The sequence below is a fragment of the Vanellus vanellus genome, assembly GCF_965231255.1.
Source record: "Vanellus vanellus genome assembly, chromosome: 2".
NCBI classification, from domain to species: domain Eukaryota; kingdom Metazoa; phylum Chordata; class Aves; order Charadriiformes; family Charadriidae; genus Vanellus; species Vanellus vanellus.
The window spans coordinates 63156349-63290004 of record NC_138906.1 but is presented as its reverse complement, the minus strand read 5'-3'; the positions used below and the strand labels follow the sequence as shown (position 1 = coordinate 63290004).

The 133656-nt window shown below is 43.9% G+C and overlaps 7 protein-coding genes and 3 long non-coding RNA genes across 12 annotated transcripts; 3 read left to right on the top strand and 7 right to left on the bottom strand.

The window, feature by feature from the left end:
* Positions 1 to 5114: 5114 nt before the first annotated feature.
* RPSA (ribosomal protein SA) lies at positions 5115 to 9428 on the bottom strand. The gene is made up of 7 exons (XM_082498852.1): positions 9396 to 9428; positions 8939 to 9106; positions 8292 to 8410; positions 6795 to 7040; positions 5764 to 5892; positions 5353 to 5521; positions 5115 to 5256 (listed from the first exon to the last, which is right to left on the bottom strand). Exons 2-7 carry the CDS (start codon positions 9069 to 9071, stop codon positions 5162 to 5164), a joined length of 891 nt encoding a protein of 296 aa, XP_082354978.1. The 5' UTR covers positions 9072 to 9106; positions 9396 to 9428; the 3' UTR covers positions 5115 to 5161.
* A 9895-nt stretch (positions 9429 to 19323) lies between these two features.
* Positions 19324 to 26734, bottom strand: SLC25A38 (solute carrier family 25 member 38; the record flags this gene model as incomplete). Of its 2 annotated transcripts, none has more annotated exons than XM_082480062.1 (7): positions 19324 to 20738; positions 22135 to 22301; positions 22852 to 23020; positions 23458 to 23637; positions 24183 to 24267; positions 24910 to 25031; positions 26631 to 26734. In XM_082480062.1, the coding sequence occupies 7 exons, from the start codon at positions 26697 to 26699 to the stop codon at positions 20616 to 20618; spliced, it is 915 nt and encodes a 304-aa protein (XP_082336188.1). In that variant the 3' UTR covers positions 19324 to 20615. The 2 variants fall into 2 exon arrangements, with proteins under 2 accessions (XP_082336188.1, XP_082336189.1); XM_082480063.1 differs by lacking the exon at positions 26631 to 26734 and adding an exon at positions 26138 to 26158.
* Positions 26735 to 29785: 3051 nt separating this feature from the next.
* On the top strand, positions 29786 to 32131 carry LOC309668548 (C-C chemokine receptor type 8-like; the record flags this gene model as incomplete). Its single annotated transcript, XM_082478996.1, has 2 exons — positions 29786 to 29839; positions 31058 to 32131. The coding sequence occupies 2 exons, from the start codon at positions 29786 to 29788 to the stop codon at positions 32129 to 32131; spliced, it is 1128 nt and encodes a 375-aa protein (XP_082335122.1).
* Positions 32132 to 38171: 6040 nt separating this feature from the next.
* On the bottom strand, positions 38172 to 40806 carry LOC309668553. Its single transcript, XR_014268853.1, has 3 exons — positions 40748 to 40806; positions 38671 to 39008; positions 38172 to 38199 (listed from the first exon to the last, which is right to left on the bottom strand). It is a non-coding gene; the product is annotated as an uncharacterized lncRNA (long non-coding RNA).
* A 4114-nt stretch (positions 40807 to 44920) lies between these two features.
* On the bottom strand, positions 44921 to 71687 carry LOC309668551. Of its 2 annotated transcripts, XR_014268850.1 has the most exons (4): positions 71549 to 71687; positions 64584 to 64691; positions 63416 to 63506; positions 44921 to 45018 (listed from the first exon to the last, which is right to left on the bottom strand). It is a non-coding gene; the product is annotated as an uncharacterized lncRNA (long non-coding RNA). The 2 variants fall into 2 exon arrangements; XR_014268851.1 differs by lacking the exon at positions 44921 to 45018 and having other exon boundaries at positions 63385 to 63506.
* Positions 57452 to 58516, top strand: CX3CR1 (C-X3-C motif chemokine receptor 1; the record flags this gene model as incomplete). The annotated part of the gene is made up of 1 exon (XM_082478997.1): positions 57452 to 58516. The coding sequence occupies one exon, from the start codon at positions 57452 to 57454 to the stop codon at positions 58514 to 58516; it is 1065 nt and encodes a 354-aa protein (XP_082335123.1).
* CCR4 (C-C motif chemokine receptor 4) lies at positions 69237 to 71526 on the top strand. Its single transcript, XM_082478998.1, has 2 exons — positions 69237 to 69254; positions 70338 to 71526. The coding sequence occupies exon 2, from the start codon at positions 70354 to 70356 to the stop codon at positions 71428 to 71430; it is 1077 nt and encodes a 358-aa protein (XP_082335124.1). The 5' UTR covers positions 69237 to 69254; positions 70338 to 70353; the 3' UTR covers positions 71431 to 71526.
* Positions 71688 to 72275: 588 nt separating the features above from the next.
* Positions 72276 to 74037, bottom strand: LOC309668552. Its single transcript, XR_014268852.1, has 3 exons — positions 73969 to 74037; positions 72826 to 72854; positions 72276 to 72328 (listed from the first exon to the last, which is right to left on the bottom strand). It is a non-coding gene; the product is annotated as an uncharacterized lncRNA (long non-coding RNA).
* A 15346-nt stretch (positions 74038 to 89383) lies between these two features.
* GLB1 (galactosidase beta 1) lies at positions 89384 to 133326 on the bottom strand (the record flags this gene model as incomplete). Its single annotated transcript, XM_082499350.1, has 16 exons — positions 89384 to 89689; positions 93763 to 94002; positions 98741 to 98872; positions 100001 to 100114; positions 102054 to 102143; positions 107864 to 107938; positions 110884 to 110996; positions 111469 to 111509; positions 111600 to 111721; positions 112607 to 112665; positions 114224 to 114404; positions 115650 to 115744; positions 116579 to 116639; positions 116948 to 117098; positions 122608 to 122777; positions 133273 to 133326. The coding sequence occupies 16 exons, from the start codon at positions 133324 to 133326 to the stop codon at positions 89429 to 89431; spliced, it is 1959 nt and encodes a 652-aa protein (XP_082355476.1). The 3' UTR covers positions 89384 to 89428.
* On the bottom strand, positions 128778 to 130219 carry TMPPE (transmembrane protein with metallophosphoesterase domain; the record flags this gene model as incomplete). The annotated part of the gene is made up of 1 exon (XM_082499387.1): positions 128778 to 130219. One exon carries the CDS (start codon positions 130217 to 130219, stop codon positions 128900 to 128902), a length of 1320 nt encoding a protein of 439 aa, XP_082355513.1. The 3' UTR covers positions 128778 to 128899.
* Positions 133327 to 133656: the final 330 nt, after the last annotated feature.

Here is a 133656-nt window from a genome sequence, read left to right as displayed (position 1 = left end):
TTACCTCAAACCAGGACACAGAGGCGATGTGGCAAAGAGCCTCTGGGACCAGAACCAGCTTCTTGGGCAATGCTAACAAATTCAGCATTACAAGTGATAATGAAGAGACATGAGCTTCACAACAGCTTTCTAGGTTTTATGGCCCCACTGTGGAGTTTCCAGCCACGGTGCAGGAATGAGCGGTGCCGGTGGGAGGGGTTATGGCAAAAGTTTGTACCGGTCTTTGCCACAACTGTCCTTGTGGCAGACCAGCTCTGAATTGCGCAACACACCACACTTCTTTCCATGCTGAGCTCCCTGCTTTGCATAACCCTAAAGCAAAACCTAACCCACTTATAAGGTGGGCAGGTATACAGTCCGTTTGAATGACTGAATTTTTTCAGTCCTCATCATCCAACTCGGGCTCATGCAATATGCCCCGTCCCCTCTTCTTCTGAGCTGCCTGCCATTAAAAGCCCAAGACCCCACAGTAAGGGTGGTGGGTACACAATGGCACTGAAAGGTGATGCGTGCCGGATGCATAGGTGTGCTGTGGTACCCCTTGCTCTTCCCAAGAGTCACTGGCAAGACTAACCAAAATGAAGAGAGTAAACTGCCTGACTCAGCCCAAGAAACCCTTCTAGGTGTAGTGCAATGGCATTTAGAATGAGCACAAAGATTTTGTACCACAGCAGGTTTCTCTGGCCTCCAAAGCAGGGCAAGAGCGCCATCATTTCAAAAGACACATCCAACGCTCTTCAGAGGATTTATTTCATTTGTGCTTGAGCAATACTAGTAGAAACAGTAATCTTGTAGCCAGAGAAACAAACTCCAACAGAAATATTTAGGACTCTTTCACATGAGAAGAGACACACTAGTTAAACTCAGGCTTTATTTATAAGCTGAGGTTAGAATCATAGAATCGTTTAAGATGATCGAGTCCAACCATAGGCAGAAGCCTAGAAAACGTATGTTCTTTCAACTACAGAGGAAAATAAAACAAAAAAATCTTCATTATGTAGTTTTATTCATCAGTGACTACTGAATGTATATAGGAATAGGCATAAATAAAAATGACACACTTTCAAATTTGGACAGTAGAAAAATGGCAGTGAGTATTCTTGAAAATACAAGTATTAAAGGAGTAAGTACAAACAGCTTCAGAAATCAGTGTCCCAAGAAGTGAGAAATTCAGTAAAGTCACAGTTGTGGATGAGACTGGACATAGCAAGACCATGCCCAAGGTGTTTATCACAGGCTGCCTCTTTGCAGGTGTCACGGTTTAACCCCAGCCAGCAACTGAGCACCACGCAGCCGCTCGCTCACTCCCCGCACCCTACAGACAGAGAGAGTGGAATATTTTTGCAGCCTCGATTTAAGCACACAGAGCTGAGTCCCTTCAAACTGTGCATAAAGCCCTTTGCTTCCTTTAAAAGAAAAGGTTTGACGCAATCCTACAACAATACTCCAATACTAAAAATATCATGTGATTATTTGGGCAAAGAAATGACTGGAGAGGAAAAGGAACACCTGTGAATGGGGGGTCACGTAAACTAGGGACAGAATTAGGAAGCGTGCATCTCATGCATGAAATTCATGAATCAGATAGTAGCACATTAGCAAAGAGGACTCTTCGACAGCTCATTTTTTGGAGGGATTCCGTGATGCTCAGCAACATCAGCTAGCTCCTGTTGAGACCAAATGTGGAAGAGAAAGGCTATCCTAAGAAGCATATCTAGCCCAGTGTCCTGGTTTCAGCTGGGAAAGAGTTAATTTCCTTTCTATGGATTGCTGTGAAAGGAATGCCAATAATGCCTATTGTTTTTAGATGTTGCCAAGTGATGTTCCCATAGAAGCACAGACAGAAGGATGGAATGGCCAATGAAATATTCCATACCATAGACATCATGCTCAGTATATAAATAGGGGTTAGCTGGGGGGCAGGAATCCACGATCACTGCTCCGGACAGTGCCAGATCACCAGGCAGTGACAGTGACCTATGTCATTACTATTATTGTTATTATTGTTATTTTTCCTTTTCTGTTAATGTTTCTATTAAACTGCCTTTATCTCAGCCCACAAGGGTTTTTTTCTCCCTTTCCCCTCCTTCCCCCCCCTCTCTTTCCCCTACCCTTTGAGGCAGGGGGACGAGGTGAGCAAGCAGCTACATGGTTCTATGCCAGCTGGGGTTAAACCACAACACCCAGTCCAACCAACCCAAACCAAATGCAAAGAGAAAGTCGTGGAGAAAAGGAACACTGCCAGACCCTCAAGGGAAAGTGTCGTGGTTTAGGCCAAATCCACCACTGGGGACCCGAGGGACCCCAGACGGGACCGACAGATGCTCCCCTCTACCCCTCTACAAAGAGAGAGGCAGAGGACGAAAAAGAGACTTAAGAGTTTAGAAGAAACTAAACTACTTTAATGAAGTATTAATAATAAAATAAAAAGAAATAATGAAAAATATATACAAAACCGTATCAAGCTCCCAAGATGACAATCACGTCACCGGCTGGCACTGGGGCAGTCCCAGGCTGGACTCAGTAACGGACGGGAACTGGATTCCGGATCTGGAGTCAGGATTGGGATCACAGGCAGAGAGAGTCCTCCTCAGACGTCGGCCATTGAAGGAAGAGCCCGTGACCCTTTGATCCCTCAGCTTTTATACTGAGCATGAGGCAGATGGGATGGAATACCCTGTTGGTCAGTTTTGGGTCACCTGTCCTGTCCGCTCCTCCCTGCAGGTGGGACCCCACTATGCTTTTCCGCTTCCGACCCTCCAACGTGGCAAATAACAAAGTTGGTTGGCCTTGGCTGTTATGACAATAAGTGTAAGCAGGAGCCTCTCTGCATACCGTGCTGGGCATCAGCTATAAACAATTGGCCTTATCACTCTGAGAGAGTGAACACTGTCTGCACAATATGCAGTTAATTTCAGTTGTTAGAAGAGGCCCAGCTAAGAAGCGAAGTTACTGAACAAAATTGGTTCTGTTTTACCTCGAACCAGGACAGAAAGAAACTGTTTTAACTACATGGAGACCGTGGCTTAAGCCACCTTGGGTCAAATCAGATCAATCCAGAAGAACATGGTTACAAGTTCTCTGCTGTCCTTTTTCAACATCAACACTGCATTTGTCAGAAAAAAATTGCATAATAAACAAGCCATTGTTTCTAGGATCTCATAGTTCCTTTTCCTACCCCTCTGCAGCATGTCAATAGATCATATATACAAGGTATTTGCCACAGGGGAAGGTCTGGCAGATGTAAGACCTCCTGCCATGTCTCTGCTGCTGCCTCCACCCCAGTGCCACGACCTCTCCTCCCCTGTGCCCCAGGCATGCTGAGAAACAGCTTTCCTGACACATGCCCTCTGCTGCTGCAGCCAAGGCCAGCTCCTTTTCTAAAGGGCTGCTATTCAGCCCCTCTGCACGGCTCCAGTCAAATAAGCTCTCCCACCCCACCTCAGTTATCCCAAAAAGGTAGTTCTGAATCCTCATGCAGAGATCCAGCTCCTGACCCTCTTTTCCCAGGCTGCGTGGATCCACCTCATACTGGAAGTCTTGGTCCTAAAAAAAGACACTTATCATTAAAGTCAAAGTGATACTTTAGGAAATCCTTAGGTGAAAGCAATCACATTCCAGTAACGTGCCAGAAATACTTCAGTACCAAGTACTCAGATGCAGCTATGGCTAATTTAAAACAGCCCCATCACCGACACAGCTGTCTGATGACCACCATATTCTCAATATCTGGAACATATTCACATGAAAGAGGCTACAAAACAGGGACAATGGTGACACAGCAATAGCAGTGATTCAAAGAACAGAGGGGTAAGCCTGTGCTCCGAGTTGGGAAACTTTTAATGTGGGAGGGTAAAAAGAAAGACCGGGGCAACAACTTATTTCGGGCAACCTTGGAGCTGAGGAGCGAATCAGCAGCTGCTGTACAGGGTGCCTCTGGTCCAGCTACAGCACCCACCCCACATCCCCACAGTGAACCTGGCAGGTGATGACAGACCTCAGGTGGCAGGATGGAGCCTCCCACTGCTGGGTGTGGGAAAGTAGAGGACTCAAGGATGTGCCAGAAAACACGCGTCAAAAAAAAACATAATGCACAAACAGAATGGGAAGGGCCCTTTCAGGGCCAAATAGCGAAGTGCTCACATGCCTCTTGGTTAAAAGTTATTAATTATTAACAATATCTTTAGTTGCCTTGCATCTAACAGGTAAAGACAACAAGAAAAAAGATCAGATTCCTTTGGACAGGTATTGTGCAATAATATACACACTTACTTTAGGCTTTTTGACATTAATATGCACCTTACAGTAAAAGCAAACAAGTACATGCGCTAAGGAAAAACAATACATGCTTTACAGGTTGATTGCCATGGTTGAAGTTAGAAAAAACTAGTGAGACCACAACATGGAAAAGGCGATCCAATGTGAATATATCTCCACCTCCAACAAAATGCCCATTTTTCTTGGTGAAGAATCTGCCTCCCATTATCGCTGTTAATCACAGAAACCCTATAATCCTCAAAATCATTAAAGCAGATGAATTAAATTAGTTTTGAGGATTACCGCAGTATTTTTGAGGCAGAAATCACTAACACAGACACTAGAACTGGTGGTTCACCACGGGAGCAGGTTCCACTCAAGGGCTCCACACCACATGGCCAGGCTCACCCACACCTGGGACCATTTCACCAGTGAAACCCCAGCTAGGCATGATGGAGCACCCATTTGGGGCAAGTAGAGATTCATCCACCCACCAATCCTGGCAGGAAAAGCAACCCCACCCGTGACATCACCCTGTGACACCCACCCTCACCTTTGGAAGGACTACAGTTGGCCTCCCGCTGGCCAAGAGAGAGCTGCCCAGTCACCAGGGAATGTAGAGCCACAGAAAGCAGGAAATGGGACCCCCGCCCCAGGCACTGTTACCCTCCAGGGAGGGTGGGCAGCCCAGCACACTGTGGCAGGCAGGGCCAGAGCCCAGAGCCCCCAAAACTCCACCCAAAAGGGGTGAACCAGCAGTTTACAGACCCTCCCACCCTTGGCCAAGGACTGCACCCCATACTACCCATGTATTTCACCTGCCAACAAGTTTTAAAAAAGCAGTACCAAGCACAGTGTGTATTAAACCAGTCTTTATTTCTCTCACAGTACAGCGGGACTGAAGTTACGACCACTCCGTTGCAGTGCCAACCCACTCAGTAGCCTGGGCCGTGGGAGCAGCTGACCAGTCCTCAGTGGCAGGCTGGGCGCTCCAGTCCTCTGCAATTACAAAAACAACAATGCTTAGTACGCCCCAGCTCCTCCCCACCCACTACAACACATACCCCACTTTCCACAGACGTCCCCCAAACTGACCAGTGGGGAACTGCTGGATGGGCACAGACGGGACCTGCACTCCCTCAGACCAATCTGCAACCTCGGGCTGAGGAGGAGCAGTGAATTCAGGAGCTGGGGCCGTCCATTCAGTCTGGAACTCCTCCTTTGTAACTGCTTTCTCAGCAGCAGCCTGCTCCTCCTTTTCGATCTGCAATAGAAAAGCACAGCCTAAGTCTCCCAGAAACACCTCACCACCCTTCACTACCCCATACCAGACAATATGCACCAACCAACAACAGGCAAGACTAAGTAACCACCACCTAAAGTGTGAAGTGCAATTATTATATTGGCAAAACCTGTCCTCACAACAGCCAGGCACACAAGGACCACGGGACAGGAGCACAAGCAGGACATCTCGCACAGCCACGCTTCCTTCCAGAGGTCTCCTACCTCCTCGGGATCCCTGTAGAAGTACAAGTCAGGCATGACTTCCCATGGGTGCTCACGGGAGATGGTGCCACGCATGCGCAGGACCTCCCGAGCCAGCATCCACCACATCAGACCCACTGAATGGGCTCCCTGGAACAGAAGAAAGTACCTAAGATTTCCTGTAAAGCTAAACCTTTGAAAACACAGTTTTTCTTTAAAAGATCAGAAGACTTATTTGCATTCAATCCAAGGTTCTTGCTCGGTAAGAGAAAGGCATTACTCGCTAATGCCCAGACTTACATACTCCAACTCAGGAAAATGCAACTTTTGGAGTTCCCAGTGTTATTTTCAGGTCGCTGCAGAAATCGCAGCACACTTTAAATCACCAGCATCTGAATTTGCTGTATACAGCATAGCCTGAAGCAATTCTCCTGCTATGGAATTTCCTACTGCTTACTACCCCAGATCAATGTTGCCCAAAAGACAGGGATTAAGCTCATCACATATGCTAGAATGAAGAAATAGAAAACTTGACCAAACGAGCAAATCTTACACACATGCTCAGATTCAGCTGGCATTAGTTTTGGCAAACAACAACATCCAGATAGAGACCAAAGATAGTTCCCCATATCCATAGACTTCACCTATCAGGTGGTTTCTGGCAAGGTAACATTTCAGAGCAGTTTCCTCATCAGTTCACTTGATCTTTCATTCATATTCATAAACTGTGGCAAGAACGACTATCAAACTCCACTCAGTGGGCCACAAAGACCCTCATGGTGTCAGCGAAAGTCCTGCCAGGTTACTATAGCACACGTCCTACACTTGAGAGTTCCTTGGCCAGAAACTGGCCTCAGCTCCAAGCTCCAACTGTGTGCAGTTCATCTCTCCCTCCCCACCCACCTGCTAGCCTGCGAGAGGCCTTAATTAGCTCGTCTACCCCAGGAGACATGCGAGATACAAGCCAACCCTCCCCTGCAGAAAGCATCCACCTTGCAACCTAGGGCATGCTCTGGAAGAAGCAGTTTTGAATGCTACAACAAAGCCATTACCTTATTGTTGCAGGGAATAGCAATATCCACATAGCGCAGCGGGGAGTCAGTGTTGCACAGAGCAATGGTGGGGATGTTGACATAAGATGCCTCTGTCAGTGGCTGATGATCAGCCCGGGGGTCCGTAACAACCAGGAGTCGTGGCTCACGGAAAGCTGCTTGGATCTGATTTGTGAAGGTACCGGGGGTGAAACGTCCAGCAATAGGCGTAGCCCCAGTAGCAGCAGCAAACTTCAGAACGGCACGCTGCAAAATGGACCACAGCAGAGGTGAAGCAGGAAAACTGCATTTTAACTGCGTCACCCAGGTATGCTGTCAGTGAACACACAAGAAATTTAACTGAACTATTTGTTTCAATTCCTGTGAAATCAGTGCTCACCAACAGCTCTGCATTCAGAATGAGATAAAATAAAAATGCTTTTAAAAATAGTTACACCAACACCAGCAGTGAAAAAGATCATATCCACCAGCAGAGCAAGAAGTCAGCATACAGAAAAAAGCTTTTATTTTCCCCTCAAATTAGCTGCAAGCTCTTCTCTGAAGTCTCATAGTCAATTCATGAAAGGGGGGATAAAACAAACAGCTTACGAATAAATCAAAGCAAACTTTCTTCCATTATTTCTACATCTTTTCATTATCCAGCAGCATAACTTCAGGGACTACAGGAAAAGCTCAGTAGTAAATATACACAAACTTTAGCTGCATCCATTAAAATTACAGTTGGCAGTTCTTACTCACAACAGCTTTTAACCGCTCAGGCATCAGACAGCTGGGCATGTGGCAGGGCCTACTATCAAACTCCATTCATAGAGGGACCTCCTCTCCTGGCGTTAGCGAAAACCCTGCCATCCAGTTTGCTGTAGCACACTTCCGACACTTGAGAGCTCATTGGCCAGAAACTGGCCTCGGCACCAAGCTTTAACAGTGTGCAGGTCAAGTCCACAGGAACCCAAGCGTTTCCTTCGTAAATCCACCCCATGTCATTCATAATCTCCCTGGATGTTTGTGGCACCACCTGCACTACTCAAAAGATACTAAGTTTGCAGAAAAACTTCAGTGGCTAATTAGGTTTTAATTAAAGGCTGTGTCTCCTTCCATGACAGAATTTATTTGCTAAAAATCTATAGAGATGAAATTAAAAATATATTAGTTGCTATACCCTGCTCAATAAGAGAATAAGTGATTTCTTTGAAAACTTTTGTATCAGGCACTTATTCTAATTATAAATGCCAGAAATCCAACAGGAAGTACCCAAAGAAGGACAGGAAAGAAAAATAAGTTGTAAAACGTCCTGAAACTACAGAAATGGGGGGCGGGTTTCAACTGATGTCTTCTAAGCTGCAAGTGCAACACAAGAAACATGCTTCCAAAAAAGCGCTCCTAGAGCCAAAATTGTGTTACTCCTTTTTATCATCAAGCTGCCACTGGCAGGCAATGATGCACAGCAAGAGTCCTGCTCCCAAGACTGCAGGCTTAGTGACCAACAAATGTCCATACCTGTCCAGTATTTCTAGAAGAAATGACGCTCACATCAGCTGGGTTCTCAATGGCAACAATGGCACGGGCTGCCAGGAGGAGCTTTTCCCAGGTCCTCTTCAAATTGATGATGTAAATACCTATTGGTGACAAAAGGCTTTAACACAACCAGCAAATACAAGATCCTAAAAGACGATCATACTCTTCTGCCATTAAACCTGTCACATGGCTGTGGTTACTCCAAAATTCTAGTTAGTGGAAAGCTATTCCAAGCAAAAGCCTCCCATATGGTTTTAACATAGCACACTTCCAGCACCTATTAACATGAACCACAACCAGGTATAAGCTTTAATCTTTTAAGAGGGTACAACTCAGACTGAAGAACATTGCAAAGGAGCACCAGAAATTACTACTGAGACATTAGAACAATTTTGTTACTATAGTCAAGAACCAGCACAGCACCAGCTGTGATTGATTTGCCAAGTTCTGAAATTTGTATTTCATCCTACTTCTCCAAGTAACATGATTCAATCACGTAAAACATCTGCACCTTTCTGGCCATGGAGAAACTGCTAAGGAGCTCAAGCATGAGCACCTTCCTGCTTTCCTCAGCTGTGCCCACAAAATCCCCGCTGCCCACCCAGGGCCACCCAATCCTACGGGTTTACCATCGCTTTTCCTTTTGTAAATATACTGCTCCATCTGAAAGTCAAGGTTGGTGCCTCCCAGGTGGGTGCCGGCAGCGAGGAATTTGAGGACATCCTCCTCCTTCATCTGCAGGACATCGAGACCTCCGGACATTGTGGGGTTTCCCTTTGGAAGCGACGACAGGGAACCTGCGGGCACAAGCAGCCAGCTCAGCCAGGCGGGAACTCCCACCTCCCTCCGCCACACGAGGGCCCGGGCCAACGCGCCCATCAGGAGCCCCAGCCGCCATCTTGGCCGCGCCGGACGCCTCTGCCTCTTCCTCTTCCCCCTCCCATCCACCACCACCCGGCAGGCCTTGGCCTTCCCCGCGGCCTTGCCGGCTCCGGGCCCACGGCATGGCGGAGGGGCGCGCAGAGGCCCGTCGCCAGCGCCGCGGGCCGCAGGCACCGCCACCCCCGAGCCGCGGGCCGCACTCACGCTGACAACGCCGTGTGGAGGCCTGGCCGGGCGCGGAACGGAAAGGAAGGCCGCCGCCGCGTGACGTCTATATATAGCCTCCCTGGCCAATGGGAAGCGGCGGGGAGGGCGGGGCTCCCGGCCGGAGGGCGGGGCCGTCCCTTAGCGCGCCAACGCTCCGCCCCGCGGCGCCGGTGTCAGCGCGGGAGTTGGGATCACGGGACTGTAATTTAGGTTGGAAAAAGCGAGCCGTAAATTTAACACTGCCGAGTCCGCCAGATCCATTCCTGGAGTAACGTAGGGCAGAACGCAGCCCTAGAGGGACATTTGCACGCTTTGTCTGCGGGCCGAAGGCAGGAGGAGAGTCAAAAAAAAAAAAAAAAAAGGGGTATAAGACAACTATATAAAAACTATATAAACATATGATCTACACCAATAGCACACCAACAGTGTCAGGACATCAGACCGCACCTGGAAGTCCAAGGATCAATAATTCCGATTTCATACACAACCTTATATGAGCCTCAACCAAATGAAAATTCTGCTTAATAGCCAGAAGGGCATCCTGATAAGCTCTGGGTACACGCTCTCCCTGTTAGTTTTTCACATACACAATGAAAACCTTACCTGGGAGCTGAAGTAACTGCAGATTTTCTAATAAAAAAAAAACAAACAAACAAACAACTTCAGCATGCGTAATGTCTGAAGAGTTTTGTGTCATCCAGGATTGGGTGAGGTGGTGTGGTTTTTTTTTTTTTTTTGTCTGTTTGCTTTCAAGAAGCAGCAGAAAGTGATCAGGCTTCCTCTGCTCTGTCATCTTTCTCCTCCTCTCTGTCACATTCAGGCAGCGACGCAGGCCTGGGAGCTGGAGGTTCTTGGGAGAAAGAAAAGTAGTGTGAGAAACGCGCTCACTGTATTGAATTTTAGTCTGGGGCAAATTCGGTGGAGCAAAGAATATTTATTACAGGGCTGGGAGTTACACAGGGGATTTCTTCTCCTGTGGCTCATTTTTCCTTTACAAAAGCTTGTGTGTTTTTTGTATTCCTGATTCATGTTTCTTCTTGGAACATAATTTGCATAATCAATGAGTTTTCAGAACACAACCCACCCTCAATTACATAATCAATGAGTTCTTGGAATGCAACCCACCCCCCAATTTACATAATCAATAAGTTCTTGGAATGCAACCCACCCCTGAGCATGCCCCCTCCCTCCTAGCGATGCAGGCGTTATGCTTCCTCAGGGATCTTCCTGGTAGTTGTTGGAGGGAGTCTTGAAGTCTTTATCACCATGTTCTTCTTGTGGCTTCTTCATTCTTTACACTCCTGTGGTTATCTTAGCTAACTACGCCACCCTTTGTTCTGCAAGTTTCGGTAGTTCTAACTGTTGCTTTCATCTGATATCCTATTTAACACTATCCCTTTTCCAAACGCATATCAGGCGCACACCCATCTTAGCTGAAGCCATAGCAAGCACACATTCATTTTAGCTGAAGCAAAAATTTTGCCAAATTACTTATTACAGTAGTGATGTTTGCTTTGTGGTGCTCGCTATCATCTGGATCTGGACAAATTTCTGGGCGGTTGTCCTGGTTTGAGTGACGCGGGACCAATTTCTCTTCTAATACTTGGGAAGACTGCACTTTTAGAAGACTCTAGTGTCTAAATTTGTGAAAATATTTACTTTATAGCCAGCTATGGTGTGTGGGTTTCAAGGTCTCAGTGATTTTGCACTTGCCAGGTGCAGGGATGAGGAGGAGCGAGACCTGAGCACTTGACCCAAGCTGGCCAACAGGATTATTTCATACCATGAACATCACATTCAATATAAATTAGAAAGTTTGCTGCAAAGGGCTCTCTCTCCCTTGATGGCTGCGATCCTGAGAACTTATTGCCCCGGTGACAGAGCCCTGAGTCCTTCCCTTTCTCCCGAAGCTGTTGCGCTCACAGTGTCCAATATTTACTGTCCCCTGCTGAGAGCGCACAGCTTCCTACTGATAGAATTGGCTGAGCATAGTTTGCATATTCTGTATTGGTATCAGGGTCAATATTGGCTCTTTAGTGCTATTAATGTTAATTACCTAATCTTATTCTATTAAATCTGTTTATATTTCAACCCCCGGTTTTCCTTTCTTTTCCCCCGATTCCCCTTCCCGGGTGGGGAGGGGTCATTGGGTGAGAGAATAATTGTCTAAATTACAATAGATAGTTATGGGTTTCTCAAACTGTAACAGCGGTGCAGCCACTACTGCCAGTGCCTTCCGCAAGTCCTAATTCATGTTCACGTGTTCCTAATAACAGCACTCCTTTAATTTTCGCTCATCTATTTTAACCTAATTATGACGATGGCAGTGTGGCTGGGTGCGGAGCCTCCTGATGGCCCCTTCGCAGTGACCGTGCGCTGAGTTGCTCTGGAGGAGCTGTGCTGGTTTTGGCTGGGGTGGAGTTAATTTTCCTCATAGTAGGTGGCACGGGGCTGTATTTTGGATTTGTGCTGGAAACAGTGTTGATAACACAGGGATGTTTTTGTTATTGCTGAGTGATGCTTACACAGAGTCAAAGCCTTCTCTGCTCCTCACCCCACCCCACCAGCGTGTACACTGGGAGTGCACAAGAAGCTGGGAGGGGACACAGCCGGGACAGCTGACCCCAACTGACCGAAGGGATATTCCATACCATATGGTGTCATGCTCACCTTATAAATCTGGGGGAAGAAGGTGGAAGGGGGGGACGTTTGGAGTGATGGCGTTTGTCTACCCAAGTAACCATTGCATGTGACGGAGCCCTGCTGTCCTCTGGATGGCTGAACACCTGCCTGCTGATGGTTAGTAGTGAATGAACTCCTTATTTTGCTTTATTTGTGTGCTCAGTTTTTGCTTATCTATCAAACTGTCTTTATCTCAACCCATGAACTTTCTCGCTTTTACCCTTCTGATTCTCTTCCCCATCCCACCGGGGGGGAGTGGGTGAGCGGCTGTGTGGTCCTCAGTTGCCAGTTGGGGTTAAACCACGACAAGGAGATTATTTAAGTAGCAGGTTACAACAGTTTCACCTCACCTGTGTTCTTTTCTTCCTGCAAAATGAGCCCTCGGCGTGTTCTGGTGAGCAGCAGTTTGTGCATTTACTGTCAGCCCCTTCCCAGCGTTCCCACAAAATTTCAACCTGCAAGTCAGGAGCTGGCTCTCGCACTGTTCTTCTTTTCTGTATGCTTGTTAGATGATCTTAATTAGCAAGATTACCAGACCAGTTGTAACATATTCCTTAAGAGAACAATTCCCACATTTGCCACGTGGTGGTGACAAAGGTAGGTAAAATGAAGCTCGGCAAATAGGTGAGGTTCTCAGCAAGAAGATGAACGAGTATGCAGGTACCAGACGGGATCATAGACTTTTGTTGCGCTTTGGTAAATGCGGTGTGGACAGTGGGAGCCGCCTGGTGCCCCAACACGGGCACGATGTGAATATGAGCTTGGGGGGAAAGCAGGGGTGGGGTGGGGGTGGTAGCGTGGTGTGTGCAATGGATTTCATCCGGAGAGCTCTTTTGCATAATCCAAACCCAACTGTGTTAAAAGTGTATTTGAACATACCGATTGGAAGTTCAGTAACGAACAGGGACAGGGAACTGCTGGAGCGAGTCCAGCGAAGGGCAACTAAGATGATTGAGGGCTTGGAGCATCTCCCTTATGAGGAAAGGCTGAGAGAGCTGGGACTCTTGAGCCTGGAGAAGAGAAGGCTGAGGGGAGACCTTATTATGGCGTACAAGTATCTAAAGGGTGGGTTGAAGGAGGATGGAGCCAGGCTCTTTTCAATGGTTCCAAGTGACAGGACGAGGGGTAATGGGCACAAGTTAGAACACAGGAAGTTCCGTTCAAATACACGGAAAAACTTCTTTACGGTGAGGGTGACAGAGCACTGGCACAGGCTGCCCAGGGAGGTTGTGGAGTCCCCTTCTCTGGAGATTTTCAAGACCCGCCTGGATGCAGTCCTGAGTAATGTGCTCTGGGCAATCCTGCTTTAGCAGGGGAGTTGGACTAGATGATCTCTAGAGGTCCCTTCCAACTCTGAAAATTCTGTGATTCTGTGATTCTGTGAATATTGCAGTAAATAGCATGTTATCAAAGAAGTGCCACTGGTAAGCATTCCAGATTCCTCTGGAATCCCTAATACCTAACTTATTTCTTGTTGTTACAATTTGGGCCCTTTCTGGTAGACCATGAGAAGGCTTGGAAGAGTCTTGTTAAAGCTTGGCAGTAAAGCTTTCCTAATTATTTTCTTAACCAACCTGAAATTTTGTTTGATTTTTTAACTGTGCACTGAGACACTTTAAAATAACTCTCTGTCACTAATGAACATGTCCCTCAGGTAGAAGTGTATCTGTCTTATCCTGTATTTCAGACCATGTCTCTCCTGTCACTATTCACACTGAACTAATTATACATCTATTAATACATAATTATATGAAGAGTGTGGCATTGTTTTTTAAAACTTGAGTTAGCTTCAAAACATTCCTTAACTGAGAGAAACTTCTTACAGCTTAGGCACCGTATCTGATGGCAAAGATATAGAAAGCTGATATGAAACGTAATGAGCTTGAATGTGAAGGATAGAGAAGTTTCCTGCTTCTGTTGTACAAACTATTGTCAGTCACTGACAGCAATTAGCAAAATGCTTGGAAGAGCCCTTGGAGTGACGCACCTTGCCATTCTCATCACAGGCTACCCTACGGTTGTGAGGAACAGCACACATGGTGGTTGCAATTACTGAGTAACCCAGGTGGACAAGGCCATAGCCGGGGCTGTTTCTCTTCGAACTGCTGTGGTTTGGTGTGCCGAGAGGTTTGGGGTGCTGTGGAGAGGGGGTGGGATGCTGCTTGCCCCATCCCTTCCCACACAGACAGCTGGGACAGCATACCTAGGCATGGCTTCTATAGCATGCCCACTCCACGGGCTGGACTGTGCTTGCGGGAGCCAGCTCAGCCAGGCTCGGGTCCTAGAAAACAAAAGCAAGGCATTTGGTAGCTACATCCATATGCAAATCTGGCATTTCTGCCCATCTTTACCTGATGGGCACATGTGATTTTACTGATGTGATTCCTCAATGTGTGTGGCTGTGCACCATCAAAAGGCCCAATTATTATCCAGATTTATCTGGATGGATTTTTCTTGCCTTATTCAAATGCTGGGGAATTGTTTCGCTTGAGACTTGATTCCTCTACCCAGTCCCAGTGAAGCACAAGCAGGTTCATACTGTACATGCCAACGCCTGACCTGCCAGAGCAGCAGAGCTTTCACCGAGCGCTCCCACCGAGCTCTGGTGGCTCACGGTTAAGACCTTGGCTCCTGCCAGTCCCTGTGTGTCAGCAAGGTCCCTGGTGCACAGCCTGGAGTATAACAAAACCTCTCTCTGCCTCACCAGAGAGCTGCTCCGAAAGCCTTGGGCAGCTCCGCAATGGAGTGGGCAAGGGTCAGCACTTGGGCGCAGATGTTTCCAGATCACACGTGTCACAAGAGAAAAGCTGCAGAGGGTCATCTGCAGTCCTGGAAGGAATATGGAAATTTCTGATCCTTTAATTTAAAAAAGAAATGAAGGGGGTGGGGGTGAGGAATCATAACAAGTATGAAACCTGTGGGCAGAAAACAACTCTGTGTGAAAGGCCAATACAAAAGCATTTGCCAAATCTATGGGCCTGACACACATACAATTAAGCCACCTATTGATTGATGCACGTGGAAATGCCAAATAACAATTTTAGCATAGAGCATTTACTGGTATCTTTCTCCTTGCATTCAGTCAATTTCCCCCCAAACTGGAGTAGGGCACTGTAACAGGTCGCCTCAGCGGTGGAAGAGAGCCACTGGGCTGCGGTGGAGGTGTTCTCTGCTGCCAAAAGGGGTCCTGTGATGAATGGATTGAAGGGTGCGTCTTGGGAAGAGGCTCAGGAAGAAAGATGTTCAGGCAATATTTAACCCACCAAAAATGCCAGTGGGTGTCATCCAAGAGATGGCATGGAACCCCTGGAGCTGGACCCTCCAGAAGACAAAGAAGAACCCATAGAGATTGACCCACCTCCAGCAAACCGCACAATACTGTGCTTTTTTCTAAATACCATCTTGGCTTGTGTTTCAAATGTTTGTAATTCTTTCTTTCATGTTGTTGGGGAAACACACTATCTAGTCCCTTCTTATTTCTAGTTCTACAAAGCTAGAATTGCCTATTATCGGTCATTAAAGTTGTGGAGGTCTCATTTTAACCTCTGTTTTTTTTGTCATTTTTTACTATAATTCCTTAATGCATAATGATAAAATCTCCCACAGCATTTTATAGTGATAAAATTGGAAATTAAGAAACAGTGCAAAATGGCAAATCAGCTCAATACTTTGAAACCAGCAGCAATGCTAGAAAAGCTCCACATTGGTTTTGCAACAGTACACACGTATATATGTGCGGGTGTGAGATGAGGAATATTGTGTGCTCAGTACTGGTGTCAGTGATCGTGCATGGCACACAATATATTAAAAATAAAAAAGCAAGCACAGTGTTTGCCTGGGAAAGAGAGATCCATAGTTCAATGTTGTATTACAAGGACAGTGCCTTTAAACTGTTCCTTTTCTATCTTTCCCACCCTCTACCACCCAAGAGGGTTAGAGAACCTGTCTGCTATCTCTTCTCACAGCTGGGGCAGCTGTCAGCAGCATGAGCAGAAACACCCTCTACACCAGAGGCGGCTCTCCAAGGCAGCGAGAAAACTCCGAGGAACCCTGCATTTAATAGCAGGCACTATCAACACCTAATTTGGTATCAGGTACCACCACAAACAGTTTGTGTCCAGCTGGCAAAAAGCTGCATACCAGGACTGTCTGGTGAGTCTGTTACACACAGATAATTCTTCACGAAAATTGCTCCATATAAGAATGCACCACCTAGGCAACATCTGAAAAGAGAAGAGGTTTGGGATCTGCACATCTGGAAGACGTGCATCTTGGTATCGACAATATTGATGTTTTTCTTAGCACAACCTGCCTCCTACTGAATCCCAGGAGCATGCTGTGACCAGCAAGAGGAGATCCCAGCAATCCAGTGTCACCTTGCACTATGTCTCTCCGCAGAGAATGAAGCCCCAGGCACAATTTCTGGTCCCCTGATGAGATCCGACTGCCTGACTAGCAAAGAACTGGTTGGCAGGAGATGAAAAACAGCCTCTCCCCAGAGTGCTCAAAACCTCACTGTCCTAAAGGAGGGTATTTCACCAGCTGTACAGAGATTGAATTCCCATCAGTCTTTACACACAGCAGGCAGGCAGAGGAAACCATGAAAAAGACAAGATTCCCCATTGCTATGTGTTTTTTTCCATTTAAGTAAAGCTGATTTAGGTTGTACTAGCACAGCCTGTATTTATTATACCCCATAGAAAGAGAATATGGATTGCCTTGTATGGGCTCCAAACTCACGCAATAGTCCTGTTTATTGGGAAACTTCTTTTGCTTTCTTAAGCTTCTATTCCATCTCATCCCTTGTGGGATGAGTGGTTTGGGGTTTGTTTTATTTTAAGAAACACTGAAGAGTGAACATGGTTTGTTTTGGCAAACAGTTTTTAATAGAAACATATAATACACCTTCTCATATAAATATTTTATATAGACACATAAACACTCACAATACTCAAACCTATGCGATGTTCCAGGGCTCCAGTTCAGTTTAAACAGTGCAAGGAAAAAAAAAAAAAAAACAACAAAACCATCAGCATAGGAAGAATGGAAATTTAAAGTTTCTAAAACATAAATAATCAGACTATTTCTCTTGTGTCCTTAAACTCCACTCAAATGCTGACTGCTTCAGCATGTTAACCAGTGGTGTTCTTACGCCACAGCTGCAGGGGCAAGCAGAGCCAATGCACGCTCACTAATAGTGTATTGCCAGCATTGGACGTCATCCCGAGAGGGATCTGACTGCCATCCTGCCACATACAGAACGGACCACACCACCACCTCTGGGATCCCACCTAAGATAGCTTTGTAAACTATTATCTAACAGGATTGTTAGTGTTGAATTGCAGGCATGATGCAGGTAGGTGATTAAGCACCCGGATCTTTTGATTTACATTGCATTTCGGTTGGACAGTGACCATTTGTTGTTAATTAGAAGCATACAACCTCAAGGGCGATATACCTAAACTTCAAGTCTGCACAGTTGTTATTCTCGACTTGCTATAGCTATCAAGAAGTAACTTCAATAAACCACTTCAGAAACAGAATGTTTTTGAAGAGGGGAAAAGGGTGAAGGATGGTGAGGATCAGAGTGGAGAAAGAGCGTTGTGCCTGCCTACGTGATACAGCTTTCATTCTGAAATAGAACTTCAGGCTTTCCCTTCCCCCATAAATGAGACCTGACAAAAGAAATAATAAAGAAAAGCAAACAACAAACTTGCACAGCAAAACTCGCTCTCCCCAGCTCACATGTAGAGAAGTTTTTGGATTTGCAGCACCAAGGGTTGATGAAAGACAGTGCAGTTTAGATTCTCTATTTCTTAAACTCAAAGGAGCCCAGGCTAATTCACAAGTCAAAAGCATATACTCTCTCACTCTACTGCAACAACAAAAAGCCTCCTCATTCTCCACAAAGTAATGGGAATGGAAGAACTTTCCCAAAGGAAAAGCTAACACTGCTTTAGGCTTGAATCCAGATTTAAAGAAAAAAAAAAACAAAACAAAAAGGTAGACTTTAAAACACCAGCACACCAGAATAAGTTCTCTAGTTCTTTCTTTGTTATTTGACCAGGCAGGAATATAGGACATAAAAGCCACTGAAGCATTCCTGCATTTGAGGTTTATGATGAGGACATTACTTAAGATTTACCACTTGGCATTCTTTGCTCACTTGCCTCATTTTTAAGAGCCTAAGTTCCTGTCTGCACAAGTTGCACACTGCTTTGCCACTGCTAAACCAGGAACTAAAATATTCAAGGAGCACCTTGCAGGCAACACCACACACAGCCCTTGACTGCCACAGCTCAGCAGGAGCAACAGATCCAATTCATACAGCAGATTAAGAAAGCCCCAAATTAATTCAGGCTTCCAGTATAGTAAGTTGGTTTGATCCCATGCATAGGGAAGTAAAAGACATGAGGTAACTCATGTAACTGCCACCTTACTCCACCCAGTCAGCAATCCTAGACTTGGTTCTCCAGCTCTGTGCCAGTAGCACTCCAGATAACAAACAGCAGAATGTGCAGTTACCACTGTTTCATGCATCCTCACAAGTTAAGGTCACTAAAAGTAGGAGGGACAGCAAAAGAAAGGAACAGTTCTTTGTATTCAGGATTTGGCAAATGATGTTCCCACATGCCTGACAGCAAGAAGCAGCAGAGGGAATCCGAGAGCTTGTCAGTCACAACGTGGAATGATTTGATGCAGTGCTCTATTATTAACACATAGACATGTGCACACAGGACCCTCAACCACCATTCTTGGAGACTCCTGCATTGTGTAGCACCAATCTCCCTTCACATATGGGCTGAGGCTAAAAACAGGCAGCACCTTCCAAGCCTCCAGCCCTTACACTTTACTCAGACTTAACTTTCATGTCACTCATCAAAACTTCTTGGGAGTTGGAATCTGGTAAAGAACATCTTTTACAACCCATGTCCCCTCTACTCTTGTGCTCAGGAGGCAGTGACTGTGCAAATTACACTCTAAATTTTACAGACAACAAGTAGGCAGTACCATTTTTTTGTACAGCTACAGTGTCATGTCTTCATATTTAGAGACATCTGCTCTGTTTCTACAGTGAATTGAAATATCCCTAGATATTCAAGAACATAAAAACCAAAGCTATGTTTTCTGCAAGGCACACTACAGAAGACGATACACACTTCTATGCCCAGTTTTGCGGCAATGCCAATGGTGCTGCAAGAGTTCCAAACCAGCCAGCCAGCACAGAGGCACAAGAGGGGAGCAGGCTGTACCCAAGTTTGGACGGCACACATTCTGATGCCTTTCTAACAAAGTAGGAATGAGGAAGAAGGCACAGTGGAAGAAAAAAGTGTATTTATCGCTAAGCCTAAACTGAGGAATACTGAAATAAGGACTACCTGCTAAGAGATAATCGTCAGCTGGGAAACTGTGAAGGGTGCGTGTGGAGCTCAAGGAGAATTAAAGTCCCCTACCAAACACTCATAGGTCTCAAACTTTGGTGAAAGCTTATAGAAAAGAGCAAACCCAAAGATACTGCACATGCAATCAGCAGCAGCTTTTAAGGGAAATCTCAAGTATCAGCATCTGTATCTGCTTCCTTTATACATTTATGCATTATGAGCTATGACCCTAAAAGCTACATCTAAGGACCAGCTCACACTGTGGGTGTTGATCTGGGATTGACAAATGAATAATAGGAGGCAAATAAATTTCTAGTACAACTGGATATAATAAAAAAAAAAAAGTAAAAGTGTTCCTGACCTATTCATACCAGCAGGAAAAATCTTTTTCAGAGAACAAGTAGAACTTTGGTAGCGATCAACTCTAAAGTGCCTTATGCTTTTTAATTCCTGTGCAACCACTGCTGTAGAGGCAGAAGCACATTTCAAGAGTGTTAAGATGCTCAGTTACATAATAACACAGGACACAGCAAGGAGGCTCCAGTTACCTTCTCTGCTATCATGCACAGTACAAAAGTGATGACAGAGACCGTGCTCCTAACTTTCCTTCCTGCTCCTTCATCTCTCTTCCACTCACTCCTGCGATATACACATTAAGAGACACATCCAGTCTCCCACCATGGTTTGCAACATTTTTCTCTGAGAACAAAGCACATGTGGAAGGAGGATCTACATCAGTCAGTGGGTCATTGTGGCCTTGCTGGCCACATCAGCAAGGAACAGGCTGGCAGGTTCTGCAATCACTGTTTTCTCCTCAAATGCTTTTGCTGAGCAATATTTCATTGCATAAAGGTGGTGAGCACAAAGCTATTTCAAAAAGGGCCTTTTCTCTCAGCATAGTTACCAAGCTGTGGAAACCCTGCCACTTCCTGTGGCAGTCTGCAAGTGCAGTCCTTCTGGAATGCATTGATCAAATGACGCAAAGATCTTCTTTCCTCTACTTGTCAAAAGGCCTAATCCCCTGTCTCAGAAGAGCTTTCTTCCTCCTCGCTGAGCAAGCCTTATTCCTCTGTGGAACTGGGAACTTCCTAGTGCCAGTTGGTCACAGCAAGCAGGAGAAGGAGTGAAGCTGGTAATTTCTTGTGCAAGTCAGTCAAGATTTCAAGCCCATTTTTTCCATCATCTGTTCATACACTGTCCATGCCATTGCTGCCATCAGAGTCCGCCTGAGGGCACGGGGCACACCACCTCGGAAAAAGCCAACCAAACCAAAGTCCTGCAAAAGGAAATAAACAAACAGTAATCCATCATAGTTTGCCTCTAGTGTTTTAATTTCTCATCATTTATTACGTGGAACAGCAAAGGATATATTTCAGCTCAGACCCAGATCAGTTTCTGAAAGACCTATGCTTACATAGCATTCAATCTTTAGGAAGAACCTGTAGCACTGTGCAATTGTAGGGCTACCCAAGAAAGCAAGAAGAGGAGTGAGTGGCGAAGGGAGTGACAGGATGGGGACAATGGATGGGGAAAGCCACACACAAATCCAAGAAAGAGAAGGCGAGGGTGTAATGGTTTCAAGACACTTCAGGAAAATTACTTGTCCTCATTTTAGAGCTTTGTATTTACAAAAGTCACTTCACTGTTCTGTAAAAATTGAGATTTTTAAGTACTGAAGTAAAAAACCATTCTGATATGAGAAAAATGTACCATGCACAAAAAAAATCATGCACAAATAAACAGATTCCTGTTTAGGAATAGAGTTCAATATGGAAACAAAGCAAACCTTCCAAGATCTGCCCTTCTGAGGGCATCTCCATCCCATTCCTGGGATACAGATCTGGGCGTTTATTTCTCTTTTAGTGTCCAAAGGGCAAAGAATTGTTTTGTAGCTGGCTTATATCCGAAACTGGCATTTCATGCTACATACTAAAGAAACCCTTTGCCCCAGTGCAGTAATCACAGATGTGTGTACACTGATAAATAGACAGCAGCAGCTGTAAGTACAGCTCCTCCAAGCCTACATACTAAGCTAAGCTGAAATGAAGTTAAGATGAAATAAGCTAAACGCTTTCCATCACCGGCAGTGTAAGAATAAATACATAACAGACAGAACTGAAGTGAAATCATTCACCAGCCTGAAACACGAAGCAGGCCTGTGTGGAGACACTTGCTGGAATATGCCCACCTTTGTGCTCCAGTACTCTGAGCTTGCTCTCCAATTCCTCACCATCTGTAATTTTGTGAAAACAGATACAGGACTGAGAAATGGAGAGAATTATCGTGGACCAAGTTCACTGCCTGGCAATCCATTCAAGAGGAGCAAGAAACACATGTGAGTAGTGACAATAGCCTCTCTAATTACAAGGAAAAGCAACGAATGGACTTAAGCCTCTGACTGCTTTTAGACCACCAACCAGGGTACTTTCCAGTTATTACTGAACAAGTCTGCTCATAAACCAGTGACAAGAGATTCAGCCTCCGTCTCCCACAGCAAGACCCACCTCAGCTTCTGAAAATGCTGACACCAATTAGCCTGACTGCAAGAGCAAACCAAGCAGTCACATTTGTTTACCTCCTTTAAAAGACAACTTTCTTATCGTAGCTGTGCTTTGGGTGAGGAGATCAGAAGTAAGGCTGTGATTGTGCACATTAGAAGGGATTCACTTCACCTTGTAGATGAAGGCAATAGCCTGGCTTGTCCTGCGGTACTTTTGGGGGGACAGCTGCATGTGTGTTTTGATGACATCAGCAGGCTGTGTTGCCAGTGAGGCCAAGATTCCCGCAAAGATCCCGCAGCCAAAATTCAGCAAGGGCATGAGCACTGGATCCAGCTGGTCTGCAAGAGAACAAAGCTACTGAATGATTAAATCAACATCGGGGCCTAAGAGAAGTTAAAATGCATGCAGGGTAGAGAAAGCTTTCAAGGGGAAATGTGGCTAAAAGCCAGAAGTTAGCACTATTAAAAAGCCTCACTGGCTGAGGTACTGCATTTGACAGAGACCAGAGAAGGAAAGATTGTGCAAGTGTTGCCCCAGCCAGTTCGAACATCAGAGAAACCCCAGGTTAGTGGAAACTGATCAGCATGCAAGACAACCAGCAACAGAAAGGACGGCTGAACACATCCTCTCTTTCAACTGTTCTCTAACCCACCTTATGTATCAGTCTTCATGAAGACAATCAATCAATTTAGGGCCAATTTCCATTTTTACACTGACCTGAGCTATAGGTCTACAGTTCTTCACAGGAAAATGTGAAAGTACCACCTAAAGAGATTAATTTAACTACTTGAGGTAGAGGCAATAAGCAGACCATGCAGGCAGTCAACTGCAGGGCAACATGCGAGAAAGGAAACATCTCCCATTGCAGCCTCCAATGTTTAGCCTTACCCTGAGGTGTCAAGTTTTTGGTCTGTGTGTAGAACATCAGGTAGATCCCAGAGAAGGGTGCATCTCGCAGCAGCGTTGCAGTGAGCCCGCTGAACATGCCACGAGCCCCTTCCGTCTGATAGATATTCTTCAGAGCTCCATATACACTCCCATAGCCAAATCTTCCACTCTGCAAGAGTAGATGACAGTCTGTCATTTGTGTGCCAGGCGCAGGCCAAGGAACCCTACACACAAGTGTTGTATGTGCTCCATGTGATGGTTGAGACAGCAGCACAGAGGACAGCCCAAGGCAAAAACTGGGTTCCACCCACCTTCGCCTTTAAAATAATCCTTCAAGAAGGTGAAATAAGTAAGACGCTAAATTACACATTGTATACAACTGAAACCTAAAAATCTCATGGTGAATTCTGTTCCACCTTACACTTCTTGCCTAAAAATTAGCACATGGCTTTTCCTGCACAATGTGTGAACCAGGATGAAATCATGACTACATCCCTGACTGCACTCAAGTGGCAACAACCTTCTCCAAATGGAAGAATTTATTTTTCATCATGAGGAAGGGGTGTGACATCATTAACAAGGAACTAATTAGAAAGTCACACTCACCTCATATCGGGTCTTCACTACAGTCACTGGCAACATGCAAATCCCAGATACTGCACGTGCGGTAGCACCCAGAAAGACAGACTCCAGGGCTGTGGGTGAGCGGTCCACTAGAAACTTTTGCTTCATCATGTACAAAGTGCTGAAGTAAATCCCAACCCCAGGAATACATCTTGCAAAAGACTTCAGAAGAAACAGAAGCAGATGAAGAAAGAAAAAGCACACATAAGACAAAACGTACTACAGAACATTTCAGAGACTGTAAAACTTGACAGCAAGCTTTGAACAAAAAAAAAAAGAAAATAAAAACCACTTTAGTGATTTTTTCCTCAGCTAGTATGCTGAGGAAAGAAAACAAGGTAAAAATCATTTACAGCACTGAGAGCCCACTGATTCAAATGACTCCAGGATTTAATGCATTCCTCAACTACAGTTTTCTAGGAACAAGATATTTCAAAATAAAATGAGGTTGGTGTAGTTGACACCCCACATTTGCAATGGTATTCAAGTGTTCAGCTGCCCAGGACTGCAAATCCACAGTGACCGCTATGACCTAATCAGTGGAATTCACATTAACTCCTTAAAATAGGATTTAACCGTTTAAATCACATGGTTTCATTCACAATTGTACAAGAGCTGGCTATTTAAATTTAGCCCATTGTTAGTAATAACTGTTAGATTTATTCATGTGTTTATTTTCAGAAGTCAGGGTTAAAACAGCCACTTACTGGAGAGACACCTTTCCAGAGCCCCAGAAGACTCTCAGTACGAACAACCCTAAAGAGCACCGTTACCATCCCAGCACGACTGGACCTGAAAGGAAAACAAGACAGGAACTTCAGAGATTACCTGCTTATGCCCTCTGGCAGATGTACCCTGCAGCCACCACCTTCAACTCGTATCTCTGCGCATTACCCCAGCACCTTGTAGGTGCTCCTTCTAGACTCAGCCTGCTTTCCTCGGTCATTCGTTCCAGGGCTTCTCTGTCACCTTCTGCTTTTCCACCATTTGTAACGCGTTAGAGGCCTCTTTCATCAGCATCTTTAGTTTTCTCACTGCCTTTGTTATCAGCAGTCGTCATAGTTTACTACACTGAGCAAATGGGAGCAACTCACAGGACAGGTTATGCGGCAATCACATATGATTTTTCAGGCAGAGGACACCCTGTGAAACTGCATGGTGGCCACTCCAGCAAACATCAGTCTCTCAGATGCATACAGACAAATGCTCTGGATACATGTTATTAAAGCAGTGTTCACAAGAGCAGCTATTTTCTCTCTTCTGCAGCAAAACATCAATCCTTCTCCATGCTACAAAAATGTACCTCCTATTTCAGAAAGACTCTCAGTATCTGAATTACAACCCTGAACTCCAAGCCCCAGCTAGCAAACCAGGCAGAAGCCTATGGTGGATCACCCTCACACCCCCCATGCATACACATCTCCACTCTCTCACCCATTCACAGCAGGCTGCAGAGTTTGTAGGCGGGTTTTCAGCAGGTCAAGGGGTTGGAAGAGGAGTGTGGAGCAAGTCCCACTGATGGAGCCACACACGAAGGCCTTTAGGACTGGATGCATCTGGAAGAGGAAGAAGAGGATTTCAAATTCCCATTTAATTAAGAATGGCCCAAGAAGAAATATAGCAGCTGATATGCTGCTTGTTACAGGAAAGGAAGACTAGCTAAGGAATGCTGCTCAGGGCCCAGGAAACTTTTTTCAGACTTTCCCAGGGCCCAATCAAGTTTTATTTGTGGTTTTTGGTCCCTCTGCCTTTCCTGGGAGATTGTTCCAGGATCTCCTTGCAATTCAATGGTTGGAAAGAGCTTTGTGAATGACAAATGTGTTAGCAGCCATTTGGTAACCATTTGCCATATTAAAGGAAAAGGGTGCCCCCTTCCCACCAACTACCTATGCCTTAGCCCCAATCCCATCCACCTCTGCTCAGCAGCCCACTGGCAGTGCCTCCAACCCTTCCTCCCCATTGTGCACCACGGTCCCCCACTACCACATGCACTAGGCTGAGCTCTCCCTTAAAACTGCCCACTGCCCAAACCTGGCTAAAATGCACCCAAAGCACAGCATGGCCTGCCCAGCTAAGGTCTGGTTTTCCTACCCACACCGGCTGCCACCTCTCAACGCTTCTCGGGCGATACTGCAGGAGGCACAAACCACATGGCAAGGTGGAATTTTTTTTTAATTAAAATATACAATGACGTTTTGTTAATGAAGAAATAGTTTCTACCCGCCTTGGAGCAGAATCACGCCAGAGAAGATTTTTGCAGCACAGTGCTTTTTGGAGGGCCACGCTCAAGAGCCGCTAATGGGTCTTTCGCGGAGAGCTGCCCTCCACCGCCGAGTTTCAGACCCCTCTGGAAACCCGTTAACGGCCGCCCCCCACCGCCCGGGACCCACCGGCGGGGCAGCCCCGCAGTTTGCTGCCGCCTGACGGGACAGGGCCCGCGCCTCCCGCCCGTCCCTCGGGCTGCCCCGGAGGCCGCCTCACAAGAGTCGGGCGGCCGCGGGACACGATGGAGACGATAAAGAGGCGCAGCGAACCCCCTTCCCCGCCGTCTCCCACCCGGGCGCTGCCGCCGGGCTCTCTTCAGCAGAGCGAGCGAGGAGGGCCCGCCGGTTACCGACGTCCCAACGGACCCTAACGGCCCGGCCGGGCCGCGCGTCACTACCTCTGCCTCTCGCCCCGGCATCCCAGCGCCGCTCCGCGGCCAGTGAGCGCGGCGGGCACCAGTGACGCGAGCGGCGCTCCCGCCCCCGCTGGCCAATCCGAGCAGCCAGGTCCGGGGCGGGGCGGGATGGGCAGCCACGGCGCTGCAGGGCGCATGCGCCTTCTTTTAACCCTCCGCGTGCCGCACCGCGGCGCCTCCTCCCCCCCCCCTTCCACCGGCTGCTAGCGTCTGCGGCCTTGCGCCGCCGCGAGCCCGCCGCCTCGCCCCCGGAGATCGCATTTGTGTCACCTCTCTTGGCTGCTCCATATCCAGCAACTGAGTCCCTACGGGCTCTTGTCAGACACAGGCAGCGGGAAGAGGACGGTTTGAAACGGGTAGTGTTCATGTCTTCCCTCAGCTGCCCTACCCCTCCTTAGCCGCCCCATCCCCTTCAACCGTTTTGCTGTGGAGACTGGGGTTCAAACACCTGAGCTTCTCCCTGGCGCTTCCTTACCACGAGTGTTTCCACTTGGTCTTCCACATCCTGGGCCCGGAGCAGAGGAGGGCTGGGTTTCCAGAGCATTGAAGGAGCGAGGCGCTGCAATGAGGCCCTTCTATTTCAGATCCGCGTCAGCCCGCCGAGCTGGGCCCGCAGAGCCAGCCATTTCTTATCAGCCAGGGAGGAGGAGGCTGGGAGGAGCGCACAGAGGCTTCGACAAACTGTTTTTCTGAGAATCTTGCCTGCCAGCTTGCTGTGTGCTGGCCGAGGAATGGGCGGTATGCACAAGTGCGTCACGCTCCAGCTCAGTTGGGCTGTTCCTAGAAAGAAGATCTTGGGCGCAGCAATAGCCATGGGCGCAAACCACTTACTGTTGATCGCTCGTTTTGCCCGTGGCAGCCCCTTAAGAAAAAGGGAGTGTACTTCTCTGAGGAAATGTAACACACAGGCTAGCAAAAGCTCTTCATTAGGGACTCCCTCTTCCCTTTTGCATGCTCCTCTCTCATTACGCAGTTCCCACCTCCTTAGATTTCAGTAACTGACTCTGCCCGCTAATTCATGGAAAAGAGGATCAGCTAGCTCACCCTCGTCCCTCCTGGTGCTTCTTTCCCTAGCTCACATCTTGCTCCACTGTGGACCTCCACAGGGGACAACCTGCATCACCATGGTCTTCACCATGGGCCACAGGGGAATCTCTGCTCTGGCACCTGGAGGACCGCCTCCTCCTCCTTCTTCACTGTCCTTGGTGTCTGCAGGGCTGTTTCACGCATTCTCCCTCCTCTCCCACAGCTGCTGTTGCACAGTGTCTTTTACCCTTTCTTAAATATGATATCACAGAGATGCTACCAATTTCACTAATGGGCTCAGCTTTGGCCAGCAGCGAGTTCATTCTGGAGCTGCCTGGAACTTACTTTATGTGTCGTGGGGACAGCTTCTGGCATCTTCTCATAGAATTCATCCCTGCAACTGCCCCACTACCAAAACCTTGCCACGTAAACCCAATACATTCCATCCTTCACCTCTGTGAATCACATGTTTAAGAATTATCACTAAAATACACACTCATCACACAATCTACAATCTTCACAAACTTCACATCAACAAAAGAATTCCCCACACCAAAGTCAAAATCACATCATCATGACAGTGACAAAAGTGAACAATTTACACACATTCCATTCCACATCCCTTCAACACAATTACAACAACAAAAATTCCCTGTTCCCCACCATTATTATGCTTGCTGCTCTCAAGCGAAGTTTAGTCAACGTTTTGCCTCACCCAGTTGCTATCCTTATCTCAAATTCCTCATGCCTCAGTTGCTCAGTAGTGCTGCTCTTTCACATATACCATGTGTTGAGGGGGAGGTCAGAGACAGCTGTGGGATGAAAGTTGTGCTGGGTCAGAATGAGACCCCAGCAGGTACTTGGCAGAGTCAGTGGAAATCCAGTGGTGTTCAGGGCTTTACTTCAGTGTTAGTCTCCGAGAGTGTCCCACAGGTGCATGTTCTGGGAAGGAAGATTGATATGGGCTTGGCAGTGTTAGGTTTACATTGGACTTGATGGTCTCAAAGGTTTGCAATAAGTGGTGTTCTCCAGGGGTCAGTACTGGGTCCAGTCCTGTTCAATATATTCATCAATGACCTAGATGAAGGGATAGAGTGGACCATCAGCAAGTTTGCTGATGACACAAAACTGAGATGGGTAGCTGACACACTAGAAGGCTGTGTTGTCATTCAGCATGACCTGGACAGGCTGGAGAATTGGGCGGAGAAAAACCTCACGAAGTTCAACAAGGGCAAGTGCAGGGTACTGCATCTGGGGAGGAATAACCCCATGCATCAGTACAGGTTAGGGGCTGACCTGCTGGAGTACAGCTTTGTGGAAAGGGACCTGGGAGTCCTGGTGGACAACAGGATGACCATGAGCCAGCAATGTGCCCTGGTGTCCAAGAAGGCCAATGGCATCCTGGGGTTCATTGAGAAGAGCGTGGCCAGCAGGTCAAGGGAAGTTATCTTCCCCCTCTACTCTGCCCTGCTGAGGCCACATCTGGAGTATTGTGTCCAGTTCTGGGCTCCCCAGTTCAAGAAGGACAGGGAACTGCTGGAGAGGGTCCAGCAAAGGGCTACAAAGATGATTAGGGGAGTGGAGCATCTTTCTTATGAGGAAAGGCTGAGGCACTTGTGTCTTTTTGGTCGAGAGAAAAGAAGACTGAGGGGGGATCTTATCAATACTTATAAATACTTAAACGAAGGGTGCCAGGTAAATAGGAAGTCATTTTTCAGTGATGCCCAGTGATAGGACAAGAGGTAACAGGCACAAACTTGAACATAGGAAGTTCCATCTAAACATGAGGAGGAACTTCTTTGAGGGTGGCAGACCACTGGAACATGCTGCCCAGAGAGGTTATGAAGTCTCCCACTCTGGAGACATTCAAAACCTGCCTGGACACCGTCCTGTGCAACCTGCTGTAGGTGACCCTGCTCTGGCAGGGGGGTTTGGACTAGATGATCTCCAGAGGTCCCTTCCAACCCTGACCATTCTGTAATTCTGTGAAAGGTCTTTTCCAACCTAAATGATTCTGTGATTCTATGATCAGTTCCCTTGGGTATTTCTGTCTCTGTGTGTGGCTGCAGGGGGAAGGTGCCTTCCAAGGAAAAATGTCAAAGCAAACATGGTGCCCTTTGCCGTCTTTGGCTATTGGCAGCATTGGGCCATCCTCTACAGACATTGTCACCAAAAAGAGCAGAGGAGAGACAGCACTGCTTCCCCTCTCCCAAGAGCTGCAGGTGAGGGACAGGGGCACTTTGCAGACGCACGGGGAAAATTGCACATCTCTTCCACTGACGTTCGTATCAATGCTCAAAGTGAAAAGACGTAGATCATTTAGACGATAAACCTGACACATTTCCTTTGCTTGAAGTGTGAACTAAAGAGGTGAACTTGTTGTCTTGGGGTTTTGTGCATCTTTAATGTAACACATATCACAAAGAGGAAAAGGCATTCTGTGACTGCACTGCTACGGTGAGGACCTTGCCTGTGACTTGTCATTGCAACATAAGCTAAGGTAAATACTGCTGGCATATATGTGTGAAGGTATACCCGCTTCTTAAAAACCTGTGATATAAAGGTTTGGGTTTTTTTTCACTCTTTCAGACACAGTGTTGGATTATGGAGGGGAACTTGACGTACCTGCTGAGCAGAGGGGGCTCTGAGGACCTGTCGGTGAGTCATTCCCTGCTGGGCCACTGCCCTGCAAGTGGAGGCCAGCAGCATGTCTGAGCACATCAGTTTTGCATAAGGGGACATATAGTACTGGTAGGGACAGTGAAAGTTTGAGGAAATCAGTGTGATTGTTGTTCTCTGAAAAAAACAGTGAGTGAAATTGTCTTTGGCTGATGAGACCGGGGGATGTGTTGCCACCCATCTTCTTCAGCTTTTTGCTGTCACAGGTGCTGCCCAGGCATGCGGTGGTTGGTGCTGGGGGGCTGCGAGGGGCCTGGGAGAAGGGAAGGGGAATGTCGCTGCTGCTGGTGCATCATGAGAGGTGCTAGGAGAGCAGAGCCACTGGTGTTGAAAGGAAATCCAGCCATCCATGTTAGCAGAGTAAAGTCTTGGTGAGCATGAGCTGCTGGCAGCAGTGGTTTGTGCTGGCACAGGCCAAGAGGGCAAAGTTCCTGCTGGGGAGGGAGAAAGAAGGGGCAGAAACCCCCGTCTGCTCTTTGAGAAGTTGCCCCTCGGGCCAGAGGTGCCACCGCTGATCTTACCTGGGGTAGAGAGAGCAAGCAATGTGCAGCACCCAACGTGCCTGTACATGACCTGTACATGCTGGTGCCTTTTCAACTGAAAACCTGCTTGGTTTGGGAATGGGAATGGGTATGGGAATGCTCTGCAAAAGTAACTTGTCCCACGAGGGGTATTTCTGGCACTCAGCTAACTAGAAAGCCAGCTTTTAGGAGGTGAATGTTTACATGTCATTTCTTCCCTAAGCACTGCTCCCTTTCTCCTTTCTGAAGGAAACGTGGAATAGTACCCCGAAACCTTTGTCAGGGGCTCTCAGCCCCATGGCCATACCCATTTGGTTGCTGGTTTGAGCATGCTCCCTGGCTCTGGACCCAGTACCCAACTGCATCCATCTGGACTGCAGGCATGGGGCTGGGCACCCCACAGGGAGCCGGTGTGGGGATACTGGTAACCTCTGTTTTACCACCACAGCTGCATTTTCCTTGATCTTCTCTGCCCTTCTGGTGCAAGAACCCCATCCTGGATCTTGCAGGGGAGGACTGGTCATTCATGCTCATTCCTCATTCGCATCCTCCAACACAGCTGCGGCACAGCTCTTTTGCCCTCATGCAGCTTGGTGTGAGCTGACTTGTGCCTAGTATATTTACTAAGAGGGTAATTTGGGATTTGGGCCTTATGAACTTCATTGTCCTTGAACAGGTGGGTTACACGTCAGCAACATCTAACTCCTCTGCAGCCTATGAATACGCCTCCTACCCAGAACTGGACATCATCTGTGATCTTGAAAATATGCCAGCATTTGCATCTACCTTTTTTCCAGTGCTGTACTCCCTACTGTTCATGACTGGTCTTGTGGGAAATGTTTTGGTCGTTTGGGTCCTAGTCTTCAAGCAAGTCAGGGCCATGACTGACGTGTATCTGCTGAACCTTGCCATCTCTGACCTCCTCTTTGTTGTCTCCCTTCCCTTCTTGGTTCAGTACTCCATCAAGAGCCAATGGACTTTTGGAAATGTGATGTGTAAAATCATCAGCTCAGCTTACTTCATTGGTTTCTACAGCAGCGCCTTCTTCATAACCATCATGAGTGTCGACAGGTACTTGGCCATTGTCCGGTCTGTCTACGCTCTACAGGTTCGGACAACTGCCCATGGGGTTATCACCAGCCTGGTCCTTTGGGCAATTGCCATTTTAGCATCGGCACCAGACTTATTTTTTTTCCAGGAAACAAATGACAATAACCAGACTAAGTGCATCCCTCGCTATCCTGACAGCAACAATGGCTGGAAGACTTTGAGTAATTTTCAGGTCAATGTGCTGGGGTGGCTGATCCCTGTTGGTGTTCTCATTTTCTGCTACCACAGCATCTTGAAAAACCTGCAGAAGTGCCACACTCAGAACAAGTACAAAGCAATGAAACTGGTTTTTATTGTTGTCATTGTGTTCTTCCTTTTCTGGACCCCTGTCAACATTGTGCTTTTTCTGGACTCTCTGAGGAACATGTACATCATTGACGACTGCCAGACAAGCCAAAGGCTAGATTTAGCCATGGAGCTGGCTGAGGCGCTCTCCTTCATCCACTGCTGCCTCAACCCTGTCATCTACGCCTTTGTGGGTGAGAAGTTCAAGAAGCATCTCTGCGAAGCTTTCAGAAAATACACACGTTTTCTGTTGATCTCCAAAGACTACAGGGTTTCTGATGGTCGGAGCCTGGACAAGCACTCCTCTCTGTATGCAACGTCCTCACAGTCATCTTTTGTTGGCGCTGTCTTGTAGAGCTACAAGTCAAAAACTGTCATCCTGAACAGGTGACCTGAATTTGAGAAATCCTCCCAGCAGGACATCCACAGGGATTCACTGTTTGGACAACCTTTTAGGACAGGAAAAGCGGAAGCAGCTGTTTGAGCTTGCTTTTATCATGGTTGCCTTTGTTGTTCTTACATTTTAGTATCTTCTTTAGCATTTTCTTCCCTTTCCCTTGTCATGTCCTACCCTGCCTGCTTTGTGAAAGGGAGGCCAAAATTACCAGCAGACTCCTGTGCTATCTGAGCAGCATGGAGAGGTGCTGTAGAAACATTTATTCCACCACCTTAGATTCAGTGCTGAAAGGACCCGTTTATGTTTCTGAACTCGGAACACTTGGCCGCTCCTTCCCTCATCGCAGCAGGGTGGGTTGGCTTCGTAGGCAGGGACGGAGCTCACAGCAGGAGCCAAAACCCACTCTTTGGATGGAAATGGCGCCTAAGTTTAAGGTATCACACCAGGGCCTGGCTCCCAGTTGACAGATCTGAATGAGGTTTCCAGCTCAGAAAGAGCTTAGTGAGTGAATAATTAGATAAGCAACAAAGAAATAAATACTATGCATGTGTTTTGTCAAAATCAACATGGAGGAATATCTAGGGATGATCCTAACTCCCCATGTGCTACCAGGGCCTGCAGCTCCTAGGCTGAAAGAGTTTGGAAGCTGTAGTCTAGAAATTACACTGGGTGTCAAGAAAAAACCCTTATGGGAATGAACGAGTGCCCTAGGGATGAGTGGAGAAATAGTTACTGAGAAAAAAAGGCTGAAGAGTGGAAAAAATACTGTGTGAGTGTCCTGGTTCCAGCAGGCATGGGGTTAATTTAAGGATCTGGGGGGGACACAAGTATTCCATACCATGTGAGCCATGCCCGGGCTATAGGGGGAAACTGGCCAGGGCAGGGGGCTGGAAGTGGCAGCTTGGAGCGGGCTGGGGCTGCCCAGGTCCGGTCGGTGAGCGGTGGTACACCGTAATCGCGTTTGTACATTCCTTTATCGCTGGTGTTGTTGTTTTTCTCTTTCCTTTGCTGTTCTGTTAAACTGCCTTTATCTCAACCCACGAGTTTTGCCTTTTTCTTCCGATTCTCCCCCACAGCTGTGGGGGTTGAGCGAGGGGGCCTATTGCCAGCTGAGGCCAAACCACAACAGTGAGTCATATGTCAAAGTTTTCTGTGGACCCGCTGGCTGGTGAGCCACAGGCCAGGGCAGTGGCTGCTCTCAGCAGAGCCCTGACCCGCTGGCCGAGGGGCTGGTTGTTCTGCAGATCCCGGAAACAAGATAGAGAGAGATACAAAAGCATCCTGTAACTGAGGGGGTATCTAAAGCAAACAGCACTGGCTGGTTTGAGTGGCCGGAGGCCCTGGAGATGCCTAAAACCCAGACGACACTCATGAGGGAACTTTTTGAACACTTTAAGCAGCTGATGTGCCCATATGGTCACTGCTGTTGAGCATATGACTGGGGTTGACCTCCAAATTACTGTTCCAACTTGGTAACTGTGAATGACTGATTTATAAGTGAATGGTTACCCATGCATATACATACAGATTTACATACATATACATACATATATATACATGCATGTGTGTGTATATATCCAGAAATACATACATATACATGTATATATATGCACATATATGTGTGTGTGTAGGTATATCTATTTTATATATACAAATATCAATAGATAAATGCAATGGCATTCTGAAGCTTTTAGTCCTGATCTATTTCTCCCTGCAAGATAGCACCATATTTGAAGTTTTATAATAAAGATACTGCATGCAGTGTAATTGCACAATCCTTGCACCTAAGGGACCTATTTCATTATTAATTCTTTCAGCTTGTGCACTTTCTTCTGTCCTGGGCAGTTCTACAAAACTGAAAATCCCTCCAGCTGCCTCTTCTTTCCCTCCTCTCTTTCCCTCTCTTTTCCTTTTCCCCTGGGAAAAAGAAGCAGAAAGTAGATAATATTTTATTCTAGAAATTTAATTTCATGTAAGAGTCTACCCTTAAAGTGTTTCCACACATACTGAGTACCTTTGGCCTTAGTTCCTAGAGCAGAGCAGAACAAAACACAAAATACAACTCTTTTAAACCATTGATCTTCTTCGGATAGGATTTACTATTTTAATGTATATTCATATTTGCAATCTGCAAGGTACAGTCTTTTGCAAGAATGGGCCAGTAACAGTACATAAGAATGCTGCTTCATGTGGGCCATGACACACGTTCTCCAAGTTGTGACCAGAAGAGAAGGTTCAGCTGCTGCCTGGGTCCCAGCAGCAGGATCTCAGTCAGGCACAGCAGTACAGCTCCTGCCCTTCGAGTGCCTTGCCACCCTTGGGCAACCAGGCTTTGGGTTTTTTTTTTGTATAGGCAAACACTCAGATGCTTGAGCAGATTCACAAAAACTCACGTGTCAGAGGTTTAGGCTCGGCTGGCCACTAAACGAATGACAGGACAAATCAGGACATGAGGACAAAGCCCAAGAGTGGTGGGCAGGACAGCACCAGCCATTTCCCTCCCCTGCAGGTCGGACCTCGCTCAGCTAAACCACAGGAGACAGGAACAATTTCTGCAGCCCCGCAGCTCTGTCCTGCAGCCCTTCTGTGAGCACTTTGGGGCAGGCGCTGGAGCCCGTTTGCACAAGCTGACAAGAGGATTGCCTTTCCACGGCACTGCTGAGCATCTCTGCTAGGGGATATCTACCTCTTTTCAGAGGTTTTGGTGACTGTTATGCAGCTGTTGGAGCAAGGCTGTGACCCAGGGCTTCCCCACAAGGGCTGTAACCCCGTGGCAGGAGGGTAGCATAAATGTACAGAACCTTCTTTACAAAGTCTTTGGCTTTCTCTAGTTTTCATGAGAGTCTAAAGGGCACCTTCCCTCTGCTGCTGCTTCAGCCCCGCTTGCAGCGCCTTCCTCCAGCGGGGAGGTGGGAGACACATTCTGCGGCTCAAAGGATTTCCTGCCGGAGGCAGCTCCCTTCCTCCACCGCAGCAGCAACCCCAGGAACCCTGAGCTGGACCTGACCTCAACTTCTACTCACAGCCCAACTGCTTTGAGCTGCTACTGCTGCCTTCCCGTGCAAAGGGAGAAGGTGAGACCCACATCCGGAGGCTGCATGGCTGGAAGAACCTGCCCTGTGTCACTGTGGGTGGCTAGGAGCATCCCTGTAGGTTTCAGGGCTCCTCTCCTTTCTGAAGGGAAAAGCCTGGGAGCGGTCTGCTGCCCTGACGGTGTCTGGGAGGGCACTGAGTGCACAGCAGAGTAGGAGGCATCTTCCCACATCTGTGCAACCTGCCCGGCAGCCTGAGGGGAATGCCAAATTGTAGTGTCATCCCAAGAGCTGCAACCACAAGAAGTACTCAGCTGCTGAGGCTGGACCATCCTGCACAGCCCCCGTGCCTGTTCACCTGCTTACATAAAAAGTACCCTCCCCAGTCATTATATTGGTCCTGCTCATATCTGCTACTTAGGTTTATATCCTGATCTTGCTTTTTCTTTTTGCTGAGATGATGCAGGTTAAAGGGGATTCAGGATGATGTTGGCACATTAAATAGTCACATATTCTCTTGTTCTGGCTTCAGCATGTCATCTTAAAACAGAGACCAGAGTAATTGTTACCTGCATTCAAGATTAAACATAAAATGCATACTTGTTTTCTTTTGATTCTTTCATGTTATTTGCAAAATACAGGGTAAAAAGGAGTGAAGCGAGTAAAAGCTGTGTTACTGGAGAAAATGTGATCCTCTTACCTGTGCGCTCCTATATATTCTCCATGATACATTGATAGTGTTTGCCCAATTAGAGGAACTCATTTACTCCTGTAGGGTAGTGACAGGGAAGGAGCACAGCGTCCAGCAGTGCTACAGCATTCAGCTCAAATTAATTCTAGCTTAGAAGGTTGCTGTGAGACCACCGATGGTCTGGGTGTGGGTTCTGCACTGCTTCAACTCAAACACCTCAGCCACCTTATCCTCGCTTGAGGTCACACTTGTTTCCTAGAAGCAGGCAGCCAAACGGCAGGAACGTTTTCTGGAAATGGATTATTATGTTCTGTTCAAAAAGAGAGAAAATGACGGAGATCTGTCATTTCTGTCATCAAAATCACTACCCTAACTTGTGTGTCTCAAGAATCTTTCCATCCGTTAGATCTCTCTACAGCTCAGGGAGAGACTTTCAGAAGTTAAATAAATAAATACATAAATAGTAAATAAATAAATAGATAAATGGTACTGCTGTACATGCTGCTTTATCAGTGTCCAGCTTCTCAAACTGGCAGGTCTCTGATAGAAAGATGGAGTCTTTGCCTGATGCCACCCACTATGCTTTGCATGTTTGGACAGAAGGGCCTTGACAAGTTGGGTCGTTGCAGTGGCATCCCCGTCAGCAGGGCTTGTCTTGCACAACTGTCACTTGCCGCAGTGTGCAAACCTGTGCAGCAGTTGCAGAGGGCAAAGAGCATGTTTAAGGACACGCGCTGTTGAACCACACCAGCAAAAAGCTGGATGTATGAGGACATGCCTGCTTACATTGTTGCTAGATCCCTCGAGAAATAGCATGCAGTGGGACGTGGTGGATTCTTCTGTATCTCTCAGTTCTGAGCTGCAGGACCACCAGTTTAGCACAGGGAATGACAGTTTCAGCATCTTCTTTCAAAACAGCATCCCAGAGTATGAAACTAGTCTATATATGACATTATGCTGAAGCCTCCTTCCCAAGGCAACATGGAGACAACACTAATTAAATCCTTGGCAGAATCTCTGGCTTTCAAGTCACTTGTTCAGGCCACTGCATGCGGTCTGGGGATGAGGATGGGAGCTTCTCACTTGATCTTTTCCAGAGAAGTCCTCCCAGCCAACAGCGCGACTCTGCCTCTTTCTGCTGTGGTAACATCCAGCTACACCCAGCAGTCAGAACTGGTCAAAAGTTTTACAAGGGAAAAAAAAGAAAGGTTAATGAAGTGTATCTGTGTCCCACACTTCTCTTGGCCAAAAGATGCTCCTGTGCAGGGATAGGGCTGCATCAGCATGTACAAAACTCATAAAACCCCCGGTAATTGTACCGTGTCCAGGATAATCCTGTTTTGTTTTCAGCCTCTTGAAAACAGTGATTTAGTATACCTGTGATGAAGCACCATGGAAATTATTAACTGTTCCAGGAGAGGATCCAGAAAAGATCACAACAGGGGAAAAAAAAAGTGATTTAGGTATTCTGCCCAGATGTAAAAAAAAAAATCGGAAATAGTGAATTATATCCTTAGTCGGAATATGTCAAATTTAACAGTAATGTGTGGGCTGCTGCTGCGCTACACCAGTTCTGACGTACAGCTTCTGCATGTCTGCGTAAATCTGTATTTCTACTCACTCGGCTGAAATGCCAAAATGTACAGAGCCAAGTCACAGAAATCCCCGCCTCAGAATAGCAGTACTGTGATTTGGGTTCCCACAGCCTCTGCTGTTGTGGGCGTCTGCTGGGGCCTCATGCCAACCCAAAGCCACTCTCATCTCGTGGCCAGCCATGACTGTCCATGAGGGTCCAGTGTGCTTTCCAGCAGTCAGTGCAGCCAGTGTAACCCTGGTGTCAGCATCTGGGTCGGACTGGGATGAGGTATGTGCAAGAGGAAAGTACTACCAAGCAAACAGCAATGTCTGCTGTATTACCTCAGTAAATACTGGTTTTCCTCACCATACTCAAGTATCCAGGCAGACTTCCCACTAACATTAATATATGTGCAACATGCATATGCATGTGTGCATCACCAAGACATTTTTCCCCACGCATTTTCTTCACCTGGCACTCTCCGAGGATGTTCAGTCTCCATAATTCTCCACATGCTTGGGTTTAGAGAAGGTAAACCACATGAGTTTTGAGAGAAAAGGGCACTCAAGCACCCCAACCATCTGAGGTCTTCACATCACATCTGTCCACCATTAGCTGCCTGGATAAGTGTGCCTGTCCTAGAGGATCCTGCAGCACAGGTTCAGGAGGGGCTTGAGAACAAGGCTATTGTGCCTTCAGCTGTTTGTTTGGGTTTTTTTTCCTTTTTCTGCAGAAAAAAAAACAAAACAAACCAGACTGTTAACCAATGAATTGCGGCAAGGCAATCATCCCTCAAAGCCCTAACCTTTTGCTGACCTGTACTTAGAGATAAATGTGATCTTTCCAAAAAAAATGAGCACATCGCCCAGGGGTGTTGCACATGATCTGCAGGGGTGAAGCACAGCTCTGCCAACATACCAAGAAACAGAGCAGAGTGGAGGGTCTCTGCCCATCTCTCCATTTCCTAGCAGCTCAGCAGCACCTCAATAATCCAGCACCACGACTGGCAGGGCGTGTGTACGCTTCTCTTTTTTTTCAAAGACACCATGGTCCTCTCTGCCATGGAGGAACAGCCCCAGCCTGACTCATTCCTGAACCTGAACTCTGATGCTGAACTTACTGACAGTTGACTGCGTGGGCTATTTCAGAAAAAAAAGGAGGTGATTCATGATCCAAAGAGAAATACCCGTTTTAGTACCTGTCTCTTGAGCCAGCACCCAGCCCAAGGCAAGGGTTGTGCAGGACTTTGTGGACCAGGAGATAGGTTTGTGGCTATCTGGGAAGGTTTCAGTCCTTCAGGAAGGCCACACAATGCTGGAGTTTTCTGCATGTTGAAGGGGCACATCTGATGCCCGACTCTGGGATGGATGTTGCCAGACTGGATGCAAATTCTTGATGAAATCTAACATGCCACAAAAGGTGAGAGGAGATTTCATTTGGGATCTTCAGAAAATGTGTGTGTCTCGCAGCAGCAGGGGATGGATGCAGTGTGCTGTATTCCTGAGTTAGTGACAGCCAGTGCCCTGTTGCCTCCAACTAAAGTGAATTCAAACACAATTTGGTTAAAAACATACATGTCCATAAGATCTCTTGACTTCATGACTAAAGTCATGCTGAAGCAATATCTCCATTACCCATTTCTAAGTTAACAGCAGCAGACAACTATTGGACCAGCACCCAGCAAATATGCAACACACGTTATCAGGCATGCATCAAGTAGAGCAATCATATATAGGAATTTGGCTCTGTACATTTTATCTGCTAAACAGAGATGACAGGCTGACCATGCGCAAGGAACAAGAAGCCCCAGCAGCACCAAGAGTGCTGGGAAGCTGTGAAATGCCCAGGCATCTCCCAGTGCAGCAGGGAGAGAGGTTCTCAAGCCACCCCGTGCAGTAGCTGGGACCGAGGGTGACACCTGGGATGCACACACCACACACATCCTGCTCAGGGGAGGCGTTTCACCGAGCCTGAGCAAGAGAGGAGCAGGCAGCCTGCGGCATTTGCGGACAGCCTGTGGCTCTGCTGGTGCCTGCACTGGCTGGTGCAGACACGGCAGCACAAAGCACCCTCGCAGCCACCGCTGCTCCCTGGACCCACAGGTGGCTTCACAAGCCTTCCTGGGGTCAGGCTTTGTCCCCTGCTGGAGATGCAAAGGGTCACCTCTGCTTGCAGCTCACTGGCCTCCATCCCAGGCTTTTCCTATGGGGGAGGCACTGGCCAGAGGAGATGAGACACTGACAAGCATCATTGACGGCAGCGGCACAGGCTGATGGCATCTCATGCACAGGGCAGGGGACAAGGCCAAACACCACTGTCAGGAGACACTGGCTGTGCCCTGCCAGGCAGCAGGAAGCCCTGTCTGAGGGGAGCCCAAGAACAAGGCAAATTGGCCACCAGCCCTGGCAGGAAGGTGGCCAGTGTCCCCCCGTTTGGAGTAGCAGCATGAGGTAAATATAACCTTGTTTCTTTCAGACAGAGCTTCAGCAGATGTCCTACAGGCACTGCAGACCCAAACCCTCCTGGTTACAGCAGGGTCCATGGCAGCACCACACGTCCTGCCTGGAGCCCCGTGCGTGCTCGCGTGGGTCGTTAGGAAAGGGACCTCAAGGCAGCCCTTCCCCAGCTCTGACACAGGGCTGCTGGAGACATGCTGGGGGCATTTTATTTCCTGTCCCCTCCCTTCATGAGTCTTGCAAGGACAGACAGAGCCCTTCGCTCCCCGTCCTGGTCCTGCCCTGAGCACGGCGGCGCGGGCTGTCGCTGGGGAGCGAGGCAGTGGACATAAATGTCTTGTCCTGCACAGAGCTCCAGAAGAAAAGTTGACCTCCGAGTGTGAATGGGCGTGCCGCACCTGAGGATGAACACAGCGACGGACAGAAAGGAAGGGCACAGCCATGGCCAAACACAGACCACCAGGACACTGCAAAAGTGTTGTGTCACTCGTGTTTGACGCAGCACCAGCCTTGACTGCAGCACCTGGCGAGGTAAAGAGGTGTATGTGCCAGCAAGATTTGCAAACCACTGCCAGAAGGCAGCGCCTTTCCTACTCAAGAAGTAATGGAGTTAACAGGTCTTGTTCCCCAATGCTCAGGTATTCAACTGGGTTGAGAGACGAGTGGTTTCCTTGGGTCTTTTGTCCATGAGAACTGAAAGGCAAACTGTGTTCCTCCTCCTCTCTGGCATAGCATCGGTGTGTGAGCTGACGCAGGCAGGATGCAGGAACAACCACAAAACCACGGATGAAAAGCAAAGAACAAATTTAATCTTGATACCTCACAGACCGTGGCATCTCCAAAGCAGCACCTGGGGAGAAGCCTGCAAGTGGGGAACACAGGCACTGCAGAGTGAGAGTCCTTATTAGCAAGAGAGTCCTCGTTAGTGAGAGAGTGAAAGAGTGAGAGCCCAGACTTGCTGTTCTCACCTGTACTTCGAGGGTTCAAGCAGGCAGTTTTTCACTGTGCTTTGATCTTCTTCAACAGTGGGGCAGAAATCTCAGGCACGTTCGATAAGGTGGCCCCGAGTCCACCACAGACTTATATTACCAAAATGCAGATGTTCTACTTGCCAAGCACGTAAGACTAAGCAACAATTAGTGTGATATATGTGTTTTCCAGCACCCCGCATGCGAGTCACTTGAGTGTATTTACAGACCTCCTCACCGATCTTCCATTAGTTTCCCACAGTCTGCTAATGTTGTCTGCACACCCGCACACCCCTCCCACCATCCCCGCACACCTCGGTGTCCAGTGTGCCCAACACGGCGCTGCCCTGAGGGATGCTCAGCCACAGCGGTGGTATGCTGATGGAAACATGCCCGCCAGCTTCAGGTCTTGTGAGCAGCCTGCTCGAGGGAGGGACGAGGAAAAGGAGGGAGGGAGAGAGGCAGGAAAGGAGGGAGGGAAGAAAGGAGTTTCTTTTTCGCAGCATTTTGATTGCTGAAGTATGGCTGTGTGGCCGTTCCTCCCTGTCTGAGCAAGCCCAGGAGGGAGGGGATGTGATGTCCCAGCCAATGGCTCCCTGCCCGCTTTCTCTAGTCTTACTGTTACTGTTGGAGCCGACCCCACAAGTGGCACAGCCTGGGCGATGCTCTCCAAGAGATGGCTGTAACTCAGGTACACACTGAAACAGGTGGATCCAAGCGTCTCATGTGCTCATCACCCATCCCATGGGAGGAGGACACCTCCCCAGGAGAGCTGGCTGAGCCTCTGTCACCTCTCCAGGGCAGGAGAGCACGTCCCTGTGGGGCAGCTGGAGCAAGGGGAGGCTAACAAATGGCTCGGGAACCCAGATGTGGTCACCAAGGCACAAGTGAGCCTAAGCACTAAGTTGTTTCAAGCCTTTATCCCTTCAGTGTTATTTCTAATGTGGGGATAAATGTTTCTCTTCCCTTTTAATACCCATTTGGGCCACACTCCTTTTGCTTGCAGAAGGTGTGCAAGTCTTCAGCTTTCTGTGGCTCTTCCTTTCACCAGCCCTTGGGCTGAAACATTTTCATCCTTTGACATAACTTCTCTCTCTCCCTCCTCTGTCTGGGTAATTTTTGCTTCCCCACCTTTTTCATGAAGAATAAATGTATATCCCACTGGTGGCTGGAAAGCCACCGGAGCCGAGTTATCTCCTTGCATCTCTCCAGGACAGTGACATGGAAGGATGAGGCTCCCTCTGCTGGGTTTTCTTTCATAAGTGAGGCACAGAAATTATTTCTGGGGAGGGTTGTGTATGTATGCATGCAGCAGGAGAGCATGGGAGGAACGGGACACTGCTGCAGCAGGGATGTGCCTCCAGAAGTGCTTCCACCCAGCTGACAGAAAAGATAGAGCAGAGTTTTGAAGGAGAAATTAAGAGAACAGGGAAAAAAAAATGTCCAGCAGGGTTCAGTGCAATCATGGCTATGGTGCGCGTGGTGGTGCTGTGCTGCTGAGAGGTGCAGGGCAGTGCTGCATCAGAGAGCTCCAGTGGGACCTGGGGGCTCCATCCCTGCTCACTGCCCAGCCTTAACGAGGATATCTGAAGGATACAGCCTGAACGATACAGCTCCCAGCTCCATGGCACACTGCTGACAGTGCGGTGAAGGAGGTCACAGCTTGCCTTGGTTTTGCTCCTGTCCCTCCGCTTGAAACAAATGGAGAAGAACCGGGCAAGGGTTCAGGCTGGAAGAGCTCTTTCTCGGGACGTGAGCCCAACTTGCCGCTGTTGCTTCGCTTGAGGAAACAGCGCAAGTGTCCGTTGTAGCTGCACCCAGCGACACGGTGCCTTCACTGTTCAGCCGTGGCTGACATCCCCGGGGAAGAGAACGGACGGCTGCGTGCCGAGCTCAGCAGCTTTCAGAAGCATTTCAAATGCACCATTCAGGCTTGTAAATCTTGCCAGAGCTGAAGTCTGCTCCTCAGAACAATCATTTGGATCAGCTTTTGGTGTGTCTTCAAAGCGAAAGTCAAACATGATGCAAACGACCATGGTTTACAGTGAAAGTTAGTTGTAAGACCAAAATGTCCCAGCAGGTGCTCTGCATAACAGAGAGAGTCAAAACAGGACTATATCTGCTCTTTTACCATTAATGTATGGATGCTTGCAACTTTGTGTGGATGTAGCATCTCCATAGACTGTTCTCCACACTAGCCCTTTTTCTCCTCATCTACAAGGAATTAAACCCTCAAGGCACATTTCTGCCACATCTCCAAAACCATGTTCTGCCTCCGCGTCCTTGTTTCAGCTCTGCCACGGTCTCAGCTGTAACTGCTTTCCACTTGAGCAAAGCAATAAATCAAACAAAAAACCCCCCACAGAATGCCAGCAAGTCTCTGAAGTCCGCAGAGGGAAGGCCTGGTGTCACAGCACTGGGAGAGAGGAGGTTCCTGGGATTCCCTCTGAGACCCCCAGGCGGTTACAGTTGCCCATTGGCCCTGCAGAGGGGACTTCATAGAAGCTCTTGAGAGCCAGGACAGCCTCTTTCTGTAGACAACCACCACCATCAGGCTTTCCTACATCCTTCAGGCCAGGCATTTATTTACCAACTGCTTTAGACCACAAAGCTGGAACTCGCCAGTGCTGCTGTGCAAAAGCCTGCCTCCCACGAGCTGACCTGGCAGCCTGGCCACGGAGCAGGAGGAGATGCTGCTGGTATGGAAGTGCCACTGGTCTCCTCAGATGCTGAGAGAAATAAGTTTTCAAATCTGGAAAGTAACTCAGAGGGAGATGGAATAAAAATAAAAGGTTTGGGTTTTTTCCCCCCTCCTTACCCACTGTATCCCTGTAGAGCGCATCCTTTACTCTGAAACCCTCCTGTGCCTTGCAATTGGGAAGTCAGCAAGCTCTACCTAGCCCTTCCCAGGAAAAGTCTTACAAGGTTACAAGGGATGCAACATCTTTCTTTTTATCTTGGAGAAACATAAATGTTTTTTCCCCCTTCAGGTGTGGACCAGAATGAAAGTCTTTCCAGCAGCTTTCTCAGGCTTTCTTATCCCTGAGCTGTGTCCTGAATGCCAGAGGGTGAACAGAGGTAAAAGACGGAGAGCAGAGATATTTCTTGATGTTGCAATTGTCTTTCAGGCGGTGTTCATTTCATATCTATCTGTCTTGCACTAGAAGCTCACACCATGATAATGACCAGCACTCTTATCTAGGGTTATCACTAACAGCAGGATACAACAGAAAGTCTTTTTTCTCTCCCCTGGGAGATCTGTTGAGGACATCTGTGAATCAACCTGACTTGGTTTCTCTTTATTTGAAGTCCTCCGGTTAAAAAACGAGTGGGTACTCCTTTCAGCAAACCTTATTTCTGCTCTGTGTTCAGTTATGGTTGAATTCTGGCAGTGTGGGAGGGAAGGGGTTGATGACTGCCTTCAGGGAAACCCAGCTCCAAGGAGGTCTTCTCTACCTGGAGGCAAGTGATGGCTGAGAAACTGTCCTTCCTGCTGTTACATGGGCACTCCTCACTCTATTTGCAAGGTTTTTGACTGCAAAGAGGAACACCACAGGTGGTGTGCTGAGTACTGCAAACCCAGGAGCGGCTACCCACCGGCATGAGGGTGGCCATGGCTTCCTGGGCTCTGGCAACCCATGTTTTACAGGTCAGCAGCAAACCAGCTTGGCCTGTGCAGGTCCCCAGTGGGGAAGCTCCTACTGGATTATCTGCGTCTGTTTCTTTACAAGGCTTGTCTGCAGGAGGCAGGGGCTAGGGATGACACAGCCCTTCATGATACCTGTGAGGACGTGGGAGGCAGGTTTAGATTGGGGTGTCCTCTGAACCACAGCACACCATCTGCAGGACCCACAGCTGGGGAGACACTGTGGGGATAACATCAAGGAAGCCTTCATCGCCTTTCTGAATCTTACCGTTCTCACACAAGGAGAATGTTTCCTTAGTACCGTATACCAGAAATTATCTTTCTGAAAGGTGAAAGTTCATAATTTTGGCAGTCATAGCTCCTAGTTTCTGTGTGTGGGGAGAAACCAGCTGTCAGCCTTTTCATGTTTTCCTCAAAAACAGTGCAGAGTTCATTTCATCTATTTTTAAAGAAGTGACAGGATGGGGCTGCTGGCACTTGTCAGAGAAAAAGGAGAAAAATGTGAGTTTTGCAAATCTGCTGCTCTGGCCCTTTACTATTCCCTAACTTTTAAACTTTATTTTCAACAGTGTATCTTTGCTGTTCCTGGCTAGCACTTAACCAGGTATCGGTTCCCTGATTATTTCCATGGGCGCTTATCCTGGCCCATGCAGTTGACATCACTTGCATAATTTGGCTGATGCTGGAGGCCCACTCTTTGACCTTTGGTATATTGCTGTGTAGCTGTTGGGCATGTGACCTTTGCTAGTTAAAGTGTCATGTCATGAAAAAAAATGCAATTGGCAGAAATACCAGAACTTATACAAGACTATTTGCCTGGCAACTCGCTACACCGATCAACAAGCTACAGCTCAGACAACCTGGAAGATGCTCTCTGCCCCAAAAACCCCATCCAGCTCAGTCAGTATGGAGGCACCACAACTATGCCTTTGGGAAGAAGGCATTTTAACCTCCCTTGGCATCTGAGGCAGGGACAGTACCTGGAGGTGTTTCCAGGACTATATTCCTGCGTGTGCCAGAGGACCTTGTTATTGGTACAGCCCCAAACTGGACATGGTGTCTCGGATCACCATAATAACACACCCCACTGCACAGCCTCCTGCCTGGTTGCACCGCAGAACTGCTTTGTGTGCCCCGGCGGTGCCTGGAAATGTGCCCTGCGGCATCCCCATTGTAGGTGCACCCGTAACGCAACCCTGAGAACGATGCTTGAATCAGGGGCTGTGAAGGCTCCTTGATTAATGAACATGCCAATGCTTTAAACCCTCAGACTCCACCAATCCTTTGGGAGCCCTGAGCTGCAGGGAGATGTTGCTCTCAAAAATCTTGTTTATGGCTAAAGAGAAGGCACGATGTATGTATAGGTAAAGCCAAGAACTAATTGTTAGTGTAATGGCAGTCTCAAGGTGCCAATCGTTATCGGTCTAGGTCTGCTGGTTGCAGAAAAAGGAACAATACTAACGCAGACAAAATTGTTTTGCACACACGTAGTTTCTAGGCCTTTTCCTGGTGGTATGCTCACCCTTCCTCTGCTCCTCTGGGTCCCAAGGCTGGTGGTGTCACCCAGGTGGTGGTGGTGGGGTGGGGTGCTAGAGCCAGCTGTCAGCATCTCGAGCCCTTCCCTGGGACGAATGCGATGTTCACAGCAATGTTTTTTTCTGCCTCTCTCTAGGACCTGCTTGGGGTCATTTCTATACGTTTGCTAACATGCTTCTACACCTTCTTCTGTCTTCACTGGTCTGCAGCTTCATGTTACTCCCAATTTACTATGTGGAGTGCTCCTTATGTATGTTAGGTACTGGTCTTGTTCTGTTTGTTACTGCTAAAACTAGTTTTGCCAGCTCCAGGTCTGCATTTTTTAACTGTCCACCAGCGAGTTGTGTATAGCTGTGGGGGTCCCCAGTGCCAGCCTGTGCCCCATCTTTTACCACCCTGTGCATGTAGTCCCCTATGCTGCATCCCGTGCCCCCACCGCTCAAGGTCCCCGCTATCATAACGGACTCACATTTCTCAACACTCTACCCTTGGGCAGGAGTCAGAAATACCTCATTCTGCATAGGATAGGGGGCACCGAGGGGTTGAGAACTTTTACAAGCTGAGTATGAAGCTCCTCGGGCATTTCTGTCTGCTGTGCAAGTCCTGTCCCTCCATAAGCACTTCTGCCCTTCTGGGTGGCCGCATCCCGCTTCACAGTTTCACAAGGCGCCAGCAAGACCAGAGCAGAGCACATTAATACTTTCTCAGCGCAACCCTGAAGCTCAGCCCAGGAAGCTGCCCTGCCAAAGTTCACATGTTTCGTAGGGTAGGCATGAGCACCAGAGAAGAGGAAATATACATTTAAAGCCAAACAGGCTCGGCTTGAAGAAAACATTGGGTTTCAATGCAGCTATGAATTAAGGTAAGAGACAATTATATTTTAGCTGTAAGGATGACAACAAATGGTGTCTTGTGAACTTAAGGAAACTTTTCACTGCTTAGTGCTTGGAATGTAAGTGATATTTAATTTGGGTAAAGATGATGTGGGTAATGTTTACAAATTGTGAAAGCAGAAAGGGGAACACTTTTATTAATCAAAGTGGACCATAGCAGAGAAATTTTATTCGGTGGCTAATTATTTGTGGCATCTTGTGGTAAGAGAAATATTCTCCCTGGCTAGAAGTCCTCAAGGTTAAAGCAATATGCTAATAGATGACTAGTGTGCAGCATTAGCCCAGAAGGACAAACTAAGAAGATAAACCCTTCTACTTCATTAAATGTTTTTTGTTAGATGTCTGCAGGGGTTTCACAACTCACCAGCATTGCTTGCTTTTAGTTTTCGTCAGTGAACCAACATCCCAAACATCACTGACACGGAAAGACAGCCCAACATAGAAACTCTGGTAGAGAGGATAGAAAGTGTCTGATGCCAACAGACCGGCGAGGGAATGGCAGAAATTCAAAAAACTTGAAAACCCAGCTTTCTCTATGACCACATTACTTAATTTCTTTGTGACTCAGCTTTCCATAGGAAGGATGTTGCACAAAGATGTCTGCTGGTTTGGGTGAGACATTTGGGTAATACAGTGGTGGCAGCCTGTGAAGTACTTGTGTGATACAAATACAGACCCAGAAACAGTGGCTACCAAAATCTGGTCTGTTGGGGCAGACCTTGTTAAGAGACAGCACAGCCAGAGGCAGTGAACTGGGCAACAGGATAAAAGACAGCAACTGCAATGAATTACAAGGGTTTGGGCAGTGCAGGAAAAGTCCAAAACAGAGAGGAAAAGGCTAAAGTTTGACAAAGGAGGACACTTAGTAAATTGAAAATAAATCACATAGTAAATGTGATCTTCCCCGGAAGGGGCTGGCAACTCCAGTACTTAAATCTCACCCAGACGCAGTCCAGGTATAATATGCTCTGCTTTCTAAAATGAGGCTGGACAAGATGATTTAACAGATCTCCCAATTCTAGAGAGCTATCTCAGATTTCTCAAGGATGCTGAGGCAATGTGAGCTTATTAATAACAAAAAGAGAGGGCAGTAAGTAAACAGGCGCCGCAATAAATGTGTCAAGAGGACAGAACTAACGGTAACCATAAACAAGTACAAACAGTGCACACAGCTACAATCATCTGTTTTCACTGTCCCTTCAACAGAAAATACAAAAGAAATTTGAATGCCACTTAGGAAAGGAAGGCCCGGGAGAAAGAAATACTGAGAAAGAGCAGGTAAGAGAAAATGCAGGCAAAACACTCAAGTATATGTGTAAAAAAAGATATGAGAGTGTAATGAGCAACTGTGCAACTAGAATGGGCAAACAGGGGAACTAACAGGCTGGAGGAGATACCTGTGAAACAGATTTTCCAGGAAAATCCCGATCCTGGCAATCACCATCCAGTCAGATGACAGCCCCAAACACCCAGTGCTCCGCAGGCAGCTCTTGGGAGGGTGCCTGGTCCCTCCCCAGTTCTGCCACTGCCCTCCGGCAGCTGAGCTGAAGTGCTCCCCAGCCTCTGCGAGGACAAAAATAAATACTGCTCTTCAACATGGTTCTCGCACCATTTCTGTAATTTCCCATCCCCTGGCTGGTCCCTGGGGGCAGGACACTGCCTGGAAACCATCTCAGGTTGCAGAGGTTCTGCAGAGGACCCTTGGATATGGCCTTAGGATCAAGACCACAAAATCATGATCCTGAGAGGGACAGATGAAACGTTCAGAACCATTTCAGTGACTTTTTTGAACCTCAATTTTAAGATCCAGGGGGAACACAGGAGTCTGAATCATACTGTCAGGTCATATTTCCTAAATGCGTAAATCATTTCTGAAATGGATATTTAAGGATATGACCTCCTTATGGCCAGATTTCTAAAGGGACTTTGACTGACAGAGGTTCACACTGATGCCTTGTGGCATTTTCAGAACTTCCCCCCCCCCAGTGCTTAGCTCCCATTCAGAAGAATGATTTGAATCAGTGATGACTCCCCAGGGAAATGCCTTGATGTAACTACCTGCTTCTTCACTTGCTCAAGATCATGGCCTGAAACCTGAACCTATACTCTGCTCCATGAAGGAGCAGGTGGGACCCCAGGCATGCAGGCACCAAGTCTCCTACATGGCCACCTTGCCAGCTCCAGAGGGACTTTGTCCTCTCTGGAGTTGAGAGAAGGAGCTGAAACCACCAAAAGCCTCAGCTTACAGCTTTTGCTGTAAGTACACCAGCAACCACAGGGGTGAGCTGCCAGGGGTTTGGTAGGGTTTGCCATGGCCCCAGCAAACCACACGCCGCTGCAGTCCTGTCCCTCCCGGATGGCTCACAGCAAGTCTTCCTGGTGGGGCAACAAAACCAGCAAGTGGAGGGACATCACTGGGGGCAGGATTCGCCCAGGGCATTGGGGTTCAGTCCCCTGTGCCCGCTTTGCTGTGACGGTAGCACAACCAGCCTGAGTGAGGCCACTGGCCCAGCCAGATGGACCATGCACTGATGGAGCAAGAGCAAGATCTTGTTCAAAATAATACCTCTGTGGTTGCTCTGAAACACAGGCAGTGAAGCCCTCACCACTGGCAGAGACAGCAGTAAGTCCATGTCTTGGGTTGTTTGTTGTTTTTTTTTTTTAAATCAGAGTACATCTAATTTTGATGCGGTGATTTAAGCTGAAACTTGTGCCCTGGTTACTTGCTGTCCTGCAGTTATCCCCCGGTTAGCATGGAGCGTCTTTGAGAAAGCACTCTCCAATGCTATAAAGCCTTAGGTGAAGGCGAGAGAGATCCTGGGGACTTTGGACTCTATACTATCCCTTCCTGCCTTCCATGATCCAAGCCTGATCTTTTCAGATATTTTTTTTTTTTTAACCAGAACTATTGGTTTAAGTTTGTAGATTTGCATGCTGCTCATCTCCAGCTAGTGCTGTCTGCTTCTCATTTAGTTTTTTATGGTGGTGTAAAAATTGCAGAACTGGTTCAGGGAAGGGGCATTTTTTTCAACTCTCTGACCTAGATGTAAAGGGATCACAGTCCTCTGCAATATTCAGGCTTATATTTACCTTAATCAGCAGTGGTTTGATTGACTTCCATTTCTGGGAGCTTTATTTAGGACACCTTAAATGCCTTAATTTTCAAAAAGCCTCAGCATCGTGCTTCTGCACCTTGAACTCCACCTTGAGTTGGAAAATCCAATAACGAAGCAGTCCAGATCGCTACTTGCTATTAAAAAAACTTATCCTCAAAGTCTTGGGGGGAGCCTCTATAAATTATATCACCCAAATCGATGTGCAGTTGTTAGGCTTGCAGAACTCTGCCTGGCCACAGAAATGGTCCAGCTGAACTGAGAATAAATCACAGAAGAAACACCAAAGAAAGGGACTTCCTCACCTTAAAGTAATCAGGGAAGGACTGGGGGAGCGGGGAGCAAGGATGCGTCTGGGATTATACCACATCCACTCAGAAGCAATGGAGGAACGATAGAAGAACTGGTTAGAAGTAGAGAAAACACACTGGGTTTCACAGAGGCAGTGCAGACTGGCTGATAACAATATCCCTGTCCCCAAACTGTGCTGCTTTCCACAGCCGTCATACAGCCTTCCGTCTAAATCAACCCCAGCAGCTGCTCCGCGTTCTTCATGGGACCCCGCTTCCTTCCTGGGGGTCCCACCCCAGGATCTGGGCTGGCTACTGCTGGTGAAGTGCCTGGGGAGAGGACACTTTGGCTTTTTCAGTCATTTATTACCAAAAGAGAGACGTGTCTGTTAAGCCGAGTGTGTCCCAATAGCCCATTTGCTCTGCCTCCCTGCCTGTTGGGGGCTGTAGGGTTTTGGCCAGTACCCCCCTGCTGAGCTCCTCCACCGTGTCTGGCTGTCTTCTCGTGACATGGAGACCCTCAGACACGCAAAAATCGCCTTTTCCTACTTGAAGTCCATTCCCATCATTAGCCTTTCACCATTAAAAATGTGTACCTAGCTTGCATGTTTCTGGTTTGAATTTCCATGCGTTGGTTTACGGGTATGGCTAATCCCACTAAATTAGCAAGGCTATTAACATGAGCAAAAGTGAAGTCAAGGTTTATCAAAGCATGCCTACAGCCCCAGTATCAAGCTCTGCCATGGTAAAGACTTCCCCCTTTTGTCCCTTCCTTCCCATTTAGCACCTCTTTAAGCACCCGAGGGTTGCATCAGCTTTTCTTACTGTGACATGTGGCCGGGATCTCGGTTTCAGAGTCTGCCCATATCAGCAGTCAGGTTTCCTAGCGGATGCACCCCCACTCTCGAGACGTGGTCTGTGTTGTTTATCTCCCGAGCATGTCACTTGGGCTACATTAAAGCCAACATGAATCATCCCAGAAGCCCCAGATTACTCAGATCTGTCTGAATCACTGTCCAATTCTCTAACTCTTCTATCACTTCCCTCTGCCAGCTCCGATTCCCAACCTGTTTTCAGACCAGTGATGAAAATACTGAAGAGTTTTTGGCTTTGAACTGGTAGTTCCCGCAGGCATTTGACAAGCAATATTCCTAGTTTGGGAAGGCTTCCTCCATAGATGGCTGGCTTTAGAGATCTGACAGCTAACCAGCCCAAACCCCAGTGTAAGCCTTTGTTGGGCTTATGTTGCTTGGGGCTGGTGAGGTGTGTCAACCAAACAAGTGGGCAGTGCAAGTCAAAGCTCCAACCCTCCCGCGTAGTACTCTTTATCAACCTTGTAGTCTCCTCAGATGTCCAAACTAAAGCTTCTTTTCCACAAAGCCATGCAGACTGGCATTAGCTGCACACTCCCCCTTTACTGTTTAAATTTTATCTTGCCCAGGTTAAGGGTTAGGTTGCACTCGCTGTTTCGCCTTGGTTCCCGCTTTCGAAGACTGGCATTGTGTCAGCTACCTCCAGCACCCGTAGGGGTGGAACGGGGAGAACGTCTGCCCACTTCAGGACTGAATAAAAGACTCATATTTAAGATTTAAAGTAACTGCATCTGCTGTGCTGGACCTGCATTTGACCTCAGTGATCTAACACCATCCCAAGCACCTCCAGAGACTGTCCCCTAAGGACGGAGCCATCCTGCTTTGAAAGATAAGCTAAGTGAATTACAGGAACCAGTTGGGTGCAGGGCTAGAAAGCAGGCCCCATCTCTGGTTAGTGTATTGCCTGTAAGTCTAAGTTTTGGTTTTGGATATCATCCAAACCGTGGCTAGAGGTGTCTGCAGCGGTCTGGTGATTGCATGGTAGCTGCTTGGTGCCAGGCTGGTTAAGAGTTTCATCCAAAGTGCTATTAAGACTCGCATCAATCCTGTTAATTTCCACCCAGTTCTGGTTAATTGCCTTAAATCTCTTTTTTGTGTGTGTTAGAAGTGCCACCAGCAGCTTCGACATTTAATTTGGAAGTACCCGAGGACATTCCTGCGATCTCGCCAAGAATTGCCGGCTGTCGAGAAGCGGATGGGCGTAGTCGCAAACGCACAAAAGCAACGGCATTTATATTTGGGTAAAGTGGTGGCAGCTCAGATCGAAGGGTGAGAAAGGCGTAACGCACCCATAGGGTTTCACAGGGCTTCCCACAAAGCTTCCCTGGGCCAGCTGAAGCATCGTCCCGTTCAGCTTGTGCTGAAATCATGCTTGACTTATGTGAGAAAAGCGTGTAAGCCAGCCTCACCCAGAAACGCTGACTAAGGTGTGAAAATCTTGCCGAGACTTAAACGCTTTTATCAGTCTGTTGTGCAAATCTGAAGGGTGACCCTCTGGCAGAGGCCCGGGCTTGGTTATGTTTTTTAACTCCTTCTTACACGGTGACGGCAGAAGCGTTACGGAGAGCCGAAGTGCTCGCAAGACCTCTCTTCTTGGCAGGAAAGCTTGTAACATGGCACTTGGCTGAAGCGCCAAGGGCGATGACTGGAAAGATCAGATGCAGGAAGAGGATTTGGCTCATGTCTCACCCAGCCTGATGCCAATGCAGCTTCTGTTGCTTAGAGGAGTTTGTCTCTCTCTCGTAATTTCACTTCCCTATGTCTTACATACCACACGCATGGTTATTGGGAATAGCTGGGTTGAGAAACAGGGGTTTTGGTCCTGCAGACTAGTGTATTTTAGATAGCTATAAACGTGATTAAAAGCAGAAGTGTTTGCGGGGAGTAGGGTGTAAAACTGCTGGGGAAATCTGGAGACAGAGCAAAGTGGTGGAGCAGTTCCATGAGAAGCAGAAGTGAATCTACTATTTTCTGTACTCAGCAAGGGAAAGCGCCTGGTGGAGGGACCTTGCAGCCCCGCGGTCCTTCTTCAGCGTCCTCGATGCTCTTCAGTTAACTTTGTCCCTTAGGCGTACATTTATCATAAGCGCAAGAGGGAAAGTTGGGCCAAAGCTGACAGTGAGAAGACTATAGTGTGTGCTGCAGTGGGCTTTGGGAGGCTGATGGAGAGTACCTGGCAGGGAAGGATGATGGGTGGGCAGAGCTGTTTCCTCACTTTAAAGTGTGATAAAATGTCATCACATTATGCCTAATCGGCATGGGATCTTTTGGGGGGGCCCTCTGGAGTTTGGAGCCCACCTGTTGAGCACCATCAGCTTAAGCTGAGCAAAGTGGTATCAGAGGAGCAAAATATTCAAAACAAACTGGTGGCATTGCATATGCAGGATGGGTGGCAGCAGGAAGATATGTGTGTGGTTGGTGATACACAAAATCCAGGAGTTAAAGAGTGAACAAGCCACAGGCTGTGCCAGCAGTTTCGGATGCCAATGCCATTTTGGTAAGCGCAGTTCTTGCTTGCCCTCAGATGTGCTGTGCAGGATCTCGCCCTTCCCATTGACCACGGGCTTTGCAACCACCCATCCAGGGGTAAGGGAAATAATTTGCTACTTTAGAAATAAATGATCTCCATCAATGAGCTAGAGATTACCTGACCGAAAAGTACTTCAGGAAAAACCCTGGCCCGAGCAGTGTTCCTCTTTGCTTCATTAAGGCCGGGAGCCCACCCTGCACCTCCGTGTAAATGTTGGCCTGTGAAGAAGGTGGCCATTCCCACACCCAGCTTTCTCTCCAGGTAATGTCAGTGGGAGCAGCCTGTGCAGAAGTCTGCCAGACCTGAGGGCTACCCTGTGGTGGGAGCTGCATTTCCTTATGCGTGTGAAATCCTCCCTGCACCCAACAGAGCGCAGCGGCTCGGATGGACACATATGGAAACTCTCCAGAGGAACAAGCTGTCTTTCTAGATGTGAATTAAGAGAGAGAGCATGGGAAAGGCCAGCACAGCCAGTGGCTCTGAGAGGAGAGCAAACTAATGTGTGCTCCCTCTCTCCAGATCAGGGATTTCACACAGCACCACCGAGCAGCCCTCTCTGGATGCCCACACAGTTAGCAAAGATGTTAATGGCATCAGAGCAGGTAGCCATTAGGTTTTTATTCTGTGCATGAGAGGACTCCTACCTGTCACACCAGGAGAGACATGTCTGAAACAGGAACTCACATAGCAGAGAAGAAGCTGGGGCACTTTGCAGGGACATTGTAGCCTCTGCCCAGCTTTGTCACAGAGTCACAAAGTTAGGATGGGACTTCTGGAGGTCTCTGGTCCAAACCTCTGCTCAGAGCAGGGCCAGATGAGTTTCAAATATCTCCAAAGGATCTCACAACCTCCCTGAAGCGCTGTCCCAGTGTTTGACCACCCTCACAGGGGATTTTTTTTCCATGTAGTAAGTAATGATTTCCCATGGCTTTGCCACTTATTCCTCTGAGGAAAGTTGTCTGCTTCACCTTTACACCTTCTCACTAGATCCCTCTTGAGTCTCTTGTTGAGGCTGATCAAACCCAGTTCTCAGCATCTTCTCATACACCAGGTGCTCCAGCCCCAATCGTTTTGGTAGCCCTCAACTACTGCACACCAGTGCATTGGTGAAGAACTGGCTGTGGAGCACATCAGCCCACAGAGTAAGACGGAGGCTCTGGCGCTGTGCAGATGGGTGCAAAAACAGCTCAGTGGCAAGGAGCTGGGTGGGCTAGCGTAGCGACTCCTATTCAGCACAAGAGACTTGGTGTACCCTCACACTCCTTTTCATTTTAAAGGCACCTGCTGTGTTACGTTTACCCTCAGAAGAGGAGAGTCAGGATGAACAAGTGGAAAATGATGGGCTATTTGGATTATGCACGATGTCCTCCGCTCATTTCTGTATCCCTCTCACGGTTTTTTAAAGTAATGAGTGAACAGACACACGAAGAGATGAGGAACCTGTCACACATCTCTGCAGGCAACTCTAATTACTTATCTTACCAGTAGAAAATTAGTATCTTGCTTGCAATTACCGTCAGCTTCTGCCCCAGCACCTAGGCATTTCCTATTTGTCCCCTTTAATTCTGCTGGTGTCAGACACCACATTGCCCAAAGCTGGAGGATTAAACCAGGCTGCAAGCAAGTGTCTGGACAGACTCTGCAGGTGGGCTCAGCTCCCAGTTCAAGTGGAAAGGCACTGCAAGAGGTGCTCAGCCCATGGGTGTGCCTGCCTGCTGCAAACAGCCTTCCCCGCGCCATGCCCATATGCCCCGAAACTACCAGCGCTGAGACAGCCCTTCTTCTAGCCTTCTTTTCCTGTGCAAAACCACAAAGATTGTTTTCTAATGACTGTGGGCACTTCTCATTTAAATGTTTTCAGGACAACTAGGCTTCAAACTGTCAGAATAAGAAGAAATTTTAAAATGGAGAGCCTGTGTTTCTACTAGCACACACACACAAAAAACCCAACCCTCTTTGAGAAATGGCTACAAAATAAGAGGCCAGACCTTGATGGCCCACACCACAAACGGCCCTCTGGCAATGAGGGGTTAGGAGAAAATGTCGCTATGGTCACAGCAGCCACCCATGGGGGAGTTTGTTGTAGTTACCACCACATCATATGAAACAAGGACTGTCTGACACCTCAGGAAATCTTTATTTCATGCTTGGTCTTTCAAGGCTTATTTTAAACAGAGGCTTTGAAAACTATTGCCACCAGTGCAATGCGGACATGTAGGCTGAGATTCCAACCACTTCACTCTTAAGTGTCAGAAGTGGGAGCAGTTACACACCATCGCCATCTACCACTGAGTAATGTGCCCATGCTCATCGTGGAGGATCATCAACACTCATCATGGAGTTTCATCAACGCAGTCAGCAGAGTCTGGAAAGCAGCCTGTCTTGTTTTCAAGCAGATTTGGCCCAACCTGCATTGAATCAGATGCACTGCTCTTCATTGGCTGTACTGATTACATCTCCCACTAACAGAGGATGTAAACATCTGTATTAGAGACAGCTTATGGTCACTGAACTGAGTCCCTTTCTCTACAGTCAACAGGGGTTGCTGTAAGAAGGTTTTGGCACTTTGACCAAGGGGTAGTTGCAGTTTAGTTATCACTGGCCTTTTCTTTCAGTCTTACCTTTAGCAGGCTGGTTTGGCCACGTTGTCATGTCCCTGGGCTTCTGCACAGCGTATCACACCCATATCCTTCATTTCCTACAGCAAGGATGGATACTTACAAGGTCGTTACCCCAACCAGGGAGCAGAGCTAATTCAGTAACATCTGCAGCCCCCTAGGATTTTTGGTTCCTGCAAACAGAAATCTTTGCAGAGACTTGAACACCACATCCCAAGGGAGCACAGAGGAACCGACAGGTGCCCTGAGTTCCTAGATGTGCAGACCAGCAAGCCCAGAGGTCAGACACCTGCACCTGATACTCTCTTTGGGTGCAGCCTCTGAGCTAACAAGCCCTGGCTCCAACCTGACTACCCCGCAGCCAAGGTGGGAGCGCCCATGAGACACTTTGGTGCTAGAGGAAAGTGTCAATGTAGTTTCTTTTCTTTTGATTATAGGATGATTTTTGTAAAAACCTCATCAAAGATATGCTTGCTCCCAACAGATGTCCCAGTGCAAACTGCTTCTCCCACGTTGGCAAGCATCTGCTCACACCTGGCCAAACTGGGCATCGCACCACACTTCCACCCTGGGGTTAATGGGTGGGGGGAGACTGGACTCTTGGTGGTGTTGACAGGCATCACATGCTCATCAACAGCTACATGTGAGGTGGTATCGTTTCCTGCTGCCCAACAGACTGGGAGAGTGCCTGCATTTCTCACGCTGCAATGCACCACCTGCAGAGCTCAGTTAGTTGGATGTCGGTTTGCTGCTGCTTCTGCTGCTCTTCCGATACGCAGGGGCTTATTCGACAGCCCTTGAAATTCTCGTTTATGTTTTCTTATCCTAAAGAGATAATTTTCAGTGAAATACATGTAACAGCAGAGTCTGGACTTATGTTGGTAAATACCATCACCTCCGCAGTGATACAACTCTCGCTAATCCAAATAGTGAGAAAATCCCAAAGCGTGTGTGTTGGTGAGGTCTCACAGTGTTTTACCAGTGCAGATACTCGATCTCTCTCTCTAATATTATTCTCTTTTCCCTTTTCATGTTGCCTCTAGCCAGAAAATCCAGCATGACGGAAGCATTCACAGCAACGACAGCTGAATACAGTTACGATGAACACGCTTTTTCCTGCAATAAGACTGACATCCAAGAATTTGGGAAAATATTTCTACCACTATTTTACACCGCAGTGTTTGCTCTTGGCCTCACAGGGAATCTAATGGTGGTTTTTGCCATTGTGAAAGAAGGCAGTAAAAAAAGCATCACTGACATCTATCTCCTGAGCCTGGCTATCTCAGACCTTCTCTTCGTGGTCTCCCTCCCTTTCTGGGCTTCCAACACGGTGCGTGGATGGACCCTCGGGACTATTTCATGCACAGCTGTTTCCTCCCTGTATTACATCGGTTTCTTTGGGGGCATGTTCTTTATCACTGTTATCAGTATCGACAGATACTTGGCCATTGTCCGGGCAACCTATTCTCTGAAATCCAGAACAGTGAAACATGGCTTTCTTATAACCTGTGGAGTATGGGCAATAGCGGTTTTAGTTTCAGTGCCACATTTTGTGTTCTCCCAGCTGGTAGAAAATGACTGCACTTCTGTGTTCCCTGAGGAGCTGGAGAACTTCTGGCCGGTGTTCTGCAATGTGCAGCTGAACACCATTGGCTTTTTCATCCCAGTCTGTGTCATATGCTATTGCTACTGTGGGATCGTCAAAACCCTGCTGTCCTGCAAGAATCAGAAAAAAACACGAGCCATAAAACTGATCTTGATTGTGGTGGTCGTGTTTTTTCTGTTTTGGTCCCCCTACAATGTACTGATTTTTCTAGAGACTTTAAAGCACTATAAGTTATTCACAAGTTGCAACCAAATTAAATCATTGGACTACGCGATGCACCTGACCGAAACCATTGCATTCAGTCACTGTTGCCTCAACCCTCTTATCTATGCCTTTGCTGGGGAAAAATTCAGGAAATACCTTTATCGTGTCTGCTTAAAGTACTGTCCATTCCTGTGTTTCTGTGGCCCCTGCAGTCGCTACCAGGTCACCCATTCGGCTAGCTGTGCAGAAAGCGTCGCCATCAGCAACATAACCCTGAACACCAGTGACCCGGATGGCTCTGTCTTCGCCTAAAAGGCTCTGTGAAGAAGAAATATGTGTAAATAAGCCTTCTGCAGCGCCAGACACTGCTGAGAGATTGCCATTACCCATATGAAAAGACTTATGGCTGCACTGAATTACTGACATGCCTCTCGTTAAGCATTAAATATTCTAAAACAGTAAAGATTTTAGAAATGAAAGCAGTACCACATGTCAAGGTTGAACATGGAATTGAATCAAGAGAGAAGAAGAGGGAAAACAGAAGCAAAAGCAGAGCTCTGTGCCTAGAACAGGAGATGGAGAAGAATTTAGGGATAGGGAAGCTGTTAAACAGCTTCATCACTGTAATTTGTGCTTGTGTCAGTGTATGCATAAGTGGTACAAAGGTATATAAACCTAAACTACTTTTTTACGGGAAAAGACATCTCTTTAATAAATGATAGCTGACTTAGCAAAGGGGAGCATTTTTGATAGCAAAGGGGTATAGTTTTGATACTATATATCCAAAGCAAGAGATTTTGGGGTTACTGATTGCAATAAATGTTTCACCTGTGCTTTCACACCTAATAAAATCCTACTGTTAAAAAAAGATGTTTCTGAATACACGTTTAGTGCCAACAATGCACTCAGTGTTTATAGCATGCAATAATCAGAGCAAGGACTGTCTTTAAGGATTTGGGACCCGACCTGGAGCTGATCCCAGCCAGCAGGCATCTCTCCTAATTTCTGTGGGCTGTGGCCTGAGCCAAAGGCCAGAGTCTGGGGGAGCGCTTCTCTCAACACATCCCGAAACGCTCTGCTGAGCGAGGGGCTGCCAGCTTGATCAATGGACATCAGCACACACTGGGACAACTGGATCTGGAGGTACGGGTTTGGGGATCATTGTGCTTGGCCCAAATGTGGCACGATCAAGCTGTGAATATTTTGCAGAGCATGGTAAAAGCATGTGCTTCACACCCCTGCTCTCTTGCCACATGTTGTAAAGACCAAACGTGTCTACACCATCACAGACAACGGCTTTTGGGACAAAAAAAACACTTGCCCTTGCTGCTCACCACAACATTCCTCAACCTTTGTGGCCTCTCCCACCACAGCTGATTTCCCCAGGGAAATCTGCAGGTGTACTCAGATTCAGTGTGTCCCGGAGGACACAATTACCATGTGCACTCCACAGCCTCTAAATATCCTTTTTACTCTCGCAGTGACAATGCATTGGGGCTGGAAAATGTCAATTCAACAAGTGAGAGTCCTTCCCCAGGGGCCTTCTCGGGAAGCTCCTGCCATCATCTGCTGCAGGAGCAAAGGAGATTTTTGTTGGCACTGTGGACTGGAGTTGGGTGAACAGAAAAAGGACTGTTGCCATCTATGAAGCTGAGATCACCTTACAAAGAAAAATCAAGGACCAGTCTTACAAAATGAGTCCATGCCAGTGGGACCCTATTTCTATACATTGATGGAACTGGCAATATATCAAATCTGATGAAACGCTCTCACTTTCCAACTAACACAAAAGCATTGTCCTAGCGTACCAGTGGGAGGAGTAGGCCCTTTGTTTGTGGACCTCCATACCACCTTGCTTCAAAGAAAGCTTGGAGGAGAACGTCTCCCCTGAGCAATTTTCTAGATGCAATAATTCAACAAATATTAAATATTCCATTTTTTGCTACTGAATGTTCAGCACAGTCTACGGTACAATAGCCCCTTTTCATAAAATGCCTTGTATTAGGTGTAAATATATTATATATGCTCAACTTTTAAAAATTCAGCTATAAGCAGACATACAGACTCCAGACCTGTTGGCTACAATTGTGTAGCATGAGTGTCACTTGAAATTAAATTACTTTTCAAAATTTAGTCTGTCTAAGCAAGTAAGAAAAAAAAAAATTCCTCCGCCCCACCTCCAAGCAAGTGGTATTTTTAAGAAATGCTATTTTTACAATGTTTTTTTAAAGAAACGCTAAGATGTGCAGAAAGAAAGAGGAAGGTACTCTGAGACTAAACAACAACTCATCTACATGAAATCAGCCTGAAGAGGGTGGATTGCCAGGCTGAGCAATGCACTCTCACTTGGTTTATTTAACTTTCCTTTTATTTTTCGAGCAATGGTGAATTACCGAGTGGGAAGAGTAAAAGGCACCTTTAAATATGATCCATGTGCTGTCTCCAGAATGAAAGGTTTTCTGGCAGCTCTCTAAGAAAAGAGAGCATTTTCCTGCCTAACCCCAGTAGTTTCCCAGGAATATCCTACCCATCACCAGCACCGTGCATCACAGCGCACAATCACACCTTCCAGGAGCATCTCCCCCCGGCAGTGCAGACTTGCTACTGTGAGTCAAACTGCCTCGACAGTTTTGCCTGAATCCTCTGCAAGCTGCGCTGTGCAAAACCGCATCTGCAAAAATCCTTCACTTCCAAGTCAAGGGATCCCCCCCGACAATCTGTGCTCTCCCGTCTTCTTTGCCACACTGGGCAATGGAAGGCTTCCAAGGATTGTCAGCATAACTTTGTCAATTATTATGCCATGTATCTGCAAGTTGTTATATAGAATTTGCTAATTACGTCCAAGGTCTTATTGCTCAGTATTTGAGCATTTGTATGAGAGAAAAAGCTTCAGGGGGGGTTCCAGGCATTGCAACAAGTAGCTAGTTCATACGCACGCCTCCTCATAGCAGAAGTGGTAAATCTTTGAAAACCCGTGGAAAACCTAAATCAACATTTTTGTTTTGTTTGCATTAGCAGAAAGAGTTTTGTTGTAATTGCCCCTTAAAAAACTTCAGTCTCCGTGAACCATACCAGTGCTCTGAGGGCAATCAGTACCAAACTACCAGGACAGGCTTCAGCTGCAGCGGAGACAGGCATTGCTGCTCTTCGCTGTGCTGCACTGTGCCAGCAAGCACAGGGAGCCGCAGCTCCTACCCACAACGTATCTCTGTTGCGATTTGTGACGCTCAATATTGTCTAGTTTCCTGGGTTTCTGCTAATTTTGTACATTACACTCCTTGAGGTATTCTTTGCACTGTTCGAGCCTGACCGAAAGCCCGCTGATGCCTCTTTAAGTCCCTCCGCTGCACTTTCAGTTAATCGTAGCCTTGATTTAAAGATACTGCTTCTCTTTCAAAGCCTCTGCAGCAGGAAACTGGTGTTTTCTAACTGCCCAGCTAGTTTACAACATACGCTTTTCTATGTACAGCACTAAAGCTGCATATATCCTTAGACTGGATCAACACATCCCCAAGAACTAGAAATATCCAGTTCCTACCCATAACATAGGAGAAAGTAAACCAGGATAAAACCTTTCCATCTGCCATAAATTAAGGATAGACTCTTGCTTATTTAGCAAGTTACAGTTTACACATGAAAATGCACACACACATGCACACTTGTTATATATATCTATTGAATAGTATTTGGTGGTGCAAAAATGTCAGGAAACCTCTGGGTTGGGTGGTGGGGTTGGGCTTTGGGGTTTTGAGGGGTGGTGAGCTATCTTTGCATCTTATTTTTTCATCATGATCAACTTTTTTCCTGTTTGAGAATCACACTGACACTTAACATAAATCTTTCCCCAGCTGGCTTACAGTTTGAGGAACTAATAAAACCCGAATCCAATGGTTCTCAGCAGGTTCATAACTATACTTCGTGTTCTACTTATAAATAGAATGAGACACCTACTTAGCCAAACTGCTTGCAGTGAGATACATGGACACCAGTACCTTTTTTAGGTGCCACTGTGAATCCCTCTTGCTCAAATATCACATCACAGTCCCAAAATCATAGGATTTACGTTTCTTCATTTCTAAGCTGAGCATGGCTGCTTTGGATTCTTTGCATCCACCTCTTGCGGTTTTTAACTTGTACAAAAAAACTTAGAAAAGCAGCCAGTCAGAGCATCTCCCTGAGCTGGGAAATTGCTCAGCAGTGAAAGCTGTAGTTTTCAGCACTGGCATCAGAAGGACTCAGTAGCCACATATTTCCTTTGGATTTAGGATTTGCAGGGAATGGATCTGAAGCCCTGGTTCGGGGTAGTCTGAAGTTTTAAGGCTATATTTCACAGATAAACTATTTCTAAATGCACTAGTTATGGGCTGGGTACAGTCATTTCTGTTTGGTTTCCATCACCTTTGCAAGGACCCTCACTGAGATCTTGTAGGTAGTACAAAACCCTTGTCCTAGCAGGACACTGTTGCCAACAAAGGGACAAGCTCCATCCATGCAAGTCCCAAACACAGGTGGGCTTTCCAGAGAAAAACTCAGTTACCAGCTTTATTCTTGTCAAATTCAAATTCTAAAAGTTGCAGTATGTCTTTCTGCTTTTGCAGTAGGTCTTTTTGCTTTTGCAGCTTCTAGCTGGTAACATTTTTCTTCTGCAGTTATTGCCCATGCATAGTGCTGTGCTTTGGCTAAGGCCATTTACATGCCACTTCCAAAATGGCCACATTTAGTAGTGAATGACATATTTTTTGTGATAAGGACTTACCCAGTCCTCCTCAAAGATTTACTGTTTGCACTTCAGTTTATTAAATCTGTAGGACACCTGGAACTCTAATGAAAACCTGTGACTTCCAGAGTTATTATTTTGAAATTAAAATCCAGTAATTGAAGCTAAAATTGAGAACATTTTAATGTGGCGGATGTAGCATTTATGGGCTAAATGCAAACTGCTTGTGGGAGAAATGCAGCTTCTGTCAGTTGCCTGCATATCCTGATATTTGAGCCAGCAACGTGCCCTGGTGGCCAAGAAGGCCAATGGCATCCTGGGGTGTATCAAGAAGAGCGTGGCCAGCAGGTCAGGGGAGGTTATCCTTCCCCTCTACTCTGCCCTGGTGAGGCTGCATTGTGAGGAGTATTGTGTCTCAGGAAATAGGTATCCTTGTACTGCTGTCAGCTGTTTTTTTTTCTAAGGGAGCCCTCATTTGAATCATTAAGGCTCACCATCACTTGGTCTCTTGTTCAGTTCCTTCTTCTCGGTCCCGTTGCTGGTCCCTGCTCTCCAGATCCTCCTGGTAGCTCAGGTTTCAGGAGGCTACAGCGCAAGGGATGGACAAAATACAAGCTACCATAAAGACAACACCGAATGCACAAGTCAGAGTCTACAGATCAAGTCAGATTCAGAAAAGGCAACTGTAGGCAGTGGCATACACCTTTTTACACAAGGCTAACAGCACCTGGAGCCAAATATTTCCCAAGTCACCAAAACCTCTTACTATCGCTGTAACCACCTTTGCTCATGCAGAACCCTCTGCCTTAAGCTCGATCCATCATTTCTTCTGCCCGTATTTAGTGTCAATGCTTTCTTTGCATCTCCACCAGAGGGTGGCATAATCAAACTCTATTGGACTTAAAAGTCATTCACGGTAAAGGAGGACACCCCAGCCTAGCTACTGGAGTCACTAATGAAGAAGCACAAAGTGCGAAAAATATATTTATGAGAAGAAAAAAATAGTCACTACATCCTGGTGCTGGAAAAAACATTAATTTCTTCCTTTGTTTTTTTATTTGCTTGATGTTATTGAGCAAATGAGAGCCTGTGAACGTTAAAGTAACTACAAGCAGTTTCACCAACAATTCACAAAACACATCGGAATATCTTGTGAATCACAAAGACCAGAGAGATGTTCCAATGAAAACCTTTTATTGTTGCTATCAGTGTTATTTCAGTGCCCCGAGTGGTTTCCCCTGCTACTAAAAGTGAACTGAGTATTACTTACAGCTTGTCTCAAAGAGGTTTTGCAGTGAAACAGCTTTTACTGTGTGATGGCAGAGTGTCTGGGTCTTAGCAAACATAGAAGATTAGTAATTAATAAGAGCAAGTATTGGTTCTGTCTCAGTATTGACCCTCTGCCAATGCTTTGGTTATCCTAACTATCTTCTTCTGTGTTACAACTGCCATGCGAAGAAAATGGCAGGAGAGACTGTGAAGATATTTGTTGCAGTTAGGATGGACCCAGTCTTTTACTAAGCTTTTGAAGACTACCAACAACTACAGTGTTTGAGACTTTGGGGTGCTACCACAAAGCAAACAGAAACCAAGGCTTTTACACCAGAATGTCATCATTCCTCTGTATCTAAACTCATTGCAATAAACATCAAACAAACTGACCTGAGGAGGAGACCTCTGCGATTCACTGCTGCCTTGTCTTTTTTTTTTTTTTTTCCTTTGGAGAGACCAGCCTTTATTGGGGACATCATAGTGACGGTTAGGTTATGTCTGGGAAATTTAAAAAAAGAAAAATTATATCTCAGGTATCGACTGCTCCTCAGAGTGGAAACAGCCCAAATTTGTCATCTTCCTATAGAAACAGCTTGGAAACGTTTGATAGATCACTGAACAAGACAAAGAAAGCTCCTCACAGTGTCATTTCACATTTAAGAAGAATACAACTCATGGTTTTTGCATCAGCAATTTTTATTTTAAGTAAAATTCAGCATACAAAATGACTGTTTCTGTCATATTTGAGGTTTGAAGTTTCAGTTCTTTTTTTATGAGTAGTTCTGGATATACCAGCTTTGCAAGCACAGCACATGGAAAGAAAGCAAATTAGGCTGAGGAAAACGATGGCCAGTACCATTCACAGAATTGCCACAAACAGCAGAATACATAGGACTGGACCACTGAAAGAAAAAAAAGATGCAGGGAACTGCAACTTAACAGTGTTGAGCAAGGAAAACAGATTTTGGGCTTAAATCTTTTGCTTGTCAGCACAAGCAGCTGTCTTAGCTAAAGGGAATTTGTATGTTCTAAAAGATTGAGGTAAATTATGAGTGAATCACCTGGGACAACAGTGTAGACAGATGTTGTTTCTAAAACTAGGAAATTAATTCAATTTCCTTTTTTAGGTCTCTGTCAGATTGGTTACATTTACTCATGTACAGAAAATTCTGAATAAATTAAGAATTACGAGGAAGAGAACTGCACAATGAATACGTGGCGCAAACACTTTGCTAACAAGCCAAGACTGGAACCACAGATGTGCAAAGTGCAATTCAACTTCACTTGAATTGCAAAAGAAGAACTGCACGTGGCCTGACCATGCAAGAAGGGGTTAGTCACCTGACAGAGTTTGTTAAGAAAGGTAATCTTTTGTCCAACTGTGACTTTGGCAGCCTGGATCCTGCACTGATCCACACAGTCAAAATACTGATTTTTGCAATAGTTGGCTATCTTTAGTTACCGTCATCTGCCTCTCTCCTGAAGCAGTCTCTTCCAGATGAGGACTTCTCTAAGAAACACTTCTGAATCATCTGTCCACGGCCAACACTGATGTCAGAAGGAATGGATGGTGCAGTGGTGTACCAGTGGTGAGTATCTCACAGCCTAGCTAGGGAGTTAGATAAACATGTACCTCCAGTCCTTCCTTGGGCAAGACTTAGGCATCCTGTAAACCAGCAAGTTTATGATAAGACTTTCTGTAAAAGGTAGGAGTGGCTGAAATCATCTTTTGGTAAGAGGAAAGGTTTTCATGGTTTGGGTTGTTCTGCTTTTTGCTTTTATTAAGTTCCCTTCTGTTGGTTTTAATGCAACCCCCCTTCCCCATCCCATATAAAAAGTTAATCTCCTCCCAGTCAAGCTAATCAGGTTTGGTCCACTTCTCTGCACTCTTGTGATTTATTTGGTCAGTGCCACACACTTGATACCATCTAGTACAGAGGTAAGTCCTCTTCTTCCTTCTCCCCTTCCCCTGCCAACCTGTTAGTTTTACAGCAATATCCTCTACATCTCACTGAGATCCCTCCCCCTTTCCTCTTCACCTCGTGGTCTCCTCCATCCCTTTTTTTTTTGTTAGTCTCTGCCAGGTTCTTCTCTGGGGAGGAGCTGAAAAACATATTAGAAGGGGACATCAGAGCACTCCCGCTATGGAATGCACTTATACTGAGTACCTTTTGCTCTTCTTTCTCTTCAAGTCATTGCAGGACCTTCACTCACACCACCATTTTCTGCATCATCTCATTTGCTCAGAGATTTCCTTTTTTTGGTCTTCTCTGCAGTTTTCCTCGCAGGCTGTCCAGGGGCTCTTTTCAGGAGGTGTTTCGGGGTTCATTTTTAACCTCTTGATTTTCCTGAAGTGGCAGATATGTTTTTAGCTTCATTTTTCTGGAGTTCATACATCCTAAGTTTTCAGCATCTGTAGCCACAACCATTCTTCTCCTTTTGTCGCTGAGCATTCCTCTTTCTGCAGGCAAGCTCTTGCTTAAAGTCTCCTTACGAAGACAGACCTTCCCGTTTGCTGATGCAGCACGAAATGCATTGGTGTGGGAGGCTTCAGCAACACAACTGCTGATTTACAGGACAGTGTGGTCCAGGCATTTTTCGTCACCTCACCACAGCCACATGCCCTGACAAGAAGCCTTTGCTGCACTACTCCTGTGGTGGTAGCAGCCCAACTTTTCACCCGAGGCAGCGAGCAGGAACAGAAAGCTGTACATTCACTACTTGAAAGTCTTTCTTCCAAGGAAGGACTGGGCAAAAGGCACTAGGCCAGACAGGTCCTTGGTACCTATAGGTACCTATAGGCCAGACTTGGTCCCTGGTAATCAATAAATTATGATTGAAAGATCAGAAGTGTATTTGAAGTGTGGTGTGTGTGCTAAGGGGAGGTCGATTGACCTCAAGAGGTTACGGGTGACGGGAAATCATCCCTTAACCAAGAAGGGTTCTTAGAGGGTAGAAGAGAGATTGCAACTGGATTCAATTCTATTCACTAATTCATCTGGAAATCAAGAAAAATCACCACTGATGAAATTCTAAGGAGAAACCTAGTTTGATGGACTGGAAAATAATCAGTGGGACAAGACAGGCATGCAGACGTACAGTGGTTTATTGAGGCAAAAGCATTACAGCCAAGACTAAGAACGAACAATGCCTACAGAGCAAGATGTGTTTTTTCCTGAAAAGCAGGTGCTTAAAGATTTTATGTCATTGTTATTGTGGGTGAAGAGCTGAACTTATGCCCCTAGTGCAACAACATGTCAAAGAGGAGATTAATGAAGCCCTTACATGGACAGAAGAGCATCAAGAGGAACAGTTCTAGTTTCTGTGAGCAGAGCTGATGAAACTGGTACCACAGTGTTGCCTGCTCATCTGATGTTCACATCTTTAAAGTACTGCTAGTAAACCGAAGAGAAGTACATGATCTGCAGAGCAATAACCTACACCAGAGGAACATCTCCCAGTGACAGACTTAAAAATCTCCACAGATGCAGCTTGTGAAAGACAACCAAGAAGCTACTTCCCATACAAGGACTTTATTCCGGTGAAACATGAAAACAGTAGATCCCACATCTTACGCTGTCTTCACATCAAGCTTTTCTGGAAGAAACACTTCAGCCAAATGTAAGTTATTGGGCAAAGTAATAATGACAGAGGCATATAGGGTAGCAGCAAATAGCATAACTGGAGAAAAAAAAAAAAAGCAAGCTATACCTGTGTTTGGAATAATACAGGAGGTTGACCTAGAAGACCTGTAACTTCTCCTGGACTGAGATCTATGATCCTTCCTACCCTCCCAACCACCTCCTGTAGCTTTCTTGTTTCTGCTTCTTTCTGTGACTCTACAGTTTCTCCTGCTAACGAGAAAGCAGCTCCTCCTGTTGAGAAATGGCTTCTACTTCTGCTTGGCTGGCCTTTTCTGGGACATAGAGGAGAGCAGCACTTGCCAGCTGCTAGCACAGCTGTTCTGCTGGTGGGACTCAAAGCCACCCCATTTGACTAGCGTTATGTCCTCTGTGCTTTCTTCTGCCATCCCAGAATCCCCCAAAAGACAGATAGGGCCCACCACACTCTCAGGAGAAATTCATAGAAGCTGCTGAGCTTCTCTGCCCTTACACTACACACACACACACACTTCCTACTTCTTATTTGATATTTTGACCACTATTACCATTTGTAGTCAGTAGTAGGAGGTAGATTTGCTGTACATAAAACCTGCTACGGGAGACATCAAGCAAAAAGGTAGTGTGAATTAACACACCTTCATTTCTTTTCTTAGCAAGATAAGTAGGAGTTAGGAAGATCAAACAACAATGAATAAAAGGAGCCTTCCCTGCACTAAACCTATACAGCTCTTTTCTTCTATAATTACATAGCGTAAGTTGCAAAATTAGTTATCTGGCAGAGGAGGACTAGAAACACACCTCCCACACACACCCCAAGTGCCTTCGTCCTCTCTGCTCACTACAGATGATCCTTTGATTATTTTTTTCTGAGATTAAGATGCATTTTAAAACCTGTAAGAAAGAACAAGGTTTCTGTTGAATGACAGCTGCTTAGTGGCATCTGCTTTTAATGATCATTGGGTAAGGTGAAGCTGCTTTAACTCGGTAATCAGGCTCTCAGTGGAAACTTTGCATTTCCTTACACATTATGTTTAATTTTGTTTCTGAGTTTAAAGGACCATCTCTGATGAGCATTGAAGAAAGAAGCACTTGTGATACAATCTGTAAGGAAGTACAAAGTTTCCGTTAAAAGACACAGCTACCTAGTGACATCTGCTTTTTGCAGCTGCTGGATATCGCTTTGTAGGCAGCACCTCCCTGGCAGAGCTACCTGGTGAGAAGCAAGTGATTCTGCACCCTTAGAGCAAAGAAGCTTCTTCACATCATCTGAGAAGAAAGGACAAGAAAAGGTAAAATTCACAAAATGCAGTTGCTGAAACAGTTGTGTATCATGTACGCTCACCACGTGTATGTATGACTGTGATGGTTTTTCATTTATCTTTTGTTGCTGTTCAAGTAATTTTTTAAAGCAGTTTTAAGAACTCCTGCATCATCAGAAGTAGGTGTGCGTGCGTTATGTGAGCGTATGTTTTCAGCTTTAAATATTTAAGTATATTATGCTGAACCTAGATTAGATTCAGGTATGTCTAGGTGCAGTCGTTGCAAAGCTGTCATCTCTAGACCACTCGTGTCAAACAGTTTTGTCCCTGTGACTTGTAATTCCAATTAAATTCCTCTCTGTGTATAATGCAACAGAACTGTAGGCTGGAGAGGTGTCTTGCCTGGGACTACACACAGTAGAGGTCAGGTTAATGATAGTCAATGTTCACTGTTATGTAGCAGCAATGTACAGTGCAAAGGCAAATAAAGCAATGATACTCACTTTCCTTCTGCTTTCCATTCATAAAAATAAGGACAAAGGGGAAGGTCATAACTCAGGTTTAGAAAAATTCTGGTACGTTAGGCTAGAATAATGACACTTGCTGTGATGTAAACGCACACAGTAATACAACAGCAATATGTTTGCACTGTGCCCAAGTTACTTACAGCAAAGGAAGATCACTTAAAACTCTGTCTCTGCCTATTAGAAAAGACCATACATACAAAAATGACAAATTCCTGTTATTGATTTAGCCAGTGAAGACAGCACTTGCTGAAAACTCGTGTCAGCTTTCAGTAAGCATAATTTCATTAGAAGGAAGAGTCAGATGCATTTTTGTTACTGACTTCTTAATGGTGATGTTTGCCTGATGGGAAAGGTGGGTGAAATCCTGAACTGCTATGAATAGTGGCTTTGCTTTTTACTTTATTCCACACAGGATTTATCCCTCTCTGATTTGATGTCTGTGGTCCATAGCTTTCATTCCTATTTGCTTTCCTCTCCGCCATTTGAACAGTGCTCTATGTGCTTGACATTCACGTTGCACAATGTTGCACGGACTAAGCACGTGCATGTTAAGGACAGTACATTTTGTGAGTATGCATATGCATCCCGTAATGCTTAAGGAGTGTTTGAGAACCTTTAATGAGAAGTGTGCTGGAACTGCAAGTTAGTCATTGCTAGTGATTCAGGCTTGTGGAGTAACCACACCGTCTTCACAGACTGAAACTCACTGACATTTTTATATTCTTTCCTTCTCAGGAACTGGGGAAAAAACATGAGTTCTTCAAGTACGGAGTCCTCTGAAGTTGAAATCTCAACCTTCTACGACTATTACGATAATTACAACGATGCTCCAAAACCATGCAGTAAGGAAAGCGTCAAGAGGTTTGCAGCCTCCTTTCTACCTGTCCTGTATACCCTAGTATTCCTGGTCGGGCTTACAGGAAACATTCTGGTCATTGTGGTCCTCTTAAAATACAAAAGGCTGAAGAGCATGACTGATGTGTACCTACTAAATCTCGCCATCTCAGATCTGCTCTTTGTTTTATCCTTGCCGTTCTGGTCTTATTTCACAATAGACCAATGGGTTTTTGGAACTCCCTGGTGTAAAATAATTTCATGGATCTACCTGGTTGGGTTTTACAGTGGGATATTTTTTATTATGCTTATGAGCATAGACAGATACCTTGCAATTGTTCGTGCAGTGTTTTCCTTGAAAGCAAGGACTGCCTTCCATGGCTTGATTACAAGCTTTGTTGTATGGCTAGTAGCTCTTTCAGCCTCAGTTCCAGAACTCGTATTTAGAGAATCTTTTAATGAAAATAATTATACTACCTGCAAGCTGAGATATCAAAGCAATTTCGTGACATGGAAACTTTTTTCCACTTTGGAAATCAACATTTTAGGGCTCCTAATCCCTTTTATAGTTATGACATTTTGCTACTCCATGATCATTAAAACATTAGTTCACTGTAGAAATGAGAAAAAGAATAAGGCTGTGAGGATGATCTTTGCTGTCATGATCATGTTTTTCTTCTTTTGGACCCCCTACAACATTGTTATTTTCTTACAACTGCTGGAAATCACGGGCGTCATTAGAGACTGCCAAGTGAGCAGGAACCTGGACTATGCTTTCCAGGTAACAGAAATCCTCGGCCTTTTTCACTGTTGCCTCAATCCAGTCATCTACTTCTTCATGGGGGAAAAATTTAAGAAGTACGTGAAGATGCTCTTTAAGAACTGGCAGTTACCTGGAGATATTTGCAATTGGTGTGGAGTTCACATCACTTACCACACTGAATCTACCAATTCATTCCACACACAATCTACAGGAGATCAAGACGCTCTGTAACGTCTTTCAGACCAACCACTGAAATCGCCAGCAAGCAAACTGACAAAAGCAGGAACTCTGAAAAGCTAAGCAAATGCACGTGCATTTAACAATAAACTAGTGCCAGATAATTACTTACTTCAGCTTTGATTTCTGCCTCTAGATTTTCTGAATATTATGACAGAAGGTGTCCTAGATGTGAAACGAGGGAGATGGACGTGCAAGTTTTATCATCTGCTGCGATTACAAATCACTGCTCGAATATAACAGCAGCCTCATCTCTCCATATAGCACTCTGCTGTGCTGCTTCTTTTTCACCAGCATCAAGACAGAGGTTGGCCTGCATGGAGGGGCAGAGCAGAGACAGCTGCTTGTCATCAGCATGTGCATGTGGAAGATATATTCACTTATTCAAGAAGGAGCGTTATTACTATATTTTTTTATTCTACAGTTAATCTGTGTAGGACTTGTTCGTTCTGACTCTTAGCAAGCTATTAACAGTACCTGCTACTGTTAAATGTTTCATCCAGGGAGAGAATACACCCTCTGACATTAAGAAAAAGGACACAAAATACATTCTTTATGTGCACAAAGACGCAAAGCAAATGCATTACATTGTGTTATAGACACGTTTTCTCTTAGGTATCCAAGTTGCCACATATGCCTATGTGTAGGTGTGTATACATAGAGACATTTTGAATTACTTTATCACTGTAATTCAGGATAGCAATTCTGTGTTTTAATTAACATAGAAAATGTTTGAAATATCTTTGAATAAAAGTGTTTTAAAACACTTATTTTCCAGCATGCGTGAATAAATTTGAAGCATCTTGGTTAAAAGTATATATTTTAAAGAGAATGTCCTTTGTTCCAAAAGTGCTTAACCCCAAGACTCAATTCTCATTCATTGGAGATGTATCTAGCAAAACAAAAGAAAGTAAAATCAGAGATTGCATAGAAATGGTCTGTCATAACTTAAAAACCACACAAAGAATCCTAGCATTTGATAACAGCAAAATGCGAAGAGTGTGATGCCCCAGTAGCCGCTCACAGATCTAGATGATATTAATCAGAGATCTGGAACAGGAACTCACACAGCAATGTTTAGATTTTGGCACAAAAATAATTTTTTAAAAAGGCAAAAATCAGTAATGTGGTAGCAGACAGAGAAAGAGTTGAAAAATACGTATCGGAAGATATTTCTGGTGTGTCTTTTTGCTGGATGACAACCATTTAGCAGGAAGACCTATTTTTTTTTTAGGCTGTCAACAAAGTGCCTGCTCAGCATTCAGGCATGGCTGCAAAGAGCAGACAAGACATTAAAACACATCAGGAAAGGGCTGGAGAAGAAATGTAGAAATATTGTAGTGCCATTGTTCTCATCACCCTAAATAAGAAACGTAAGTGGAAACTCACCTCTGCATGACCTCTCTCGTGATACAAGACTGAAAATAAAAAGCAGCAGGCTTAAATAATCGTGCACACACATATCCACCACAATTAATTTTGGGAATGCATTGCCATTAGCAGTTTGTCGAGGCAGACAATCAAGGATCTGCACTAATGCAAATAACAAGAATAGCTGTGGAAGACATTACTTGCAGTAAGAAAGCGTCTTCCTTCCCAAGAAAAAGACTACAAATTCTTACTACTCAAAACCTTAAAAGCCACTGAGTAAATCAGTTAGGGAAAAACTGCTGCAAGGGGTGGGTTAAGCCATCCATTCCCTATTTTCAAAAGGAAGAGGATGATAAACTGTAAGTGTCAGGTGCTTCAAAGTCTCACAGATGGCACTGAACCCAACATGTCACTCCCAAGCCGGCACGGCACATTGTCCTCACAGATGTGATACTGATGGCATGGGCACTGTGAACTGCTGAGCTATTAATCAGTTAAGTGCACAGACTAACCTGGAAGCCAGACAGCACATCGCAGTTATTTTTTTCTCGGTCCTACTCTGTGATCGTTCTAGTCAGTAAGGATAAATGGGTCCTTTTGAGAAACCTTGCTTTCCAGACCAGGGGAAGGGCTGCCTGTGTTGGCCTGGCAAAAATGATGGTCAGCAAGCCAAAAGCAAGCCGTAGGCTCATGACGACTGGGAGATAAGAGAGATTCAGGGCTAAGAGCGGTGTTGAGGAATGGCACCGAGACAGCCAGCAGCTTGCAGGCTGGTCCAGCTCTGGGCAGACACCCTGTGGTGGGGGAGGCTGACAAATCTGCTCATGTGTGGAATTAACGGGCCGCACCCAGCGGCTGTGCGGCGTTGCCTTAAATGGAGCTTGTGTAAAGCCCCTTTTCCTCACAAAACTCAAAGGTGCTTCACATCACTGCTCGGCTTTGTGGCCCACAGCCTGTGCACATGTGCCTTTGGTGCATGGGGTGCCTGGTGCCACCAGAGCTCCCCCCGGGTGAACGTTGTCCTTGTTTCTCTGCCCAAATAACCTCTTCCAATCCTCCCAGTAATACGCACAGCTACTCAATGTGTGTGCTGGATGAACAACTGAGCTGAAAATTGTGCTCTGAGCAGGTTTGATGAATTGGGTGCAAGAGGGAGCTCACCTTTAAGTGACGGGCTCAGGAATCCAGGTCCTGGGACTAGAGCTCACCAGCCCTGGGTGGTTTCGTCCTCTCTGTCACCTGGAACAAACCTTCGTCCCCCATGCACCAAGCTACAGCAGAGAGCTTTGAAATCTGCTGATGAGAAAGGATGAGATAATAGTATTAATACAGACAAAAATAAATCAGGGATTTTCAAAATGTCAGTTGACCAAAGGTGTCATTTTAGCTGAACAATAGTTTCCAAGCAATGAATGATGGTATGTACAGACCTACTGAACCATGAAAGAGAATGGATAGACATTTGAATGAAGCAAAGCTGACTCATTCCTAAACCCACATTTTTAAATTGGGGTTCCTCAGAAGGCCAGCCTCTTCAGTTGCACTAAGTGGCCACAGTAAGGTAGACAAGGGGACAGATCAGCCTAATTATATTAAATATAAATAATGATGAAAAGGTAAAAAGAAGTTGGTTAGTTTGTTTTCATACAGCGCTTAGGCCACCGCAGTCAATCCCTAAACATAAAGCTGAATGACACACTTTTACTCTGGAAGATGTCTTCATCCCTTTTGATTGTGCAGCAATATGGTTGGCAGCCTCCTCCCAGTCTGCTCCTCTCAGTGTGAGAGCCAGCCCTGAAAAGAAAGTATGGAATTTCTATTCTGCTTCCTACACTATTGCTGCTTGCCATTCTCCTAGCACCAGCTCTGCATACCTGGCCTGAAGGAGAGTGCAGTTCAACAGGCACTACAGTGCTCCTCTGTTACCAGGATGCTTCCAGTCTAAAACTGACAGCAGGGATACACACGGACATATTTTCCTCCATGAGAGCTTAATGGTTTCAAGTTTTATGCAACATCTCTCTCAACACAGCCAGAGACCAACCTCCCTGCTGTGGTATGCACTGGGTTGGCCGCTAAAACGAACGACAGATGCTCTCTAACTTCTCCCCCAACTGAAAGAAGAATGAGAGAAAGAGAGACGAGTTTAAAAGAAACCCAGCTACTTTGGTATGAAATATTATTAATAAAATGAAATATTGTTAATAAAATAATAAAAAGAAAATATAATAATATTAATACGAACATAATGAAATATATACAATACATGCAATACCCTATCGAGCTCCCAGAATGACAGTCATGTCACCAGCAGGCACAGGGACATCCCAAACTGGACTCAGCAAAGGACAGGAACTGAACTCAAGAACTGGATTCAGGAACACACAGGTCGGGATCAAAGGCAGACAAACAGAGTCCTCCTCAGACACCTGCCATTGAAGAAAGAGGCTGACTCCTTTGATCCCTCAGCTTTTATACCGACTGTGATGCAGATGGGATGGAATACCCTGTTGGGCAGTTTTGGGTCACCTGTCCTGTCCGCTCCTTCCTGCGGGTGCGACCCCTCTATGCTTTTCTGCTTCTGACCCTCCAATGGGACATATAACAAAGTTAGCTGCCCTTGGTTGTTATAGCAATAAGTATAAGCAGGAGCCTCTCTGCACACTGTTGGTATTAATTATAAACATCAGACCTTACCTCTGCTAGAAGCCGACATTGTCTGAAAAACGTGCCATTAATTTCACAGAGTTCATTCAGTTAGAAGAGGCTTAGCTGAAAAGTAAAATTACTGAACAGAAAATTGGTTCTGTGTTACCTCAAACCAGGACCCTCATCAACGCTCATCTCTTATGCAAATATCTCAATTTGGCTTGATTTACAGTTAGAAATCAAGAGCCTTTTCGTAATGTCAATCATTAAAATGGTGCTTAAGGCGACAGATACAGAGCTCAACAGAACTTGGCTACTCCAAGCATAAAAGAAGCTTTTAAGTAGGAGACTAGAAATGAAGAGTCAATATAACTGTGGTGAGATTTCGAGCAATTGCATAACTGATAAGACCATTCAAAGGTAATGTAGTACTGGTCGTATCTGCAGTATCTTACTGTAACACAGCAATGTCTGCAGGTGCTGCTGACAGTCATGGAGAAATCACTCCTAATGGAGCAGGCACTATCAATGAGGAGACACCAAGTTAGATGCTTCCAGGATTATTTTCTTTTTCACAGTCATTCAGCAGCAACATCCACCAGAAAAATCAACAAAATCCCATCTTATGGGACAGTCATTGAGCCAAAGACACTTCTTAAGAAACGAGGCTCAAAAGTGGAAAACCCCTTTGTCTATTCCAGACCAGCAAAATCCAAGTCCTCTGCCAGCTCCTTGATGGAGCACTGGCATGACTGACCAATGCTGCTGTTCTTTTTCCCTTGGCAGAGCATATCCCTCACGTGCTCAGCTCAAAAGACGACTACTCACAGGTCACGCTCAGGCTTTTGTCTTAATTTATTTCTGATCCTCCTCTGAACTCTCAGAAATGGTAGCATATGACATCTCTACTGAAAAAAAGAGTAATTAACGTCTTCTCTTGTGCCTCACTGGCCACTTGACCTTGTTTTTAAAAAGTTGCTGTCTTCTAGCTAGGGGAGCTGAGGCATGGAGCAAGGGCTCAGACACTATGAGCACAATGCACATTTTTGGCAGAATCTCAGGGCCCTCCTAGCTCTCCTTGGGGAGGATTCATATTGCATCTTGGTGAGGGGAACTCCAGGTAAGAGCCGCCCACACTGTGCTCTTTCTGGTAGCCAAATCTGAAGTGGCCCAGCCAGGAAAGTGTCCATCTGGATCCAGGTTCTGTGAGGACCACCACAGGTTAGTGTGAAGGGTATGTGGGGTAAGTGGATGAAGATGACCAACTACTGCCACCTTCCAATAAGGAAGGCACATATAACACAGGGTGTTATGTGTCTTAAAACACCAGAGCGCCAGAATTCCTGTTTGCAGGTGACAGAAAAAAACTCATGCTCTGTACAAATGCAGCCCAAATACGTGATTGATCAGTGCATCATATTCCTTTAGGTTTTGTGGTGTTGTTATGTTGTTTGGTTGTTTGGTTGTGTTTTTTTGTTTGTTTTTTTTTAATTTCAAGTAGTCATCTTGGAAAGGCTGAAGTTTCTCGGGGTTTTAGTTTCTCATTTCAGAGTAACAGCATGCATGCAGCATATGTAGCTCAGCAACCGCACACTGCAAGTTGCTTATGATTTCAGGCGCTGCAAAATAAAAACTACTAAGGCACTACAAATTTTTTACAATTCCAAGAAGATGTTGGTTTCCTTGCTTTTGCTTTTAATGACTATAGCAAGTAATCGAGAATCTGATCTGCAAGAATCTGATCTGTTTCCACAGATATGAAACCCTCATAAAAGGTACTCTCGGTGCTGCTAGCAACCTGTAAGACAACAAAGACTGAACGCAGATTGAAATCTCCAGACCCACTCTTCTGCTCAAAAGAGGCCAGTGGCATCTCTTTTGCACAGGGACTTTGCTCTCCTTAAAATATCTCCACAGAAGTATTGTGGTTTGGGCAGACAGACTGAAGACAGTGTCCTTCCCTGACTTTTAACTTGCTGTCATCACACACAAATAGAAAGAGCAGTACCAGCTAGTAGTAATACAAAAATACAAAAGTATCTTAATCAAAGTGAAAAAAGACCACAACAGATCTCTGTACTTGCTTAAAACTGGTAAACTGAAATTTGACCACAAGTAAGACCATGACCGCAGACTGAGTGACTTGTCTTTTCCGCTACCAGAGTATGTGGGAAAGGTGTAAAAAGCACGTAGAGAAGAAAGAGAAGGATGGCTTTTCCTGTTACTTATGCCCTTGTTGCTCATTCACAAGCACCAGGAATGGACAGAAGATAAGGCTGGCTGATTGCAAGGAACACCAACGTTGTCTGAAGGCCCCGCAGAGAAACAGTGCTGAGAAGCTGCAGAGCACAGGTCTGCCCTTGCTATCAAAAATCTTGTTTATGCTTTCTAGAAGAGTGAAACCCATAGCACAAGGTGTCACAGAAAAACCTGCAATGCTACAGAGGCTGAAGAGTTTACAAAAGGAATGAAAAAGAAAGTTTGGATTTAGGCCGTTTTCTCCTCAGTTCTGCTTCACCAACCCATCCTTACATAACGCAGGTCAGTACTTGCTTCCTTTCCTCAGAAATATTAGGGAACCCCCGAAATTCCCCATGGGGAGGCTGGCTCCCATCTGCTTCTGGCTTTTTTGCATGAATGTGTGTGCCGCAGCCTCCTCTCCCACAGTCACACGGAGTTGAGAGTAAATCCATTCATTTTCTCGCCAGCTTAAGCTCACGTTCTCCACACGCAGCGGTCACGCCAGTAGGATGTCTGTCTGGTGACTACACTGGCAGAACATTTTGCATTTGAAGAGGCAGCTTCATGAAAATCTGAACACTGCAGAGAACAGATTTTTGTTGGCAGATGCACTGGCTAGTGATCAACGCCTTTTAACCCGACGCTATTGTTTGCATTTTGTTTCAGCTTCAAATTAAAACTATTTTAGAGGAAGCGCTGCCTATTTTTCAACATTGTTGAAATAAAATTTTTCATTATTTCTGCTCTGAATTCCTATTAAAATTTTATTCTGATGGGGGAAATAGTTTCAAAAGTCCTCGTGTAACAAAAAATTGTAGAAAGCACTCATAGATTTGTCTTATTCAACACATTTTTTTTTTTTAACAACTTCACTGAATAAATCTACTGTATTGCTTAATCAGTAGCTTTTTCCACATACCCATAGGAACGTGCCAGAATTTAGAAAAAAGCTAGCATTAGAAGCAAAATTTCAGTAAAGCGATGAATCTTACTGTAGAAGACTATCAGACAGAAAAGAGAAAGACATTCTTGTGATGTTTTTTTTCTGTTAATTCTACTGACTTAGTTCATGAGAATTTGCCTAGCAAATAAACTTCAGTTGCTCCTATAGTGTAAAAAACTACAGTGTGTTATCAAAATGGGATTATGTGAATAAATTTTAAATGATCAAACCTTTAATTAGCATTTATGAAAGGTCAACTCTTCAGTGATAATTATTTAACAATTTGTGTCAGGGACTGAAAAAGCAAAGGTCAGCACTAGATATCCAAGATTCTACAAAATTTTTCTTTGCATGTTTTTCTTTGCCTTTTTTTCGGGGTGGGGGGAGGGTGGGGGGTGTTGTTTGTTGTTTTTTTTTAATTCCAGGAATGGGTTTCTACAGATGCAGGGTAACTACTAATTGTGTCATAAACAAAAAAAAAAAAAAGCTCACCTTTTCTGTAAGGTAATTCAACAATAAAAAACTCAGTCATAATAAGATAGGACTGAATGTAGCCTGGATTTTTCAGGAGGGCTCATGCCCAATTCATGAACTGTCATCCCAACATGAACCACGGGGTACGTATAAGGTTCCAGGTTCCTGGAAAAATGGAAGAACTCTAGAAACGTCAACTACTTGAACAGAAATAGCTGTAGAAAAGCTGATACTCCATAACAGTGGAGCAAAATAAGGTAGCTAGTATCAATGTTTATTTTGGTGACATCTCCTAACAAGGTCTGCCATCTTTTTTCAACCTGAGGCCACAAGTTCCCACAAAGTTACTGCTTTGGCAAAAGCCAAACAAAACACAGTTAAAAAAAAAAAAAAAAAAAAAAATCAGTGAGATCCTTCACAACAAAAGCCACATCTGCCTGCTCAGTGAATGGCACAAGATGTGTCTACTCCAATAAGAGCAGCAGCTGAGGACCAGGTACGCGAGACCTCATACAGACCCACCAGCCAGACATGCCCTTTGAACGGAAGGGCGCTTCTCCTTTGTGATAGCAAACGCAGAGAGTCCCATGCAAACAGACAGCAGTGCACAGGGGTAGAACGCCACTATACAACTGGTCCAGGTCGTGTTCATACCGACAGTATTTCTGCGTAGGAAAAAAAAAAATCAAAATCAAAACCCCACATTTTATTACCTGCAGCTTACTAGATGGCTCCCACTGTCTGCTCTGGCTTCCTTATTGTATTAAGCCACAGACTTTAAGCAGGCAGAAGTAGCTCAACCATGTCCATCAGTACCTGTCTACCAGAGTTGATATGCCCAAAAGAGATTGTAGCAGCCTTATCCTTTACTTCTCCCTGAAGAAAAATACACGCAACAACAAACAAAACAAAACAAATCCAAAAAAGGCCTTTTTCAAGGCTCGTTTTCAGCCTTGACAGGGATCTCAGTCAATTCAACTCTTGCATCTGTTATATGGAAATCAAGCCACTGCCCTCCTTTGTAAAACAAGGCATTTTGCAGATGAAAAGTACTACAACAAAACTAAGAATTTATTATTATAGAGACAGAAATCTGTGTATTTATTGCTAGATTTCTTGCCTTGTCTCAAGATGTCAAGAACCGTGTGCACTCTTTTACTCATAGCCCAAAAAATTTCATCTCTTTCCACAGAAGATGAAAATAACTTCATAATGCATTATTCTAAAAAAAGCCTTTGGTTTTGACCAATTTCTTTCTAACACTTCTCAGTCAACAGGGGATTGTTGTCCTGAATCATGAAGGTCTGCAGACAAAACCCCTACCTCTTTTAGACTTGCTTGCCTGATTTACTTCAGATTTTGACATTTGTAATCAGCAAGGGGTTTTACCAATTTGCATGAACACACTAAAACAGGTAGCAGGAAAGAACTAAGTACTTCACAAGAACAGGAACATTCTTTCCAAGTCAAACCAGCATCACATTTTCGCATCAAAAGGCATACAGTCTGACAATAAATCAGTAAGCCCCAAAATCAAAATACACTATGGAGCACAGACCAAGGTTGTTAAGGGGAGTTGATGCTTTCAAATAATCTCAGTTGCTGTACACCACATTGCATTGCAGAGCATGAGCTTTAGAGTCCAGGGTTTGGGGTTTTTTTTTTTTTTTTTTTTTTTTGCAAACTGAGTCATGGTGAGCAAGCAGCTGAATCAGCAAAGCTGAGTCTCTTCTACTGAAAAGACTCTAAAAGCACTGAAATTCCAGCTCAACTTAGTCAGAAAAAAAAGACTTTGCCTGAAAGTTTCAGGTGCTGAAACTCAGAGAGAGATGATCAGATACGCTCACCTTGAAAAGAGGGTACAGGGCTAGACGGACCTTAGTCAAACTCAGTACCATTATTCTTCCATGAAAAAATACACTTTTATTAAATGAGAAAAAGAAAACAAATAATATGAGCTGAGCTCTGAGTGTTTTTGAAGCCCTCAGCCTCTGAGAGAAAAGCAGTCTCGTGTGGTGCGCCAATGTGGCAGACCCTGGACAAACTCACTACATAAAGAGAGAAGAAACAGTGGGAATCCCTCAATGTTCCTTCACCCGCCTTGCAGGACAAGTACAACAGCGTGGTTGTATTTCTGAAGAAGGTACTTCCTCACCACAAACAGCAGTGAAACCAAACCAGGCATATTATAAGGCCATAGCCATATTATTTTGTGAACAACTGAAAACACGTGAGGCATATCAAGGATTGTCAGAAAGAGCAAGGTTTCTACCTTGAATTGCAAGGATAAAATGGAAGACAAGATGGTGATAAGCAGTTGGGGAGCCAGTACCAGCAGAGCTACGGGTATCCACAACCTTGCAGTTAGGCAGATTTTTGTTAGGATATCTTTTCCCTACCCTGCACACCCAGCCAGGGGAACTGAATCTTCACCCCACCTCACCTCCTTTCTTTCATGTAAGATTTTCCACTTGTAGCTATAAAAATCTGAAAACTACAAAGCTCAGCATCATTCACCTTTGCCAGGTCAAAGAGATGCAAGGCCACAGCTGGCTGGTGGTGGCTGGAGGCACGAAAAGGGAAATGATTTTCTTTCCCCTCTCCACTGCCAACCTGCTTGGGTTTCAAAAAAGAAAAATTTAAAAAAAAAAAAACAAACAAACCAACAAACAACCCGCTATTTACCTGACATATTATTATGCTTTCCCCTCTGTCTTCAAAAGGCTTCTCATCCAGGTCATGTTTTGTAACACTGAATATTCTTGTTTGCTTGTATCTGCATAGTGCTTAAACATCCCCTGTTTCAGCACCGTCTCTGTGGGTACAGCACAAAGGAGAAACAAACTTCATGCAGGTCAAGCATGCTACTACTGTAATGTCATTTCAGTAACTTAGCACAGACTGGATTTTTCAGAATTTAAAAAAAAAAAAAAAAAGAAAAAGAAAAAAACCTTTTGGGCGATTTCAGCATAGCTAGCTTCTACCCTTGCATCTGAATTACCAGCACCTTCTGTGCAAGCTGTCTTTATTTCCCAGGATGGGTAATCAAGATTAATTTTGGGGTGGTGTGCAGGGTGTAGTGTGTCCCTTTTTTTTTTTCCCAGTAAAAGACATTAAAAGGAGTCCAAAATTTGGCTAATACTAAAACACGAACTGTCTTGGCATGAGATAGTTAAAATTAGAAAGCTCTAGGTTTTCTTCAACATCTCTGAAGCCTATGAGTCAAAGCAAACAGACCTCAGAGGTTAGACTTGAAAAAGTAAAAAAAAAAAAAAAAAGCAGCTTCAGCAGATACCAACCAGCAGCAATTTTCTCCTATTTCAACACAAGCTAGGTGGAATCAGTGCTTTAAATAAAGTCACATCTACAGGCGTCTATGTTTGACTGTAGTCAAAAGACTCACATTGCTTTAACTTCAGCTTTGAAGTGGATACTGCTCTGGATCAAAGGACCAAAAGAGTAACATAGGAATGCACCACAGCAGAAGTCACTGCTTTGACAAAATTTTGCAGGAAATCATGCTAACCCATGACAAGTTCAGTACTAGGTTCTCAGGTTCTTCAGCACACCAGATCTACCTATTCATGATTACTGCAAACCACATCCTAAAACTGAGGGGAAAAAAAAGTCAGAAAGCTTGAAAGAAGGTATGTAGAGTGCATGCAGGATCCAGACCCATCTCTCAGACCCTAAAGTCTTCTGGGAAACCTCGCTGGTATTGTAGAGTGTTTCAACATCCAGAAATAAAATTTAACATGAAGGAGGCAAGAAAGGAGTGCAAATTTTCCTTCTGCGCAGCTTCTTTCTTATTCCACACATGCCCGCTGTGAAAACAGCAACTACCACTTTCAATATACAGGAGAAAGATTACAATCTAAAGCTCAGCAACAAACAGGGCATGAGGAAGGTTAAGAGTAAGCTATCAGTTTCTTTTCCTTCTTCTCCTCAACAATTCCACCTATGCTTCAGAAGGTTCCTTCACACGTAGTGCAGGAACACATCCAGATCTTGCAGTCACCACACACCACGCAGAGCCATTCACCTTCTCCCAAGGCAAATGCATTGGAGAGTGCTATTGCAGAAGTCCACAACCAGGGGAGAGCTCTGGCTAAATTTAGACTAGAGATCCATAAAGAGTGTTCACTCTGTGCACCTGACCAAGATTTGATGGACTTGCCAAAAGGAACCTCTGAATGGTATTTGGAAGAAAGGTGAAAGGTATAAGCAAGCTGGAAGCAAAGGTATCTTTGTTCAGCTTGCAAACCAATGATGAACAGGTGGAAGGGGTGGAGATCAACTCTTCTTCAACCAAAGACACACTGAAGGAAATTTTTTTAGTTTCTCTACACATAAGATTTCCCTAGTATGAGAAGAAGAACCAGCAAGACTTAAAGAAGCATGAAACAGGAAGCAGAGGAGTAATTTCTTAGCTATAGCATTAGAGGGATGACCAGCAATTGCTAGGCATTTCCCCACACTCTGCTCAGATCTGTGCTTTCGCCCACAACCACAGACAACATCGAAAATGCTCAGTTAATATTAGTATAGAACCACCAAGTTCGGGGTTTTTTTGTTTGTTTGTTTTATTTTTTTTTTTTAAAAAAGTATATCCACTTAGGACTAGAGACTCTTAACAAAAATCCTTTCAAACCATAGATAATGGCTACATTTTCCTACTGAATTTGCACCAATATTCAACAGATCCACTACTTAACAGAGGCCCTTTCTGTTGGAGTTTCAAACTCAATTCCAGTTCCATTAGGGAGTCTTTTTTCCCCCCTTGTCTACCAAAGAAAAAGAAAATTAAAAAGGCTAAGTTACGGTCATACAGATGTAAGCACATTACCAAAGTGCAAGATAGCGATCTTACCACAATGCTTACAGAGAGTCTGCTATGAATGCAAGCTGGGGAGTTTCATGAGCAAGACTGTGCTGCCCATTACAACACTACAGAGTTAAAAGTGGGACGTTCCTAAGACCCTGATTTTGGACTCCTATCTATACTTGGCTGCTGAGGAACAGGTGTATGTGCTAAAGTCCAAAACAGGAATTCTTAAATACGTCGCTGATTCCTTGGCCACAAATACCATATACACTGCTGAAAGGGAATTGCACCACCAAGGGCCTGAAACTAGCACTGGATCTGGGAAACCTCTTGTAGGTAACACACGCTTTCATGACTTGCCCCAAAGCTAGGGACTCTGGTTCGCTACTCCCATCTTTGACAACATAACAAGCAACAGAAAATACCTTCTGAAAAGGGATTTTTAAACATACATACTTTATTCAGCAAAAGCATGACAAAGATCCCTATGACATCTTTTCTAACATTTTTCCATTCAGCCATTTGCATCAAGTCTCAAAGTCATCTCCTCCTGCCCAGTTTTGCCTTCTCATTGACGGTGAACCACTAAAGCAGACCTCATTCTGTAGCTTCCAGTTCGTTTTGTCACATGATCTTCCAGCCAGGACCTCGAGGCTGGCTACCATGCTTTTAAGTCCTGGCCTGCAATACAGCTTTCTTGCAACTCAGTCATTTCTTTCAAATAAAACTGCTGCAGCACCCGGGCCAGGTCATTCAGGACCTCATCACCCTTTCACATCCTTGCTGAGTCTTTTGCACCTCTTAAAACTTCTGTAAATCCAGTCCATCGGGGTGGTAAGAAGGTAACAGAGAGGTCACAAAACAGTTTCAGAATACAAAGACATACTTCATGTTGGCTGTGGATAGTAGAACTGATCACTGGCTTCATACAGCAATGAAGACTTCAGTTCGCTGTTGACAAGTTTCCTAACAGTAAACGCTAGAACAGCTTCCCCAGGGATGCCTGATGTCTCCATCACAGGAAATGTTGAAGAATGGGTTAAATAAATACATTGGGAATATTTCAGATACAGATAACACTGGCTTAGGGTAGAGAGGCATAGGGCTAGATCATCTGTCACAAACCTTTCATCTTTTATTACCTGTTAAAATGATGTTTACTGTCTGGAAAAGATACATACAAGAAGAAATTAAAATGAAAATGTAGGGACTGCACATCAATCAGTGGTTCTTTTGGGAAGTTATGCTAGAGCACTTGCAAGCAAAAAAAAAAAAAAAAAAAAAAGGAAGATGAATGATTGCAAAGCCATGTAACAGAAAAACATTCTCAAGTAGCTTCCTGCTGGTACAGAGACAATAACACCCAGACAATAACTAAGCTGCTGTCAGAGGCTCAGGTTAGGATCTGTCAGCACTGCGAGCTATTTGCTCAAATATGGATGGATTTCCATGAAGAGCATCCTAGGAACCCTGTCAGAATATCCATTTTACATGTACGGAGATGCTCCTGTTCCCAGTAATCTCAATACATCTGAAATGAGAATACAAATGGACTGCAATTAGTCCAGTCAGTCATCCAATTATATCAAAGCGCCCAAATCCATCCAAAGAGAGTAGATTTCTTCCCTTTGCAGTCCAAACTTAAGTGTTTTGTTAACAGGTCACCTTCTCAGCCTGGATAATTCTGTATCGCCGCCTCCAGAGCACACTGTTCAACACAGGATTCTTCAGTAATTGCCATTGCTGAACACCTGACACATTTGTCAGGTGGACAGTATTTGCTGTCCAGTCAGGAGGATTATTTCTAGAATCAGACTCATGTAAACATTCAAATTGTGCAAACAAAGGAGTATTTCATCAAAAAAATGCAAAAGGAAACCACAGGCACTGTGGAGCCCCCAAAGAGATGGGAGAGTGGGAAGACAGGGAGAGCTGCCTGCACAGGAGAATTACAAAAGGCACTAAGAGCCTAAAAGGGTATGGACAAGGTCAAGTCTCAAGTGATTCAGGGGCTGTGAATCACAGAATATCATGAATCTAAGGGAAAAGAGTAGTCTCATACATAGGTTAAGAAAGAGAATTCAACTATATACTGCACACTATTCACCAGTTCGTGTTCACCTATTTGCTCATCATCCCAGGCAATCACATTTAAAATCACATGGGCAGTATTACAGTCTAAGCTTACAAACCTCACTCCAGGGCTGGAAAAAATATCTGTGCTAAGCTGAGCCCCTACAGCTACACTCTAGGAGCAGATTGCAAATGGCACTCCCCTACAGAAGTGCAAAGATCACACCTACCTTACACATGGCACTAGTGTAAAATCTCCACTGCTCCTTACAGACCCATTCTGACTAAATACCAAGTTTGCGCTGGTCAGCTGACAGCAGAGAACACTGTGCCCATTATTCAGCTGCTGTGCCAGCAAACCACTTGAAAATTCCCAAGGACAGGCAGGAGGGAGCATCTGAGGAGCCACAATTTTAGTGTTAGGAACATTCTTTCTTGCCATGCCATGCCTTCAGGAGGCAGCTGGCTCCAGACAGACCATCCCATTGAGCTTCAGCATCTGGAACAGATCACACAGCTACACCGTAGATACTAACCAGGGGTCCGACAATGTTTTCACATCATGCCCTTCAAAACCAAATTGAAACTTGGTCAAGGTGAGACAGCTAACTCATCACAGCCCCTTTTCTATGCATTTGGTATTCAGTCAGAAGGTTTCCTTCTGATTTCATTTCCACCCCTGGACACAGATGATAGAACCACATTTGAGGATAGGTTAAAATAACTGACTTACTCGAGACTGCGAAGGAGGAAAATGCCATAGCTGTCCCATTTTGTATCACATACTCAGTCCCGGGAGGACTGCATGCCAAGGCTAGGAAACCTAGGGGAAGCCCCAGCTGTGTAGTAGCAGCAGTGGTGTGGGCACAGTGACCCAGTATGAGACACAGGCAGGGCAGAACACTCTCCTGCAGCGCCTACAGACACATCCTTGGGTAAAGCAGCAGCAAGTGGCAACAGGTTCTTTTCGGTAGCACCGTACTCTGAAGGCCCCGTGTCACAGAGGCCTCCTTTCTGCATACTCAAATAAATACCACACCACTTGGCAACCTCTAGCAGTGTTTTCATGCAGGTAGGTCAGAATTAGGAATCAGGGCCTCAACTTTCAGTTCCTTTCTGCAAACAAGAGATCACTTCACTGAAAGCAGAAAATGCGCAGGTGTGTTAATAACGCTATCTAGAGCCCTACTCAAAAAACTTTAAGGCTGTTTTTTCTACTTTGTTCTGGTTAGTCTTATATCTAACCAGATGCATGTTTGTAATCCTTGATGCAAAGCCTTTCTGCTTGTAATATTACACAGAGTTACGGCAAAAAGTGAAGTCTCATGGATTACACTACATTTTCACAAGTACAACGTAAAACAAAATAAAGTTAGAATGAGAACCAGGAGTTCCACTCCCCTCACAGCACTAACTGCCAGAAAAATAAAAATACTTATGGCTGTTAAAGCACCGAACTGTTGTAGGAATAATACCTAAATAGCACTGTCATTCCGCACACTTCAACCCACAATACCCACAACCGGTATGAAACTAATTCTGTTCCATTCCTTACTTTCAAGGCCTGGCTCTGAGGTAATTAATACTTCATAATAAACCAATTGCAGAGCATGTTCCAGGGTCTGAATAGAGATGGTCCCAAGAAAAAAAAAAAAAAAAAAAAAACCAAACAAATCTGGGGTCAGGGTAGATCACTTTATTCCAGGAATTAAGTGTATCAGGCACTGAACACACAGTACCCAGCCATTAGACTTTGCATTTAAGGGAAGAATTTAAGAGTAGAAGCTCTCTGGCTCAGGTGAACCGCATGGGTCTGGTTTGAAAGCCCATCAAACACATACTAAACACATCACAGAGATGTAGATACTCAAGGGAGTGGTGCTCCTTTTCATCCTCTCCTCAGGTGACAGTAATAATCCTCATCAGCTGAAAAGAAATAAGTTTTTGCGCTGGCTGTCTCAGACAAGGGTGGCACCTCCGGGGTCCACACAGCTTATCACAACTACTTCATTCGCTTTACTTTGCACACATATTCATAGCACAGAAAAATGAGACATCAACAAGAAGAACTCCTTGTCCATAGAGACTTTACAACCTCATTTCTCCCTTATACTGTAACTGCTTATAACTCTTCCTCATCCCCTTTTTCCTTCCCAAACAAACACAGGAAGGATTTAATCTTTAAAGAACCATTTTAATAATGTCAGACAAAAATCAAAGGAAGAAACCACAGATTATGAAAATATTTGATTCCATTATCTGAATCTTTTGTTGCTTAAATCTCACCAAGGAGTTTGCATGATTGACATCAAACCCATAAGAATCAATAAGAAGACTCAGTCTGTTGCAGAAAGTCAGCTTTACTGACAGAGATTGCGCATCTTTGCAAATATCAGGCACTTAAAAGGATCACCAGTTTACTGGAACAAAACAGATGTGAATTAATGACTAAAAAGAGAATTAAATTCTTTAACTTAAAGCCTTCTATTTCCAAGGTGCTGGCCTATGAAAAACAGAAACTCCAGGCCCATTAGAGGGGAAAAAAAAAAAAAAAAGAAAAAAAGAAATAGGATCCATTAAAGGGAAAAGTGGCTCATTTTAAGACTACATTCCACAAGCGGGTTAATCAGGGGCTATGGTCCAACCAAAACAGCCTAAATTTTATGTATGTCCTTGTACTTATCAATTTACATAAAGTCTTCAAAGACAGCAGAAGGGAAGCAGTAAATTAGCTTTTTAAGAGGGGACAGATGCAGACTAAAAGGTCCCTCCACGTTACTGCTGTTTGGACCAGCTTGCATTTCAGTGCTCTCTTCCACAGTTGTTCTCACTGCTCCCATGAGAAACCAATTGAAATTTTTCCAAGGTCACTTACACAGAGTTGAAAAAAAATGAGGTCCACCCAATGTTGGCAGTGAGCCCCTTCAGACTATTGGTACTAACAAGATGATAAAAATCAGCTTAAAGCATCTAGTCTCTTGGCAGCTCTGACTTACCAGTCCGCATGAATAAACAGCAAGCTAGCGAGACTGTGCACCCCTTTTGTAGACTCCTCTCCGGTTGCAAAACATGGTAAAAAAAGAAAAGCATCAGAGGGTTCCTGTAACATAAGCAGCCTACAAGGACTACATTTTCACGAGACTGACACAAGCATTATCTTCCAGTTGAGTTCAATTTCAGTCCAAGGCAAGTTCCAAAGCTACAGTTTTGGTTTGGGTTTTAAGAGAATTTCAGTATTTAACTCTGGCAGATATTTTTTTTTTAAAAAAAAAAAAAAAAAAAAGAAAGGTCTTTGAAGAATTTTAAAAGTTGCCTCAGCTAAACAACTTACTGATTAACAGAGTCTTTAAAAAAGGGAAGTATGGCTTGAGGGAAAGGGAAGCAAAATCGTGGAAGATAAGAAAATACTCAAATCATTATAGATGGTTCAGCCATATGTCTCTAACAAAGAATTGGGGGCCATCATTTTCATACTGTGCAGTTGCGTTGATATTAGGTTTGTCTACAAATTCTATCTCGCATGCCTGGGTGCTGCAAGGAGAATGCTCCAGCTCCAACACTGTTATGTTGTTTGCCACCGATGAAACAAGTATATTCCTTGGAACAAAAAGGGTCAACTGAGGACCACGGGCTGGCCAGTAGCGACCAAGATTAAAGCCATTGATCCAAATTTGCCCCTGTTAAGAGAGAAAGAAAAAATAATGACATTTTAATAATTTGACAGAGATCAAATGATGAAATAGCTTTAAGCATAACGCTCTTCACATAGTAACTGAATTTCCTCCATCCTTCAGTTTGATAGAACAAGAGGATAGAAAATCTCTTCAAGAAAAGGCTAATGACAGTCAAAAGAATTAAATTCCCTGACGAGTTAAAGCGCTTATTAATATTTAAAACAAAAGTGGTCAAATACTGCAGTAATGCAAAAATGACAATTCTTAGGAAAACAGAACTGCAGGTTCCTGGCACTGAATCTTGCACTAAGTTTCAGACCAAAGCAAACCTGAAAACTGTATTTGCTTGAAGTTGATTTTTAAAAGGAAAAAGAATGCACAAAAGAAAAAAGCAGATGCTAATTCTGTTGTGGCTGTCTGTACAAGTGTAAGACTACATTATCTTCGTAGTCCCTTCGTGTTGCATGATTTCATGAAAAAGATACAGCTTGTCTAAACACATGAAATTCAGATGTCTATTACACTTGTGATAGTCAACAAAAGAACTTGTGAAATCACACTGCAAGAGTACTGTATTTTGTTGTAGTTATCTACAACCATTAAAATAATGGGGAGTCTCCAAGCATTAATTTAAGTTCAATGAAATTGTGGTTAACTTGGCATACAAACTCTTTAAATTACTTTTTATTGTAGCCAGAACCGCTAGTTCAAAATACTGTTCTAACATAATAAACACCTTACGTTCAACAGATAAAACAAAATTGGGCAAGAGGAAAAAGCAGAAAGTCAAACCAGTCATTTATACACCTCAAATTAGACACATTGAAGTGACACAAATGCAGTTTTATCCAGAAGTCTACAAATTCAGGAACTGCAGAATGTTCCATTAAACTGTAAGTGGACTCCTACTGAGTTGAGCTGAACTTTGGTTCATTAAACAAAATGTAAGGGAGGATATACAGCTGATTTGGATAAATAATTTTCTTTTACTCCTCCTAAATGTCTTTTCACCATATGTCAGACAAGAGATCAGTGGACAAGCAAAGGGATGGGAACATAACTGCATCTGTGTTGTCCATCTTGTTTTGGTCTTTGGTAATCAGAATACAGGGGGAAAAAAAATAACTCATAGCACTGATATACACTGATAAAAATAATAGAAGAGGCTGAATCGGTGGAAAGTAAGGACTTTTACTGCACTCTTGGTGATTTCTAAAATTTTCTGGGATATCTGAAACCAAAATAACACTTTTAAAGGATTTACAGAAGCCCAATTGTAATATAGTGAGTATTGCTGTTCAAGCTGGTTTGGAGCTATTTTTCTTGTGTTTTCTTTTTCAAGTAGTTAGGAAAATAGACTTTATGAAATTCGCAAGAGAAATTTTATAATGAGTTGGTATTTGCAAATGCAGGTGAGTTATTTCAGCTCTGTATCCACTTCCGTGGTATAAGATTCCTATCTTGCACAGTTCTGCCAATGTGCTAATAAACTTTGACCTCAAACTTTCCTTTTCTTTGATTTTTCTTTTTTTAATCAAGTTTATCTTGCTTTGTAACTTGCTTTTGCTATATTAAAAGGCAAGAGAAGAGCTATTTATTCAAGCTCACTACTCTGCTTCTGTGGTAGTTTTAGAAGAAAACATGGCATTAATGCAAGTGCCATACACACAATATGAATTAGTGAGTGTACTCACCAGAGAGTAGCCTACCTACTACAGAGTGACTGTAACCCCGGAGGAAGTAGGAGTTTATCGTAGGAATCAACTGCATTAGAGTTCTAACGCAAGAGGCATGATCAGAGAGGTCTCCATTTCTGTTCTTAACCAGTCATTGGTTGCAACTCATTTTTTCCAATAAAGCTATGAATTAATTTCTCAATTCCAAACTGTCCTTATTAAAAATGCAGTTTCTAAAGACTGCACACTCAAGAATTTGTGTGCCCTAAACCAGCAAATCATGACAGTATACACACTACCAATAAATATGCCCTAGACAAAATAAAGGAGGGGGATCTTTGCCTTCAGTAACAAGATTTACTTTAGTGGGGTCAGCAACTACAACCCATGATTCCACAGAAATCAAGAACAGTCCTGACTCCAAATTCTCTTTTCTGTTGAAGAAAAAAGAAGTCTGATAAATCTAACTATATTCAGGGTCATGTACACTTAAGGGCATTGTGCTTCCTCAAGCAAGGGTGGAGTAAGTTTTATTAATAGTGAAGGGTTTAAAAACCACTGAAGGCCAAGTGAGCTACAACATAGGTCATGACTGTTAACGCTGCACCCTTCTTCCAGGCCGTCTAGCATGCCATATTCCTCGTCTTAATGTGAAAAGGCAAGATCATCATTAGAACGATGTTTTCTTGGTAAGTGTTGTTTCCATGGTTTTCCAACTACTCAAACAGGTGGGGTTTTATTAAAAGTCTTTATTAATAAAGTCCCTCTCCACACGTTGGCATCAGCAATTTACACAGTGCCACTCAAGGAATTAAGGCCCAGATCCAGTGGGACCTAACTTGGAATTTAAACCCTTACAGCCCTCTGCCTTAAAGGCATTTGCTCACTGGTATAGTTATCTGGAAGTCACAGTTTCCACACCCAGTATTACCTCAATCTTATTACTTCTGGCTAACTTATTTAAAACTTTGGTCCAATCCACGTAAAACTTGAAGGATCAACTCAATAGCCCTACTTACAGTTTGTCTGGGATCTCTTCACCTTGACTGCTTTAGAGGGTACACAAACTACAGAAAACAAAGGTTTCTGTGTTCAATAGATTGGAGGAAAATATTCCCACCAGTACATGAGAATTCTTGGGCTCATTTGCAATTTGAAAGATGAGTTTGCCAACAGGCAGGTATGGTCACCTCACTTCCTGAAGAAGATTTATGTTTCATAAGGTCACAAAATTTACTGCAAAAGTCTCAGATTCTAGTTCCTGTGCAAAGAGCTATTTTTGGATTTTATTCAGTGATTGTGTAAGATATACACATATATAGGAACAGGGACTAAGTCAGACTTCCTCATCCAAGCTGAGTACCAGCAACGAACCATGGTTTTCTGCATATTGGGAAGCGCTCGAACGACTACAATATTGTAGATAGCTCACCAGCAACTCCTCCTCCTACTCTATTTTAATAGCAGTAAACTAATTGTTTCAGAAAGGAATAATTTTGCTACCTAACACTATCACAGGCACTTCCCTGAAGCCAGGACTTAAATGCTTAGGCTTCCAAGAGGAGTGGCACTTCAGCACACACATTCAGCTCTCTGTGCCTCCCACCAGCTAGTTGAGCTGGTCCTCACCCATCCTGCATGCTGGCTGTTCCAAACACGGCACTGTGAAAACACACTCTTTGCTGCCCTAGCTACGCCTCTGCCCCATGGGAAGTTCCTATTAACAGAGATCTGCCAACAAGTTTCTCATGGCAGTGGCTCTCTGATCCGTTCAGGCCAGTTACAGGTAACCTCCAGAAGACAAGCAGTAACATCTTCCATGCATTGGATCCGTATCTATGGGCACAACACCAGCAGTCGTGTCCAGCACACTCTATGCTTTGTAACAGGATCCATAATTCCTCACACAACACCGCAAATATGTTCTTAATTACTTTTATTCAATCAGTATAACCAGGAAAGCATCCTGTAGCATCTCACTTCCTCCAGGATAAAAAATTATTTTATCTCAAGGCATGTATTCACTCCATCCCTCCAAAAAGCTGCTTCTGCTCCACATCTCAAGACAAAAACACCCAACACAATGAAATGCAGCATTTCTAAGTAGCCTGGCAGTTCACCTTTCCCACTGTTGAAAAAATAGGTTTGGGGTTTTTTTGTGATGCTTTACTTTCTAGATCAGTACCATGTATCTTTTGTATACGTTTCCCTTGTCTTAATGGTTACTCTCCAGATTTACTTAAAGCAAGGAATCCATTTTCTAGTCATTTAAATGTATTTGAGACACCCCACCACTACAACCAACTTCTACCCATCCAAGAGAGGTGGACTTTGATTGTCCATAGAAGCTTCAGTAGCTTTGAGTGGACTTTACAGCAGTTTTTACAGCAAAAGTTGTACCTTTGTCCAGCCAGGAAACCTGACATAGGTGTCTTGAGGCAAGTCTGGAATCCCTCCAGGAATTGAAAGTCTACCAGTGTAAAAAGTAGGTGCTTCATAATTGGTCGGATTGCCAACAGATCTCTTTGGTCGGTCGAGGTGGCCATTAATGTCATGGTTCACTGCTCCATCTATGTCCAGAGGATAGATTTCCCATTCAACAAGTATATCTTGATCAAGAGTTAAATTTGAAACTAGACCCTAGGAGGAGATAAAAACAACAACAAAAGATCACTAAAACATAACATATTTAGCTTCATGTTATTGAAGTTACTCAGCTGGAACTATAGTACAGTCAGGAATAAAAACTGAATCCAAGTACTTGCAACAGCTGCCAATCTGTGTATGAAAAAAACAAGCATCTGGTCTTCAGCAAGTTATAAGCTTTGCTTAAGAATAAAGGATTTCATTTATTTTCTGTGAAAGGTCTGTTCCTCTTCAAAGTTTTGAGCTTTCACTGATGCCTAAAGTTTTTTTGGTTTTTTGGTTTTTTTTCAAACTTTTTTCCCATAACTGAAAATTTCTGTTTTGCTTGATCCCAAAACCTGGGGCTTAAATAAAAAGCAGAAAAAGCATTAAGTAGTGTGTGTTTGAGATACCATCATGAGATCTGGTAACACTGAGTCACTAACCCAAGACATTAACCTGCACAATAGCAGAGAAAGCAGTATTTACTTCCTACCAATCCACAGCTAACATCCAGTATCACAAAATCAGGGCACATGCTTTGTGACCCTGATTCAGTGAAACACTTTAAGCTTACAGTCAGCTTCAAGCCCACGGAGTCCTGTTTCATTTCTATGGAACCATCTGTGCAGCACACCAGGGTACTTGCAAAATGAATGCAAAAGCAAGGTAAGCTCATGATTTAAGAAGAGTGAACACTAAGTTACCCCTACACACATCCTAATTTTGTTATAATAATAGTTTTTAAAGTTGTGTTTCAGTGCAATGCAAGGGGTTGATTTTAAACCAATGCTGCTACATCCATATAATCGCTTGAATAGACCCTGTACAGAAGCTGTTTTTCAATGCAACTTAGCTTCTGTTGCAAACACTGCATGTCAAACAGGAACAAGCAAAACCACATTTTCAATGGCCTGATACCATGTCATGTGTCTGTTCTGATGTCTAATGAGCACTGCACTGACTCCATAGCTTCATCATCAGTACGAGCACCAATTGGTTTTCTCTTCCTTTACCTAGATGCCCACTTTACAGAAAAGGAACTTATTTTCCTTGTATCAAACTAAAATATCTGCACAGAGTTAAGTGGCAAAACTTTTCTATACGACCTAGACTTTACCGTCCAGCAATCATTGAAGTAATGCAGCATAACTTTAGTCCAAACTTTCTAACCTGCCTCCCTAAGCCCATCTTTAGGCACTATGAATGGTGTGATTTTTCACACAGGATGAAGTGCCTACTAAGCATTCTTACTTTGGTCTGCATAAGAATCCATATTCAACAGTCCAGACATGGATATATATTTTCCAGGTAAAACAAAGATATAGGTGGCAGTGATTACGTGAAAAAAATACAGAAGAAACAGAAACCACGCTCTTCCTTCCTTTGTGTCCTTCAATAACAACACTTAGATTAGCAGGATGTTTTAAAAGCAAAACCCTTCTAAGATTCCTTCCCAAAAGCTAAACGACTAGTTCCATTTCAAGCTCAAAACTGTGATACAAAAAACAGCCAAGCAAAACCCAGAAAAGCTACCCTACTTGCTTAAAAACGTGAAGCTTCACAAGGTAGGAACCTCTTCCCTTAAAGTCACTTTTGGAAGCACAAAATCCCCAAAACTCAAGGTTACTCCCAGTTTTCTAAATCAGTACAAGAACAGCATGAGAGAAGGATTATATGGGAAGAAGCAACGTACGTTTTCCAAAATTACCCAAGAAAGGCTGCCTCTTCTACACGGAAGGATCCTTGTTTTAGAGGATTGTTCTCACAAAGTACATGTCTACTAAACTTGCTTTCACTCTTAAGTCTTTAAAAGGTTGAAACCCTGGTATAAGTGTGAATTTCGGCTCAACCACAGCAACACTGAGCACCTCCCTAATCCAACCTCTCACCCTCTATTCTGTTACCTTAATTTAACACTAAGCACATAGGTTCTTTATCACCGGCCTGTTATTGAATAAATGCAACATTTCTGCTGCCTCTACATGAAGGCAAAACATTGGAGAACTAGCTTCCCTCTCTTGCCACTCTGATTATGGCAAAGTGCCTTCACAAGACAGTATAAACAAAGTTGGCACTCCTGCTGCCAACTGAATTTATATGCCACAAGCACAGAAAACCCTCAGTTGCTGATGCTTCTAATTCAGAGGCTTTAATACATCCTAGAAGTTCCCACATATATTTAGTTCTGTTCTAATTAGGATTTAAATACCTGCATGCCTTCCAAAGTGTAAAACCGGTGAAACTGCTTTTTGATATGGCAAAACCCTGCAGATTACCAGCTTTGCAAATGCTGAGAGTTGTATTGCTTTGCCTCGACTAGAGTCTTAGCATAATTGGAAAAAACCTAAAAATCCTCATCATAACACATTTAAGAGTAACTGGTCAATTAGTCTCCTTTAAACCAAGCCTTAGCTTCAAGTTTTCCGTGCTGTTTAATCATAACCAATATATCCTTCTTTAACAACGCAAATATGCCTATTCTACTCATGGCAACATAAATGTGAGAACGGGAGATTCTGCCTACTAGGAGATCTTGCAAGCCTCTTCCCAGTCTATGTTTTATGACTGAACTGGATTCTGTAACAGGAGTTTGCAGTCTCATCAACTAGGCTACTCAAGATGCATACACATTTGGGTTTACTTTTTCCCTTACTTAAAACCTTAAAAATCCTACTTCCTCAAAGCATGTGTGCCTTTGCTCGATAACTAAATGGCACTGTTCAGGCACGTCTTTCCTGTTTATTGTTCTTCAGCTCTTGCATCCAAACTAACTGAGAAACACTTTGGACAAGTCTTAATTTTGCTCTGAGGCACCCGTCACAGACAGAATTTAGACTGAGAAGGAACAGAAGCTTCTAATTTGCCTGGTATCACCTTAGCACCACAATCACCAGAGAGCTATTAATCTGGACAGTCATTAAATGCTTGCCAAGCTTTCCAAATATCAAAAATCAGTTTAGGCCAAGTCAAATCTAGGGGGTGTTTAAGAGATTTTTGCAGTTAGGTGACTGCAAATCTCTTCTTAATTGTAAAACTTTGTCATTACTTCACTACTACTTGTAACCCAGTAATATCAAAAACTAAAAAAAAAAATAAAAAAATAGTGTGCTGCAGCACTGAACACAGCAGAAACACCACAAGACTGGCTGCTACAATACTCCTCTCTTCAGCATATATCACACAGCACTTGGGATCCCATAAAGTCTAAAGCCAGGAAAGTTTCTTTTTTGCCCTTCCCTTCCTAGAGTTACGTTAATGGCATCACCACTGTTATTTGGTTTACGTGGCAAGGTTTTGGCAGCGCAGTGGCTGCAGGGATGGCTTCTGTGAGAAGATGCCAGAAGCTGCCCCCATGTTGGGCAGAGCCAGTTCCAGCTTGCTCCAAGAAAGACCAGACACTGGCCAAAGCTAAGTCCATCAACGGCTTTGGTAGCACCTTGCTGATAATATATTTCAGAAAGAGTGGAAAACACTGTGTAGCAGCTGTGAGACAGGAGTGAGAAAAATGGGAGAGAAACACCCCTGCAGACACGAAGGTCAGTGAAGGAGGAGGAGGTGCTCCAGGCGCTGGAGCAGAGATTCCCCTGCAACCCATGGTCAAGACCAAGGTGACATAGGTTGTCTCCCTGCAGCCCATGGAGGTCCATGGTGCAGCAGATATCCATCCTGCAGCTTATGGAGAACACTGGAGCAGGTGGATGTGCCCTGAACAAAGCTGCAGCCTGTGGAGAGCCCACTCCTGGCAGGAACTGCAGTTGGTGGAGAGGAAGCCATGCAGGAGCAGGTTTTCTGGAAGGAGCTGTGGCATTCTGGGGGACCCATGCTGGAGTAGCCTGTTCCTGAAGGACTGAACCCCATGGAAAGGACCCATGCTGGAACAGTTCTTGAAGAACTGCAGCCCACGAGAAGGACTCACATTGGAGAAGTACATGAAGAACTCTATCCTGTGGAGCAGAAAGACTGTGAGAAGGAAGGAGCAGCTGAGATAAAGTGTTATCAACTGACCGCATCCTCCATTCCCCATCCCCCTGCACCTCTCAGGGGATGGAGGCAGAAGAGTCAGGAATGAAGTGGATCCTGGGAAGAGAGGGGTGGTGGGAAGGTGTTTTTTAAGATTTGTTCTTATTTCTCATTATCCTACTCTGTTTAATTGACAATAAATTAAATTAAATTAATTTCCCCAAGTTGAGTCTGTTTTGCCGCTGACAGTAATTGCTGAATGATCTCTCTGTCCTTATCTCAACCCACGAGCTTTTCATTGTATTTTCTCCTTGTCCTGTTGATGGAGGAGGAATGATAGGGCAGCTTGGTGGGCTCCTGGTAGCCAGCCAAGGTCAACCCACCACAGCCACTCATGTGGGGAGGTGACAGTCCCGAAGTGTAGCATGGACCCAGGAGAACTTGGAAGCTTTCTGATAATTATCTCTAACACCTGATCAGTCCAAATCTGAACTGGCAGTATTGCATACTAAAGTGCTAGTGAGACAGCCTTTCCTAGCCACACTGAAAGTACCGCAACGGTATGCTACCAACAAACAAAATGGGACAAAAGATACCTGTCAGTTTTTAACTCCACTTTGGTCTCACTGACTGGAAGAACTCAAAGGAAAACTAGTGAGTAGTTATATTTTTGAGGTGAAGTTACAGCTGTGTAATCCTGATCCTTTTGCTCTTTCTAACCCACTCACTACTTTCTTTTTAACCTCTGGAAAAGCCACCACAATCCAGTAACTCATGTGATTTTACTTACCTTAAAGTCATTATTGTATCTACCAAAGTTGACTCGGCCCATATTCTCTACCAAGATGTCCAGATTTGCTCCCGCCTTCCCAGTTATATTTATTGTAAGTGCTTTGTCCCTTTCAAGAACACCTTGAGGAACCTATGTGAATTACACCAAGAGGAAGAAAACTGTAATCATTGAAAAACAACAAAACCCTGTTATTTGTCTCTTCAACTTGCACGAAGAAAATAAAGGGGACAAAGGAAACAAACAAAAAAAAAAGTAAAAAAAAAATTTTCTTTCTTCCTCTTGCAGGGGAGCACACACACACAAAGCTGCTATGTCGATATTCAGGTCAGTACATCAACTGGATGTGCTACTAGGCAGCATTTGTCTAACTAACACCATATCTTTCCTTAGCTGAATTCAACTAACTCAATCAACTGTAAGAATTCTAGAGTTTTTGATGCACCTGATTCACAAAAAACAAGTTCTCAAATTTAGTCTAGTGACTATAAAGATTCTGGCAATATCAGTGATGAAAAGGGGCTTCATCTTCCAATTAAGCTCACATCAATAGTTAAGTTTTATTTATTCCCATACCCACAACATAATTAAAGTAGACTTTGACCTGGACACAAAGGTGATGGAAGTCAGCACAGGTCAAAGTATAATTAAAAAAGTCTGTGAATTCCTATTAATTCTCATTAAGCAGGAACAAAACCCTGCTTAAGGGAAGAAAAGTAAAGTTCACTTCCTGTACAATAAACTTCTTTTTTTTTTTTTTAACTTGTGGTCAGAAGCCAGTTTCATAAGGTAAGACATAGGCGCAAGCTTCCACTTCCCCCCACCCTCAAAGAAAAAAAAAGGAGAAGAATAAAATAAAATAAAAATTAAAAAAAAAAAATCTATGGAAACACTGTAGAAACCCAACAAGCATATACATATCATTAACATATTTCATGAACCTGCAAGTAAACCCTTCCTCTAGGTTTTGAGGTTATTTTTTACTGAAGTCATGAATTTGTATTAACATTCAAATATCTCAAAAATGGAAACAATTACATTTTCCTTAGAAATAAGAAATAGTCATATTTTCTGAAATATATGAAAATTTAGAATGAATCAACTGTACACTTCCTTACTTCCTTCATCTGAATAAATAAGTTTATCTAATAAAGTTGGTTTTGTAAGTTGGAGAAAGGAGGAAAAACAAAAAGCCAGACTGTATGCGTGACTTGCGAAGGCCACTCCTGGCAGAAATTAATACCAGCAAACAATGTTTACCCCATCGACAGAGACATAGGCACGATCATGGACTCCGTTTAAAGTTGAAGACAGTTGTGTTGGCTCCGTACAGTTTTTCGGAAGTGTAGTCCTGTACAGTACAAACCCAAAATACTAAAAGAAGAAAAGAAAGGGGAAAAAACCCAAACAGATTAATGAAGCAAGTCATTCTGTAGCTTCAGTTCAGGTCATGAATTAGAAATATCCCACATTCCTGCCTACACACTCAGATTAAAATGTTAACTTCCATTCCCTTCAGATAGCATCTATCACTGATACCAGCTTCAGATTAGAGTTCACTTTGACCTTTAAGTAATGGGTGTAAATTCCACAGAGTTTCCATTTTTAAATGTTTCATCAGAATATTTACGTAACTTTAAAAGATAGGGGTCTTAGCTACAAAGGTACTTCCTCAATAAAAAAACCCAACTGTTAATGACCAATAGTATTATTTCTTCATTAAAATTAATGATAGCTGGAAAATCCCTTCATCACTGAGTTTATATAACAAATTTGAAAGTGCACTTGTCAATTTATGGGCACTGGGTGACATGTTCATCAAGCTGATATTATCTATTTTTAAAACTACCTCATTTACATTAGGAACGTCTCAGAATATTTTTCACTAAGTTCCCCATCAGGGGAAAAAAAAAAAAGCCATAGCCATTGGATTTTTTCTCATCACAAAATGAAACACAAGTTAAAAACAAGTAAAAAAAATGCATCGTATCTTACACTCAGTAGCCACAAAACCATTTATCTTCAAGATTTGGATTAGAACATAACTGTGGTGGGAAGAAGCGAGAGTAACCCATTTCCATTCTGCTGTAATTATGATATTTGCAATATATTTGCAACAAGGTGCCCAGAAAACAAGGAGAGGGAGGAAGAAAAAAAATAAATTAAAAATATGCTAGGAAGCTCCGCTGGCTGCACTGTTCTCTCAGGACTCTTCCTGAGCAGAGTACTAAGGGTGGGAAGGCCAGAGAACAAGAGAAAAAAACCCAGCAGAAATTACATCCAGTCACAACATATTACCTGTAGCTTCTCTCATGCCTCTGTATTAGTGGCTTGGAAAGGAAAAATCTGAGCTTTGACCCGTACTTGACTAATGGCATATTTCAGGCATCTGCTGAACTGCTCCCTCCTCTTCTTCCTCCCCCAGCCACTACCACCACCACATTCTCTTCCAAGTAGTTTATTTTAGCCGCAGACAATTAGCACCCATGCTCCAGTCTCTGCAAAATTCAGCACAGAAGCTATCAAGGAGCCGTGAAACCTTAATGGAAAGACAGAGTCCCTCAGCAGCAAGGGAAAGATCTTTGACTGTGAGGGAAGATATGGAAAGTCACCAAAATTGACAGGGAAACTGATGCACAGACTGACAGAGAAGGAATGTAGGGGAGAGTGGGAATCAGCAGAAGCCACAGGAAAACGCAGAGAAAGGCATTTTTCCTATCTCAATCAGTGGGGTGAGTGACCTCAACAGTGGGTTGCAACAAGTCCCAAGAAGTTGCTCCTGAAGGTTTCTCTCACTGCATTCTCTTGCCTTGCCATATATGTAGTAAAAGAAAAGGACTACAAATAAGTAGGCCCACAGAAGTGTCAAATGGATTGCATTGCCCAATCTCCAGCCCCTCTGACTTCCATGCAAAAGCAAGTGTCTCAGCAACTGTGCTCACTCTCATAGCAGGTGGGGAGAGGCAAAGAAAAAAAAACAGGATAAAGAAAATAATTAGTAAAAAGCTGGATTAAAAAAGTCTCTTAAGAACCTGAAAAATCAGTATTTCAGAGAGGAGAGAGATAAAGGTGAAAGCTTGGACAGCATATATACCTACATTCATGGAAAGACGAAAACCTCAGGTGCAAAACAGGAGCACTGTAGAATATGGAAAGGCTTCCAATGCAAAAATCCTGGATAACTTTATATTACTATTACTTTTGTGCTGAGATAAGGTGTAAGACACTGGACATTAGAAGACTCATACCACAGAGGGTTGTTCAAATAAACTTTACAAAATTACTGCAGAGTGCCTACTGAAGTAATCCTCACCTGCTTTAGCTGAACAAAGGTTAACGGGTAAGTGCTTTTCACTGGTCCTTCAGGTGACAGCATGTTGAGAACCTCCACCACAGTGCCCACCTGCAACATAGAAAAAGCAGATATATGAAGGTCAGTAAATTTCAATCCAGATAGAACAGCTTGCATATCCAGTAGTCACCTAGCCAGCTAGCTATATCTGTCCAGAAAGCAAGGAAATCTTAAGCCCTTACATCATCCTTACATACACATTAATGATACAATACAGTACAGAGAACCAATGAGCCCTAAAAGGAACATGCTACATGTGGAACAATGTTTTAAAAATCCAGATGTTCTAAGTTTGCTATGCATTCATAAAAATAAAAGTGACCCTTTATTATTTAATGAGAACTAACCCAGGAGTTTCTCACAAAAGTTTTATAAACAAACACAACCTCTCTGCACAATTAATACAAAAGTATCTAAATTTTGCTCAATTATACTAAAAACCAAGCTAGGGAAAATGCCACTGATTTCCAGCGAGTTATGCTGGAATCCTTCTGAGCTAAGTAGGGATACAATTTGGTTCCATCAAGAGTTATCCAGGATGAGCTTACCCTATTTAGTCTTAAATGATTTTAGAAACCCTAAGGCTGTAATTCAGTGTCACATATAAGTAGCTGGACTGATTTTAGTGAGACTGAGAGTAAGGTATAGGCTAGTCACATGCATAAGTACCTTGCTGAATAAGGACTTACATGTGTACAATTAAATTGCCTTTTGTTACCATCTGCAATTTCCTTTTGCAATCATAGAGTTTTCTACTCATCTATAATTCTCTCTCAAAGGCCACTATTTTGCGTTAGTCAAGATGCACATAATATGCCTAGTGTCTTACAAGCTCAAGAAATCAATTGCATTCATATTTGTCATACAAGATGTCAGTATGTTTCACCAGAAGTATTGTCTCTGTTCAGTGGTAATTACACATCAGATATTCAAAACATTCCTCAAATTCAGATTTACTTTCAAATGCCTGAGTAAAAAAAAATTTAAAAAAATTTAGGCATTTAAAATCATGTAAAACTGTACACTATAAGAGCATCCACAGCAATACAAACTTCTGAGGCTACTTCAGTAACAGAATTATTGAATTTTTGCAGAGCATACGTGAAATTCAGCAATGATGAAATAGTAAATTCTATATGAAAATATACATCACTGTATGAAATCCTGTACATGACGGAAGTCAGCATGAATCATCTATGTACACGCAATTATTTCTTCAGTATAGTACTGGTTTCAGCTAAGATAGAGTTAAATTTCTTCATAGCAGCTTTATGGGCTATATTTCGGATTTGTGCTGGAAACACAGCATCAAGGTCTTTTCTGTTTCTCACCCTGTCCCACCAGTGAGTAGGCTGGGGGTGCACAAGAAGTTCAGAGGGGACACAGCCAGGACAGCTGACCCCAACTGACCAAAGGGATATGCCATACCATATGACATCATGCTCAGCATATAAGGGTGGGGGAAGGAGGGGACACACACACATTGCGAGTTACAGGATCTGTCTTGCCAAGCAACCATTACCCATGATGGAGCCCTGCTTTCCTGCGGATGGCTAAACACCTGCCTGCTGATGGTTAGCAGTGAACGAACTCCTTATTTTGCTTTACTTGCGTGCGCAGTTTTTGCTTTACGTATCAAACTGTCTTTATCTCGACCCATGAGTTTTATCACCTATACCTTTCTGATTCTCTCCCTCATCCCACTGGGCAACGGTGAGCAAACAGCTGCATGGGGTGCAGCTGTCTACCAGGGTTAACCCACAACAAGCAGGTAGACATACATCTAAATGGACTTTTGAAATCAATTTATCTCAACTCTTTAGTTAGGATCAAGAAAGCAAAAGGAGGCCACAGGTATACAAAGGGTAATGCCATCACTACCCAGAAGTTGGGTCACCCTCACTAGTCTACAGTTAAGCATGTTCACCCTGGCAAGAAGGCTGTCAGTCAAATGATGGCTTTCAAAAATTTCATGAAAGCCCTTTGCTCTTATATTTTCAGTTTAAGCATTGTACCTAATATAACAACCAGCTTCAGTAGAGTAAAATTCCCCTAACGCTCTGGACTGTGTATGTGCTCCATTCCTTATCTTGTGCTCCTCCAAGGGAGGCAGTAACATTAAAGCAACATGCAGGACTTGGTAGACACAGGAGAGATTGAACTGCTGGGTATTGGACAACAGCTGTGAAGCAAGAGATGAGTATCTTTGCACAGACACCGACAGAGTTGATTTACAGAATTAATCAACAGTCCTATGAGCATTAATAGTCTTGGTCCCAGTTGGACAACGAAATTAGAAATGAACATAAGCACTATTAACATGCATGTGGTCACCTGGATGAGCTACGGGCTGGCAACAAGTGCTGCTTTGTCCCTTGCTGAACTGAGTATAAACAGCTTGTACATGGACCTGTTCAACTTTTTTTTAAGTTCCTGCTACCAAGGGGGCTTCTTTTCCCAATACAGGTTGACCACATATGATTCATTTAAGGACTGGGCTGGCTGGTAGAAGCTTGTTTCTTTGAAACTTCCATGGATTATTTTTGTTCAGCTTTTCAACTCTTAAGTGGTATATACAAAAAACCCCAAACCCAAGATCTTCTCTTGCTGCAAGTTCCTGTTGACCTGCTTTTTAGTGGACAATCAGTATGACAACAGAAACTTAACAGTAAATTTAAAAATGACAAATACTGTAAAGAATTTTTAAAACCTCAACCTGTAAAACAACAGATGACTACCAATAAAAAACAGCAATACTTTTTCATCCTCCAGACCAAGGTCTTCAAAACCAAAGTGTAAGACCAAGCATGAAAAGAAACGAAACATCTCCAACAGGAATGATATCAACTACTGGCAGCATCTCCCATTTACTTAACCCTTTCTACCCCCAATTCCTATCAGCGTTGCCTACTATTTGCTGTTGCTTGAGATCTCCACATCCCAAGAACTGAATACAACTCCAGAACCTACAAGTCTGCAGGCTGCAGTGCTGGGGCAGACATTTCCTTGTGACCATGCATGCCTCAGGGCCCTCCAAGTGGACCAGAAACCACCACCTGCTCATAAACCTGCACAGCCACACAGATGCATTGCAGGCGCTAAGACTCATTCATTTCCCTCTGGAAAGGATGCTCCCTACACTCTAGGTTTTAAACCCCTAAACCGTGTCATCTGGCTCACATTTCTTGAGCCTATCTATTGCTGTTCTGCCTTTGCCTGCCCTCATTCCTCATCTTCAATGCTTCTCTTTTGTATGTATGCAGTAAGATTTTTTTTCCTCATTGCCTGTTTTCCTGTCTTCTGCAGCAATGTCAGTGTCCCCAGCATCTTTTAATAAATTACCTTTTTTCCCCACCCAGAAGAATTCTTTGAAATAACTCAATAGCTCAAAATGAACGAGTGACTGATCAGGAAACAACAGGGGAGCTTTTCTTTATTATTATTCTTTATTTCTTTTCCCTCCCCCAACTAGCCTGGGGTCCCCAACTATTTTAATCTGGGACAACCTATTTGCAAACCTCCAAAAACCAGCAAATATGACAGGCAGCACCCACTAAGGGCAAAGATCTCTTTTCCTCAAGTTTAGGTCCTGAGCAGCTGATCAGGTACTTTAGGACTGAATTGTCACAGAGTATCTTGTGCAAAAAACAAAGAGAGCAGCCTGCTCTGGTTACGCATACCTCTGTGAAGTATATCATAAGACTCCTGAAAATAATCTGGAGTCTCCTTTCCCTCTTCCTTTCTGCAAAAGTGTCAAGGGACTTAGTCCACTGCAGTAGATTCAATGTTCAGTATAGCAGACTGACTGCTGGACCTCGACTACACAGTGAAGCTTCACATAATACCTGGTTTACCACTGTTACCGTAAATGATATAGTTGAGAAGTGCTCTATTAGTGAAGTCTTATCTTTTAGAATATTCCCTCTCTGATATTCACCCAAATACATTCAGGCTTCTCCATACAATAAGGTGGACTGGACCTGGTCTCAGCAGGGGCTAGAATGCATGATGGAGTTGAGCAGATGGCTCTGGCTGGGATAGTACAAACCCTCTGTGATTTGAGACTCATCCTGTGTTGCAGGGTAACCAAGCAGAGGAGTGAACTGCTGCTGAAGTTAAGCAGTGGGTTCACAGCGCAAAAGTTAGCCTTCTTCCCAGAAAACAATTCTAGAGGCTTTCAGTGCAGATGGCAATATATTTACAGGCAAATATATTTTACAAACCTCACAGCTGGCAGTTTAGACATGCCATCTGGATTCCTAAAACTGCTGCATGGAGAGTAAAACATCTCTCAAAAAAAAGCAGGAAGTGTAGAAGGTGAGAATGTGCAGGAACAGGGCTCTCATTGTGATAGCCAGGTCAAAGCTGTGATATTTGAGCAAGTTTATTCATCTGACTCCTTTGTAAGACAAGTGTCTGGGCCAGGGACCCTGCAGCATTCATTTCCTGAAGGCATGAAAGAGAAAGTTCATCATTCTAGTGAAATTGAACAGCCCTATCTGGGAGCCACGAACCATGAGAAGATGGGAGAGTCAAAATCTGACTGCTAGGCTCCCAAACGCTGACAACCTATGACAGCAGTAGAAGTGGTGGGTGTACTGATAACAGTATATAATTAGTCACTACCAACTATAAGCCAGTTCCAGCGAAACTTCGTATGGCAACCCCTGCCCTAAAAGGTCTGAAGGTACTCAAAGGTTGTTGAAAATTGTATAGACCTGTTTCAAGTTCAATGGTGAATCACTTCTATACAAACAGTATTTCTGCCCACCACTCGAGTGGGATGGCTTGAGAACGCCTGCAAAGCCTTATCACTACCAAATTTTGCAATGCTTCAGCTGCAGCGCACAACAGATTAGATGCATCGCTGATAGGAAAGGTGGCTGCCGAATTAAAAGTTCAAAGTATAAAATCAAAGCATTATGAATCACAGTATCCAGCATATCAACTGCAGTAATCCTCCACCTCAAAACAAGTTGTCTGTGCCCAGCAGGATGAATATAGCCAAGTTCATACCCGTTGTCTCTTCCATCCCCCTTAAACCATCCCCTACAGTTGAGAACTAGGCTCCTGCAGTGAGTGTATTTCACAGAAAATTATCACTGGTCCTAAAACAATCGTGCTATGGACAAACCCCAGCTACTCATTTGCTGACCAGTTATACCCCTGTTGTCAGACAGCATATAGCAAGGCTGGGTTCTGCATGCTTTTCCCTCAGCAGGAAACTACTTTAATATTCTCTCATCAGCTACAGGTTTTCACAAATCTTGTACGAAACTTTTCAAAAAATTTGAAAGCCTTATTGATAAATGTTTCACATTCAAAATTTAAACACCTAGAATTATTTAAAAGATATGTTTTCTTCTACTTCAGAGGCATCACCAGCTACAAAAACACTCTTTGCTCATAACTCTCAGGCTAGCACTCTCTGAGCTACATTACTCATACATGAGTTATCTTAAACATCTATGATTCTGCTCTGTTAATAATATATTAATTTCAGTTTAGTAAAACTTCAGGCACATACTGCATACTGTAAATATTATCTTTTTATATCCAGATAACATACGTTTTCTCATTTTCCACCATGGGCATGATTACTAACTCCCAAGCTCTGCTCCCTCTTTCCTGAAAGTTTGCTTTCAAGGTTTTCCTCTTTATTTTGTATGGTATCTAGGGACTGCCACAACACCCTCCTGAACACTTTTTGCAAAAATAAAACCATATAACATTACGGAAAGATACACAGCATATCACAGACGTTAATTTACCTTCTGCAAGCGAACCTTCCCATATGCAAATTTGGGTGTTGTCGGAGGGATCAGACCTTCTGGTAACTGTTTATACTAGAAAGGGAAGGAGGAAAAAAACAAACACACAAAGCTTAAATACAAATATGCTTTAAGTGAATTCTCACTTTCTACTTTACAACTTACAAAAGCAGAACTTTAGCTAAACTAGATAATCTCACTGGGCTAAAGGATTACAGCTGCATTTAGTCTAAGTTGGAGGTTTTTTTTTATGAAAAAAACATCTGACAATCAGATATGGTAAACAATTTTTAATAACTATTCAATTCGAGGTAATGGTAAAAAGCATAGCTAACAAATGAGCTGCCAAGGAACCACAGTGCCCTTGGAGACCTCCTGTGGCTACAGCTTGCATTGCTGTCTTCTACAACCCTCCTGCAGTCGCCTCCCCAGTCCGTGAGAGCTTGAGTTAATCTTTCCAAGTCTGTAGGGCTGTATTTCCACCTGAGCTTTCCTTAGCAGCACCTCCATATGGGAATTATCAGCCTCTTGTGCCTTTCCTTTCACTGTTACTATACTCCACCACCACCGGCTAATCCATTACTGCCTGGGCTGGTTTCTTTGAGAAGCAGGCCTTGAGACCACAGCTCCATGAACTCTTGAGGTCCCATCGTTAGCTCTCGTCTGGTTCGATCTAGACAACTGCCCAATCAACTACAGGAAAACAAGACAAAGAAACACTCTGACTGCAGGGCCACCTCTGTTTACTTCTTGTCCTATATCTTTAGGAAGAACCACCTGAGATCAGCAGAGGGAAGCAGGGGTGAAGGATGTCCACCACTTTCTCGGACACCTTTGAGCAGTGGGAAGTCTAGACAGTGCCTTTCTGCTCCATACCCTAGCTTTCTCTTTTCTGAGCCTACAACCTTCTTCCCTCCTTGCCATCATCCCTTTCTCCTTTTCCTGCCATTATTTGTCTCCTGTAATGTCCACTTTTCCCATCTGTTCTTTCATTCACTGAACATGGCCCTGTCGGCGTGTTACAGAGAAAAAACTTCTGCACATGAGATACTCACGTGATCAAGCAATCTAAGCCTACATTTCAATACACATGCACAAATGATCACCCTTGTGAAGGCTACCTTAATCTGCACATTCAGTGACTTCTGAGTGCTTACTTTGGCAGTTCCTATTTATTTTTTAAAATACATTTGGTGAGGGGCTGAAAGGGCGTTTAAGGGATTTTACTTCCATTTGAGCTTGAAAGTTTTAGCACAAGGCATGATTTTCTGGGCTCACACATGGTATACCCAGCGTAAAACTCATGCTCAAAAGCTCATCTCTGCACCAAGACAAGGGCTTTTTTTATGTTTAGTTGGTCTTTTTTTTTTTTTTTTTTTTTTTTTTTTTTTTTTAAAATAAACAGACCACAGCAGTATAATTCCCAATGCCCTCCTGCCAAATCTCAACTATGGACTGATGAAAGCCTGATTTGTATTTCCAGTAACAAGTTCATTTCTTCCTCTCTGTATTTGAAAATAATCAAGATATTCAGGCTTAAAGAAAAGAAAAACTATATTCACCCAAGAGAATTAGCCAAAAGTAGGAAATTTCAGCCCAAATAGTAAAGATTAGAGAATGCTATCAGCAACTGAAAAAAGCTGCACACTGAAACCCTTCTTCCTTATTACATTTAACTGAAGGAAACAGTAAAGGAACATTATAATGTGTTAGCCTTGTAGCACAGCTGACATGTTGAATAAAGTCATTAGTTACAGGTAACTTAGTTTTCTTTCATCAGCTCCACCTCAAACTGCAACTGAGATACACTGTTATGGGTTTAGAACCCCCAGCAGAGACAGGAAAACTTCACTGAGATCCTATGGATATGGAAGACAAGAGATAAACAAACCACACCAAAAAAAAGCTTTACCGTGACCTAACACACCTTAGGTTATACTGAACACTTCAGATCTTATCAAGGCTCTCTCACTATACTAGAACACTACTTACATTTCAGATAGGCATCTTGCCTTGAAGAAAACAACTTAAAAACAGGAATTTCTTTGGTGAGAAAAGCTGCTTCAAGACAGGAGGTTCCCCTTGAAAGGCTATCAAAATTATCCCATCAATGGAAAGCTTAGGGAGATTGGAGAAATTTGAAAAAATTATCCACAGCAGGCCTTCCATAGATGCAGAGATAAAACCATGCTCAACCCTAGAAATGTGTAATACACTTCTGGGAGATCTACTCCCATCAAAAAAATGTCTTCTAGTGAATAGGAAAGTTGTTGGCATGCAACAGGACAGCGAGTACAAGCCTGACCCTTGGGATTCCCATGGAATCTGTTTTCAAGCCTCATCTGAACAGCCTCCAACGCAAGGCTATTCAAAATCCAGATACAGATTCCACGTTTCACTTCAATCTCCAGTTTGTAGAGATACTGTACATTTTTACAGCAAAGGCAAAGATGGCCTCACCCACTAGCTAAAGTTTGTGGCATCAAAAAACCAAGATGTGTTCATTTGGATAAGCACACTCCTCCTCAGAGGCCCAAAACAGCCTGACCTGACTGAATGGCTGACTGATGCTGCAAGGGAAAAAGCTCTGTTCACTCCTTCTCCATCTCTACTCCCAGCCAAACCCTTCCTGCCTCCCTCTGCTCCCCTTGTGCCAGCACTGGCTCTCATCTGATTGAGCCAGCCAATTCAGCTTGCTGACCTTGAGTTGAAAGAAAACAAATGCAGCAAAAAAGCAGAGCTGAATCACTTCAGTATCAGACCTGCACCTGTATCCCCAACTTTGAAAGGGAGGAAGGAGCCATTGGGACAGAAAGGATAGCCAGAGAGGTGCAAGATCTTTCCCCTTTTGTAACAGCAAGCACTTAGGTTGGCCTAATCGCCTTGTTCTACTTCACTTCCTTTACCTGCAGAAAATAGTAAATTCGGAAGTAACTTACACCAGCACAAGAGCGACAGAGTTTGCAGTACACCAGGGATGTTTCAAAGAACCATTCTAAACACGTCCTAGGGACACTCACCATACCAATGACTTCCCTCAAGACAAAATATTTTTCTGTCAGATCCCCCGCTTCACTCAGAGGAGCATCATAGTCATAACTAGTGGGCTGTGGCATATAGGGCATATTAGCACCTAAGGGTGGGAAGAAAAAAAAAAAAAGCAACGGAAACAGTGAGAGTTGCTTTTTTTCCAAAGGTATCAACTTTTAGAATTCTTTGCAATCACAGCCAGACATTGCTACATTTTTAGATTCAATATAGGCCTTGGTATTCGGATTTGGCATAGAGAAACCATTCCTGATGGAGGACAACATCCTTCTCAGCTCACACTGCTGTGTTATACGGTCTTCAGAAATATTCTGAGAAGAAACAAATTTATTCACGTTTCAGCCATTTCACAGGACTGAGTGAAGCAGAAGTAGCCTTTGCAAAGATAAATACCATGTGAGTTTAGCACAACATGCTGGCAATAGGGAAAGAACAGCTAGTGGAGTCATCTTTTGCCATGTGAAAGCAGGCAAAGCTTATTCTTTCACAGACTACGTTACTACCTAATTCATGAACAGCTCCCCTATATCATTAATATCATTTAAATAATTTCTTACCATTCCAATAGCCAAAGTTAGTCCCACCTATAAACATGTACCTAAAAAGGAAAAAAAGCATCCACTTAAATCAGGTTTTGCTGAATTGGGAAAATACCCCCCAAATTAACCTCTATTGAATACACACTTACAGGTTAACGTTAGCACCACGTGCCAGGATTTCATTAAGTGTTTTAGCTACAGTTTGTGCGGGCACAACAGAATGACGGTGCCCCCAGTGATCCAACCATCCAGTATAAAACTCAGAATTAACCTGAAAGGAGGAAGGACAAAAGAGGAAGGGAAAACATGAAGAGGGAACAAGAACAAAATGCAATGTGATTTAAGGTTACTAACTGTAAGAGGGAAGGAAAAAGGGCACCTTGACTCATTTGAGCCATTTTTAAACTACTATAAATACAGCAAAGCATACACTAGCTGAGTCCTTTTCAGCAGATAAATAGTCAAAGAAATTAAAGGATTGTTTCAATAATTTTATAGGGACACTTTGAAAATAATTGCTTAAGTACCAAAGAGCATGAATTTCCTTGGAACCTGTCAACATGAATGTTTCAGATGCTTGGCATTCAAATAAGTAATGGAACCAATCCAATCTCTGCAGAATAGCATACTAGATGTAACAGAAAAGAAATCTTTCAGATACTCAAATTGTGTTCTAAACAATTTCATAGCATGATTATCTTGTACCTTCAATGGGCCTTCTTTCTGTCAAAATGGCTACCAGTGATCTCACATCCCATTATAACTTGTGTAAAACCTCTAGGGTAGCCAAAAACAGGAAGCAACTTCTAACCTGCCCTTTTAATTTTGCTTTTAACTTCCACCCACACATGTACCTCACTAACTCATCTAATCATACTTACTGTTTCCGCTGCTTTGTAAACATTTGTCTTAGCAAGGAAAAATACTGAAATAAAATCAATACCTTTGGAGACTAAAATAGTATTTGCAGAACAGCAGTTAACATGGATATGACAAACACACACGGAAGCTCCTCTTCAGTTTTTCTGACTGACTTGGAAATTACGTCTTCGTAAACGTGTTCCTAAAAACTCTCCAACACACTGTTGTCAACTTGTCTCTTATTAACCACTACGCGATTAGGAATAATAAAAGAAATTTAAGTGAAAAGACATACCAAAGGGCCTGTAGGTTCACTGCTCCTTTGAGCTAAGAATGCTGCTGTGACATTGCCACCTATAAGCAAATAGAAGTAAAACTGAGTTGCTACACCCATGACTTTTTCAGTCCTTCATTTTACTGAAGTAGCTGTCTTAACCTTCCTTCCAACACCTAGCAAAAATCCAGACTTCAGAAAACACAGGAATCAATACCTTTCATTTCAGTGGTTAAGTTGCAGAACTTATTTAAAATATACACGTACACATATATATTCACGCATGTATGTCCACTTTTAAGATACATTGTCTGACCAGACTTTCTCAGGAATGACATCCTGGTGCGAAGAAGTTCAAGATGGGCCAGAATCGCCACTTGGTCATTGGAAACCGTAGGCCTAGGATTGTGGTACCAGGACTATGGGGAAGAACAGATGCCAGGCAATCTCTAAGAAGTTGTTTAACTTCTGATCACTCCTAGTGGCTCAAGCAATAGGGACAGGAAATAACTACTTCAATGAGTAGCTCACCATCTCGTAAACGAGAGACATGAAGGAGTTCACAATTTCAATCTACTTGTAAGAAAACAGATTCCTGCTAAGCACCCATCTTTGAATGCGGAGAGAATAATGCACAAAAGAGGCCACACGTAAAAAAAAAACACAGAAAGATCTGTCTTGGAGTTTGTTTCTTGCAAAGTCTGTGCAGTATATGAACATCTACATCATTACTCTCCTCTTCTGTCAAAAGAACACTTTCTGGGCACTGTGGTTGCTTCATCATTCTTCAGGCCTATATCACAGCAAATTGTGGCAGTGTGCACATTTCTAATGATGATCTTCAGCAGTAATTTTTTTTCCCAGTAACCACTGCCTTAAAAATACATGAACTAGGAGGGCTGGATTCTGGGACAGACAGAAGACATTAAAAAAACCAAACCAAAACAAGAACAAAAAAAAACAGCATAAAAAAAATCTATTTAAAAACATAATTAAAAAAAAAAAAACTCAATGGAATCAATGCCAACTATTACTGCTAACTTTTAGGAGATATGCCCTATGAGCAGTGTAAATTGTTTATCATAGAATGGTTTAGATTGGAAGTGACCTTAAAGATCATCTAGTTCCAACACCCCTGCCATAGGCAGGGACACCTCCCACTAGACCAGGTTCCTCAAAGCCCCATCCAGCCTGGCCTTGAACACCTCCAGGGATGGGGCCTCCACAACTTCCCTGGGCAATTTGTTCCAGTGCCTCACCTCCCTCACAGTGAAAAATTTCTTCCTAATATCTATTGTAAAAATACCCTCTTCAGTTTGAAGTCATTACCCCTCATCCTACCACTACATGCCCTTGTAAAAAGTCCATCTCCAGGTCCCACCATGATTTCATGATACAAGGAAATGATTATGCCTAACTGGGTACTTGTGGGTGATTCTCGTACGTTTAACAGTGTATCAAATATACATAAATGCCAGGGAATTAACTCGATAATCCTTATGGGTCCCTTCCAACTCGAGATATTCTATGATTCTATTACTGCATTTAAACAAACAGGTTTGTCAAGCAGTCAAGTCAGTTTCTTCTGCCACCAACACACAACAGATTTTTTTTTGGTAACAAACCATGGTCTCCAACCTGGGGCAAAGTCCACTGTTGCGTAAAGACCCTGAAGAGCTCCACATCTCAAGTGAAACTGGCTTGCGCCATCAGTTGTGAACAGCACCACTTCATCCCCAAGATGCTGGCGAAAGAGCTTCAGAAGGGAACGCAGGTAGTCATAGTCACAAGCAAAGTAGCTTCCATATTCATTCTCTACCTGCACAGTAAAAGCAAGTCAGTAAAGCAGCAGCCAATTTCAGTCAGCATCTAATAACAAAAATGGAAAGCCCAAATCCAACCATCCTCTTCCTTTGATGACCACGCTGAAAATGTCATTTTAACTCCAGACCTGAGGAGTAACAGAAGACAACACTTCTAGGCACTCATTCGTCTCACCCATATCTTACAGTGGAACAATCATTGTGTAGAGATAAGCCATTTTCCTACAAAATCACCCTCCATGTAAAAATCTTTACCCTAGCTACTTAGCAAGTGATCAAAACAGTCTCTATGAAAAATTGAGAGCTATGACCCACCTCCCAAGCAGAACAATAAAACCATAGAACAAGTTGTGACATGATCAAAACTACAGCAAAATTAGACTTCCAGAACAGAGGCACCTACAAGGGGCTCAGACAAACAGCAAAGCCCTGAGAAGCACTCAAAGGACTGAGGAGAGAAGGACAACCCTGCTACTACTGAGACGTATGCATCTTGTCCTGTTCCCAAGGGGATGGACTTTCAAGCTCCAGACCGAATGCCACGCACACTTGAAGGTTATTTCTGAAAATCCTGTAATAAGCATCTTATTTCTGCCACGGAATAATTTTGCCTAGTGCTTTTTCTCAATAGACATAATACATTGTTCTTGAACAATGGTCTTGGGCATATTATTCAAAAGGTCTCCTATGCCATCCTGTGCCAACCAAGGAGTTTAAAAAAAAAAATACTAAGAATATGGAACAATCACCGCTGCACATCTAGAAGGAGTTTAAGAGAGAAACTACCCACCATGAACACGCAACATTGTGTCCTGAAACATTTACAGCTTAAGTTAGGTGCTAAGAACTCAAAAGCCTAAATTTTGAGGCTGTTTTTGTCACAAGTTTTAGGCTTTTGCTTCTATCTTCCGGTATCCTTATTCTTATTTTACCTGGAACCCTCTGACATGAAATTTTAATGTATTTTTGCTTTATGTGAGAACTGGTATGAAATTCAGATCTAAAAAGCTCCACAAATTTTCTCTATTGCTTTCTATAGTTGTGGGAAACAATTTTGATGGAGCAGATGAGCGCTCTCTGAACTCTGGGAACAGTGCTTTCTGTTCCTTAGGATAAATCTTTCAGCTACCTGAAACCATTAAGGAATACCTGTGACATTATCACCCACTGCCTATGGAGTGTCTGCAAGAGCCATATAAGCATCCATGCTGCTTGGGTTCATTTGATTTTTAGGAAGTTACCTGCACCATGATGATTGGACCTCCATTGTGATAGAGATGAGGCCTCATCTTTGGCAAAAGGACACCCATCCATTTCTCTACTGCTGCCAGGTAATCTGTGATACATAAAGTATAAAAGTTTCCCAACTTTTCTGCTTTTTTCTAGTTTTTGTTTTAAATTATATATGGGTAGATTTTACCTAGTGTTCTAAATATGTAGAGTATAACAGAACAGCATTTAATGAACTGATGTGCTCTTATACTTGTTCATAAACACCAGCTTCCAGTACAGTTTACTAAAAAATAAAACATCTAAATACTGATAAACTTTGAAAATCACCAGAGAGACTTCAATATGTCTCACGCAGGTTGTCCTAACACATTTCAACAGGAAAAAAAATTCAAATGTTGCGATGTGTACAATTTTTTTTAAATAGATAATTTTTCCCACAATAAGCAAAAGCAGAACTGAAGTCAGATATATATCTTTGTCTCCTAACAAAGACTCCAACAACGATATTAATCTCTTGTCTCATCTTATCCCTCCACGTCTGGTCCATGATCAGGTAGCATGTAAGAATGCTGTAACTAGTTCTGGAATTACAGGCACACTGACCAGCCAGGAAGGACCCTCATGACGAGTGGCCAGTTGGCCATTGCAAAAAATGGGAAAAACTCAAAGCTCAGAGCTACCTGTTTTTCTCCTCAACAGTGAAAATGATTTCTCTCTTGGCATCAGTTTTCGTGAAACTTGTCAATACCTTGGAAACTTCTACCCTATTTTGTTCATTCTATATACTTCTTGAATGCACACTGCTTATTAAAAGCACTGAAGATGTTACTCACAAAATAACCTAAGCTGAAATACAAATTATCAAGTAATGGCCTCAAACAGCAAGTCGCCTTGCCGGTAAAATTTTTTTTTTGCTAGTCCTTTTTGATGCCTCTACCTGAATCAGAAGACCTGAGAACAATAGATTTCTTCTCCAACAGCCATGCAGGAAGACCTCCCTGGGAAAAGAAAGGGAATCACTTCAGTGACCATTTTTAGGAAATCTAAGAAGAATGTAACTTTTTACCAAAACATATACTGAGATCTGAAGATTGATTTTCTACAAGTAATAATTCCCAATTAAAAAAAAAAAAAAAAATACAAAATAAGCTTGCATTGTAGTAAGTCACTTAGGATGCATGAATTTCAATACGCTAAACCAAGAGTCTTGTCCAAGGATACAGCAAGTATGTTTGTCTATTTTAAGACAGAAACATTTGCATTAGATTTACCCTAGAAATGAGATAACTGTTACAAAAGGCTGTACCATGTCCCATTCTGCACAGATGTAAGGTCCAGCTCTCAGGATAACCAGCAAACCAGTGTCGTTAGCAAGCTGCAGGAAATACTCAAGATCTTTGTCACCAGAAAAATCATACACGCCCAGTTGGGGCTCATGGTAGTTCCATGGCACATACCTACAAAGAGAGAAGATCACCTTCCATTAGAAAACTGAGACTAAACCAGAACTCCAAATGATAACTGCGCTACACACACCAAAGACATGTAATGCTGAACTGGTCTTCAGATTAGTAAAATGTAAGAGTAACACTAGGGCCTTTCGAGGTACTTCATGTGGTAGAAGGCGTTGAAATAATTACTGAAATAAGGCTTAGTACTTCGTAGTATGTCTGCAGGAGTCCATATCAAAGCAAGAACAGGTTTTGGTAGTGCCAAGAAAAGTACCATCTAACTATGAATCACCAACATGACACTGCAGTAAGAGACAAAGATTTTTCTGGGAGGAATTAACAGGCATGTTGATGCAGCAACTCATTCACTGAAAAATGCTTCAGCAGAGAGCTGCACCTGTGTGAGCTAAATAAAGATGACTAGATACTAACTTCCTAACAGTTTCTCACTGCCTAAAATACTACTACAGAAACTGCTTATATTCAACAACAAATGCTTATACTCCTTTCTCTTTAGGCTACTGAGCAAGTTATAAATAACAAGCAAGTAAACTGCAGGATAAATATGAGAAAAACATTCTAGCTTCAATTTAACTACACCTTTTAGCCTGTTACTTATAAAAATATACTCATTGGAAAGTTTTATGAACTTGTTCTAGAAGCAAGTATGAAGGTCTAAACATGCTTAATAGTGTCTGAGGTGAGGACAAAAGGGTTTCTTCCAGCTCCCTTATGCTCAAGATGGAAGAAGACAGAAAAATTCTTCCAGAAACGGTTTTAATTGATGTCCCATGCTTCCCCACAAGGCTGGGAAAAAAGCAGGTTTTAGCAGAGAAGAAGGGAAGAGAGTGAAGAAAAAAAAATTTATGTGAAATGCTTTCTTACAGAATGAATCATGACACAAATGTATTTTAAAGACTGGTCTAAAAATTGTTACTAACACACTTTAATCCCCCAATATATTTTCTACAGCTCCCAATGACCTCAAATTAAATCATTTTACTTTGAAATTCTTATTATTAGCAAGTATAATTTCTTTATACCATTGTACAAATGTATAATCAGTTGTTAATGCTGTACTGCTTTAGCTACAAAATAATGACTTTATAAAGGAATGCTACATTCCTTTTTCAAACTTGAAACGTGGTATTTCTTCTGTATTTGAGTAATAGTATTTACTCTCCATTTACATGCAATTTCTAAGCTTTATCCTATAACCTTCCTTTTCCTTAAAAGTCACAGTTTTCCTCTGCTATTTCAGAGATGTCAACAGGCAAAAACCCCACTTTAACTACCTTAACATACAGGATAATTCTCTTTAATACCATGGGTGTTTTTTTTAATAGTGTAACATTCAATAGCTTGTACTAATTTAATAAATAATAGAGCAACACTTTATACATGCTAGTTAAATTACACATTTATGAGTCTTTTAAAAAAGTAAATTATGCTTATTTTTTAATTAATAGAGATTCTGAACAGCAGCTCTTTCTTAAAGGGAGTTTCTACAAGTTTATGGTTTTCTACTTGTTAGTCAACAAATACAGTAAAACAAATAAAACGCTCAAAATTCTTTAACTCTCTCTAAGCCTGTAAGGTAACTGCCGATTCTTCCGGGAAGCTTCTCCTCTGATCTATAAATCCTGTAAATAGTTAGCTCCATCTAGTGGTTAATTGTTTATCTCATCCATGCCAAAAAACCCCAAACAAACCACGAACTTTCAGTCCTTTCCAGATGTCTTTGATAGCACTCGTTTCTAGTTGGCAGACACAGTTCAGGAACTGAAAAAAAGCATAATTACCCTTGTGTGACCAGATGCCTCTACGTGCTACCTGACCTGCAGAGGTCAGGAGTGGAGCTCCACCATCTTCTGGGAAGTCACACCAACAACATCAAATTTCAACTTGCTATCTGGAATGTTTAGGCTTTGCTATTTTAAGCTTTAATGTAAAATCAAGCTTCCTGTCACCTGTTTTCTCATATTCTCTTATTGCTTAAGATTTTTTAGTGAAACATTTTGTAATTTTAAGGATGTTCTTGATTATATCCTTCAAGTGTTGCTTTAGGTGTAATATTCACATATGAGTATAGCTTGTATGTGAAAGTACAAGGTGATCTTTCCTAGAGCTCAGACATATGGAACATCACGTATTAAAATGCATGGTGAGGTCGCACCTTGAGTACTGTCTTCAGTTTTGGCCCCTCAAAAAAGACACTGAGGTACTGGAGCACGTCCAAAGAGCAGCACCTAAGCTGGTAAAGGGTCTAGAGCACAAGTGCGGCTGAGGGAACTGGGGTTGTTTAGCCTGGAGACAAGGAGGCTCAGGGCAGACCTTATCGCTCTCCACAACTTCCTGAAAGGAGGTTGTAGCGAGGTGGGTGTCAGCATCTTCTCCCAAGTAACAAGTGATAGGAGACAAGGACATGTCCTCAATGTGCATCAGGGGAGGTTTAAATTGGATATTAGGAAAAATTTCTTCACCAAATGGGTTGTCAAGCATTGTAACAAGCTGCCCAGGAAAGTGGTTGAGTCACCATCCCTGGAGGGATTTCAAAGACCTGTAGATGTGGTGTTTCGGGACACAGTTTAGTGGTGGACTTGGCAGTGCTAGGTTAACGGTTGGACTCAATGATCTTAAAGGTCTTTTCCAACCTAAATGATTCTATGATTCAGGTTTCCAGGTGCAGATGATTATATACATATACTGACCTCACCCATTCAAGAGTCCCAGATGAGCTGCTGAGTCAGCAATTAGCTGAATGATGCATCAAGGCATAGCAAGTATTTTGGAAATGAGGCTGCAGAGAACAGGAAGGGCAGCAGGTCTGGCTTGCTTTGACCGCAAGGTATTTATGAGGACAATCCTGTAATAAAAGGATCCCATTTCCCTTGAAGTGGGTAAGCCTCAGATTACAGCAAGACACTTCCCTGTCTCATGGGAAAAAACCTAAGCAGCAAAATCACAGTATTCAGAAGTGGCCCGAAGGCTGGCAGTCTGACTACCACATTCTGCCAGAAGATCTGGCAAGGCTGCTGCCCATTCCAGAACAATTTCACATAACTGGTATCTCAGTCCCTTGCTAATAGTTTTACTGATCCAGGAAAGAGTAGGCAGAAGAAAAAAACCAAAACCACAACTAAATAATCATCTAGACCAATTTCCATTTTTACCAAAACCACACAAAAATCACAGGAGAGTTGTTTGGGGTAACATGAAAATGTATTGCTTTATCCCAAATCATCAACAGCGGTAAACTTGATTATCTGCAAACTTTAAAGAAAGACAAAAGGGTTTTGGTGGGTGGTTTGCATTTTTTGGTTGGTTGGTTTTTTAGCATCCAGAGAGAAAGAGAGAGAGATCAGTGTCAAATGGGAAGATGCGTGGATTTTGATCCTTGTAGTAAATGCAAGGCATAGTGGCACTTTCTCCTTATAACATACACATTTAGGAGCTATCTTTCACCAGAGTAGAAAAAATCCAAAGGTAAGGAATGATGGAGAAGAAAGTTAAAGAACCCCAGCCTGCTCCACAAAAAGAAAAGGAGGCTGTAAAAAACCTGTTATCTGTCATCAGCGAGCCAGCAACAACACCTAATGCCATAGGTCACATAACCACAGGGCAACACTTGCTACCTGTACCGTACCTTCCATGCCGAAACAGAAACAGCTCTCCCAAGACCAACAGAGACCAGTTAACACCAGCAATACAAGACAATCTCCACTGCTTCCTGCACAGCAGAAGGACACTAATGCAAAACAGTAAAAGCACAGAGTAAGAGATCTCAACAAGCGGGAAAAAAAAAAAAAAAGAAAAGAAAGAAGGAAAAAAACCCACCTTGCTAGGAGGAGACCATAAAGGAAGAAGGAAGCAACAGGAAAAAAAAAAAAAAAAACCAAACACACAAACAACCCCAAACCCCAGCCGTGCAACAATTTTGCCATTAAACAACAATGATGGGGGGAATGGGAAATAAGAGATTCCCATCTCAAAAGACCAGTGATGCAGCAGAGACACGAACCGGCAATTTAAAAAAAAAATAAAAAAAAAATGAAAGGACTGCTTGAAAAAGCTGGAAATTAACAGAGGGCACTGAAGATATATGTGTGTTGGGAGGAGGAGGAAAATAAATCAGGAGACATAAGGGAAATATGAGACACTATGTATCATAGGAGTCACAGAGCCACTGTCAGGACTGAGGCTGATCTTCAAGCCAGACATCAAAAGGTATAATTTGCAAGTCCATTTGAGATTACGTTTATTGCAGCAAAAAATAATTACCTGGGCAATTCCAGCAACTCTGTTCTGAGCAAGTGTGTTACTTAATCCTGTTGTTCTTATGTGAGGGAAGATAGAACTTGCATGCTTTATTAGAAAACAACAGAAAACACCCACCAAAAAGACACTACACTACAACACAAGGAAGAGTTTTAAGACATCAAAAAAAATAGAGAACCCTAAATTTGAAAAAAACAAAACAAAACAAAAACAAACAAAAAAAGAGCGACTTTTCTTTCCCTGCCATCTGTTCTTCAAGTAGTAGCCCTTACTAATCACTTCCTCAAGTGTACAAGGCAACCCTGCAACTTGCAGGTCAAACTAAACAAAGATTTCAAGGGAGGGCAAGAAGAGATGGTGCAACACTCCCACTGAGGAAAGTGCTCTAGCCTACAGGCTCTGCACTGCCGGAACCACCACTGTCTGGCAGTCCATAGCACTCGAGCAGGCTGTTTCAAAGAGAAGCTCTAAGCATTGTAATGATTCAGGAAAGAAAAACAAAAACATTTGGGAGTTACAACCATTACTTGACAAGACTGTGCCTTACACCTTTCTACCGCTCCTCTTCCCTTGTCAAGGAAACTTTGGCAAAACTAAGAGTAAACTGCATTTTTTTTTTAATCTGTGCTCCACCTGTTGTAGTAAGTACACAACCAGGTAGGAAAGACAAGAAGGATGGACTAAAGGTTTCTTACACCCAACTGAAAGCTGCTTAAGCTGTCTTTGTTGTTTTTTGAAAGAAGTACACCTACTTCCCCACCATTTTTCTAAATTTAAACACCCCTAGTGAAATTGCTTTAAATATTACTGCAGCATTTGCCAATATTTTAAAGGCATCAAGGTGATACAACCTAGGCTGTATTAAGAGGTTATTGTGCCCTCTCACCTCGTCTGCCTTTTGACTAGAGATTACAATGCCCTTGGCAGGGGCAGGGCACATACAACTGTTCTGTAGCTGCCAAAGTTCACAGTCCAACAATTTATTTCAGGTTATGTTTGCACTCCTGGTTGTGAAGCAAGAGGTGTTGCCTAGCAGCAGGGAAGTGCACTGTTAGCTATAACCTGCCCAGTTGCCCCAGTCTATGCTATTAGAGGTCATCCTGTACCACCATTCACTTCTCCAGAGCTTTCTCAACTATTACTTAAAAATTAATAAACCAATGGTAGCATTCCACTTAACTACTTCTCACACATCTCCCAGGACTACAAATCACTTTGAAATTCAACAGCTACTTACGTTTGGATGGCATCAAGTCCTGCCATCTTCATCTTCAACAAGCGGTCTTTCCAGTAATACTGGGGCACCCGTGAGTAGTGAATGCTACCCGAGATGTACCGGAAAGGTTTCCCATCCTTGATAAAGCAGCCGCAGTCATAATCAATCCCAAAACTCCTCTGGGGTATACTCTGTGTACAAAGTAAAAAAAAAAAAAAAAAATACACAATATAATCTTTTTCTGCCTTGAAAGACATGGAGAACAGTCTATACAACACCTGGGTGCAATGGTGTTAAAATAACTGATGGTGAACAGCTCTGCCCTAACTAAACATAGCCCACCTGAGCCTAACACACCAAAGGACTACAATACATCAATCTGCCAACCACTCAGCAATGACAGGATTCACTACTACACCAATACATGCCACATGCATTCTCCACTTTTAACGAGTATACAGTACAGCAGACGTATAACCATAAAGTTGCAAGTACTGAGACTCCTGGCCAACAACTGGACACAACTGCCAACCAAAACGATGCTCTTCGTGCAACAAGACAGCAAAAAGGAGCCAATGCAACGTGTCACAGGCCACAAGAACAATAGTACAAAGAAAAAACACACTCTCCTGAAAACTGGAGGACGAAATTGCTGAGTAAACATGCCTATCCCTAGACTGCCATTAAATGGAGCAACTGAGTGAGATAACACTCTACAAACATTTGAAGACTACAAACTCCAAGGAGGTGGAAAACTACAGTGTGTTGCAACTATGATAAAAGCATTTCTTCACAGAAAGCCTAAAATAAAGTTGTGGAAAACGTCATAAACGCACATAGCAATCCAAAACATTCCATCAACAGTGAACAAGTGAAATCATCTGTGGGGTGGACATGTAACAACAGATGTGAGAAGATACAGCCCTGAGCTGGCAGGGAAACAAGAACCGCAAGGGACTACAAAGTATTGCTTAGGGGAAGCTATTTAAGCCCTGATACCACAAACACAGACCCATTCTTAACATTACTTTACAAAGAGTCCCATGAAAGTTGAAATCTTGACTAAACAAAGGTATGGATGTGCCAGGTGTCCACAAAATCAGGCCCTCACAGAGCTAACAAATACAAACCAACTGCTCTGGAACAAAAGTAACTCAAAGGTTGGGATTCTCCCTGGGAAATTATGTTGTTGTAGTAACTCCAGGCTGTTAAACCTTAAGTAAACCTCTGCAGAGGATGCACAGGTACTACCATCTGCTTATGTTCCTTTCAATTCAAATATAAGTCACCTTTTTGCCGATCTTTAATTTAAAACCCGCTTCTTGATTCCAGGGCATGCTGCACTAGGATGGAATTGTACTGTGTGTATCCAACCCCTAAGGAAACCTTTCACCCTAAGGAACACCAAAGCAAATGTTTCACATTCTTTGGATGTTTTTTACAGCATTGTGACAAGTTGCAGCATTAATGCAGAACCAAGCGTTTCAAAAATGATCGTGACTAAATGAAAACTCAGAAGTCAGGTGCAGCAACACAACTCTGCAATATTTAAAAAAAAAAAAAAAAAAAAAAAAAAGAGGAGCATTAGGAAATAAAGCACATTAAAAGGCCATTATCCCTGAAAATAAATGAGGAGAGCCAAAATAAATTGCTGTATTTTCCTCTCTGAAAGAGGATTTTAGCCTCCTCACTTAGACTAACCACATCAAGAGGTCTACAGAAAAGACACTTGCTCCATATATGCCAGATGACTGTTGAGAGATGCTGAATAGTGAATTAACCATTTAAATAGCTCCACCCTCATGGGACAGACACCTCTGGCAGAGAAACAAGAATTTCTTAAAACAATAAAACACTGAAAATAACATTAATTATGAAAGTGATCATCATTGAACCGATTATCATTTAAAGGCCACACTTTTAAAGATGTCACCATAACTGTAAATCACCTTTCTCACACATACGCTTCCTGACAATGTATTATTATGGGGCCGAGGAGAGGGAGGAAGCTTCCCACTCTGATTCACCTCATTCATTGCCCATTGTAAACAGACTTCCCTTCATAATCAACTCCTCAACATCCTTTTATTGTCAGTGCATGACTCTACCCATTGCTTGCAGGTCAGGGCTTGCAACAAAAGCAAAACAGTTCTTGTCATGAATTTATGTCTGGCTCTGTCAATATCGTATACTCACAGTTGTGAATACGCAGCAGAAACAAATTCCCTGCAGCTCCCTAGATGGGGTAGTGGGTCTGCTAGTTTGGTAAGCAGATTCAACAGACACACAAACTAACCGCACACTGTTTAGGACGTCAGTTTGTTCATACCACATCATATTAATGCCCAGCTGAAAATTCAGACAATGGCAATGGTATAATGTTGCATCTTATACGCTCGGAACATACATGCAGGGAAAAGGGAAGAACCAAAGAATTTGTCCGTTCTTAATTTAAGTAAGAACTTGTTTTTGCAACCTTAATGTTCTTTCAACATTTTATAATGTGTGTCTCTCAGCATAGGGAAAAAATCATAGCTTCAGCACACAAAACCATTTAGCAGTGTATAGGATCTCTCATTCTCCAAATTCACAAAACAGTTTTTTTTTTTCTTATTTGGAAAGCAAACAAATATGGATACAAATACTCAGTGAACCCCTCCACCTGTGAAGATTTTTAGCATTGCTTATGTAGACCATTCAAACACAGAACACCCCTTTAAAGGCCCTTTCTCTAACCCAAAGCTTAAGTATCAAACTTGAGAACCACAAATCACTATTGTTTTCTTCTGCTCCTTCCAAAATAACCTTAGTACCCTCCCTCTGCCCTTGCAGTGATTCTTTTCTCTGCATCACGTCCTCAGCCTGCACTTCATCCCCCTAGTAGACATCAGGCAAATTTAATAGTGGCCTTACCTTTCCCACTTTCCACCATGCCTCACTTAGCAGTGTGGGTGTAACATTTTCCAAAACTATTCAGATTTCTTGTCAGTAGCTTTTTGTTGGTAAATAGAATTAGCGTGCTAAAACTATTCATTATGTACTGCTCCAATAAATATTGGTACAAAATAAAAGGTCCTTAGAGGCATCTTTCTTGATAAGTGAATAAAGTTTTATTAAATCCCAACATTTAAAGCATTTGTTATACCACAGTTTACATATTTTCAAATCCACTCTATACTGATTATATAATGTAATAAATATAATTTTCACAAAGTGATGATACCATTCTATTCTGGTATTATTCTGACAGTGATAAACTCCCCCCTGCAATGAACTGGCCTTATATAGGAAGAAACATATATTCATTTAGTTAAGTTCTCCAGATCAAATACATTCCACACAGACCAAAAAAAAATTACAAAAAAAATATTAAAAAAGACTACAAAATAAGCAGCACAGCAATTTTTTTTTTTTTCATCTCGAATACTGAACACACATCTAAATCATGCACATTCAGGTCAAATGGGAAAAAGTATAGAAAAAGCCTTAAAGGACAATTAGGGATTGCTGTCTTAAGAGAGATTTTAGAAAAGGTTCATTCCTCATACTACCAAAACCAAAGTTGATCTAGAATACCTTCCATTCATACTTTTTTAAAAAAAAAAAAAAAAATAGCAAAAGGCTTTGCAGTGCTTTGGCACAAAATGAAAACATTTTAAGTGAAAACTAATCATCAAACAAACAAGCTTTCAGAGGGAGGGAATTAAAGAAAAAAAGCCCAAGAACTAAATTACATTGCGAGAATTCAATAAATTTATGAAATGATAATATGACCACCCCTAAAAGAATGTGTATCTGTTCCTAAAAGGATACACTAAGATCTTCAAAGAGGAGCACGTACAAAGTAATGAAGAAGTCATCTATGCCTCCCTGGGACTGAAGGAGCACTTCAGCTAGGTTTCTGCACACATTTGGACAGAATGAGGAGAGAAATAAAAACAGTAGGAGAAAAAAAAAATACTAGCAACTCACTGGGAAACCAATGCCATCTAAAACCAGTCCCAGAAAAACTTCCCCAATAAGGAAATGAGCTAAACAGTCATCTTAACACCGTAATAACCCTCAGCGTAACAAATTAAAAGCTCTCCTCCTGGATCACTGGCCTAAACGGAATACTCTGCACTACTAAACCCAGAAGACAGTTTTTAACTGAAAGCATGTTGATTAAGTAAACAGAGGGTATCAAGGCTATCAAGATTCGCTCTACATAAGACCATTTGACACTAAGCCACTGACGGGAAAGAACATCAGAAGGACCCCATACGGGCAGTGAGCAGTGTTAAATACATGTGGAAACTTTAGAATACTTCAGCAGGTATTACTGCACAAGTATAAAAAAAGCATACAAAATTATAGCTGCTGGAAAACAGAAATTATCTAGTCCAGCAAGTAAAGAGCCTGGCTGGTCAGGTGTTCAGTTTTCAGACTAAAAGAGGACTGACTTCTCCAGCTCTTTCACCAACCTTCCAGCACATATGACACATTTACAGTATTTCTCAATATTCTTGCAAGTAAAAATGCAAGATGTTTGTACAGAGAAACAGGATACAAAAACAGCTTAGCAGTTACAAACTCTGCTTGGAGAAGGGGCTGAAGGGAGTAGATGAAGTGAAACTTCAAAATTTCACTTCTAGAAAAACTCAACTTTACAAAGCCTATGGTACTCTTAAAATACACCTCCACCCACCTCCTACAAAACAAGAACAGGAGCTGAAGAATAAAACAAGCGTGTCTGTTTGAAGATCACACAGGAAGGCAGGAAAAGACTGAACACTGCAGTACTGGTCTTGCCATCCTCATCCTCCTGTGTAAGCACTGATCTCTTGCCTCATGCCACGCAGGTCTACCTGAGAGACCACCAGGTACTGGTGGGCAGAAAGGCAGAGCAAGGGAGACTCTGCAGCTACAGCTGGAGGCCTCAGAGTCAGAATCCCCAGACTTGTGGTGTTCGTGGAGTTTCATACAGCAACACTGAGGTGGAAGGGGAGGAGAGAGGAAGATGTACAGAAATAAACTCTTTCAGCCTGGACAATATACACAAATTAATTTACATCCTGGCTTTCTTAGATGAACACAAAGCAAGAATGCTTCTATTAATATTTTCTAATCTCTCAAATTTCCCAGAATGATATTAATTTGTGTTAAGCCCTTCTAGGAAAGGCAGAGAGAACTTCTCCATCCTTTATCATCCTGCAGCAGTTATTCTGCTGTGTGCCTATCAGCCAACCAGGACATTGATGTGCAAATGCTATTAAGGAAAGTCACCTGCTGCAGAGTTTAGTCTTCTTCAAAAGGACACCGTTTACTTGAAATATTAAAACCTTAAACAAAATTCAAGTATTAACCTATCTGCATTGTTTTCAAATAGCATCTCCTTACTCTTGTAAGAAAAATCACAGAAGAGAAGCTAAGCATAAACAAAAACTACAGAATTAATAGAAAAGAGACTATTTCAGCTTTGGATTTTGTGCTTTACCATCAGCAGGTACTGTATGCTCAGACAGCAACAGAAATTATGTTAATTATGAGTTTTCTTTCTCATTTGCTTTTATTAGAGCTACTTTCATGAAGTAATTACTAGATGCCCAGTTATTTTGGGGAAAATGCCTGCAGAAAGACAGCTACTTTCACCCTTTGATATCAGTCTCTCCCATTTTTAAATAGAAAAAAAAAAAGAATTTCAGGAACTGATACCTGGCACTTTACTGTACTGTTAAGCAGCTCAGACTGGAAGCCCTAATGCATGCTGAAGACAGGCAGCAGGATAAAGATACCCAGCTTCAATTAAAAAAAAAAAAAAACCAAAAAAACAACCACACAACCCTACTCCCTTCCCATAACAATTCTAGCATAAGGCTTTCAGCGTTTACATACTCAGTGGACATTCTGTGGTCTGTTCCACAAAACATGCATGAGCGACTTCACTGCAAGAGATCAGAACTTCACCAGTCTGAGATTTGATAAGGCAGCTGCCTGATGGATAATAAACAGTGGAACAGGAAGTAGTCGCTGGACACAGGTATTAAGAAACACGCATAGGACACACATTATGTCCATGACACCAGTGTTATCTTTAAGTGCAGAACCTCAATAATAATGAACTCAAAGAATTAAGGAGTATCTTAACATGCCCCCAATTTGTTTCACAGGGTCAAGATACAGTTAGTGTTTTCTGCTCAACCTTAACAGAACCTGCTGAAGTCCACCCTGACACATCTTCTCTGGTTTCCCTGAAAAAGGATTTGCTTTCAGAGCAGAAGAGGCAATATACTGACCAAAAAGGATGGCAGAAGTCTGTCAAATGGAAAAGTCCTCAAGGAGAACGTAGAATTATCTCCGTTATTTCAGCTCTGCTGCCCAGCCTCATGGGTATTCCAAAGTACATCGTCCCTGGGCTGACATAGACAAAGGTGTTCTGCCCAACTTTGTACAAGCCAACAAAAAAAGGATTCAGAAAATAAGCCCCAGCATTTAGTGGGAACATCTGCCCTCCATGAGTATGGCCAGAGAGAATTAAATTTATGTCTGGTCTCTCCTGAAGGGCCCACTTTGCAGCAATCGGCTGATGAGCTAACAGCACTATTGCATGCTCACTGCTACAATCTCTGAGAGCTTTTTTTAAATCCATGCCATGCCCTGAGTAGCGTAATACATCTGCTTCAATATCATCAACGCCAGCCAGGCAGAACCAGTCATCAGTGCTCTTCGGTGAAACAATCTTCACATTCTCATTATGGAGTGGCTGAATATTAAACGATTTTAACAGCTCAAACCAGTTGCTAACATCTGATGTGTAGTACTCATGGTTTCCTGTGACAAAGTAAGTCCCCAAAGGGGAGTTAAGTTCTCCAAGAGGCTCAACAGCAGGTCGTATGATCTCTGCCTCAGAGTCAGTCAGGTCCCCAACAATCACGGTGATATCTGGTTTCAAAGCCTTAACCATTCTCACAATCATGGCAAGCTTGGTCTTCCCAACCGTAGGCCCCAGATGGATATCTGAAAGCAACACCACTTTCAGATTATTCATTGATGAGGGCAGCTTGTGAACTGGAATCTCCACTGAATTCACAGTGGGAGGCCGGGAAGCATTTAAGAGCCCAACAATAGTCAGCACAACAGTCAGCATAACTGCCAAAACTGGTTTCATAGCTGTTCTGCTGTTCTTGTTGCCAGTACCTGCCTTACCACCTCTCCCAGCCAAGAACTTGTAAGCCTGCTCTACAGAGCCGAGAGTGAAGAGGAAGAAGATAAGAATGATATAGGCCCCTAGGCAAGTGTAAGCAGCTAAAGAAAAGAAATAGGGCTCTTCTGCAACAAGAAATAGCAGTGTAAAGAAGCTTGAATGAGCCAAAGCTAGAAACATGAACACAGCTATTTTCCATGGCATGAAACAGAAAGAGCTGGCAGCTGAAAATCTGGAGAACGTGGTGACCGTGCTTCTCCAAACATGAAGAGAGCCTATCAACATGAGTGCGTTAGCAAATAGCGCCATCTGCAGCCTTAGAAGCCAACGCCGCATCCTGAGCTCAAGCTGTTCTGCCAGATAACTCCGCGATAGCATCATGGAGAAGAAAACCACTCCTGCAGCCACTGCAGCCTTTGCTTCAAGAGGCAGTTGCTTGAAGGAGATCATCTTTGCTTCCTTATCGTTCCCTTCTGTTCTGCAGAAGTCTCCAGTAGTCAATATTGTGGTTATGAAGGGATGCCTTGGATCAACGAAGCCTGCAACCAGGAACCAGTATCAGCCGTTTTAAAATATTATACATATTCCCTTTTTCCCAGACTGCAATAAAGGACTGTTACTCTGTACATACTACCCAGGACACTGGGTCATGCAGAATCGCTATCATAAAGACAGGGAGGAGACTTCCTGACGTGGAATAAATCAGACAACTGAAAACACTGGATTCTGGCAGCCCACTTCCAAGCTCCCTGCCTGCCTCCCTCAATGATTCCTCCTCCTCCCCCACTTTTTTTTTTAAATATGTCATTTCCTCATTAAGACTTCCTTATAGTAGATGGCAATAGATCATAACAGTGATACAGTGAGTGTTGGAAACAATCATAATAGTATTTGCAAACAATCATTATAGTATTTGTAAACCCCATATGTGTTCTATGACTAAGCTGCTTCTGCTGTCAACGTAGCACACGTGTTTTCTGTTCTTCTTCCCAAGCAGTTGGCTCCATTTCAAAACCAGGTATCCTACATCATTCTTACTCAATGCAACAGTTCTACTAACAAGTAACTACAGCAGTAGTGTAATCCCCACTGGAATAGCTACCAGATGCAGTCTCAGAAACTGCGGATGATACTGGCAGATATCCTTGCCTCCAGTTGTGAATAAGACTTCCCCAAAGCCCTCAAAATCTGTAGAACCAGTGAAACCCACACCGTGTTTGCTACTCAATTCCTGCTCACTTCCACTGCATGTATAGTTCCCAAGACTCAACATCTATTTCAGGATATACTGGTCTACCAGGATGCAATTAAATTGAAAAGGGATTAAAACATCACACGCTGTGCTCCTTTAGAAGTTAAGGGAGCGATAAGTCTAATGCACCTCTGCTGCCAGATTGAAAATAAATAATCAAGCATTAGTTATGCTTGAATCATACCAGAATTCCCTGGTTTGGCCTGGGTTCATAGCATTTCCACTCATGCCTGGTTTGCACATTACTATTTAAAATAAACCTGGTTTATTTTAACCATTGTTGAAAAAAAGGTTGGATAGTCTTTCATAACATACAATAGAGACAAAGTTTGAGATAACAAAATACCTAATTTTAAGTAAGCATATGTAACTGCATGGCCTTCAAAACACTGCCTGTCTTTCAGTCCACGCTTAACTAGAGAAAAAGTAAGCAATCATTACAGACAAAAATATCTCAGAACTAGGGCATGAAAGCAGCCTTGTAGGGCTGTGCAATGAGCTTGAGCCCAGAAGTCTACAAACCCAAGTCTGCCAGGTTGCTTATCTGCAGCATATACTTTCCCAAGCTAATTTAAAAGAACATCAATGCTTCTGTGATGATAGAACCGACCTATATTTTGAGGACTAGACCAAGTTTTAAGAAGACCCCTTCCGCATTGCTTGGTCAGGGAACTGCACGTTGATAGAGAAATCGTACCTCCCAGCCTCAGTTCCTCAGGGCCTCTCAACTGTTACAACACTACTCTTAAAAACAGTGCTATTTTACACATGGCTCTACAGAAAATAAACAAAGCTAGGCAGATAAGAGTATAAGAAACGCCCTACTGGTTTGAGTCCACAGTTCCTCTAGACACCAGACCATATTCCATATGGACAACAGCAATGCTCTTTAAAGAAACAAAATGACCCTGGCCAGTGTCTTTGGTCTGCTTCCTTCATACTCCTCCAGCAGGCAAAGCTGTTAAATTAGGCATGTTAGAAGGCAAATCCCTGCCCAGTCATTTTTGGATGTAGTTTATGAACCTCACGTATTTTAATTTGGCTAATCCGTTTTTGGAATCTGTTAAATATTGTCTGCTCTACAATCTCCCATAGCAGCAAATTCCTGAAGTTCGCTATGTTCTTTTGAAGTATTTTATCTATTTAAAACTAATTACTAAATCCACCAAGTGCCCCTCTTCTAATACTACCCAGTTTGGTGGCTGTCGGTTCTCCGTTCTTCTTACCACCTTCAGAATTTTGTCTCAGCCATAACTTCACCCCTCAGAGGCCATACTTACTGTCACCCAAACTTCCCTTTGATAAAGGCATCCCATGAGGCTGTGCTAGTTTTCACACAGCTTCAGACACCAGAGCATCATTCAATTTCAACATCAAGATAATACTGACACTCTGCTGCAAACTCAAGGCATAAGTGACAAGGCACATTCCCACAACAACTGCAAAGACTAAGGATTTGCCCAGGCCCCTGGTTAGGCAGTGGTACGGTGTGCCACTAGACAAAACAGCAACAAGAGTGGAAGCTGAACCTGGGCAGAACAGGAAAAACTCCTCTCCTTCCCCTCACACACCACAGGAAGAGCAAGTTTTCCCATGGGATCTGCTAATGGAGTGTCAGTATCAGATAACCGCAGCTCGATCCCCTCCCCCCCCTCCCCCCCCCGAGTTGCTTAATAATATAGTAATAATTGCTTTGTAACCGATTATTTTTCACAGCGGGGTCTAACCGGCGGCAGGAGTACAGCTGGGAGCACCGCACCTCCCGCGGGCGGCGACCCCGGCGGTCACCACCACCACCACCACCCCCCCCCGAAAGCTCACCACCCGGGGGGGGGGAGGGGGGGGTGTCAAGGCCAGGCACCGCCAGCCCTTCCTCAGTACGAAACAGCGAGGCCGAGGGCCCAGCGGGGCGGCCAGCCTGGCCAACAGCGGGCAGGCCTGCTCGGGAGAAGGAGGCGCCCCCCCCCGCACCTGCTCCCTTCCCAGTCTCGGCGCTGCCACAGGCCCAGCCCCTGCCTCCTGAATAACACCACCCCCCACAAATCGCTCAGGAATTAAAAACGGCCCGAAGTTAATCGCCTTCCCTCCTGGGGCGGGAGGGAGGCCCGCTACCAGCCGGCAGCCAGGCCTGCCCGCCCGCCAGCCCCCCGCGCCCCTCAGAGCTCGGGGCCGCCCCGCAACAACAGCAACGGCGCCGCGGAGCGGGTACCCTGAGGAGGAGGATGAGAAGGAGAAAGGCGAGGGGACTCACCGCCGCCCGGAGGACCGCCGCCAAGCCGGCCAGCGGGAGCACAAGCCGCAGCATGACGGGGAGAGGCGACACCGGCAGCGGCAGCAGCCGCTCCTCAACCCGCCGTCCCGTGACACGACGGCGTCAGCTGATTGCCCCGCCGGGCCGGGCCCGCCCCGCCCCGCCCCGCCCCGCCGCTTGCCCGGGAAACGGTCGGGCGCAGGCCGGGCATCTTTCTCTGCCACCGGCACCCCCTGCCGCCTCCTGGCCTCGCTCCGCAGCGCACTACACGCTCCAGCCGGCCCAAGGCCGGGGACTCTCGCTCCTCAGAGAGGGACGAGGGAAGCGCCCCACCACCACCACCCGTGGACGTGGGTGCCTTGTGCACCCAATGCTGGAAAAGGC

What these genes read in the sequence shown, in the direction of transcription:
- CCR4 (XM_082478998.1), top strand. Translation starts at nt 70,354, where the DNA reads ATGAGTTCTTCAAGTACGGAGTCCTCTGAAGTTGAAATCTCAACCTTC.
- RPSA (XM_082498852.1), bottom strand. Translation starts at nt 9,071, where the DNA reads ATGTCCGGAGGTCTCGATGTCCTGCAGATGAAGGAGGAGGATGTCCTC. An exon ending in TTACAAAAGGAAAAGCGATG is followed by an intron (nt 8,411 to 8,938) that starts GTAAACCCGTAG and finishes TGTCACCAATAG; the next exon opens with GTATTTACATCATCAATTTG. An exon ending in CTATTCCCTGCAACAATAAG is followed by an intron (nt 5,893 to 6,794) that starts GTAATGGCTTTG and finishes CTTCTGTTCCAG; the next exon opens with GGAGCCCATTCAGTGGGTCT.